Below are 144,179 nucleotides of genomic sequence, written 5' to 3' on the forward strand. Positions count from 1 at the left end.
AGTCGAAGCATAGCCTAGAGTAAATCCCCAAACTATCTCTTGAGGCCCATACATTCCCAATAAAGTTCATTCCTCCCTTGAGGGTGCACTTTTGCAGAGAACCGTGATATACGGCATTGTACATTCCAATGTAGTCCCTTGGGCATATTATTTTGCTGCCATGCATTTAAGTCTCCCATTGTGAATTGGCTATATGACCCACGATGTGAGAAAAGTAGCCCATACAATTAGGGGAGATGGTCAAATCAGTCACACCACCAAAGGCATTGCAGCTTAGCTAATATCACATCACCAGAATGATCTGAATATTTAGTGATGAAGCGAATGGCTTCTGTGGTATGTGTAAACTTTACTGTTGTAGGCACTTTGTATTTACAATACATTGCCTAAACATTTGGTAGTTTAGGATCTTAATTTGATCACGCTTTTGTTGTTGAGAATTTTCCTGCACTGCAGCAAATGCAGATTATTTATATAAATTAACTGAAAACCCACACTAACACACAGTTATATTAACAACATTGCACTTTTCATGTAGCCTACTTTTGTCCAGCTAATAGCCAAACCACCGATCAAGTAACATTATGGACTAAACGTTCAAGTCCTGTTGCTGCAGGATTCTTTTGCTGTGACAGTATACAGGTAACTAACTAAATAAAGTAACCACCAACATAAGTCCCCTGTAGATCAGTTGGTAGAGCATTGCACTTGCAACGCCAAGGTTGTGGGTTCGTTTCCCACGGGGGGCCAGTATGAAAATGTATGCACTCACTAAGTGTAAGTCGCTCTGGATAAGAGCGTCTGCTAAATGACTAAAATGTAAATGTGAATAAAGTGTCTTAATAAGGCGTTGGGCCACCACAAGCCAGAACAGCTTCAATGCATCTTTGCATCAATTTTTACAAATGTCTGGAACTCTACTGGAGGGATGTGACACCATTCTTCCACGAGAAATTCCATCATTTGGTGTCTCCCATGGGCGTTCAATTGGGTTGAGATCTGGTGACAGAAACAGCCATAGCATATGGTTTACATCATATTCATGCTCATCAAACCATTCAGTGACCACTGTGTCCTGTGGATGGGGGCATTGTCATTGTATGTGGGCATAGCCATGGTAGCCAAAATAATGACCTGCCCAGCATGTCTGGACCTATTTATCAGCATGTTGGTGAAACCTTGATTTTACCTGTGATAATGTGAATACCCTCACCTAATTGTACTGGTAGAAAGGTCCTGGACATCAACTCTCCACTCTACAATTTTTTTCGGCTAATGTGTTGTTCACTGTCTGACCTATGACCAAGACCTGACTAATTAATTTTTACAGACCCTCTCCCTTCCTTCCCCATTGACAGTGATAAACACTTTGGTCTGGTTCACTGGACCCTTATTCATTATTGGACTAAAAAGCACCTCCAATAGAGCATCTCTGTTGAGTCTGCTTCTTTGTCAAGGAATAGGCTTAATCTGGGTCCAGTGAACTGAAAACATGGTGACTCGGTCTTCAAAATCAAATCAACGTTTATTGGTTGCGTACACAGATTTGCGGATGTTAACGCAGGTGCAGCAAAATGCTTATGTTTCTAGCTCCAACAGTGCAGTAATATCTAGCAAATATATTGGGTTTTCACACTCTGGGTTGTTTTCAACCACCCAATAGGTCTGGCAGCCAACAACCTGCAGGATGGTTTCTCTGTTCCTGCTCATGTGTAAGTCACACTCACCTTCCTTTGGCACTATTTGAATTGATGACAGGCAAATCACATGTAGCAGAAAAAGGAAAAACACAGATCTTCACAGCTATTTGTTTCAACAGGGGCAGGATTAAATTGTCTTGTTTTTGGCAGGAAGAATCTCTTTGACATTATAGTCCATGGAATCCTCTCTCCACAGGCGATGTGATCACTTGCTGCACACTGATGGAGAATATTTCCACTTGTTGGCACTTGCTTTCTCTAGCGGAATACATTTTTATTTGCATATTTTCCCTAATATTCATAATGGTAGATATCATTTTAGTCATGTATGGACAACTTTACTATTGTTAAGTAGAAGTTTTGAGTGTTATAAAAAGTGACTTTGGTCATCTTAGAAATTGTAGTATTTTTGGTTTTATTTGTTTTTATTTCTGTTTAATAAAATACTTATTTTCGTAAAGGCCCCATCAAAGATGACATGTCTTTAAAACAATTTGTAATTTACTTAAAATGTTTACTTAGAAAGGGAAAAGAAGCACAACATCTGGCTTGTTGATGATTACAGTGTCTGGATATAATCAAAAGCACCAAAGTGTTTAATAATGACCTATAATCTTTACATAATGACAGCTTACACATACTGTAAGTATAGTCAATGCATGTATCCTTTTTTCACTATACTGTTTGTGAGCATAGGGTTTAAATCCTTCCAAAACAAATAGTACTGAAGCACAATACTCATAATATTATCTTCCATGATCTAGCTATTATAGTGCAGCCTTGACATCATACTTTTTCATTCTAAATCCTGTATTACATTTTAGTGTTAATCTATAATCTATAAACAAACACTAAACAGGTTAAAGCAAAAGAAAAGGATAAGAAAATGTTTTCTTTCTTGACCCCTCTGACTGTTCAGTTTCTCTGTTCCAGTGCTGGTGCCTGGGGCCCTTCTCCAGGAAGACTGTGATGTGAACTCTTGCCACCCCCAGCTGGGGGACCTGATGGTAGGCCGCGCTGCCCAGCTCTCAGCCTCCTCCACCTGTGGACGGAACAGGCCCCAGAACTACTGCATCCTCGGATACCTGGAGGTCAGGACTTAAATCTTGATAGGGGGGCTCTGTGGTGCACTGTTCCTAAATACAAACTAGAGATGTGGTGTTGAAGGCAGTGTTGTCTGCATATGTTCATCTGTCTCTGTACACAGTACTAATGTCAAAACAGATATGTTCCACAAGCACAGACAGACAGTGTCAGGGCGACGTGTATGCTGTGAGCAAAGTCAAGCGCAGGACACCGAGCTACTGGCAGACAAACTTTACTTGCACAGTAAATCAAATACAAACAAGACCAAGATCGTCGTGTTCCCCTGGGAGGGGGGAAGGTCCGTGACAAAATCCACCGATAGGTGAGACCACGGCCGTTGTGGAACGGGTAGGGGTTGTAACTTCCCCCTGGGCAGGTGTCTAGGCGCCTTACACTGGGCGCACACCGAGCAGGAGGAAACATAAACCCTCACGTCCTTAGCTAAAGTGGGCCACCAGTACTTCCCACTAAGGCAGTGCACTGTCCGACCAATACGAGGATGACCAGAGGAGGGTGACATGTGAGCCCAATATATCAATCGATCGCGAACCTCGAGCGGCACGTACTTCCGACCCTCTGTACACTGTGGGGGGAGTAGGATCGGTGCGTGAACGCCCGCTCGATGTCCGCATCAACCTCCCACACCACCGGTGCCACCAGACAAGACTCCGGGAGTATGGGAGTGGGCTCAATGGACCTCTCCTCTGTGTCATATAGTCGGGACAGGGCGTCTGCCTTAGCGTTCTGTGACCCTGGTCTATAGGTGAGCTTAAATACAAATCGGGAGAAAAACATAGCCCACCTTGCCTGGCGAGGGTTCAGCCTCCTCGCTGCCCGGATGTACTCCAGGTTACGATGGTCAGTCAGAATGAGAAAAGGGTGTTTAGCCCCCTCAAGCCAATGCCTCCACACCTTCAGGGCTTGAACCACAGCTAACAGCTCCCTGTCCCCCACGTCATAATTGCGCTCTGCCGGACTGAGCTTCTTAGAATAGAAAGCACAGGGGCAGAGTTTTGGTGGCGTACCCGAGCGCTGAGACAGCACAGCGGCGATCCCAGCCTCGGACGCATCCACCTCAACTTGGAACGCCAAAGTGGGATCCGGATGTGCCAGCACCGGAGCCGAGGTAAACAGGTCCTTCAGATGTCTAAACGCCCTGTCCGCCTCAGCCGACCACTGCAGATGCACCGGACCCCCCTTTAGCAGGGAGGTAATGGGAGCTGCTACCTGTCCAAAGCCCCCGGATAAACCTCTGGTAGTAATTGGCAAAACCCAAGAACCGCTGCACTTCCTTCACCGTGGTGGGAGTCTGTCAATTACGCACGGCAGAAACGCGGTCAATCTCCATCTCCACCCCTGACGCAGACAACCAATGTCCCAGGAAGGAGATGGACTCCTGGAAGAAAATACATTTCTCCGCCTTCGCATACAGGTCATGCTCTAACAGTCTACCAAGCACTTCGGCGCACCAGGGACACATGCTCGGCTCGTGTAGCGGAGTATATTAGAATGTCATCAATATGCACCACTACACCCTGTCCATGCAAGTCCCGAAAATCTAGCCACAAATGATTGGAAGACTGAAGGAGCATTCATTAAACCGTATGGCATGACGAGGTACTCATAGTGACCCGAGGTGGTACTGAATGCTGTCTTCCACTCATCTCCCTCCCTAATGCGCACCAGGTTGTACGCGCTCCTGAGATCCAATTTTGTGAAGAATCGTGCCCGTGTAATGACTCCGTCATACTAGCAATCAGAGGGCGTAAACCCCCATCCTTCTTCTTCACAAAAAGAAACTCGAGGACGCAGGGAAGTGGACGGCCGTATGTATCCCTGTCTCAGAGATTCTGTGATGTATGTCTCCATAGCCGCTGTCTCCTCCTGAGACAGAGGATACACATGACTACGCGTGTCACGGTTTTCGCCGAGGCGGCTCCTCCTCCTTGTTCGGGCGGGTTTCGCCGGTCGTCGTCTCTGGAGTACTAGCTGCCACCGCTCTATGTTTCTTGTTTGATTGGTTTTGTCTGTTAGTCACACCTGTTTTGTGTTATGTCTCATTTAGCACCCTATTTAGTTTCCTTGTTGTTAGTTTAGTGTTGTGTGTAATTGTTCGTGTCGTGTTGTTGCGCTACCCGTGTCGGTACGCTATTTTCATAGCTTCCTCCTTGTGTTTAGGAGAGTATTTTCGCACCTGTGTGTGCGCTCGCTTATTTACGCCTGTGTGCGTCCTTTTTGCCTCCGGGCTGTTTGGATTATTTTGTGTGCTGTAGTAAAGTCTTGTTGGACGTATCCTCTGCTTCCTGCGCCTGATTCTACACCACACCAATCCACAGCAACGTGACAACGCGGAAGAGCAGCGCCTACTTGGAGGTCTATCGCACAATCCCCCTGTCGATGAGGTCTTTTTACAGAAGGCGAGTGCCAAATCGCCATACTCAGGTGGAATGTGCATGGTGGGAACTTGGTTTGGGCTTTCCACCGTCGTTGCCCCCTACGGAAACACCTACACACCGCCCAAAACACTGATCAGACCATCCCCTTGAGAGCCCTCTGTTGCCATGAAATGTTGGGGTCATGAGATGTTAACCAGGGAAGCCCCCAACACCACGGGAAACGCAGGAGAATCAATCAAATACAAACGTAGTTCCTCCTCATGGCCCTCCTGCTTTTCATCCTGAGAGGCGCTGTGACTTCCCCCTAATCAATCCTGGACCCCAAAGAGCGGCTATCTAGGGCATGGATGGGGAAGGGCACATCAACAGGTACAATAGCTTAACAATAACTTATAGGTGAATTGGCGATCGATAAAATTCCCAGCTGCGCCTGAATCTACTAGCGCCTTATGCTGGGAGTGAGGAGAAACCTCCGGAATCACAACTTTAATACATACAGTGGGGAGAACAAGTATTTGATACACTGCCGATTTTGCAGGTTTTTCTACTTACAAAGCATGTAGAGGTCTGTAATTTTTATCATAGGTACACTTCAACTGTGAGAGATGGAATCTAAAACAAAAAATCAGAAAATCACATTGTATGATTTTTTAAGTAATTAATTTGCATTTTATTGCATGACATAAGTATTTGATCACCTACCAACCAGTAAGAATTCCGACTCTCACAGACCTGTTAGTTTTTCTTTAAGAAGCCCTCCTGTTCTCCACTCATTACCTGTATTAACTGCACCTGTTTGAACTCGTTACCTGTATAAAAGACACCTGTCCACACACTCAAGCAAACAGACTCCAACCTCTCCACAATGACCAAGACCAGAGAGCTGTGTAAGGACATCATGGATAAAATTGTAGACCTGCACAAGGCTGGGATGGGCTACAGGACAATAGGCAAGCAGCTTGGTGAGAAGGCAACAACTGTTGGCGCAATTATTAGAAAATGGAAGAAGTTCAAGATGACGGTCAATCACCCCTCGGTCTGGGGCTCCATGCAAGATCTCACCTCGTGGGGCATCAATGATCATGAGGAAGGTGAGGGATCAGCCCAGAACTACACGGCAGGACCTGGTCAATGACCTGAAAAAGAGCTGGGACCACCGTCTCAAAGAAAACCATTAGTAACACACTACGCTGTCATGGATTAAAATCCTGCAGCGCACGCAAAAGTCCCCCTGCTCAAGCCAGCGCATGTCCAGGCCCATCTGAAGTTTGCCAATGACCATCTGGATGATCCAGAGGAGGAATGGGAGAAGGTCATGTGGTCTGATGAGACAAAAATAGAGTGTTTTGGTCTAAACTCCACTCGCCGTGTTTGGAGGAAGAAGAAGGATGAGTACAACCCCAAGAACACCATCCCAACCATGAAGCATGGAGGTGGAAACATCATTCTTTGGGGATGCATTTCTGCAAAGGGGACAGGACGACTGCACCGTATTGAGGGGAGGATGGATGGGGCCATGTATCGCGAGATCTTGGCCAACAACCTCCTTCCCTCAGTAAGAGCATTGAAGATGGGGGTCGTGGCTGGGTCTTCCTGCATGACAACGACCGAAACACACAGCCAGGGCAACTAAGGGAGTGGCTCCGTAGAAGCATCTCAAGGTCCTGGAGTGGCCTAGCCAGTCTCCAGACCTGAACCCAATAGGAAAATCTTTGGAGGGAGCTGAAAGTCCGTATTGCCCAGCGACAGCCCCGAAACCTGAAGGATCTGGAGAAGGTCTGTATGGAGGTGGGCCAAAAAACCCTGCTGCAGTGTGTGCAAACCTGGTCAAGACCTACAGGAAACGTATGATCTCAAACAAAGGTTTCTGTACCAAATATTAAGTTCTGCTTTTCTGATGTATCAAATACTTATGTCATGCAATAAAATGCAAATGAATTACTTAAAAAATCATACAATGTGATTTTCTGGATTTGTGTTTTAGATTCCGTCTCTCACAGTTGAAGTGTACCTATGATAAAAATTACAGACCTCTACATGCTTTGTAAGTAGGAAAACCTGCATAATCGGCAGTGTATCAAATACTTGTTCTCCCCCACTGTAGCTAAAGTAACGTCCCTAGCCAACATAATGATAGCTAATACAACTAATATGTTAGTAAACCCGCTACAATCATGCAGTAACGTTACAGTGTATAGTCAGTAAGCAGTTACACTGGCGGGCCATTGCAATAAATTAATAAAATCAAAAGCTTACCTTGACTTGGAAGAGTTCCAGTGTTGTGTTGGATAGTCATAGCCAGCTAGTTAACATAGCATCCCTATTTGAGCCAGGTGTTTGAGTAACTAAACTAGCCAGCTGCATTTGCTAGCTAAGTAAGTGAAACTGAAAGTGAAATAAAGGACAATCTCTCTCTCTCTTGTTTCTCCTTCATTTTTGAAGAAATTAATTTGTTGAAAACTGTTTAACCATTGTCTTTCTCTCTCTTTGAGTCAACTACTCACCACATTTTATGCATTGCAGTGCTAGCTAGTTGTAGCTTATGCTTTCAGTACTAGATTCATTCTCGGATCCCTTGATTGGGTGGACAACATGTCAGTTCATGCTGCAAGAGCTCTGATAGGTTGGAGGACATCCTCCGGAAGTTGTCATAATTACTGTGTAAGTCTATGGAAGGGGGTGAGAACCAAGAGCCTCCCTAGGTTTTGTACTGAAGTCAATGTACCAAGAGGAGGACAGAAGGTAGCTGTCCTTCTGCTACACCATGGTGCTACCCTACAGAGTGCTGTTGAGGCTACAGTAGACCTTCATTGCAAAACATTTGTATTTTAATCAATTATTTGGTGACATGTGAATATATTTATCTAAAAAGGTTAACTTTTTTAATGTTTTACAATTTTTGTTTTTATGAAATTCACTGAGGAGGATGGTCCTCCCCTTCCTCCACTGAGGAGCCTCCACTGGGTGGCAGCATCATGCTGTGGGGATGTTTTTCAGCGGCAGGGACTGGGAGACTAGTCAGGATCGAGGGAAAGATGAACGGAGCAAAGTACTGTCACAAGCCGGGCTAGAACTCCGGTCTCAAATGTGTAGAGCTGGGGGTACTACCCCTTAGCCACAGAGGAGATGTTGTAGGACCCAAATGAAACACCCCAGGCAATACTCCAGGTAAGTAGATTTAATGTTCCAAAACAGGAGGCAAAACAAAACAACTCCCCGGGGGAGAAAAACAAACTAAAGATAACTTAGAATAACTTACTAGGACTGATACGGTGGGACAAAGCAGGAGACACATAGACAGGACGCAATAACCAAGTGAGAAACAAGGGGAAAACACACAGCTAAAATACTCAAGGGGAAACAAGGCACAGGTGACATAGATAAGCTAATTAGGACACATGAGGAAAAACTAAGGCAAAGGGGGAACACAGCTGACCTCTAGAGGCCAGGGAGACAAACAGGGGAAGCAGGAAGCTGACAGGACCCCCTCCTCTAGGAACGACTCCTGACGTTCCTTCCAGGAACACCCTGGCCCCAGGGTGCGAAAATCTCGGATCAACCCTGGGTCCAGGATGTCCCTGGCCGGAACCCAGGGAGCGCTCCTCTGGCCCGTAGCCCTCCCAGTCCACCAGATACTGCAGAGAGTTCTGGACCCTCCGGGGAGTCCAGTATCCGGCGGACTGTGTAGGCTGGCTGGCCGTCTATGATCCTGGGAGGTGGCGGGGGGTCTGTGTGGGGGCAAAAGGAGAAGACAAGACAGGTTTAAGGAGTGAAACATGGAAAGTGGGGTTAACTCTAAGGGAGCGAGGCAGAACTAAACGATACGACACAGGGGTTAACCTTTCTAGAAATGCGGAAAGGGCCGATGTATCTCTGGGAAAGCTTCTTGGATTCGACCCGGGAGGGGCAAGTTCTTAGTGGCCAACCAAACTCTCTGACCAGCTCGGAAACTAGGGGCCGTCCGGCGGTGGCGATTGAGCCTGACTTTGGTATCTCTGGGAGGTCCGAAGGAGGGTACACCTGGCCTTCTTCCAGGTCCGCCTACAGCGTTGGACAAAGCGCTGGGCCGAGGGAACACCAACTTGCGCCTCTTCCTCTGGAAACAAAGGAGGGTTGTAACCGAACTGGCATTCGAAGGGGGACAATCCGGTGGCTGAGGACTGAGGGTGTTGTGGGCATATTCAGCCCAAATAATATAGGTGGCCCAAGACGTGGGATTACTGGCCGCCATACACCGCAGGGTGGTCTCCAGATCCTGATTAATCCGTTCCGTTTGGCCATTAGACTCTGGATGGAATCCTGACGATAGGCTGGCTGTGGCCCCAATAAGCCTGCAGAAGGCCCCCAAAACCGGGACGAGAATTGGGGACCTCGGTCAGAGACCACGTCCAGGGGAATGCCAAATATCCGGAAGACATGGTTCATGAGGAGCTCCGCAGTCTCCTTAGCCGAGGGCAGCTTGGGCAGGGGAATAAACCGGGCAGCCTTTAGAGAAACGGTCTACCACCACCAGGATGACGGTGTTGCCCTGGGATAGAGGAAGTCCCGTAACAAAGTCCAGAGAAAGGTGTGACCATGGCCTTCGAGGAACAGGTAATGGGATGGAGCAGTCCCTGGGGTCGCTGGCGTGTCGACTTTTCCCTGGTTGCACACAGGGCAGGCCTCAACAAAGACCTGCACGTCCTTCTTGATGGACGGCCACCAAAACCGCCGTCGGAGGAACTCCAGTGTGCGAGCACTGCCAGGATGGCATGTCAAGGGCGACTCATGACCCCACTGCAAGACGCGGGCCCGAACCGAGAGAGGAACGAACAGGCGACCGGCAGGACCACCGCCTGGATCGGGCTCATGGGCAAGAGCTTCTCGTACCCTCTTTCTAGTTCCCACTGAAGAGGTGCGACGATCCTAGACCTCGGAATAATCGATGCCAAGGGCTTCTCTTGTACCTCGGGAGAATAGACTCGAGACAGAGCATCCGGCTTGACGTTCTTGGTGCCAGGTCGGTAAGTCAGGATGAACTGGAATCGATTAAAGAAAAGGGACCATCGTGCTTGCCGAGGGTTCATCCGCTTAGCCTGTTGGAGATATTCCAGGTTCTTGTGGTCTGTGAGAACCTGGAAAGGGTGCTGAGCCCCTCAAGCCAATGGCGCCACTCTTCCAAGGCCAGTTTAACCGTAAGCAACTCTAGATCCCCCCACGTGGTAGTTGCGCTCGGCCTCAGACAGGCGGCGAGACATGAAGGCACAAGGGTGTAATCTCCCCATCCGCACCCCTCTGTGACAGGACGGCTCCCACCCCCCACCTCTGAGGCGTCCACCTCCACCACGAAAGGTCTCTCTGGGTCAGGGGTCACCAGAATCGGAGCAGAAGTGAAGCGGCGCTTGAGATCCTCGAAGGCCCTGCTGCTTCCGGGACCCCAGTGAATCTTGGTCCCTCCTCCCTTGGTAAGCGTCGTCAAGGGGGCTACCACCGAGCTGAAATTCTTGATGAACTTCCGATAGAAGTTAGAAAAGCCAATGAACCGTTGAACCTCCTTGACCGTGGCAGGTGTGGGCCAATCGTGGACCGCCTTGACCTTCTTGGGATCCATCTCTAGGTGCCCGGGAGTGACAATAAACCCGAGAAACTGAGTCTGAGAAACATGAAATTCACACTTCTCAGGCTTAACGTAGAGGGTGATTGTCAAGGAGCCTCTGGAGAACCCGGCTAACATGCCCTCATGCTCCTTCAGTGACCTCGAGAAGATGAGGATATCGTCCAGGTACACGAAGACGAACAGATTAAGCATATCCCGGAGAACATCATTAATCAGGGCTTGGAATACTGCGGGGGCATTGGTGAGCCCGAACGGCATCACCCGATATTCATAGTGTCCCGTGGGCGTGTTGAACGCCGTCTTCCATTCGTCTCCTGGCCGGATCCGCACGAGATGGTAAGCATTGCGGAGATCCAGCTTAGTAAAAATGGAAGCCCCCTTGAAGCAGCTCAAAAGCAGTGGCCATGAGAGGAAGAGGGTATCGATTCGAACCGTGATCTTGTTGAGTCCCCGGTAATCAATACAAGGCCTCAGACCCCCGTCTTTCTTTTCAACAAAAAAGCCCGCCCCAGCCGGGGAAGTAGAGGCATAGATGAGGCCGGCTGCCAAGGACTCCTTAATGTAGGTGTCCATAGCTGCGTGCTCGGGGAGGACAAGGAAAAGATCCGACCTCTAGGGAGGGCAGCACCCAGGGGAGTAGGTCAATGGCACAGTCATAAGTGCGATGAGGCGGTAAGGCAGTAGCCCGGGCCTTGCTGAACACTGCTTTGAACCGATGGTAAACACTGGGGACTCGGGAGACGTCAACAGACTCTTGAAACTGGGTACTAGGGGCTGAGGAACTCTGAAGCATGCAGGTGAGTTGGCAAGTGGGACCCCAGCTAAGAATGGTGCCAGTAGGCCAGTCGATCTGGGGATTATGTCTGCATAGCCAAGGGTGACCCAGGATAATAGGATACTCGGGAGAGTCAATGAGATAGAAGGTCTCCTCCTGCTGGTGTTGAGAGATGGTAAGTCGCAGGGGACTGAGTCGCCTCAGTAACTTTTCCTGGTTCCAGAGGTCTGCCATCTAAGGCTGTAACTGCCTGGGGTTGAGGAAGTAGTTGGGTAGGGATCTTAAGTTCCTTAGCCAAGGTTACATCCATAAAATCACCTGCGGCACCGGAATCGATCATAGCCTGGACCCGATGCTGGTGGCCCTCCCAGGACAGAGTGGCTGGAATAGCTAGGACCGCGTTAGTAGGAGGAGCTCTAATTTTCCCCATCACAACCCTCCTGTAGCTGGGCGGGGACAGGCGTTTCCCGAAAGCTCGGGGCAAGTGGAGCGGAAGTGGCCGGCAACCCCGCAGTAGAGGCACCGACGCTCCTCATGCGACGTTCCTCGTTGGAAGAAAGCCTGGAACGGCCTAACTGCATGCTCTCCCGGGGAATCCTGGGGCAGTTCAGGAGCCGGGGCAGCTCTGAATGACGGAGTCCAAACAGGAGAAACAGAGCTGCTCAGAGGAACTTGGGACTGAGACACCTGACGGCGAGCCGTTCTCCGCTCTCTTAGACGATTGTCCAGGCGGATGGCCAAGGCTATGAGGGACTCGAGATCTTCAGCTGGTTCACGGGTGGCTAACTCATCTTGAAGGGGCTCAGATAACCCTCCCTGAAAGCAGACCCTCAGCGCTTCATCATTCCATCCGCTCCTTGCTGCTATGGTTCGAACTCAATGGCAAAATCTGCCGTGCTTCGGGGGCCCTGACGGAGAGACAGTAGGCGCTTGGAAGCCTCCCGCCCACTGACAGGATGATCGAACACCCGCTTGAACTCTTCTACAAATGCAGCGTGGAGTCACAACAGGCCTCCTGGGACTGCCACACCGCAGAGGCCCAGGCGAGCGCCTTGTCTGAAGAGAGGGTAATGAGGTAGGCAATCTTGGAACGGTCTGTGGGAAAACTTGAGGGTTGGAGCTCGAAGGTGAGGGGAGCATTGGGTGAGGAAACCCTGACAAGAGCTTGGATCCCCAGAAAAGGGCTTGGGAGGTGGTAGTCGGGGCTCCGCCAACCGAGAAGGCCTGTCGTCACTGGGAGGTGACCGGGGGAAGGGGGAGAACCAAGGAGGCGTTCAAAGAGCTGGTGAAGGGAACTCATCATTTCGGCCAGGAGTTGAGAATGTCTAGCCATCAGCTCCTCTTGTCGGCTGAGAACGGCTTCATGGCGCTGGAAAGAAGCCTCATGTCGAATGATCACCGCCAACAGGTCCTGGGGACTGAGTGTTTCTGGGTCCATGATTGACTTGGTTATTCTGTCACAAGCCGGGCTAGAACTCCGGTCTCAAATGTGTAGAGCTGGGGGTACTACCCCTTAGCCACAGAGGAGATGTTGTAGGACCCAAATGAAACACCCCAGGCAATACTCCAGGTAAGTAGATTTAATGTTCCAAAACAGGAGGCAAAACAAAACAACTCCCGAGGGGAGAAAAACAAACTAAAGATAACTTAGAATAACTTACTAGGACTGATACGGTGGGACAAAGCAGGAGACACATAGACAGGACGCCAATAACCAAGTGAGAAACAAGGGGAAAACACACAGCTAAAATACTCAAGGGGAAACAAGGCACAGGTGACATAGATAAGCTAATTAGGACACATGAGGAAAAACTAAGGCAAAGGGGAACACAGCTGACCTCTAGAGGCCAGGAGACAAACAGGGGAAGCAGGAAGCTGACAGTACAGAGAGATCCTTGATGAAAACCTGCTCCAGAGCGCTCAGGACCTCAGACTGGGGCAAAGGTTCACCTTCCAACAGAACAACGACCCTAAGCACACATCCAAGACAAGGCAGGAGTGGCTTCGGCACAAGTCTCTGAATGTCCTTGAGTGGCCCAGCCAGAGCCCGATTTTGAACCCCATCTAACATTCCTGGAGAGACTTGAAAATAGCTGTGCAGCGATGCTCCCCATCCAACCTGACAGAGCTTGAGAGGATCTGCAGAGAAGAATGGGAGAAACTCCCCAAATACAGGTGTGCCAAGCTTGTAGCGTCATACCCAAGAAGACTCAAGGCTGTAATCGCTGTCAAAGATGCTTCAACAAAGTACTGAGTAAAGGGTCTGAATACTTATGTAAATGTGATATTTTTTAAATTTGTAATACATTTGCAAAAATGTCTAAAAACCTGTTTTTGCTTTGTCTTTATGGGGTATTGTGTGTAGATTGATGAGGGCAACATTTTTTTTGAATCCGTTTTAGAATAAGGCTGTAATGTAACAAAATGTGGAAAAAGTCAAGGGGTCTGAATACTTTCCGAATGCACTGTATATAGTTATTTCCCTATTTCTGACATGGAAAATCAGTCTGATAAAGTTGAGCTACCCTGCTGTGTGTTGTAAATACTCACGTATTTCAAGAAAATGTGTATCTCCTTGTTCTTTTGTGGATTGACTGTGGCCTCGAACAGTGGGAGGAAAATATTCTCCAACAGTTTGGCGAAGTTCTGTATTATCTTCTTCGACTTGAAAATGTCACTGCAAGACAAAATGTTACATTTCTGAAACATATCTTTAGATAGACAGATGTAATTTGCTTGATCATTGTAAGACTAATGATGGATTAAATTAAATTATTTGTTGATCAATAATAATGCTGACAACTGCCTTTCTTTTTTCAAGTTGCAGCACCATTCCTACTATCTTTTGTGTGACTAAAACACTCTTAGAAAAAATTGTTCCAAAATGGTTCTTCGGCTGTCCCCATAGGAGCACCCTTTTTGGTTCCAGGTAGAACCCTTTTTTTCTAAGAGTGTCGGCCCACCATTGGTATTTGCAAACAAGAGCTTGGAATCAATTGGTTCCAAGTTAAATAACAACCAGTAAAGGGACCATCACCTTGGTTTACAATGTAAGATGTCCTATTTTACACATCTCCATTGCCACTTACAACTAGTGAAGTCTTACAAAGACCATTATGGTTGAAGAATTATAGTACCACCACCCTAGAGATCAGCATTGAGAGCAGCATTCCCTTATCTTCCCTTCTCCCTGTGGCACTTACTAGATCCTGGGCACCTGGATGATCCATCGCATGTTGGGGGAGTGAACCTTGTGCTGGACGAACCATGAGGCCAGGCTCTCCCACTCATCAGGGGAGCGGCCGTAGATGGACATACGGGGCTCTGCGTGCTGGTACTTACTCTCCTCCAGCTCATGAGCCACTTCCTGTTATAGAGGAAGAGGAAAATAATTACAGTACGTTAGAGATGCCCATGATAGTGGAGTTGATATTGAGCATAAGTTGATCCTATACCTTGATGATGCGTGCAAAGTATTCCCCTTTGATGTAGTTGTCTGTTTTCAGGTAAATCTCTCTGAGTTCGCTTGCTCCCACAGGGTTGTACTTGGAGTTGAACTTATCAAAGCGGTGGAATGTTTGCCTTCCCTAATAGAGTAAACATTTATAATTTATTACATGCTTTTGTCAACAATGGCAGTTTAGCACCACTATCATTGTGATCCTCAAACACAAGTTACATGGAACCTACTGCCAAACTGCAATTGTTTAAAGACATACTTCTGAATATTCATATATGCATTATAAATGTGTTATGAACTGCTTATGAACAGTTTAATCGGTATGCCAAATAGGTTATTAAATGTGTTAAAAAACGTGATATTATTTCAAGCATTGGAGCACGTGTTTCTGGAACATTCTTACAGCGTGTACGTCCAGGGAGTCCACAGTGAGGTCATAGGGGTCCATGGCCAGGGTGTCAAACACCTGTTTCAAGGTGATCATCTGGCCCCCCTTCTCCAGCACCACGCGGTCTGCCTCGGTCTTGTAGGTGGTCTGTAGGTGGTCTGAACTTCAGCAGGTGCTTCTGGTTCATGCAAGCAGCTGCGTGGATGTGAGTGTCTACCTGTATTTATGAGGAGGCATAAGACAGACATATTTTGTCAGCTTGTTCTAAAGCACAGCTTGAGTCAGTGAGATGTAATGTATGACCATCTAATCATGGGAGTTTCAACCCTTTTATTTGCATTACATCTTATACTCTATACACTACCGTTCAAAAGTTTGGTGTCACTTAGAAATGTCCTTGTTTTACATGAAAACATACATGAAATTAGTTTGAATAGGAAATATAGCAAAATGAATAGGAAATGTATTAATTGACAAGATTAGAAATAATGATTTTCTCAATTTGCCACAATTACATCCTTGCAGACCTTTGGCATTCTAGTTGTCAATTTGTTGAGGTAATATGAAGAGATTTCACCCCATGCTTCCTGAAGCACCTCCCACAAGTTGGATTGCCTTGATTGGCACTTCTTACGTACGATACGGTCAAGCTGCTCCCACAACAGCTCAATAAGGCTGAGATCCGGTGACTGTGCTGGCCACTCCATTATAGACAGAATACCAGCTGACTGCTTCTTCCCTAAATAGTTATTGCATAGTTTGGAGCTGTGCTTTGGGTCATTGTCCTGTTGTAGGAGGAAATTGGTTCCAATCAAGCGCCGTCCACAGGGTATGGCATGGCGTTGCAAACAAAATGGAGTGATAGCCTTCCTTCAAGATCCCTTTTACCCTGTACCAATATCCCACTTTACCACCACCAAAGCACCCCCAGACCATCACATTGCCTCCACCATGCTTGACAGATGGCATCAAGCATTCCTCCAACATCTTTTCATTTGGTCTGCGTCTCACAAATGTTATTCTTTGTGATCCGAACACCTCAAACTTCAATTCGTCTGTCCATAACACTTTTTTCCAGTGTCTGTGTTCTTTGACCATCTTAATCTTTTCTTTTTATTGGCCAGTCTGAGATATGGCTTTTTCTTTGCAACTCTGCCTAGAAGGTCAGCATCCCGGAGTCGCCTCGTCACTGTTGACGTTGAAACTGGTGTTTTGCCGGTACTATTTAATGAAGCTGCCAGTTGAGGACCTGTGAGGCGTCTGTTTCTCAAACTAGACACTAATGTATTTGTCCTCTTGCTTAGTTGTGCACCGGGGCCTCCCACTCCTCTTTCTATTCTTGTTAGAGCTAGTTTGCGCTGTTCTGTGAAGGGAGTAGTACACAGCATTGTACGAGATCTTCAGTTTCTTGGCAATTTCTTGCATGGAATAGCCTTAATTCCTCAGAACAAAAATAGACTGACGAGTTACAGAAGAAGGTTCTTTGTTTCTGGCTATTTTGATTCTGTAATCAAACCCACAATTGTTGATGCTCCAGATACTCAACTAGTCTCAGGAAGGCCAGTTCTATTGCTTCTTTAATCAGCACAACAGTTTTCAGCTGTGCTAGCATAATTGCAAAAGGGTTTTCTAATGATCAATTAGCTTTTTAAAATGATAAACTTGGATTAGTAAACACAACGTGCCATTGGAACACAGGACTGATGGTTGCTGATAATGGGCCTCCGTACGCCTATGTAGATATTCCATAAAAAATCAGCCATTTCCAGCTACAATAGCCATTTACAACATTAACAATGTCTACACTGTTTTTCTGATCAATTTTATATTTTAATTGACAAGGAAATGTATAAGTGACCCCAAGCTTTTGAATGGTAGTGTACATCACCAACCTTCCTGACGTTATAGAAGTCTCTGTGAGGTACACCTTTCAGCTCCTTCAACTCAGCCATCTCATTCAACATCTCATGCAGATAAAACTTGGAGGCCACAAAGTTCAGTCGTCTGTGGCAGTAGGTTTTCCTGGAAGAAGAATGAGATGACATTAGAAACACTGTAATAGAGGGGTCATTGGGAATAGGGCAACAGTGGGAGGTGGTGATATTGGTGGTGGGGTGCTCACGTGGGCCCGTCTGCGATCATGGCGAGGACATGGCTGAGGTCTATCGCGAAGGTCTCCAAGTCGGGGTAGGGCAGGCTGTGGGGCTGCTGCTGCTTCAGGGCCTCTGCATCGTCGTACACGTACACGATGCCGTCCTTCATCTGCAGCAGGTAGTTCAGGTCGTCAGGTATGCCCTCCGTAGTGTACGGGTCCTCCCCCTCTCGAGGGCAGGGGCACATGTCTGCAGAGGACAGGATTAAATAAGTGGACAGAGGGAAGAGTGGAGAGAGTGAGAGGAAACGACAGAAGAAGAGGATGAGTGTCTCGAATTGGAGTTACTTTTCCTATGAGTCCTTTTCAGAAATAATCAAGGCAAAGCTGTTTCTAGGGCTCTTTGCCCCAAAGTCTTATACTGTATCTATCACATTGATGAGCAGGTAGCTGGTATGTGGTTGATGCTGGATGTGTACAATGTGATTCTCTACCTGGCAAGATCTCGTCCTCCACGTTCCACTTCTGGTTCTCAGCGCTGCGGAGAAACTGGGCGGTGGTCCTGTGGAAGCGGTGGTAGGCCAGCCTGGAGTACTTCTCTCTGATGAACAGGGCCTTCATCAGGGTCTTGGCTGCCTGCTCATAGTCCTCCACTGTGATCTGGGAATGAAGTGTGTTGACAGGCCATTATAGGCAATACACTGTCATTAGAAATGGCAACTCCTAGAAGTATTGTTTCCAAGCTAGCTCTTGCCTTGGTATAATTGTTTGGGGGATCATTGCATGAAGTATATGACATGATTTGTGATGTGATTAAATTAGATTATACAAGTATCATATTATTGTATGATGTCGCTTACCCCTGCACAATAATCTCCGCTGATGGTGACCCTCTGGAACTCTGGGGAGTTCTCTGGGATACTAGGGCAGACAGGGGCGCCAGGGGAAAGCAGAGGGGTGACTACAGACATAGCCCACTCTGGATTGATGTTGAAGGAACTGGGGACCTGCTGAGATACCGACTGGTAACGCTTAACCTTAAAACTCTTCTTCCTGGAGAGACCAACATCATACAAGTGGATAAGTGGACATTCCGGACCCTAGTCTCCTTTTTAACTCAATGTCATTCAAGTCACTTGGGGAAAATAATCCTCACTGAAAATGTCTACATTTGAAGATCAGTTCATTTCAGTGACTTGACATGAACTGAAATACTTTGAAATTGACTCCCAGTGTCCCTGACCTATTAGACCCATTAGTTTATCTGTGCCCTCTGACCTCTTGACGCTTTCCTCAGAGTACTGCTCGGCGATCTCCTTGAGCATCTCCATCTCCCGGTCCTGGTGCAGGCCGATGGGGCAGTCCTCAGGCACAGTGTACATGGACAGGGCATCCTTGGTGTCCTCCTCCTTCAATGCCGAGGCGTACACCTTCTCTGCCAGAAGACGCACCGACTCATCCACCTCGCTCAGCGAGATCTTAGGGAACTGACGCGGCATCTCTACTGAAACAAAGGAACACACACGTACTCTGACTATCACATATATGCTTTTACTATGCAGGATTGAAGTATACTATATTCGTGAAATATACTGGTATTTTTTTAGGTTTCAAACACACAGTTGTGACATTGTCCTTTAGAATTGAGTTATAAAGTGACTTATAAATGACTTATAAATGAAGGCTGTTGGTATGATTATTATATTATCTATGATGAAGTACTACTGCTGTTACGGAAAATAAAACATTATCTTAGCAGAGGCAGTAAATAACTACAGGGTAAGCAGGAGACTCACACACAACAGGCTGAATCTGAGAGCATGGTGTAATGGGGACACGTGTGTTTCGTAACACCTCAGCTTAAATCACTGCAGTTAACATGTCCTTGAGTGTCCTTGTCTCCTGTTTCTATGTGCCTTCATTTGCTGCGTCATAATCATGTTACAGTAAACAAAACTATTCACCAAAAAGGTCATGTTACAGAGACAGAGTCACCTTTGACCTTCTGGATCAGAGGTCAGTCATTGAGCATGAAAAGGAAAATCGTTCACCCACCCAGCCTCTCTGTCTCCAATTATCTGTCTCAGTAACTCTATACATTTTGTTTCTAAAGCATTTTTTGACTGTGATACAGACAAAATGGCCTTGATAATGTGTTGAGTATGCATAAAAGCGTGTGAAAAGAAGTGTGTGATACATACTGTAGTAGGATATGTCACAGTTCATGGGATAGCATGAGCTCATGGCTGATTATGACCATATTAGGTGGACCATATTAGGTGACTGCCTCCCCCCTCCTCACAAAAAAGGTTTAGAAATGATTCCTTTCTTGTTCTACAGAATTGCCCATAGGCTTGTTTCAGGGTAGATCTGGTAACTGTGATATTTGTTTCTGCCTGGCAGTTTCACAAAACCACTGTTGTCACGACTTCCGCCAAAGCTGCCCCCTTCCTAGTTCGAGCAGGCTTCGGCGTTCGTCGTCACCGGAGTACTTGCTACTGCCGATACCATTCTCATCACTCCACTTGTCATGTCTTGTCAATCACACATACCTGGTGCTCATTCCCCTAATTAGTATGTGTATAAGTGTTCCCTCTGTTCCCCTTGTCTTTGTGAGTGATTGTTTTGTTGTGAGAGCGTGTAGCTCGGTTGAGCTACATTTCACTGTGTTATTGCCAAGGTGGATGTTTTCCCTTGTACAGTTTCGTTTGACGCTTGGGGCGTTTGATTTATGCAAACAGATTAAACTCTGGACTTCGGTATTTTACCTCCTGCGCCTGACTCCTTCTTTCACACCTCGTCACAGAATCACTCACCTGATCTGATATGGAGTCAGCACGAGAAGACCGCATGCCTGGAGTTGTGGCAAGGGTCCAGGAGCATTCCTCGATGTTGGCCAGCTTGGGGGAAGCGATGGATCGGGTTCTTCAGGTGGTAGAACGCCTGGAGAGGAGAGGATCCGATCTATCGAGACCAGCTGGTCAACCGGATCCAGCCGCCTACACCCCAGCCCCTGGAAGGATCCAGATATCCCGGCCACCGGCGTTTGACGGGACTGCAGCGCGCTGTAAGGGATTCCTACTCCAACTGGAGTTGTATTTCTCCAGCATCAGACCGGAGCCCTGGGAGCAGGAGAAGGTGTCCGTCCTCGTTTCCTGCCTTTGTGGGAGAGCCCTGGAGTGGGCCAACGTGGTATGGAATGAGGGAGGTACCACGCTGAAGAACAACGGGGAGTTCACTCGCCTCTTTAGTGCCGTTTTTGATCACCCGCCTGAGGGTCGAGAGGCGGGCGAACGACTGGTTCATCTAAGGCAGGGGACGAGGACCGCTCAGGACAACGCGCTGGAGTTCCGGACGCTGGCAGCGGGGTCCGGGTGGAACGAGCGGGTCCTGACAGACCATTTCCAGTGCCACCTAAGGGAGGACGTCCGACGGGAGCTAGCCTGCAGGGATGCCATGCTATCGTTCTCCCAACTGGTGGACATGGCCATCCGGCTGGACAATCTGCTAGCAGCCAGAGGACATCCTGGTAGGGGTCTGCCCGTTTCCACTCCGGACGACACTGACCCCGAGCAGATGGAGCTGGGGGGAGCCGCCGGTCGAGAGAGCACAGGAGGACAGCGACAGTGCCACTCTGGTGGCACGAAGGGACAATCCACCTCATGTCGCAGTCAACGTTCTTTTGGGGCTGGAGGCGGTAGGCAGGGTACTCACGCATCACCCCAGGTAACGAACACCCAAACGTGTTCAGAGCCTTTTGCGGCGCACTGTACTTTATCTATCTCCTTTCCAGATCACTTGGTCGGTTCCCAGTGTAAGGCGCTAGTCGATTCAGGCGCAGCTGGGAATTTTATGGACAGGGCATTTGCACACCGTCAAGGCATTTAATTGGTTCCCCTAACCATTCCACTCCCCATCAGAGCACTAGGTAGTCGACCATTAAGGGTCCGGGTTGGTTAAGGAAGTTACTGTACCAGTCACCATGATTACGCAGGAGACACATGTTGAGCAGATCACCTTTATGATCATTGAGTCTCCTGCTTACCCTGTAGTCTTGGGTATCCCGTGGTTAGCCCTTCACAACCCCAATTTCTCATGGCCGCAGAGGGTTCTTACAGGGTGGTCGCGTGAGTGTCCAGGTAGGTGTCTAGGTGTTTCCGTTGGTGCAACCACGGTGGTGCGCATTCCCCCGAATACCATGATCTGGCTCTCGCGGTTTTCCAAGACGCAAGCGACTAAATTACCACCTCATCGGGAGGGGGATTGCGCGATAAACCTTCGGGTAGACGCTGTACCTCCCAGGAGTCATGTGTATCCCCTGTCGCAGGCTGAAACGGAGGCTATGGAAATATATGTTACAGAGTCCCTGCGCCAGGGGTATATACATCCCTCCACTTCACCTGCCTCCTCGAGTTTCTTCTTTGTGAAGAAGAAAGATGGCGGTTTAAGCCCATGCATTGATTATCGACCACTGAATAATGTGACGGGACGATTTAGTTATCCTCTTCCCCTCATTCCTTCAGTGATTGAGTCAATGCATGGGGCCCGTTTTTTCACCAAATTAGAACTCAGGAGTGCCTACAACCTGGTGCATATTCGGAAAGGGGATGAGTGGAAAACAGCATTCAGCACAACCTCGGGTCATTATGAATACCTGGTGATGCCCTACGGTTTGATGAATGCTCCATGGGTTTTCCAGTCCTTTGTGAACGAGGTGTTTCGGAACATGCTTAGTCGCGGTGTGGTGGTCTACATCGATGACATCCTGGTGTATTCCGCTACGCGCGCTGAGCATGTGTCCCTGGTTCGCAAAGTACTGGTCCGACTGCTGGAAAATTATCTTTATGCCAAGGCAGAGAAGTGTGAGTTTTTCCAGCAGTCAATCTCCTTCCTCGGATATCGCATTACCACCACAGGTGTGGAGATGGAGGGAGACCGCATTGCAGCCGTGCGTAATTGGAAGACTCCAACCACGGTAAAGGAGGTGCAGCGCTTCCTTGGCTTTGACAACTACTATCGAAGGTTTATTCAGGGTTTGGCAAGGTCGCAGCTCCCATTACCTCCTTGTTGAAGGGTGTGCCATCCCGGCTCCGCTGGTCTGCTGAGGCTGATTTGGCATTCAGTAGATTGCGGGGTCTGTTCACCTCAGCCCCGGTGCTGGCCCACCCCGATCCATCACTACCGTTCGTAGTGGAGGTGGATGCGTCCGAGGTAGGGATAGGAACTGTCTTATCCCAACGCTCGGGTACGCCACCCAAGCTCCGCCCCTGTGCCTTCTTTTCTAAGAAGCTCAGCTTGGCGGAGCAGAACTACGGCGTTGGTGATCGGGAGCTGCTGGCTGTTGTCCGAGCTTTGACGGTGTGGAGACATTGGCTCGAAGGGGTGAAACACCCTTTCCTCGTCTGGACAGACCACCATAACCTGGAATACATTCGGGCAGCGAGGAGGCTGAATCCTTGCCAGGCCAGGTGGGCCCTCTTCTTCACCCGGTTTGATTTCACACTCTCATACATTCCGGGTACGAAGAACGTGAAGGCAGACGCACTGTCTCGGCTGTATGACACAGAGGAGAGGCCCAGAGACAACACCCGCATACTCCCGGCCTCATGCATGGTGGCGCCGGTAGTATGGGCGATGGATGTAGATATAGCGCAGGCATTACGCACAGATCCATCTCCACCGCAGTGTCCAGCTGGGCTGCAGTACGTGCCTGCGCTTATCCGTGATCGTCTGATCTACTGGGCACACACGTCACCCTCCTCTGGTCACCCAGGTATCGATCGTACAATGCGCTGCCTGACCGAGAAGTACTGGTGGCCTACCTTGGCTAAGGATGTGAGGATGTTTCCTCATGCTCAGTGTGTGCCCAGAGTAAGGTAAGCTAAAACCTTTACCAGTTCCACAACGACCATGGTCTCACCTGAATATTGACTTTCTCCCTGATCTTCCCCTCTCCCAAGGTAACACCACTATCCTGGTCGTTGTGGACCGCTTTTCAAAGTCCCGCCGCCTCCTTCCTCTGCCCGGTCTCCCCATGGCCCTACAAACTGCAGAGGCTCTGTTTACTCACTTCTTCCGGCACTACGGGGTACCAGAGGATATAGTGTCCAACCAAGGTCCCCAGTTCACATCTAGAGTCTGGAAGAAGTTCATGGAACGTCTGGGGGTCTCGGTCAGCCTGACCTCTGGTTTTCACCCCGAGAGCAATGGGCAGGTGGAAAGGGTGAATCAAGATGTGGGTAGGTTCCTGCGGACCTACTGACAGGAACGGCCGGGGGAGTGGTCAGTGTTCCTGCCATGGGCAGAATATGCTCAGAACTCTCTCCGCCACTCCTCCACTAACCTAACACCCTTCCAATGTGTTTTGGGTTACCAACCGGTCCTGGCACTGTGGCACCAGAACCAGACCGAGGATCCCGCAGTGGATGACTGGTTTCGGCGCGCGGAGGAGACTTGCGACGCTGCCCACGTTCGCCTCCAGTGCGCCGTACGTCGTCAGAAGGCCAACGCTGACCGCCACCGCAGGGAGGCCCCGGTGTTCGTACCGGGGGATCAGGTCTGGCTCTCGACCCGGAATCTGCCCCTCCGCCTGCCCTGCCGGAAGCTGAGCCCGCTGTTTGTGGGGCCGTTTAAAGTCCTGAGGAGAATAAACGAGGTGACATACAGGTTGTTACTCCCCCCTGATTACCGTATTAACCCCTCGTTTCATGTGTCTCTCCTCAGGCCGGTGGTAGCTGGTCCGCTCCAGGAGTCTGAGGTACGGGAGGTTCCTCCACCTCCTCTGGACATTGAGGGGGCCCCGCCGTACTCGGTCCGTTCCATCCAAGGTGGATGTTTTCCCTTGTACAGTTTCATTTTATGCTTGTGGCGTTTGATTTATGCAAACGGATTAAACTCTGGACGGATTAAACTCCGGCCACAATGCATGAGGCCGGGAGTATGCGGGTGTTGTCTCTGGGCCTCTCCTCTGTGTCTGGATGGTATTTTACCTCCTGCGCCTGACTCCTTCTTTCACACCTTGTCATAGTTGTGCAACAAACATGGTTTCGTTCACGTCTTTCAGTTCTGTGGTCTGTTTCTGTGTTGTAGCACAAAAACAACTCCATTCACATTAAATGACACAGAATATTCCCAGTCAGACCAAGCGGACAGAGAAAATGAGGGGTTAACAATCTTGAGGTCCATTTCTACTGTAAAAGGCAAAGACAACCTACAGTGTTTGTTGTTTTAGTATGCAGTTATTTGCAGACTATTTTATTCTTGGTTCCCAGGACCTTGTATATTTTAAATGTTTATTTGTGTAGCCCTCAAGCCTTACATTATCGTGTTTCCATTTGCAACCAACTGATTCTGCTGATTCACTTAGCTTAGCCATTTTGGAGTGACACAACTTTGGTTGCTATCCAACTCCCAGTCTACAATGCTTGCTGTGTTCTTATTTTACTGACCATGTCTCCACATGTGACTATAAATACTAGTGCCACTGTTAGGGTAGCATCTGTGACTGAGTGGGTCAGTTGGCCAGTTCCCCAGTCAGACGTCACGGATACTGTGTAGAACGACAAGCAGGGAAAAGGAACATTAAGCACCACCCTATCAAATGAGTGCTTCGATGTTGACTCACTTTCACTAAATGTTGACATGGAAATCAAGCCAACTAAGATCATTCAACAACCCCAGTGCCTTAAAATAGGCCTACAATGCTTTGGAACATGTTCCTCGGCCAGCGCCTCTAGGAAGGCCGCATTTCCGACGAGTCGTCCCAACAAATCAAATGTTATTTATCACATGCGCTGAATACAACTGGTGTAGACTTTACAGTGAAATACTTGTTTACGAACCTTTCCCAACGATGCAGAGTACAAGTACCAGATCAATGTGCAGAGGTACGAGGTACTTGAGGTATATACAGTGCATTCGGAAAGTATTCAGACCCCTTGACTTATTCCACATTTTGTTACGTTACAGCCTTATTCTAAATTGGATTAAATTGTTTTTTTTCCTTATCAATCTACACACAATACACCATAATGACAAAGCAAAAAAAAGGTTTGTAGACGTTTTTGCACATTTATTACAAATAAAAAACGGAAATATCACATTTACATAACTATTCACACACTTTACTCAGTACTTTGTTGACGCACCTTTGGCAGCGATTACAGCCTTGAGTCTTCTTGGGTATGACGCTACAAGCTTGGCACACCTGTATTTGGGGAATTTCTCCCATTCTTCTCTCCAGATCCTCTCAAGCTCTGTCAGGTTGGATGGGGAGCGTCGCTGCACAGCTATTTTCAGGTCTCTCCAGTTCGATCGGGTTCTAGTCCGGGCTCTGGCTGGGCCACTCAAAGACATTCAGAGACTTGTCCCAAGTCACTCATGCGTTGTCTTGGCTGTGTGCTTAGGGTCGTTGTCCTGTTGGAAGGTGAACCTTCACCCCAGTCTGATATCCTGAGCGCTCTGGAACAGGTTTTCGTCAAGGATCTCTGTACTTTGCTCCGTTCATCTTTCCCTCGTTCCTGACAAAATTTTTACATTTACATTTTAGTCATTTAGCAGACGCTCTTATCCAGAGCGACTTACAGTTAGTGAGTGCATACATTTTTCATACTGGCCCCCCGTGGGAAATGAACCCACAACCCTGGCGTTGCAAGCGCCATGCTCTACCAACTGAGCTAGTCTCCCAGTCCCTGCCGCTGAAAAACATCCCCACAGCATGATGCTGCCACCACCATGCTTCACAGTAGGGATGGTGCCAGGTTTCCTCAAGATGTGACACTTGGAATTCAGGCCAAAGAGATAATCTTGTTTCTCATGGTCTGAGAGTCCTTTAGGTGCCTTTTGGCAAACTCCAAGCGGGCCGTCATGTGCCTTTTACTGAGGAGTGGCTTCTGTCTGGCCACTCTACCATAAAGGCCTGATTGGTGGAGTGCTGCAGAGATGGTTGTCCTTCTGGAAGGTTATCCCATCTCCACAGAGGAACTCTTGAGCTCTGTCAGAGTGACCATTGGGTTCTTGGTCACCTCCCTGACCAAGGCCCTTCTTCCCCGATTGCTCAGTTTGGCCAGGCGGCCAGCTCTAGGAAGAGTCTTGGTGGTACCAAACTTCTTCCATTGAAGAATGATGGAGGCCACTGTGTTCTTGGAGACCTTCAATGCTGCAGACAATATTTTGGTACCCTTCCCCAGATCTGTGCCTCGACACAATCCTGTCTCGGAGCTCTACGGACAATTCCTTAGACCTCATGGCTTGGTTTTTGCTCAGACATGCACTGTCAACTGTGGGACCAAATATAAACAGGTGTGTCTCTTTCCAAATCATGTCCAATCAATTGAATTTACCACAGGTTGACTCCAATGAAGTTGTAGAAACAGCTCAAGGATGATCAATGGAAACAGCTCAATTTCGAGTCTCATAGCAAAGGGTCTGAATACTGTAGATTGATGAGGGAAAATTGTTATTTAATCCATTTCAGAGTAAGGCTCTAACTTAACAAAATGTGGAAAAAGTCAAGGGGTCTGAATACTTTCCGAATGCACTGTATGTACATAAAGGCAGGGTAAATTGACTAGGCATCCGGATATATAATAATAAGAGTAAAATAGAGTATCATCAGCAAATGATCAGCGTAAAAGTGTGTGTGTGTGTGTGTGTGTGTGCGTGCGTGCGTGCATGCGTGCGTATGTAGTGTTTGAATGTGTGAGGGATTTGTGTAGGAGTGACAGTGTAGTGTGTGTATATGGTGTGTATATAAAGTCTAGTGAGTGTGCATAGGATCAGTGCAAGATGGAGTCAGTGCAGATAATTGACTATTTAGCAGTCTGGCTGTTTAGCATCATTATGGCTTGGAGGTAGAAGCTGTCTCTGAGCCTGTTGGTCCGAGAGCCGATGCTCTGGTACCATTTGCCCGACGGTAGCAGAGTGAACAGTCTATGACTTGGTTGGCTGGAGTCTTTGGCCATTTCTTACACCTCCTGATATGGATGGCAGGGAGCTCGGCCCCAGTGATGTACTGGGCTGTCTGCATCACCCTTTGTACCGCTTTGCGGTCAAGGGAGGTGCAACTGCCATACCAAGCGGTGATGCAGCCGGTCAAGATGCTCTCGATGGTGCAGCTGTAGAACCTTTTGAGGATCTGAGAGCCCATGCCAAATATTTTCTTCCTCCTGAGGGGGAACAGACGCTGCCGTGCCCTCTTCACGACTGTGCGGGTGTGTGTGGACCATGTTAAGTCCTTAGTGATGTAGACGCCAAGGAACTTAAAGCTCTCGACCCGCTCCACAACAGCCCCGTAGATGTGGATGGGGGAGTGCTCTTCCCTCTTTATCCTATAGTCGACGATGAGCTCCTTGGTCTCCTTGACATTGAGGGAGAATTTGTTGTCCCGGCACCACACTGCTAAGTCTCTGACCTCCTTCCTGTAGGCTGACTCATCGCAACAACAACAGTGTAAATGGGGACAATAAACTGAGTCATTTACTGAGTGATTTAGTTGTTGTCATGATTTAGTTGTTGACTTTGTGTCCATGAGGAAGGTCATTGCCTCTATACGCCATCACACACAATCCAAACACATGACATCATCAAACTGGCGACTCATCCTGACTTATTGTCATTTCCTCTGAAAATGCCCCTTTTTCAGCATTTGGCTATTGTCAACTAGCTGTGCTTCATCACAGTATTTTCTTACACACAGGAAGTGCTCAATCCAGTAGATCCTGACCCTCAGAGTGCCCCAAGCCATAGACATTCAATGACCCCTGCTATTCACACAACGCCCATTGTCATCATCACAACACAACAGGATGGTCAGTAGGTAGCTTTATCTCTCACTCTTACCTTCTGCAGTGATCCGGGCCATGCCTGGCTCTCTGGCTCTGAGTGGTGAGTCTCTATCACCCAGTGGTGACTCTCTGTCTCTCTTGTGAATCTCTTTGTATGACTGTTGATCACTACTGTGGTGCAGGAGAGGCTCCCTGTTATGACTCTCTTCGTCTCTGTTTTGACAGCCTCTTCGGTGTGATACAGTTGCTTTATCTCTTTCTGTGTGTCTTTCTCAGGATTCGCTCAGTTGTTTATCAACCCTGGTCTCTGTATGAGGCAGCAGCTGGTTATTTCTGTGTCTTGAGTATTCCTATTTTAGGAGGCTGGGAGCGTCATGGAGACCAAACCCGCTAATCCAAGTTGTGTATGTCACAACTGGCTCTTAGCGAGGCAGTGACTCAGCACTCATTGAGAGATGAGAGATGGGGTGATGGGGGGTGAACCTAATGTCCTTCTGATCCCCCTCCTCCCACCATACACTGTAACAGTTGTAAGGAGAACAGGAGAGCAGAGGACTTAATGCTTGCTTGAATAGATCATTAATGGCAGGAGGCAACCTCTTTGCCTTTGATCTTCTGGTCATGTCTTTGAGGGAGGCAAGCAAGACGCTCTGCTAAACAGGAAAGGTAAAACATATGCTTGTCTGCACCAGCTGGCTCTACTAAAAGCCAGGCCTGGAACTGGGCCATGCCAGCCTGCCAGGAGCATAGCAACCATGCCCTGCACTGTGTTGGACAGACAACTGAGCTTTACCAGGATTCCATAGTCCATAACAGGACCGAGAACACAAGTACCTGATAGAATAGAATGTGCTGTGCACATTAGAGCTAATGACAATTTATGGAACACTCTGTCCCTGAAACATTGTGCTACACTGAATGAAACACACAGAAGGTTACAATGTTATAGTCAAATGGACACATTCCCAAACCCATGCTTTGATAGACCTTGACGTAGGATACCAGGCATAGAGTACTGAATCCTATTTGCTGTGAGTGGCCTCCTTTACCCTTACTATACGCTGGGTGTCAACAGTCACATGTGCCCCTAAGCCATTACAGAAACAACAAACATCATGTAATTCAATAGTAGTATGCTGACACACCAGGGTGAGAAATGCCGGATCTATTTGTGCACTGGTCCAGTGGCAGGAAATGGAAAGTGTCAGGAACAACTCAGATTATAAACACAGTTAGAGGGCAGTCAAAAATACGTAATTAGTCTCCAGTGAAAACATGCAAAACCCCCGAAGAATGTAGAGACACAGGCCTACTACTTACCCCAAGGTGTAACAAAGCGGAGAAGTTGGTAGGTATGTTGTTTATTTGTTCAGTGTTGTGTGCTGATGCTACAGAATCAGACGAGGGGAGTGAGTGTGTGGTGCTCTCAGCCTATTTATTTATCTTTTTAATGGCTGAGCTGCGTCTCACGGCCTCTCCTCTATTTGCAGGGAAACAATTGGGGGAAACCTGACTCCGCCTCGGAAAGCGTTACTGTTGTACGTGCACATCCCACAGAGACTTGTGTGTGTGCCAGTCCTATCCTGTCCTGCCTTTCCCAGTCCCAAAACCCCCACTTCCCCATCTCTCACTCCCACTCAGAGCCACACACAACCACAACCGCTCTCCAGATTATTGCTTGAGTAATTTTGGCATTGGTATTGTATTATGTAACATCTCTTATGAAGGACTGTGACATCTGCGTCATATTCAGTACTCTGGTAATATGATACTCCACCTCTTTACTCTCATGAGAAGAAATCACAATTTTTGACAGTGAGGCATAGGAACACACATAGAAACATGGATTAGCATAGATTTATTTAGGCTTAGCGTAGGAGTGGGCTCTGTAGTCTTGAGCTCACTTGACAAATCAGTTCCATCGTGCCAGCATTGTGCCAACGAGGCCTCTACATTTAGGAAGGAATAAAAGATAACCAACCAGCTCCCTTATCACTCACAGCAATTCAGCGTTAGAGAAGTGTTCTCTACACTCTCATGCTCTTTAACATGTAGTAATATCATTGAATTAGATTAAATAAGACGCTCATGCTTACATTGCTGCACACAACTAGTGTATGAACTCTGTCAGCGTAAATGAGTGTTTTTTGTTATTGCGCTGACCCTGCTGTATGGCCAGTGCACATGCTCATACCTTGAACAGTACTTAGCTCTTAAATGCTGGTAGAGAACAATGGAATGCCCCAGGCTGCATTCTCACCTCAGCATTCAGACATTGTTGTTTTTCTTTCATACTGTATGTGTCTGCAAGTGCATCTGGATATCATTAGCATATAGTATGTGCATGTGCACAGTGTGTGTATGTGCGTCTTTGTGTGTGTGTGTGTGTGTGTGTGTGTGGTTAGGTTTGAAGCTGCTCTAACCTGCTCTGTGTTGTTTGCCACTGGAAACACCTCTGATTGTCAGCGCTCTCTGTGACCGCTGAAGATTTTTTGTTGTTGCTTACGATAACAATCTCCATTTGAAGCTCTAAAGAAAAGGGGAATTCTTCTCAAAATCAAGAACACCATTCTCCCTCCTGCCCCACCTATTGTCCATGTATGAATATTAGTTGGCATCTAACTGAAGAAGCTAACTGCATCGCAGTGCTAGCAGTGCATCGCAGTGCTAGCTGTGCCACTAGAGATCCTGGTTCGTGTCCAGGCTCTGTGGCAGCCAGCCACGACCGGGAGACCCATGGGCGGCGCACAATTGGTCCAGCGTCGTCCAAGGTAGGGGAGGGTTTGGCCGGCAGGGATGTGGGTTAGTTTCCCACGGGGGGCCAGTATGAAAAAAACAACAAAAAACAAAACAAACAAAACAAACAAAAAAACATGTATGCATTCACTAACTGTAAGTCTCTCTGGATAAGAGTGTCTGCTAAATGACTAAAATGTCAATAGAAGATTAGCCTTAGTGCAGCAGCTGTGGCAGACAGATTCTGCTAGTGAGCTAAACTGAGTGCACACAGCTGATTTACCCCTTCACTGCCGGCCTGGAAATTGAAATGAATGCAACTTTTTACCAGTTTATGCAAATAATTGCACCATGAAGTGAAACCATGAAAGAAAGAAGGCTATGTTTCAGTTATGGGGATGCACGACCACATGTAGCCTAACTAATCTAACTTTACTGAGAGTATGATGGAAAGTGTTCAGATGTAACCCAACATCCTTATATGCTTTGTCCTCTCTCTATCTCTCTCTTTTCTTTCTTGAACCAGTTCTGGAACAATTTATACACACATTTATACACTCATGCATGTTTTTAGAGATAAACTGGGTACGATGCATGGCTGATCTTACAGTGCAATGGTAATGTTGTGAGTCTTTGCACTGGCCCCCATATAAATCTCTACAGAAATTCTTAAACTTGAGTGATGTCTTTGGTGGAGAGAATGTGTTTTATAATGAACCTTAGACAATAATACATAAGTTGCCAAAAAGTGTTTATTATGATGGACTGTGAAAACCCAAGGGATCATCATCTATTAATTTACTGTGTCAGAGCAGATATTATATTTTCTTCCATTGAAATATTTGAGGCTGTGAGTAAGTTCAGTTGGTGTTCAAGGTACAAAGTGTTCAGATAGAATGTGTGCTGCAGTCTTCTCCTCCCTGCTTTCCAACCTCCTTTAATTACAGACCTTTAGTGCCCTCTGTGGGATATCATGTGTTGTTACATGGGGATCAACATTTATTTTTGAGGGTTGCAAAGAAAAACATGAATAATGTTATAATAAAATCATGCTGAGGAATTTTCTTCAAAAGACAGAGGATGAGACATGATGTGTCATACAGTGTCATGCTTCAGAACAAAATAAAAACTATACAGTCACTGCCTTGCAGTCTAACCAACGGTACTTTAAACGAAGCACAGTTTGAAGGCTAAACAAATGTAATTCACGTTTCACAAATGTAAGGCAGCACTACATCTATTCCAGATAAAGGGGTACTAATTATTTGTATAAAATAATTTATATAAGTACTGTGTTATGTGGCACTATCCAGGTCTTTCTTGCAAAAGTGGGTTATTTTGGCAAGAGAGACCTGGTTACCACATAACCCTGCTTCTTATACATTATGTGCAAGTTGAGACATGGCCTCTTGACTCAAGCGAAGAAAACTTTGGCCAAATATTACAACAAACAAGCCTACAGGCCAGAAAATGTTGTTCAGCGTTCTCGCATTTCATAAACACTGTGTTTGGATAGATCCTGACGGAACTCATTTCCAATACTGTAGTACAAATAGTTCCACCTGAGAATTTGTCAATGTTGCTATACTTTGAAAATGTGAAGAATTATGGAACTAAGGTGTGAGTCAGATGTGCCTCCTTCGGATTAATACAAATTTGAATTAGTCCGGTCAGCACTTACTTCTTCTCCTTGGTCAACAAATCTACAAATCCAATGAAGAAATGAACATTCTATTAAATCTATCATAGCTCACATGAAACCAACTCCACACACCACAGATGATTTTCAACTGCAATAAAACTTTATAGAAACAGAATTCGTTGGCACATGCTGAGGATAAGTTAACATTGGCCTAACTAGAATATCAAGTGGATTAATATTCATCGCTAGTAGATCCTGAAGGGCATATTCTGTCATCATTAGACCTCTGGGGAGGATTGGCCTGGATCCTGACCTCAGACTGGCTGCATGGAGAACCAGATAAAGGAGCTACTGCCTTGGCTGCAGTGGAGCATACCTTGGGCCTCCTAGGGATGCCTCCTGGTGTCTGTGGTCTGCTGGGTTTAACCTCTGGCAACTGCTTGTGGCTGGAGGTAAATGTGCTCCCACTGGTTTTGGTTTTGACTGGACCCAGACGCATGCTACACATTTGTCCCTCCAGCTGCAGATGAGGCGTGCGAGGCACCTTAGAGGTGTTTTTTCTCCTTTGGACAGTGAGAGAGGTCACAGTGAGCAGTGGGAGCATGATGGGTGGAGTGGCCATTGGAGGCCTTCCCATGTCAGCCCTCTCTTCAGTCACATCCATGTTGTGGAAGTGGGATCGGCTATTCCTTCTCCCTGGTGGCATTGGCTGTAGGACAATATTACTGGCACGCCGGACACTGAGGATGTCTGTCAGGCTGTTCTCAGAACTGTTCTGACTGGTCTCTGGTGTCCTAGCCAATGGAGAGCTGGACTTCCATCTGTCTTTCATGGCTGTGAGAGTCACAGTGGAGGAGCAAACAACAACAAAAAGCATGTTTGAGAATAAGAATATAGAATAGATTGCAGATATTTCAATAGAATTTGATCAAAGTTGTTATTATAAACTAGTGTTTTTCCACTTTCAAAGGACATTCCAATTCCTCCCAAAATGTTCATAAATTCATAAAAATGACAGATTCACAAACTAAGGCCTACCTTCAATTTGGACATCCAGATAATTTGCACACGTAGGATTTGACTATACAGTCTCAACAATATATTCTTGAAAACAGAAAGACAAGATCTGTTTTATTTTTCCTTGTTTTGTACATATTTTTTTGTCACAAAATCACAAAACATAATAGAGAAGTTTTTCTTACAATTATTGATAAAATAAAGTTCTCATAACATAAAAGTAATGTATATGAGATTATTTCGTTAATTATATGGCCTACCTCAGTTCAGGAAGAGTGTAATGACTTGTCTATAGAACGTCTTATTTTAACAAAAGAATGCATCATTATGACATTATGTACATTATGACATAGCAGCCATCCACCTCATCAAAGTTAGTCAAAACCACTTGAATAGGCCTAATGTAAAATTAAATACAATAGGCCTAATTCAATAATTGAATACAAATAATAGTTTGACAATAATTATTCCGTTTATTGGCTTTTATTTTCATTACAGTAGTAGTTTAGAATTTATTAAAATGTGATTAGGCCTAGTGACCTTAGCTCATTGAACATCTGTGTGGAACGTTCGCAGCTGACGCCACAAAGACGCCCTTGAAAAAAAATCACGATTTCATATTCAACGTATTGGCATATATGCACGGAAAATAAATTCCCAGTACTCAAATAAATGTGAACATTTTATTATGTATTTATTATAGCATCCTCTTAGAACGAGAACCACCGTGGTGTCACTGTTTTAGAAAATAAAAAGGCACTAAATTAAACAGATTCATGACTTCTGCACGTCCCTCCTGCACAGTAGATGGCGCCAAAGTGCTCTCTGTTTCTTCTTCGTTAGAAGAAGGAAGCAGACTTCTAAAGCATGCTGTGTGCTTTGCGCCGTTATTTTTGATGATGTCCAAGTGCGAACATAGCTACAGGTATTTTGACTTCTATACTAAATTATAATAGCAGTAGTTGTGTGTTTTCTTGTTGTGCATTCGACCCACAATATTTTGGTCCCATTCGGTATTAGCATTGTGATAATGCCTAATGCCCAGATTGATGATGTCGACCAAACACAATTCAATATCACTTTTGAAATACAATAAATAGCCTATTAATTTGTTGACAAAACAAGTTAACAAATTATATGTTGGCTTCACGTCTCCAACTCAACTCAAATAAAATGTATGAAAAATGTATGCACTCACTAAAACTGTAAGTCGCTCTAGATAAGAGCGTCTGCTAAATGACTAAAATGTAAATGTAAATAAAAATTAAAGAATGGGATTAAGCCAGTATCTTAGATTGAACTATTTAAGCAGTAAATATATCCTTTAAATGTTGATCTTTGATTGTGTTGTCAACTAAACACAATTTAATATTACTTTTCTAATACAGTACAGTAAATAGTCTAAAGTTAAGACTATCTTACAAACGAATGTAACATTCAACCTTAAAATGAGTAACATGGCCACATTTTGAGGTTACTGAAACTATACATTTATTCTTATGTAACGTTAATCCAAAATTGCTGTAGTGTGTGTAGAATCTCGAACGGCATTGATCACTTGCACCATGTACTTTTAATGTAATCTCAACCTCAATCCAGCTAATTTGAATATGCTATTAGATGAAGCACAGTGTTGCTTAGTCGCCAGGGATGTGGGTTCGATTCCCACGGGTGGCCAGTACCAAAATGTATGCACTCACTACTGTAAATCGCTCTGAATAGGAGTGTATGCTTAATGACTAAAATGTAAATAACACATTAACGGTTATGTGTGTGTATATACAGTACCAGTCAAAAGTTTGGACACTCCTACTCATTCAAGGGTTTTTCTTTATTTTCACTATTTTCTTCATTGTAGAATAAAACAATGAAATAACACATTTGGAATCATGTAGTAACCATGTAAATCATGTAGTAACCTATATTCACCCACTCAAAAAGTAAAATGTATTTTTGAGTGGGTGAATATAGGTTGTAATCTCATTGATCAACGTATCAGCCACATATTACCAAATGATCCACGTTGAAATGACACGGTGTGCCCAGTGGGTAGCTTGTTTGCATTAGCCATGCCTTATTCTATTCTCTTCTATTCACAAATTGTTTTGTCTTTTTTCAGCAAACAGAAAATTAGACTTCACCTCTCCCTCCGTCTATCAAGATGGAGAACTTGATGAAAGAACACCACAGCCGCAATGATCCAGAGAACAGGGCAAATGACATTGATTCAGCTGAAATAAAGATTCAAATAGATGAGATACGCATTGAGTACACTGAACAGATGAACACACTGGAAGAAGATAATCTAAGTGACCAGCCAGCAAACCAAGCAGACAGTTCGGATTCGCCACAAGAGGATTCTAAGTCTGATTCAGTCTTTCTTTTGTACACAGTGTGAGAAGAGCTTTCCTTACTGCATCACGCTTAAAGCAGCACCTAACAATTCATGATGCTGACAGAACATACTGTTGCACAAAATGCGACAAGCACCTCCGATATGCATAGTGCCTAAGGAAGCACCTGACGATGGACAGTGAGAAAAATCTGTGAGGAAATTCTGTTCTGTTGCAAGAGCTTCAGTCAAACCATACTGGTATCAAACCCCATTCTTGTGAAGAGTGTGGGAAGAGCTTTGGTCTTCTGCAGGGTCTTCAGAGGCACCAATACACACACAGGCCCAAACCAGAAAAGTCCTGCCTCTTTGAGGATTGTGGAAAAAGCTTTCTTAACCTCACTCAGCTGGCCAGTTATAAACATGTTCACTCCAATGTTAAGTCACACACTTGTGAGGAGTGTGGTAAAAAATTCAAACAGTTTGGAGGTTTGACTGTACACTGCCGCACTCACACAGGGGAGACACCGTTCTCTTGCAAAGAGTGCGGGAGAACATTTACGCAGTCTGGCTCCTAAGGTTCATATGTTAAAACACACAGGAGAGAGGTCATTCTCTTGTAAGGAGTGTGGTAAAACGTTAAACATCGCAAAGATGTTACGGCTTCACATGCTCGTTCACACAGGAGAAAAACTACATAAATGCCCTGAATGTGGGAAGGGAAACCAAATACAGTGATATACTGTATTTCACCACAAACTGAACTTTCCATAGAATGTTATTGTTGTCACGACTTCCTCCGGAGCTGCCTCCTCTTCTTGTTCGGGCAGGCTTCGCCGTTCGTCGTTACCGGCCTTCTAGCCACTGCCACTCCTCATTTCATCATTCCATTTGTTTTGTCTTGTTTATTACACACACCTGGTTCATATCCCCTCATCAGTACCTGTATTAGTGTTCCCTCTGCCCCCTTGTCTTTGTGTGTGATTGTTTATTGTGGAGGTTACTATAGCTCGGTGGAGCTATATTGTATTTTGTATCGCCGGGATATTCACCCGTGTGCCTTGTTTTCTCCAGTGCGCCGTATTACCGCACTGGAGTGTGTTACGCATTGCTGCGTACAGCTGTATTGCCGAATAAACCATTTATTCTGTGATTTACCCTCCTGCGCCAGACTCTTGTCACAATCACCCGCTACAATTGTGGGTCGCCTTTTTTGTAATATAATGCCTATGATACATTGTGTCAAACTAGTCTAATGATGCATAAGATAAAAGTGGTAATTTAATTTATAAAACTTTTTTTTAGCGCTTTTCATTATATAAAGAATCTGAGCGCTTTAAAGGAGTAAAGAAATACGTGCAATGGTGACTTATTTCTCATTGAACTTGCATTGCAATTGCTGTACTGCATTACCGTTGTTGTCCATTTGAAACCCTTATGTTGTTGTTGTGGCAACAAAGTACAGTGGGGAAAAAAAGTATTTAGTCAGCCACCAATTGTGTAAAAAGATGAGAGAGGCCTGTAATTTTCATCATAGGTACACGTCAACTATGACAGACAAAATGAGATTTTTTTTCTCCAGAAAATCACATTGTAGGATTTTTAATGAATTTATTTGCAAATTATGGTGGAAAATAAGTATTTGGTCAATAACAAAAGTTTCTCAATACTTTGTTATATACCCTTTGTTGGCAATGACACAGGTCAAACGTTTTCTGTAAGTCTTCACAAGGTTTTCACACAATGTTGCTGGTATTTTGGCCCATTTCTCCATGCAGATCTCCTCTAGAGCAGTGATGTTTTGGGGCTGTCGCTGGGGAACACGGACTTTCAACTCCCTCCAAAGATTTTCTATGGGGTTGAGATCTGGAGACTGGCTAGGCCACTCCAGGACCTTGAAATGCTTCTTACGAAGCCACTCCTTCGTTGCCCGGGCGGTGTGTTTGGGATCATTGTCATGCTGAAAGACCCAGCCACGTTTCATCTTCAATGCCCTTGCTGATGGAAGGAGGTTTTCACTCAAAATCTCACGATACATGGCCCCATTCATTCTTTCCTTTACACGGATCAGTCGTCCTGGTTCCTTTGCAGAAAAACAGCCCCAAAGCATGATGTTTCCACCCCCATGCTTCACAGTAGGTATGGTGTTCTTTGGATGCAACTCAGCATTCTTTGTCCTCCAAACACGACGAGTTGAGTTTTTACCAAAAAGTTCTATTTTGGTTTCATCTGACCATATGACATTCTCCCAATCCTCTTCTGGATCATCCAAATACACTCTAGCAAACTTCAGACGGGCCTGGACATGTACTGGCTTAAGCAGGATTTGAGTCCCTGGCGGCATAGTGTGTTACTGATGGTAGGCTTTGTTACTTTGGTCCCAGCTCTCTGCAGGTCATTCACTAGGTCCCCCCGTGTGGTTCTGGGATTTTTGCTACAAAATCCTACAATGTGATTTTCTGGATTTTGTTTTCTCAATTTGTCTGTCATAGTTGACGTGTACCTATGATGAAAATTACAGGCCTCTCTCATCTTTTTAAGTGGGAGAACTTGCACAATTGGTGGCTGACTAAATACTTTTTTCCCCCACTGTAGATGACCTGATCTATGTACTTTGGCAGGGCCATACTTGTTAATGGGGATACCTGTAGTACTGTACTGTATGTCAACCTTTCAGTGAATAATGACTGAGTGATTTGAAATGTAAAAGTGTTGTGCACAGAATTAACACTAACCTCCACCTTTATTCAATGCCTTGATTGAAGAAAACTATACAGGCACATATTGCACTCAAAATATATGCTTTACTGCAGTGGTTTCCAACCTGTGGTCTGCGGACCACTGGTGGTCCACTGGGGTACTGTAGGTGGTCCGTACATTTTATTGATTCCCAAAATAATAACAGTTGGGAGTATTTATGGTATAATAAGCAATTTTACATTACTTTTCACAATACAAATTGTTTATAATAATAGGCATTTAATCTGTTACATTCACAGATAAAATTGACTCAAAATTTGACAGCCAAGATATTTTATGTAAAAAAAATTCTGAGACTCTGTGAATGGTGGTCCTCAAGAGCTGTTGACAGTGATTTGGTGGTCCTCGGAATGGAAGAGGCTGTGAACCGCTGCTATACTGAACATATTGCGTTGTAAAATAAATAAATAATCCTGACATTGCCTTGTATAATCTCACACATCCCTCTCTAGCATGGCTTAAACTAGCCTTTTTCTCACTTCATTTTTCACAGTTTGAATACATCTATAAAAAAAAAAGGAAATACAATTACAATTTTATTAAAACCAGCAAGAAGGATCTAAATCGATATACCAAATGCACTTCTGGAGGTGCTATCTGGAAATTCATCTGTTTCTGAATTAATACCCACCTAGGTTTTATCTACTTCATTATCTGTGATTGACAACGATGTGTGTTCTATTTCTTTGATACAACTGTATCAGTATTTGGTTTAAATGCACTAGTAGAGACTATTTTATGTTGGTTGAATCCCCCTTCCTCATACTGTATGGTATCCAGGCAAGGTGTGCACTCAGACACTATTCTATGTGTTCTAATTCATTGCTTTATGAATTGGATCCACTCCACTACACAGGATATGGTGAATATAAAGAAGAGACCGTTGGTGTATTCTATGTTTTTGTTAGGGTAAACCGCTGTCTCGTACTATACTACATCCAGGGAAGGTGAGCATACCTCAGTAACTCTGTGTGTACTCTGTGTTTGTGTCTTTGTCCAAGTAAATCCCTCCCTCTTGCTGTACTCTACCTCAGGTATAAGTCAGAGAGGGAGAGAGAGGGATGTGTCAGCTTTGAATGAAACCTAATCCTCCTTCTCCTTCACTTGCACCCCGGGGGCTTCGTTTGGCCTGCTCTCTCTCTGTATGGCGCTCAGGTGTGCTCTTACATGCTGAGACTCCATGTCATTACCGCTGTGATCACAGTCAGGGTCTGGAGCAGGTAAGCGCTGATTCTGGAAGCATACAGGGAAGACTGCTCATATTGTAAGTACTACTACTGTCTGCGTTATGATATGAGAAAGCTAGCTAGTGTATTGTTGCACCGATCTTATGATATGGTCTGTAATAAGCTTTGAATGGAACATACGTTTTGTTCTTGCATCATCACTTTTTTATCAGATACTCTATTGGGAAGTTGACTTGAGGCAAATCTGGTGCAGTAGATCACTTATCAAATAAAGGTCTCACATAGGTCTCGTACTTTTTCCCCCTGAGTAGTTGGCAGTTATTTGGTTTGAAGTAATTTTAGTGTGATATGTTTGAGATGACATCTTGTTTCACTGCCTCTTTGATGACTTTTGTGGGATATTCATTTGATTCTGCAGCACATTGTTGGAAGACGTCCCAACAATAAGGAGAAGATCATTGCTTTTTCATGCAATTAGTGATAACACGATGCCAAGAAAAGATGGTGTACATACTTTGTTCTCTTCTCTCTTTTTCAGTAAGGTCTACAGTATACTGTCCATTAAAACCTACATTATTGCCAACTGTCTTTTATATATGATGTTTGATATGCATTCAGGCAATGTCAGCTACAGCATGTTGGATTGCTTGCTGTACATTCAATTCTAGCGACTGTTTTTCACCTGAGATTTGAGTTACTGTATGGAATGGTTTCATGATTCAAGTCGAAGCATAGCCTAGAGTAAATCCCCAAACTATCTCTTGAGGCCCATACATTCCCAATAAAGTTCATTCCTCCCTTGAGGGTGCACTTTTGCAGAGAACCGTGATATATGGCATTGTACATTCCAATGTAGTCCCTTGGGCATATTATTTTGCTGCCTTGCATTTCAGTCTCCCATTGTGAATTGGCTATATGACCCACGATGTGAGAAAAGTAGCCCATACAATTAGGGAGATGGTCAAATCAGTCACACCACCAAAGGCATTGCAGCTTAGCTAATATCACATCACCAGAATGATCTGAATATTTACTGATGAAGCGAATGGCTTCTGTGGTATGTGTAAACTTTACTGTTGTAGGCACTTTGTATTTACAATACATTGCCTAAACATGTGGTAGTTTAGGATCTTAATTTGATCACGCTTTTGTTGTTGAGAATTTTCCTGCACTGCAGCAAATGCAGATTATTTATATAAATTAACTGAAAACCCACACTAACACACAGTTATATTAACAGCATTGCACTTTTCATGTAGCCTACTTTTGTCCAGCTAATAGCCAAACCACCGATCAAGTAACATTATGGACTAAACGTTCAAGTCCTGTTGCTGCAGGATTCTTTTGCTGTGACAGTATACAGGTAACTAACTAAATAAAGTAACCACCAACATAAGTCCCCTGTAGATCAGTTGGTAGAGCATGGCGCTTGCAACGCCAAGGTTGTGGGTTCGTTTCCCACGGGGGGCCAGTATGAAAATGTATGCACTCACTAACTGTAAGTCGCTCTGGATAAGAGCGTCTGCTAAATGACTAAAATGTAAATGTGAATAAAGTGTCTTAATAGGGCGTTGGGCCACCACAAGCCAGAACAGCTTCAATGCATCTTTGCATCAATTTTTACAAATGTCTGGAACTCTACTGGAGGGATGTGACACCATTCTTCCACGAGAAATTCCATCATTTGGTGTCTCCCATGGGTGTTCAATTGGGTTGAGATCTGGTGACAGAAACAGCCATAGCATATGGTTTACATCATTTTCATGCTCATCAAACCATTCAGTGACCACTCGTGTCCTGTGGATGGGGGCATTGTCATTGTATGTGGGCATAGCCATGGTAGCCAAAATAATGACCTGCCCAGCATGTCTGGACCTATTTATCAGCATGTTGGTGAAACCTTGATTTTACCTGTGATAATGTGAATACCCTCACCTAATTGTACTGGTAGAAAGGTCCTGGACATCAACTCTCCACTCTACACTCTGTTTGTTTGAACTCTGTTCAATGCAGCAATTTTTTTCGGCTAATGTGTTGTTCACTGTCTGACCTATGACCAAGACCTGACTAATTAATTTTTACAGACCCTCTCCCTCCCTTCCCCATTGACAGTGATAAACACTTTGGTCTGGTTCACTGGACCCTTATTCATTCTTGGACTAAAAAGCACCTCCAATAGAGCATCTCTGTTGAGTCTGCTTCTTTGTCAAGGAATAGGCTTAATCTGGGTCCAGTGAACTGAAAACATGGTGACTCGGTCTTCAAAATCAAATCAACGTTTATTGGTTGTGTACACAGATTTGCGGATGTTGTCGCAGGTGCAGCAAAATGCTTATGTTTCTAGCTCCAACAGTGCAGTAATATCTAGCAAATATATTGTGTTTTCACACTCTGGGTTGTTTTCTACCACCCAATAGGTCTGGCAGCCAACAACCTGCAGGATGGTTTCTCTGTTCCTGCTCATGTGTAAGTCACACTCACCTTCCTTTGGCACTATTTGAATTGATGACAGGCAAATCACATGTAGCAGAAAAAGGAAAAACACAGATCTTCACAGCTATTTGTTTCAACGGGGGCAGGATTCAATTGTCTTGTTTTTGGCAGGAAGAATCTCTTTGACATTATAGTCCATGAATCCTCTCTCCACAGGCGTGTGATCACTTGCTGCACACTGATGGAGAATATTTCCACTTGTTGGCACTTGCTTTCTCTAGCGGAATACATTTTTATTTGCATATTTTCCCTAATATTCATAATGGTAGATATCATTTTAGTCATGTATGGACAACTTTACTATTGTTAAGTAGAAGTTTTGAGTGTTATAAAAAGTGACTTTGGTCATCTTAGAAATTGTATTACTTTTGGTTTTATTCGTTTTTATTTCTGTTTAATAAAATACTTGTTTTCGTAAAGGCCCCATCAAAGATGACATGTCTTTAAAACAATTTGTAATTTACTTAAAATGTTTACTTAGAAAGGGAAAAGAAGCACAACATCTGGCTTGTTGATGATTACAGTGTCTGGATATAATCAAAAGCACCAAAGTGTTTAATAATGACCTATAATCTTTACATAATGACAGCTTACACATACTGTAAGTATAGTCAATGCATGTATCCTTTTTTCACTATACTGTTTGTGAGCATAGGGTTTAAATCCTTCCAAAACAAATAGTACTGAAGCACAATACTCATAATATTATCTTCCATGATCTAGCTATTATAGTGCAGCCTTGACATCATACTTTTTCATTCTAAATCCTGTATTACATTTAGTGTTAATCTATAATATATAAACAAACACTAAACAGGTTAAAGCAAAAGAAAAGGATAAGAATATGTTTTCTTTCTTGACCCCTCTGACTGTTCAGTTTCTCTGTTCCAGTGCTGGTGCCTGGGGCCCTCCTCCAGGAAGACTGTGATGTGAACTCTTGCCACCCCCAGCTGGGGGACCTGATGGTAGGCCGCGCTGCCCAGCTCTCAGCCTCCTCCACCTGTGGACGGAACAGGCCCCAGAACTACTGCATTCTCGGATACCTGGAGGTCAGGACTTAAATCTTGATAGGGGGGCTCTGTGGTGCACTGATCCTATATACAAACTAGAGATGTGGTGTTGAAGGCAGTGTTGTCTGCATATGTTCATCTGTCTCTGTACACAGTACTAATGTCAAAACAGATATGTTCCACAAGCACAGACAGACAGTGTCAGGGCGACGTGTATGCTGTGAGCAAAGTCAAGCGCAGGACACCGAGCTACTGGCAGACAAACTTTACTTGCACAGTAAATCAAATACAAACAAGACCAAGATCGTCGTGTTCCCCTGGGAGGGGGGAAGGTCCGTGACAAAATCCACCGATAGGTGAGACCACGGCCGTTGTGGAACGGGTAGGGGTTGTAACTTCCCTCTGGGCAGGTGTCTAGGCGCCTTACACTGGGCGCACACCGAGCAGGAGGAAACATAAACCCTCACGTCCTTAGCTAAAGTGGGCCACCAGTACTTCCCACTAAGGCAGTGCACTGTCCGACCAATACGAGGATGACCAGAGGAGGGTGACATGTGAGCCCAATATATCAATCGATCGCGAATCTCGAGCGGCACGTACTTCCGACCCTCTGGACACTGTGGGGGAGTAGGATCGGTACGTAACGCCCGCTCGATGTCCGCATCAACCTCCCACACCACTGGTGCCACCAGACAAGACTCCGGGAGTATGGGAGTGGGCTCAATGGACCTCTCCTCTGTGTCATATAGTCGGGACAGGGCGTCTGCCTTAGCGTTCTGTGACCCTGGTCTATAGGTGAGCTTAAATACAAATCGGGAGAAAAACATAGCCCACCTTGCCTGGCGAGGGTTCAGCCTCCTCGCTGCCCGGATGTACTCCAGTTTACGATGGTAAGTCAGAATGAGAAAAGGGTGTTTAGCCCCCTCAAGCCAATGCCTCCACACCTTCAGGGCTTGAACCACAGCTAACAGCTCCCTGTCCCCCACGTCATAATTGCGCTCCGCCGGACTGAGCTTCTTAGAATAGAAAGCACAGGGGCGGAGTGATGGTGGCGTACCCGAGCGCTGAGACAGCACAGCGCCGATCCCAGCCTCGGACGCATCTACCTCAACTTGGAATGCCAAAGAGGGATCCGGATGTGCCAGCACCGGAGCCGAGGTAAACAGGTCCTTCAGATGTCTAAACGCCCTGTCCGCCTCAGCCGACCACTGCAGACGCACCGGACCCCCCTTTAGCAGGGAGGTAATGGGAGCTGCTACCTGTCCAAAGCCCCGGATAAACCTCCGGTAGTAATTGGCAAAACCCAAGAACCGCTGCACTTCCTTCACCGTGGTGGGAGTCTGTCAATTACGCATGGCAGAAACGCGGTCAATCTCCATCTCCACCCCTGACGCGGACAACCGATGTCCCAGGAAGGAGATGGACTCCTGGAAGAAAATACATTTCTCCGCCTTCGCATACAGGTCATGCTCTAACAGTCTACCAAGCACTCGACGCACCAGGGACACATGCTCAGCTCGTGTAGCGAAGTATATTAGAATGTCATCAATATACACCACTACACCCTGTCCATGCAAGTCCCGGAAAATCTCGTCCACAAATGATTGGAAGACTGAAGGAGCATTCATTAAACCGTATGGCATGACGAGGTACTCATAGTGACCCGAGGTGGTACTGAATGCTGTCTTCCACTCATCTCCCTCCCTAATGCGCACCAGGTTGTAATGCGCACCTGAGATCCAATTTTGTGAAGAATCGCGCCCCGTGTAATGACTCCGTCATACTAGCAATCAGAGGGAGAGGATAGCTGTATTTGATTGTGATCTGATTGAGACCACGGTAATCAATACATGGGCGTAAACCCCCATCCTTCTTCTTCACAAAAAAGAAACTTGAGGACGCAGGGGAAGTGGACGGCCGTATGTATCCCTGTCTCAGAGATTCTGTGACGTATGTCTCCATAGCCGACGTCTCCTCCTGAGACAGAGGATACACATGACTACGCGGAAGCGCAGCACCTATTTGGAGGTCTATCGCACAATCCCCCTGTCGATGAGGTATTTTTAAAGAAGGCGAGTGCCAAATCGCCATACTCAGGTGGAATGTGCATGGTGGGAACTTGGTTTGCGCTTTCCACCGTCGTTGCCCCTACGGAAACACCTACACACCGCCCAAAACACTGATCAGACCATCCCTTGAGAGCCCTCTGTTGCCATGAAATGTTGGGGTCATGAGATGTTAACCAGGGAAGCCCCAACACCACGGGAAACGCAGGAGAATCAATCAAATACAAACGTAGTATCTCCTCATGGCCCTCCTGCGTCTTCATCCTGAGAGGCGCTGTGACTTCCCTAATCAATCCTGACCCCAAAGAGCGGCTATCTAGGGCATGGATGGGGAAGGGCACATCAACAGGTACAATAGGAATCCCTAACTTATAGGTGAATTGGCGATTGATAAAATTCCCAGCTGCTCCTGAATCTACTAGCGCCTTATGCTGGGAGTGAGGAGAAACCTCGGGAAACACAACTTTAATACACATACTGTATGCGCAACAGAGAGCTCTGGGTGAGTTGGGTGCCTACTCACCTGGAATGACTCATCAGTGCGCTGCCTACTGCCTCGATTCCTAGGAGACCATCCCCAGCACCGACCAGCAGTGTGTCCTCTGCGGCCACAGTTGGTGCAGGGGACGGCCTCCCTCCTGGTCTCCCTAGCACCAGTACCTCCGAGCTCCATAGGGGTCGGTTGGAAGTGCTGGGGGATGGAATGGACGGCCCTGAATCCGGACGTCCGCGGGTAGCCAACATGTCCACCAGTTGGTCGAAGCTGAGGTTGGTGTCCCTGCAGGCCAATTCCCGACGCACGTCCTCCCTCAGGCTACATCTGTAGTGGTTGATGAGGGCCCTCTCATTCCATCCCGCGTTGGCAGCCAGCGTCCGGAAGTCCAGCGCGAACTCCTGTGCTCTCCTCCTCCCCTGTCCAAGGTGGAATAGACGCTCACCCGCCGCTTTACCCTCGGGTGGATGATCGAATACTGCCCTGAAGCGGCGGGTGAACTCCGCATAGTTGACAGTAGCGGCGTCTATTCCCGCCCACTCGGCGTTGGCCCACTCCAGTGCCTTGCCGGACAGACAGGAGATGAGGGCGGACACGCTCTCGTATCCCGAGGGCACCGGGTGGATGGTTGCTAGGTAGAGTTCAACCTGGAGCAGGAAACCCTGACACCCAGCCGTTGTGCCATCATAAGCCCTCGGGAGCGAGAGCCGAATCCCACTGGACCCCGGAGGTGAAACGATGGGCATCGCCGATGGTGGTGGTATCATTGGAGGAGGCGTAGGCAGACCCCCTCTTTCCCATCGCTCAATAGTGCTCACCACCCGTTCCATGGCGGTGCCGAGAGCCTGGATCATGGCCGCTTGGTGTTCGACGCGTTCCTCCATTGATCCAGCTGGCACCGCCGCTCCTGCTGACTCCATGAGTGGTGTGTGATTCTGTCAGGGCGACGTGTATGCTGTGAGCGAAGTCAAGCGCAGGACACCGAGCTACTGGCAGACGAACTTTACTTGCACAGTAAATCAAATACAAACAAAACCTCCAAACAGAGAGGAACAGCATACACCCGAACACTGCCGACCTCACGGAAAACAATCACACACAATAACTATTGAGAGACAGGGGGTTATAAAGGGAATACAATGTAACATAATGGGAAACAGGTGAAAACAATCAGGACAAACTAGACAAACACCGAAACATAGATCGGTGGCAGCTAGTACTCCAGGGACGACGAACGACGAAGCCTGCCCGAGCCAGGAGGAGGGGCAGCCTCGGCTGATTCCGTGACAGACAGATTGACACATGCATGCATGTACTTTAGCTGTGATCCCACGCAAAAAGACATCAGGCTTGCCAGTACCAGGGTTGAGGAGTAATTGATTACATGTAATCTGATTATAAAGAACTAACTTTCATCAGTTACTTTACCAGCAAACATATTGCAATCAGATTACAGATACTTTAGAAAACTAGATTACTTATTTCATTACTTTTAAATTCTAAAAGGATGTTTGCGATAAAAAATAAATACATTATGACACCTTTGTTTTCTCAATGACATTTAGTTCAGCATTGAAAAAGTTTGCAAGTTTACGTTTATTTCACCTGAGCGAGTTTGACCACAAGTCAGCGACCACTATGATGACACACCAAATGCGTTTGATGTATCCTTTTTGTCTTCTAATGCCTCTTAAGGGCAAAGTAATCCAAAAGTAACTACGATTTTTTAAAATCGGAAATGTAAACGTAACTGATTACATTTAGAAACCTGGTCAGTATTATCTACAGAATTTCAACAGGTTTTAAGCCAGATGTTGAAGGTTGGAATAGGATATAAAGCGTTGTTTTAGAACAACTCTCTCCATTTGATTGACAGCTCTGTGGCTCGCCCTTAAGATGCTTCATACTGCAGACGTGTCTTGATCTGCCACATTTATAGGCCATTACCTGTCTTTTCACTGAACACGCTCTGGGACTAATTTTTGTGCTCTCGCTATGATGATTGCTTGCATAGTGCTCTTGCTTCCCCTTCATTCCCCTTCACTTTTCTATCTAACACACCTTATTTCTATATTTTTCACTCTCTGCCTTTCTCCCTCTCACAGCTCTTCCCCCTGTTCTCCCCTGACAGGTGATAGGTATGTGGGGTGTGTGCCACTTTTGCATTTCTTTTTCTAGTTCATTTTGGTTCTTTATTTTATTCAATTTCTTATTTGTTAGTCAGAACAGATGCATGGCAAATGTTGTTCTCTAACCACCGATTGACAGTTGTAAATAGCAGTAAAGTGTTAAGATGCCCTCTGGTTCATACCTTGTCTGACTGAGTTGATTTAATGGGATTATTCCAGTGTTGGTGAATGCATGTCCTCACACGCCTACCATCGCATGAAAGTTCCATACACTTTTGTATGATTTATGGCCTTATGACTTTATAAGTTACGTTTTGTTCGTAAAATACTGCCTCATTGTTTTGGGGCAGTTGAGAACTAATTGTAGGACAAAAAGTGTAACTTAATCGCTCACTCAGTTATTAGAGTTGTTGCCATGGCAAACCAATGAGTTGTGTAAAACCACTGTTTCATTTCTAGCAACAAAATGGAAAATGTCCCTTTTTGTCTCTCTCAGGATGAGCAGAAGTGTTTCAGCTGTGATTCCAGGCAGCCCTACAACCTCTACAACAACCAAGACAGCCACCAGATTGAGAACGTCATCACCAACTTTGGCCCTGAGCGCAAAATGAAGTGGTGGCAGTCTGAGAACGGTGGGTCTCATTCCAGATGTTGTCTGTATGATAGCCAGGCCTAGGTCAAAAACATAATGTTACTTACGTGAAAGTATTTGAGATTAGCTTTAGCTTGAGTACCGACAGGGCTAACTAAATCACTTGAAAGTATTTGACGCATGTATTTGAACTCAGTCTGATCATATCAAGAGGTGAGCAAGAATGTTCCAACACCTTTTGAATGGCTAGGCTAGAGCCTACTGTACAATGACAGCTCATGGAAAATCCCTTTTAGGGACTTTTGGACTCCATCTGATACAAAAGACCTTGGCCTTGGCACCAGTAAATCTTTTCTCACAACATTCACTGATACCACTATACATCCATAAATGTAGGGGTTCATCAAGTCAGTATCCGGCTGGATCTGGAGACTCTTTTCCAGTTCAGCCATCTGGTCCTCACTTTCAAGGTATCTAACACCCCTTGTCTAAGACCTCTGACAGCCAAACCATAACACAGTGTTCTTAACAATTTTCGCTCTGTCTGCACTGAGACTTCCTGTGGAGTGATAATATTTCCTTTTCTTGGCCTTGAAGAGTTTCCGTCCTGCCGCCATGTTGGTGGAGAGGTCCAAAGACTACGGGCACAGTTGGAAGGTGTTCCGCTACTTTTCAGAGGACTGTGCCTCCCACTTCCCTTGGGTCTCGCAAGGGCCGGCTGACAGCATCGATGATGTCATCTGTGACAGCAGATACTCAGCCTCAGAGCCATCTACTGACGGAGAGGTGAAATACACATACATACACACACGTTTACATTTTGGTAATTTAGCAGACACTTATCTAGAGTGACTTACACACCGATGTAACACGCAATAACCAAACATATGGCACGTATCTATGATTACATTACAGGTGGTGTTGAAGGCTCTAGATCCAAGTTTTGACATAGAGAACCCATATGCTCCCCATATTCAAGGTTAGACACAGCTCCTATACTTTTCATTGCATTATTACCATTGGTGGAACAATGTAGAATTATATGTATATAAAAAAAACACTTTCACCCATTTGATATGTTCTCCCCTTCAGAGCAGATCACCTTGACCAACCTGCGGGTCAACTTCACCCATTTGTTCACCCTGGGTGACACCCTACTGGCGCGGAAGAAGAGGAACCCTCAGGAGAAGTACTACTATGCCCTGTACGAAATGGTGGTGCGCGGCAGCTGCTTCTGCAATGGCCATGCCAGCATGTGTATGCCCGTGGATGGCACCCGAGGAGATGTCTTAAATGAGCGTGGCATGGTGAGGATGGTGAAGAAGGGACTATAGCAGTTGTACTGTATCCATAATGGCCACATTGAATCCTGAACGGTTTTCTTTTGGGTTCTTCAAGTATTGTTTACCTCCGTATATCTTTGTGTATCTCTGATCTTGTTCTCTTAGATTCACGGGCGCTGTGTATGCCAACACAACACTGTGGGCACAAACTGTGAGAGATGCCAGGACTTTTACAATGATGTCCCCTGGAGGCCGGCCGGCCAAACTGACCCACATGTCTGCAGAAGTAATGCACTTTAATGGGCTATTTACTATTTGACTGGTGTTTATGCATGAACTGGGATTCAAACCTGAAATGCCTAACATGCTATGAGCTAAAGCCTCGAACACCCCTCCAAGCCATCATTGATGGAATCATACTTATGTGGAAAATGGGATAATTCAGAGTGTATTACATTGTATAAGTATTATGATGGTGTTTGTTTCTTCACTTAGGGTGTAACTGTCACGGTCATTCGGAGACGTGTCACTTCGACATAGACCAGTACCAGGCCAGTGGGGGGGTCAGCGGGGGTGTGTGTGACAACTGCCGACACGACCGCATGGGTCCCCAGTGTGAACGCTGCCGACCCTATCTCTACCAGGACCCCCAGCTCTCCATGGAAGACCCTCGGGGATGTATCCGTAAGTCAGCTTCTAGCAGGTTTATATCTAGATTGGGCTTTTGGTCCAGGCAAATAATCTGGCAATGATTTATATGAAGTTGTCCCTGTAGGTCTTGTACTACTCCCATGAAGTGAAGTCAATAGACGCTTTGCATTGATGTCACGGTATATGAAGCTGTGCATCGATGTCATTCAATCTCTTTCCATCCTGTTCTAACGGTGGATCTCATTGGCTCCCTCTGCTCCAGCGTGTGACTGTGATCCGACGGGGTCCCTGGATAACGGCCTGTGTGACCCCGTGTCGGGCCGCTGCGTGTGTAAAGAGAACGTGGCAGGGGACAGGTGTGATCGCTGTAAATTTGGCTTCTACGGGTTCAGCCAGGCGGACCCCACTGGCTGCCAGAGTAAGAATCTTTACCAAGAGCCAGATCTGCTTGACTCATTCTATATCTATGGTGGCCTCCCTGTGGTTCATCCCTCTCTCTGATTGGTCCTCTGTGTTTAGGGTGCAGGTGTAACTTCCTGGGTAGTGTCCTGACCCCCTACCCATGTGACCAGTTGACAGGCCAGTGTGTATGTCAGCGCCTCGCCACGGGACCCCTGTGTGACCAATGTCTGGTAGGACCATGTGTCCATGACAACCAGTGTTGTAGTGATGGAGTTGATTCTTTCTGTCACATTTATTGTGATTTAGCTCTTACCATAAACTTAATGCCACCAACGTCCTGATTGATCTCTCTCCCTCTCTCTCTCTCTCTCTCTTTCTCTTTCTCTCCATCTCACTCTTGCTGTCTCGCTCTCTAGCCAGGTTACTGGGGTCTGGGGAACACTGTACACACCTGCTCACCTTGTGACTGTGACCATGGAGGAGCCTACAGCAGCACGTGTGTAAAACAGCATTGTACAGTACATAATGACTTCTTAAAGTAACTGTCCAGTGAAAATCTCACTATTTCACTCATATTTTAATTAATTATAAGTCATATTTCATAGAAATCTGGACAGTTACTTCATTTTTTTATATTTTTAAGTCTTTGTATATTGGATAGAGGTGAAAGATGGAGAAGAGTGTGCTGAAATAGCAGTGGGCCAGATTCAAACCCATGCTGCAGTGGTACATGTGCACTGGAGGCAGCTGCCTAGACTGCTAGACCACCCTAGGCCACACTAGACCTTTACTTCACGTAACTGACGTAACACCTGGGGTTTATTCAGTGAGGTGAAACGCTCATCATCAATCACATCTGTTCTACTCAATACATTTCTATGTAAACATTCTGAACGTTTCACCTCTGAAACAGAATACACCCCGGGCTAAGCGTGTTCTGACTTGCCCACTTGTCCAACCTGATTGGCTGTATCTCCCTGTCTGTCATGTCCACAGGTGCTCCTCAGTGGACGGCCAGTGTCAGTGCCTGCCCAACATGGTGGGCCGGAGCTGTGGTGATCCTGCTCCTGGACATTTCCTTGCTGCTCTGGACTACTACCTGTACGAGGCAGAGAACGCTGCCCCACTGGAGGGAAAAAACTCCTCCTCTCTGGTGAGGCCTGAGTATGACCTTTGACCTCCAGCATTGTGGCAAATGGCTGTGGATGGAAAGCTTCAGTGTCAAACTTTTGATCATGGATTTTGTCAGCAATTCAAAAACCCTAAGTTGGTGTCTGTGTGTGTTCCTCTCCCAGTTTAAACCCACAGACATGCCTGTGTGTGAGGAATACTACAGACAGCAGGGCTATGACCTCAAATATCAAAATGGCCGCTTGGTCCTGACCAGGAGAAGCAAGAGACGAGCCAGGAGGAGAAGACAGGGACAGGTACTAGCAATGGCTCAATACCTTACTTACACAGTACTAGTGTAGTACTAATTAGCAACTCACACTGGGTTTCTTTCCATCAGAGGTCCATTCGCCTGGACCCAGGCTCAGCGCTCCAGATTGTGCCCCGGGAGAGGACCCCAGATGTACCAATCACTTGGACCGGCCCAGGATTCGTGCGGGTCCTGGATGGTGCGGGGCTTAGGTTCACTGTGGACAACCTCCCAGCAACCCTTGACTACCATCTAGTCATCCGCTATGAACCAGAGGTGAGGGCAACCATAGCAACTAAAAACATGTGAAACCATGGAAACACGCTGTAAGTGTTGATGTGTGTGCATGTGAAATAGTTTCTGTGTGAATTTGAGCTTATATTTATTGTGCCCTCAAAGTTGGACACTGTGCTTACTTTGGTCTCTGAAGTCGCCAGATGACTGGATGGCCTCTGTGAGCATTGTTCCATTATTGGCTGGTGATGGAGGATGTCCCACTAACCCGACAGGGGAGAAAACACTCACCATACCTGGGGCTGCCAGGTAAAAGGCAACTGCACTCATTATCATAATATATCATCAATATCAACCTAAGGTCACACCCGAGGTGAATTGTACAGTATTTACCTGCATACTCCTAAGTCTGATAACATTATGATCGTGTGTTTGTCCCCAGGGTTGCCATTTTGGATACGCCTGTGTGTCTGAACGCAGGAGGAAGATATTATGTGGACATCACTTTTAGGAAGCAGCCCAACTCTAACCCTCAGTCCAGCTCACATACCCTCATCGACTCAGTGGGAATACCATCACATTATCATTTGTATCATAATATTGTCTGTCATGGGAGATGTAGTCTTCTGAGGTACCCTGTTAAACCCATGCACTTCCTGTTTCTAGATGGGTCTGATCCCTAAGATGGAGTCTGTGCAGGACTTCTGTTCGCAGAGTGAGCTGGACTCGTTCAGAAGATTCCGCTGTGTTGAGTTGGCTGCTGAGCAGGAGATCCTGCCTGATGTGTGTAAGGGCCTCATCGGAAGCCTGTCGGCCCGCATACACAACGGAGCCATGCGTGAGTAAACCATGGCCTAGCCTAAACAATATCTCAACGTTATCACAGTGTACACTGTAGGTATATACTCATTCTGGCAACCGTTCAGAAATCGGAACTTATTTTCAGCTAGCTCTGAGCCCTGAGCGAAGGTATGAGACTTCGAAAAAAGCCAAAGTGGGTGTGTAATGCCATTACCGGTGTCTCCAGTTTGCAGGTGTAACATCCAGGGTTCTCATGGCCCCTCCTGCAGTAAATTCGGAGGGCTCTGTGAGTGCAAGGCCAATGTGGTTGGCCGCTGCTGTGACTCCTGCGCCCCCATGAACTTCGGCTTCGGACCCAACGGCTGTGCACGTATGTCACCATGACAACAGCTTTCTATGGTTACATTCTATGGTTACATACCATAATATATATACACTACTGGTCAAAAGTTTTAGAACACCTACTCATTCAAGGGTTTTTCTTGATTTTTTACTATTTTCTACATTGTAGAATAATAGTGAAGACATCAACACTATGAAATAACACATATGGAATCATGTAGTAACCAAAAAAGTTAAAACTTTGAAAGTTTTTTCAAGTGCAGTCGCAAAAACCATCAAGCGCTATGATGAAACTGGCTCTCATGAGGACCGCCACAGGAATGGAAGACCCAGAGTTACCTCTGCTGCAGAGGATAAGTTCATTAGAGTTACCAGCCTCAGAAAATGCAGCCCAAATAAATGCTTCACAGAGTTCAAGTAACAGACACATCTCAACATCAACTGTTCAGAAGAGACTGTGTGAATCAGGCCTTCATGGTCAAATTGCTGCAAAGAAACCACTACTAAAGGACACCAATAAAAGGAAGAGACTTGCTTGGGCCAAGAAACACGAGCAATGGACATTAGAGTCTGTGTCTTTGTGAGACGCAGTGTGGGTGAACGGATGATCTCTGCATGTGTGGTTCCCACCGTGAAGCATGGAGGAGGAGGTGTGATGGTGTGGGGGTGCTTTGCTGGTGACACTGTCAGTGATTTATTTAGAATTCAAGGCACACTTAACCAGCATGGCTACCACAGCATTCTGCAGCGATACGCCATCCCATCTGGTTTGGGCTTAGTGGGACTATCATTTGTATTTCAGCAGGACAATGACCCAACACACCTCCAGGCTGTGTAAGGGCTATTTTACCAAGAAGGAGAGTGATGGAGTGCTGCATCAGATGACCTCCACAATCCCCCGACCTCAACTAAATTGAGATGGTTTGGGATTAGACGGACGGCAGAGTGAAGGAAAAGCAGCCAACAAGTGCTCAGCATATGTGGGAACTCCTTCAAGACTGTTGGAAAAGCATTCCAGGTGAAGCTGGTTGAGAAAATGCCAAGAGTGTGCAAAGCTGTCATCAAGGCAAGGGGTGGCTATTTGAAGAATCTCAAATCTCATATATATTTTGGTTATTACATGATTCCATACAGTGAGGGAAAAAAAGTATTTGATCCCCTGCTGATTTTGTACGTTTGCCCACTGACAAAGACATGATCAGTCTATAATTTTAATGCTAGGTTTATTTGAACAGTGAGAGACAGAATAACAACAAAAAAATCCAGAAAAATGCATGTCAAAAATGTTATAAATTGATTTGCATTTTAATGAGGGAATTAAGTATTTGACCCCTCTGCAAAACATGACTTAGTACTTGGTGGCAAAACCCTTGTTGGCAATCACAGAGGTCAGACTTTTCTTGTAGTTGGCCACCAGGTTTGCACACATCTCAGGAGGGATTTTGTCCCACTCCTCTTTGCAGATCTTCTCCAAGTCATTAAGGTTTTGAGGCTGACGTTTGGCAACTCAAACCTTCTGCTCCCTCCACAGATTTTCTATGGGATTAAGGTCTGGAGACTGGCTAGACCACTCCAGGACCTTAATGTGCTTCTTCTTGAGCCACTCCTTTGTTGCCTTGGCCGTGTGATTTGGGTCATTGTCATGCTGGAATACCCATCCACGACCCATTTTCAATGCCCTGGCTGAGGGAAGGAGGTTCTCACCCAAGATTTGACGGTACATGGCCCCGTCCATCGTCCCTTTGATGCGGTGAAGTTGTCCTGTCCCCTTAGCAGAAAAACACCCCCAAAGCATAATGTTTCCACCTCCATGTTTGACGGTGGGGATGGTGTTCTTGGGGTCATAGGCAGCATTCCTCCTCCTCCAAACACGGCGAGTTGAGTTGATGCCAAAGAGCTCGATTTTGGTCTCATCTGACCACAACACTTTCACCCAGTTCTCCTCTGAATCATTCAGATGTTCACTGGCAAACTTAAGACGGCCCTGTATATGTGCTTTCTTGAGCAGGGGGATCTTGCGGGCGCTGCAGGATTTCAGTCCTTCACGGCGTAGTGTGTTACCAATTGTTTTCTTGGTGACTATGGTCCCAGCTGCCTTGAGATCATTGACAAGATCCTTCCGTGTAGTTCTGGGCTGATTCCTCACCGTTCTCATGATCATTGCAACTCCACGAGGTGAGATCTTGCATGGAGCCCCAGGCCGAGGGAGACTGACAGTTCTTTTGTGTTTCTTCCATTTGCGAATAATCGCACCAACTGTTGTCACCTTCTCACCAAGCTGCTTGGCGATGGTCTTGTAGCCCATTCCAGCCTTGTGTAGGTCTACAATCTTGTCCCTGACATCCTTGGAGAGCTCTTTGGTCTTGGCCATGGTGGAGAGTTTGGAATCTGACTGATTGATTGCTTCTGTGGACAGGTGTCTTTTATACAGGTAACAAGCTGAGATTAGGAGCACTCCCTTTAAGAGTGTGCTCCTAATCTCAGCTAGTTACCTGTATAAAAGACACCTGGGAGCCAGAAATCTTTTTGATTGAGAGGGGGTCAAATACTTACTTCCCTCATTAAAATGCAAATCAATTTATAAAAAATTTTACATGCGTTTTTCTGGATTTCTTTGTTGTTATTCTGTCTCTCACTGTTCAAATAAACCTACCATTAAAATGATAGACCGATCATTTCTTTGTCAGTGGGCAAACGTACAAAATCAGCAGGGGATCAAATACTTTTTTCCCTCACTGTATGTTATATTTTATAGTTTTGATGTCTTCACTATTATTCTACAATGTAGAAAATAGTAAAAATAAAGAAAAACCCTTGAATGAGGAGGTGTTCTAAAACTTTTGACCCATAGTGTATGTGTTTGAAAAGATGCTGTGAGGTCTTTGTTGTGTTCTAATTGTGACTAAACCTTTTCCTGAATAAGAGAAGATATTCTCTCTTTCTCGTTCTCTTGTCTCTCGCGATCGCTCTCTCTCCCTCCCCCTCCAACCTCCCCTCCTCCAGCGTGTGAGTGTGACCCTCGCGGTGCGGTGGCGGAGCTGTGTGACCAGGTCAGAGGTCAGTGTCCGTGTCGTATGGAGGTGGGTGGGCGACGCTGTGACCGTTGCCTGCCGGGGTACTACAGCTTCCCCCTGTGTCGGCCCTGTGACTGCAACGGCCTGGCTGAACTGTGTGACCAGGACACTGGAGCCTGCCTGGACTGCAGGGAGCACTCCACCGGATACAAATGTGAGAGGTGAAGGTTCTTTCATTCATTTATTTATTCATTCATTCATTTAAACGTTTTTATTCACATTTCCATATTATAATCAACCCATATCTATAGCCTGGTTCCATATCTGTGTGTGCCAACTCCTCTGACTATCATTCTTTCTACAGTCACAGATCTGCCAGTGTACAGTACACACAGTGTCAGTCAGACTGAACAATGAATGTTGTGTGTTTGGTTGCTCCAGGTGTGTGGAGGGTTACTTTGGTGACCCAGTCTCCAGGGAGCCCTGTGAGCCTTGTCTGTGTCCTGACACTCAGTCCAGTGGACGGTTCTTCGCCAGCACCTGCAACAAGGACCCAGAGTCTGGTAGCCTGACCTGTGACTGCCTGACTGGACACACAGGTGTGTTTGTGTGTTTATGTAGGTGCATGTGCACTCTTTTCAACATTTGATGAAGCTACTGGCTAGTTTGACTGCTCAATACTGACCTTTGAACCACGTTTCTCTCCCCGCCCATATTCCATTCAGGTCTCTTCTGTGATGCCTGCTCTGCTGGTTTCTACAGTGGCCTGACCAAGCCGGGTGGCGGCTGCGTGGAGTGTCTCTGTAACAACAACATCGACCCTGCTGACAGTGACGCGTGTGACAGTGTGACGGGCGAGTGTTTGCGTTGCCTCCACAACACCCAGGGACCCAACTGTCAGAGCTGTAGGCCTGGCTACTATGGAGACGCACTGGCCCAGGACTGCAAAGGTATAGCAGGGACACACAGTATCAAAATTGTCATCAAATCCCATGACTGTTTGGATATGATATGTGGCTATTTATGTGTGTTTTACTGTCTTTATTTTTGTTTGTGTGTTCCCCAGAGTGCTCCTGTGACCGGCAGGGGACGGATGTGACCCAGTGCCCTCTGGGCAGCCCGTGTTTCTGTGACCCGCTGACAGGTCAGTGCCCGTGTCGGGCAGGCGCGGTGGGAACGCTGTGTGACGAGTGTGCCAACGGCTTCTGGAACATTCAGGGAGAGTCCGGGTGCCAACCATGCAAATGTGATCCTGCTAACTCCTTCAATAACCACTGTGACAAGGCAAGGCCTCAATACTCCCTAGCACTTCATTTTACATACTTGGATAATGGATAAATTAAGATATATAGTCAGGTCCAAAATTATTGGAACCCTTGATAACGATGAGCAAAAACGACTGTATAAAATTATATATTTTATAGTATACTATTATAATTGCTCAAAGAAACATTTTGTTTAAAGGGGCAGTCAAAAATGGGATTTTCCTGTGTTTTATATACACTGAGTGTACAAGACATTAGGAACTCCTTCCTAATATCAAGTTGCACCCCCTTTTGCCCTCAAAACAGCCTCAATTCATCGGGGCATGGACTCTACAAGGTGTCGAAAGCGTTCCACAGGGATTCTGGCACATGTTGACTCCAATGCTTCGCACAGTTATGTCAAGTTGGCTGGATGTCCTTTGGGTGGTGGACCATTCTTGATACACATTGGAAACTGTTCAGCGAGAAAAAGGCACTTCAATCTTTTGTCTTGCCTATTCACATTCTGAATGGCACACATACATAATCAATTTCTCAATTGTCTCAAGGCTTAAAGTCTCCTCCCTTTCATCTACACTGATTTGAAGTGGATTTAACTGGTGACATCAATAAGGGATCATAGCTTTCACCTGGATTCAACTGGTCAGTTATTATGGACAAAACTGAGCAAGATTATCTTTGTTTTTCAAACGGCAGCCAAGCATCGATCATCAAGTCACCAGGATATTTATTGGAAAAGAGCATCAAGCTAATCACTGAGCACTTTATTTACATTTACGTCATTTAGCAGACGCTCTTATCCAGAGCTTTATGATGGTTATTATATCAATATTTGCGCATTAAAGGTGTATCCACCGCCATTTTTCTTTTACACCTTGATCACACCTTTGCCTAGCGTATTCTGTTTTGTCGACATTTGGAAATGTACCGCCAGATTTGCTGTTTCCATCAGGCCTGTCGTGCCATTTTTATTATCCCACATAAAAAGGGTTGGAAACCTGGTTTCTGTGATTGTTTTCATTTAAAATTGTCAAAAAGTAACAGCTTCTTAGCAAAAAGCAATTTCTCAAGCAAGAATTTAGCTAAAACTTTATTGGAGTGATCTGAGTGAGGGACCTAATTGGAGGAGCCTAATGGGAGGGATATGTAACCTGAAAACTAGCTGTTATTGGCAAATCTACACTGAGTGTACAAAACATTAAGGACACCATGACCTAGACTGACCAGGTGAATCCAGGTGAAAGCTATGATCCCTTATTGATGTCCCAAATTGATGTTAAATCCACTTCAATCAGTGTAGATGAAGGGGAGGATACCAGTTTAAGATGGATTTTTAAGCCTTGAGACATGGATAATTTATGTGTGCCATTCAGAGGGTGACTGGGCAAGACAAAATATTTAAGTGCCTTTGAACGGGGTATGGTAGTAGGTGCCAGCTGCACCGGTTTGTGCCAAGACCTGCAACGCTACTGGGTTTTTCATGCTCAACAGTTTCCCATATGTATCAAGAATGGTCCACCACCCAAAGGACATCCAGCCAACTTGACACAACTGTGGGAAGCATTGGAGTCAACATGAGCCAGCATCCCTGTGGAATGCTTTCAACACCTTGCAGAGTCCATACCCCAATGAATTGAGGCTGTTCTGAGGGCAAAAGGCAGGGGGTGCAACTCTCGATATTAGGAAGGAGTTCCTAATGTTTTGTATACTCAGTGGAAATCACGTTTTTGACTGCACTGCCCCTTTAAACTAAATCACATTCTCTGAGCAATTGTATTAGTGTACTATAAAATAATTGTACAAAAAAAATGTTGCATACAATATAGCTCAGTATTTGTATCATTTATTTTATACAGTCTTCTTTGCTCATCTTTATCAAGGGTGCCAATAATTATGGACCTGACTGTATTCTATAGTAGCCCATACTATATTGGTAAGTCTTCATATTTGACTCTATAGGTGACTGGTCAGTGCCAGTGTCATACTGAGTTTGGAGGCAGACAGTGTGATGAGTGTGGGGAGAATCACTTTGGGAACCCTGACCTGCAGTGTGTCTGTAAGTTGTGGCCGAAAGTGATTATTGATGATGGCTAAGTATTGGGTATTTTAGTTTCTAGCACCACAAAGAGAGACAATGGTGTTTCACCGTAAAAGAAGAATGATTGACACTTGTCCCTTCCCTTCTTATCCTGTCTCCATAGCCTGTGATTGTAACATGGAGGGTACCGACCGCCCCGCCTGTGACCCATTGACTGGTGAGTGTCTGTGCCGCATTGGTGTGATGGGCATCTTCTGTGACGAGTGTGCCCCTGGGTATGACCAAGTCTTCCCCGCCTGCACCCCGTGCCACCCCTGTGCCGTCCTGTGGGCGGACAACGTCACCGATGTCCACCGTGCCGCCCAGAGGATGCGCACCTTCATCCCTCACCACAGCGAGCAGCTAGAATCTGGACACAGTCGTCAGTGGCAACGAATGCTGGAGATGCACTCCAAGCTGGACTATTTGGTGAACCTGACAGAGAGCTCTTTACCTCGGGTGAAAGACGTGGAGAAGCTGTCTGTCAGAATCTCGTATGTAAACAACAATCTCTCACTTTTTTCCTTTCTGAATATTATTGTTCAACAGTTTGTATTTGTACTTATTAGGGATCCCCAGCTACTATTCCTGGGGTCCACACATATTAAAGCACTTACATTACATATAAAACAAAAGATAAAACAGTACATCATATAAAATTATTACACCACTACATATCCACAATACAAAATGTATAATACCATCATACAACAATATCACAATGTATGCGTGTTTCTGTACCTTCACAGTCCCCGCTGTTCCATAAGGTGTATTTTTACCTGTTTTTAAAAATCTGATTCTACTGCTTGCATCAGTTACCTGATGTGGAATAGAGTTCCATGTATTCATGGCTCTATGTAGTACTGTGCGCCTCCCATAGTCTGTTCTGGACTTGTGAAGAGACCTCTGGTGGCATGTCTTGTGGGGTATGCATGGGTGTCCGAGCTGTGTGCTAGTATTTTAAACAGACAGCTCAGTACATTCAGCTTGTCAACACCTCTTAAAAAAACAAGTAGTGATGAAGTCAATCTCTCTTCCACTTTGAGCCATGAGAGACTGACATGCATGTCATTAATGTTAGCTCTCTGTGTACTTTTAAGGGGCAGCCCTGCAGCCCTGTTCTGAGCCAACTGCAATTTCCCTAAGTCCCTCTTTGTGGCACCTGACCACACTACTAAACAGTAGTCTAGGTGTGACAAAACTAGGGCCTGTAGGACCTGCCTTGTTGATATTGTTGTTAAGAAGGCAGAGCAGCGCTTTATTATGGACAGACTTCTCCCCATCTTAGCTACTGTTGTATCAATATGTTTTGACCATGACAGTTTACAATCCAGGGCTACTCCAAGCAGTTTAGTCACCTCAACATGCTCAATTATATATTACATTATTCATTATGAGATGTAGTTGAGGTTTAGGATTTAGTGAATGATTTGTCCCAAATACAATGCTTTTAGTTTTAGAAATATTTAGGACTAACTTATTCCTTGCCACCCATTCTGAAACTAACTGCAGCTCTTTGTTAACTATTGCAGTAATTTTAGTTGCTGTAGTAGCTGACGTGTATAGTGTTGAGTCATCTGCATACATAGACACACTGGCTTTACTCAAAGCCAGTGGCATGTCACTAGTAAAGATTGAAAAAAGTAAGGGGCATAGACAGCTGCCCTGGGGAATTCCTGATTCTACCTGGATTATGTTGGAGAGGCTTCCATTAAAGAACACCCTCTGTGTTCTGTTAAAGTAACTCTTTATCCACATTATAGCAGGGAGTGTAAAGCCATAACACATACGTTTTTCCAGCAGCAGACTATGATTGATAATGTCAAAAGCCGCACTGAAGTCTAACAAAACAGCCCCCACAAACATTTTATCATCACTTTCTCTCAGCCAATCATCAGTCATTTGTGTAAGTTGAACCATGAGGTGAAGTGATTTACACTATATGTTGGCAGTAACCTTGGAGCTGTACACATTTTCCTTCCTCACAGGAAGCTCAAAGACACAATAGACCCCAACGCCATCATCATGGACTCATCATCTCTTCTGAACACTGAGATCGACAACATCCACCATGAGTTCAAGATGCTGTTGGATAACTTAAGGAACAAAATCAGCGAGGTGCCAACACTAGATCCAAAGGAAATGCAGGGTACATATGGCCATATTGTTCTTTTAAAAAATTGAATTCACTGTAACTTCACTGTGTGTAGAGAGCAACTCTATATAATGTAATTGATCAAATGTAAAGTGTGTTTCTGACTTGTGTGGACTTTTATTTTGATGCTGATCCAGAGGCCCTGGAGAAGATCCGGAAGCTGCATGCAGACTTCATGGCTGAAGAGAAGAAGGTGAAGGATGCCGAGAGGGCCCTGGAGAACTCCATGGACACACGGCAGGAGGTCAAAGACCATCTGTCCAGCTGCATCATCTTGGGAGACATGGAGGTGCTGGAGAAGAATGTCAAGGCTCTGAGTGTGGCCAAACTCAACAAAAACGTGAGTGTCCCTTATAGTAGTGCTTGCACTGCATGCATCAAAAGAGTGATGTGTTAGCGTGAATGGCAGTCTGTTTCAATTGTCGCCAGCACCATGTTGGTAGTCAGCCATGGAAATATTCGGATATAAACCATGTTACACTCTTTGGCTCCTCCTAGATCTGTGGAGCGCCAGGCGATGAGGAATGCTCTAAATCAGAGTGTGGGGGTGCGCTGTGTCGAGACTTCCTGGGACAGAGAGAATGTGGGGGTCCTACATGCAAGGGCAGCGTCCCTGTGAGCCACAACGCCACAGAAACAGCTGAGCAAGTAGAGAATGACCTTATCGACCTGCTCCAAAAACTAGGGGACTCCAAGATCAAGGCATGTTCCCAAGGAAAACTCTACAGATGTATTACTTTATTTTTGCTTTCAAATGAAAGAGTGTATGACACAAGTCTCAATTTATCCTGTTCAGATCAATGAGGCCAAACAGATGACCCAAGGCACCCATGAGCAGGCAGAGAAGCTACAGAAGAAGATCACTGACAGCAAGAAGAAGTTTAACAGGGAGAAGAACGACACCAAGGACCTCATCAATAGGGTCAAAGACTACCTCACAGGTCGGCTGGACATAAGCTTGAAATGTCCATGTAAAGATCCCTTAAAAACGTGATTTGTTGACTTGACTTGTGTGGCTGACTTCTCTGCTAACAGATGATATGGTGGCACCAGAGGACATAGAGAATTTGGTCAATGCTGTTCTGGCCTTCCAGCTGCCGGGCTCTCCGGACGACATCCGCTCCATGATCCAGAACATCCGGGGCGTGCTGACCAACTTCACTGAGTTCAAGGAGGATCTGAAAAAACTGAAGGACCAAGCCAAGACAGCCCAGGACCTGCTGGAGAAAGCTCAAGATATCAGGTTAGCCAGTACCATATGTTTTATATGCGTAGCTGTCACTTTGTATAAACCAGCATGCTAAATGACCATATTTGTACCATGGTTGTCAATGTGTTAGGGACAGAACCAAGGGTATTGATGTTACGGATATCAAGAAAACCATGGCGGACACTGAGAATACACAGGACAAGGTTGAGCAAGACCTGGAGAAGGCTAAGGAAAGCAATGGCATGGCGGACCAGATGATTAAAGAGGTAATTCTCTCTTAACACCTTCAAACTCTCTCTCGCTCTCTCTCTGTGTCTCTGTCCCTCTACCCATTCCTGCTTGTGCGTATTTGTATTAGTCTAAACATCCATCAGACTCTCCACCTCTTCATCTCGCAGAAGAAAGAATGTTCTTTCTCATAACTTGATGTATTTGTCATGGCCCTCAGATTGAGAAGAAACTGAACAACATAGAGACTAACTTGAACTCTACTAGAACTCCAGAGATGCTGGAGGAGATTGAGGCTCTGAAGAACAAGACAGAGATGAACAGAGAGCAGGCGGAACAGGCCAAAGCTGATGCAGATGCAGCCCTAGGTACCGCTACTGACGCAGAGAAGGTACGTTGTGTCCACTTAATTACCACTACTCACATACCACTTTGGTACTATGTCATGATACTGTGAGTATAATCCTAAATAGGTATGGGGTTTTGTTTTTCTATGACTTATTTGCCAGGGGCTTGACAAGGTGAATGTGCTGTTTGATAAGCTAAAGAATGGAAACATAAACCAGGGCAATAATGAAGTGGCCAACGAACGCCTGAAGAACATTACTATGGAGGCAGAGAAAATCGCAAAATACGTTCAAGATCAAATTCAACAAATTGACGGTAAGTCTCAGGACTTTAAAACAGAGCTATCCAACTCATATCCTGGAGAGCCACTAGGTGTGCAGGCTTTTGTTCCACATCAGCAGGAACACACCCATTTCAAAGAATCCACTAATCATGGTCTTCATTTTCTCTTTGTTGCTTCAGACTTGGAGAAAAAGATCCAAGACTTAATCAGAAACAAAGAGGACAAGGCCAAGGAGGTTGCCATGTTGCTGGAGACGGTAGAAGCCCTCCAAAAGGAGATTGCTGCACGTGTGGATGGGTACATTAACTGTACCTCCTAAGACCCCAGGTGGATCAAGAGATGATTCAGGGTTCTATCTTCAAGGGGATATACAGGGTCACAGACTTCGAGCAATTATTATAATGCCGACTTTATAAGCATGTCATTACAGGTGACATAGGCAGCACTGAAAACTTTCTATAATACCTGTGTAATGATTTTGCTGTCAACTCTGTCATTTCAAGAGATTGAAATTATATTCATGCATACTGAAATTTCTCAATGAAAGATATGGGTAATGGAATTGACCCCAAACCATGACCAGGAGTAGTCCAATAAGCGAATTGCTATAATAATGATCTTATCTTGAGTGTGCGGAATGGCATTGATATGTATTATTTTACATATTTAACTTTTATTTAGCTTCTTCTCTTTATTTGACTTCACTTATTGAAGACATGCTCAAAAGGGTCTGATTCTGGAACCTGGTCCTATTCTGATGCAATATCAAATATGGGTTCTCTCAGGTTGGAGGATGTATTGTGTCAAATGAATGTCCTTACATACTGTTTATTGCAGCTAGACAGGGAACTTCCCTTCCCTTTCTGCTTTAGCTCGAGTTTTGCGACTGAATTTGAGTGTAGTTCTCCTAAACCGCCACATGGAGGCGTTTGGTGATCATAAAACTGAGTTGAGAAAGAAGCCTCTTGTATGCGCATTCTTTACTGTCTTGTGATATGTATTATTATGTTTCAACCTGACCTACTGCTTAAATGGTCTAATGTGAAAAAAAGGGGGAAAGCTTTCTTGCTGACCTTTTTCAGGTTTTTATGCTATTCTACCTCTAAATTTTCCCCAATTATTTTCCAGTTTGTACCCTGGTCTTTGGTGGAAGTAGATCTCTTTGTAAGATTTGACTGGTATTTCGTGAGCTTGTTATTTTTCTGAAACGATGGTGCCCCCAGCCTAGCTGGAGGTGATGAGATTCAACACACTATTAGGTTTGGAATGGGTCCCAGCTGGGTTTGGAATGCATCCATTTGTCATTACTATGGCCCCGGAATGTTCACTCTCTCTTGCCTTTTGTACAGGTCGGCATTAAATGTACATTGTCCATTTTGTAATTGACGTGTAAAATCCTAGATGTCAGTTGCATTTTATTTTTATTTAACCTTTATTTAACCAGGTAAGCCAGTTGAGAACAAGTTCTCATTTACAACTGCGACCTGGCCAAGATAAAGCAAAGCAGTGCGATAAAAACAACAACACAGAGTTACATATGGGGTAAAACAAAACATAAAATCAAAAAATACAACAGAAAATATATATACAGTGTGTGCAAATGTAGCAAGTTATGGAGGTAAGGCAATAAATAGGCCATAGTGCAAAATAATTACAATTTAGTATTAACACTGGAATGATAGAGGTGCAAGAGATGATGTGCAAATAGAGATATTTGCTAATGAGCAAAATAAATAACAATATGGGGATGAGGTAGTTGGGTGGGCTAAATTCTGATGGGCCGTGTACAGGTGCAGTGATCGGTAAAGTGCTCTGACAACTGATGCTTAAAGTTAGTGAGGGAGATAAGAGTCTCCAGCTTCAGAGATTTTTGCAGTTCGTTCCAGTCATTGGCAGCAAAGAACTGGAAGGAATGGCGGCCAAAGGAGGTGTTGGCTTTGGGGATGACCAGTGAGATATACCTGCTGGAGCGAATACTACGTGTGGGGGTTGCTATGGTGACCAATGAGCTAAAATAAGACAGGGATTTGCCTAGCAGTGATTTATAGATGACCTGGAGCCAGTGGGTTTGGCGACAAATATGTAGTGAGGACCAGCCAACAAGAGCATACAGGTCACAGTGGTGGGTAGTATATGGGGCTTTGGAGACAAAACGGATGGCACTGTGATAGACTACATCCAATTTGCTGAGTAGAGTGTTGGAGGCTATTTTGTAAATGACATCGCCGAAGTCAAGGATCGCTAGGATAGTCAGTTTTACGAGGGCATGTTTGGCAGCATGAGTGAAGGAGGCTTTGTTGCGAAATAGGAAGCCGATTCTAGATTTAACTTTGGATTGGAGATTCTTAATGTGAGTCTGGAAGGAGAGTTTACAGTCTAACCAGACACCTAGATATTTGTAGTTGTCCACATACTCTAGGTCAGACCCGTCGAGAGTAGTGATTCTAGTCGGGTGCGCGGGTGCAAGCAGCGTTCGGTTGAAGAGCATGCATTTAGTTTTACTAGTGTTTAAGAGCAGTTGGAGGCTACTGAAGGAGTGTTGTATGGAATTGAAGCTCGTTTGGAGGTTTGTTAACACAGTGTCCAATGAAGGGCCAGATGTAGACAGATCTAGAACCTGGCAACAAAGGCTGCTAACTCAGTTCAATTGTATACAGCACAATGTCTTACTGAAGCAAAACAAACATGGCACTTAACCATTAACAGCTGGATGGAAATTACATTAGTAGTAAGTGGTGTGTTCTCCTCACCACAAAACATGGTCAATGAGATGGAAAAAGGTAGAGAGAGATAAATAAGATAAAGAGAGGTAGAGAAAGTAAAAGCAAGGGGGGGGGTCTGAAAGTGTGTGCGGTACGAGATGGATTCTAATACCTCAGAGTTCGCGGCTGCTGAGAAAGTCGCCAAGTACACCCCGATTGCTCGATACATTATGGTTGCCCTGAAAGTGAGGAAGGTAAAAGTGTTTGGCTTTCCACTGGGAGCCCGAGGGAAGTGGCCAATCAGAAATGAGAGGTTGCTAATGAACTTGGGGGTGAATTGTTCACGGAGGAAACAATTGGCCAAGCTATTCAGCAGGAGGGCTCTCCTGTACTCCCTGGATGTCCTTAGGGACTTCTATAGAACTGATGGGAAGATGGTGAGCTCGGATGAGGAGAGCGATGATGATCAACCTTAGGCTCAGTAGGCGACTATTGAGGAGTGCCTGCTGGTATAGAGGTACTTTCACCATTCTTCCCTAACGCTGCCCTGACCTTGGTTAGGAGAATTCCCAGAACCCCCACAGTTGAACGAAACCCCTGGCTTCGGCGAGGAGATCCAATTAGACCTATGGTCTAATGGGGCAGTATGATGGTAGAAGCGCCTCTAAGTTAATCTTGGAGGTAGCGCCATTGGTGAGCCATACTGCTTTGAACGAAACCCTGACTTTGGTTAGGAGAAAAGGACCATGGTTAACTGTAAATAGTTAAAGAAGGTTCGGTTTGGGTTCCATGAAGGTTCGGTTTGGGTTCCATGAAGGTTCGGGTTGGTTTACATGAAGGTTCGGTTTACATGAAGGTTCGGTTTGGTTGAAAAAAAAAAAACGAGTGGAGGACAGAGGAGCCTCTTAAAGAAGAAGTTACAGGTCTGTGAGAGCCAGAAATCTTGCTTGTTTGTAGGTGACCAAATACTTATTTTCCACCATAATTTGCAAATAAATTCATTAAAAATCCTACAATGTGATTTTCTGGATTTTTTTTCTCTCATTTTGTCTGTCATAGTTGACGTGTACCTATGATGAAAATTACAGGCCTCTCTCATCTTTTTAAGTGGGAGAACTTGCACAATTGCTGGCTGACTAAATACTTTTTTCCCCCACTGTATGCTTTAGCCACTCTTCTGACTGGCAGACTAATAACACGACAGAGAGGTGTTGGCTAATAAAGCATAAACAGATCTAGAGCCAGCCTACAGTATTTACATAGTAGCATTGAATTATACTTTTCTCCCAAAAGTCAATGAAGTTTTAGAATGTGGGTATGAAATAAAACCGGGTACCTCACAGGTAGAAAATAGATGGCTTTTCATCAAAGTAAATGTGTGGACATGGACAGAAGGCGTGTGAACAATTGCTAGGGCTATTGTTTGCTCAAATCCTAGTGACTGGTGAGTTCCATCCCATTCCCCCCAGGGCACAGTTAGTCCACTCACCCCCAAGAATGTGTCACAGACTGGGGTCTGAATCCCCTCGCTGCCCCATGGTTGTGTTTTTAGACGGGAGGAATTCACAGACCACTGATTGCTCTGCCTAATTAAAGGTTGCCACTGGTTTGTGTGATGCAGCTAATTACAGAAGAGGGAGATAGTTATTTGAGAACCTTTTAAACCTTTGAGGTTTTTGGTTGCGTTTGTCTGTTCTTGAATGGACAGATTGTGGTATGTTTAACCTGTCAGTGGTATTTCTTACCATGGATTATTAGGAATTCGTTCAGAATGAGAGATTGAGATCACTATATTAGCCTAATTTAACGAAGGCCTACATTTATTTTTGCAACTGAGGCCCCTTTTCAAGACTAGTCGCTTGTCCCTTGAGGTAGCATACACCTTTGTTATTTTCAGCAGTAAAACAAGGAATGGTTCAACAATACTACAAGTATGTCTTCAAAGGCATGTGATGGGGTCAATCAGTTCTTTCTTTCTTTCTTTCTTTAATATGCTCAGTGGATGTGAACATGGTCTAGTTTCTCTGACTCAAAAATCTTATTGAATCTGTTCCCACAGTCCCCCTCTGTCTTCTCACAGATAATTGAATTAGGACATCCGGCCTGTTTCTTCCCCAGCTATCTGAGCTTGTGCTGCCACACACTGTGTCATATAATTACGGTGGTAGGTTATTCACTGTAGGTGATAGTTCAGTCTTTGGTGCTAATCTGTCATTACCAACAACTGTACAGGAAAGTTGCAAGGAAAAACGCTACAATTTGAAATTCAATGGATAGCTCCAATAACAGGGTAATAAGTGGTGGTACATGCTTTTGATTTCCGCTTGGTGGAGGGAAACTCACTGTTCAAGGCTCTCTTTACCTAATTTCCCTTTAGTACAATAAATTAGTAGCATGGCTTCAGTACCTAGATGTACCCCTGGTTTACCTGTGCCTAGGGACATTGGGTAGCTTCCTGCCTTGGTGGAGGAATGTCCTTTGTTCTAGATGAGTAGGTAGGTATAAGTGGGTGGGGGTGGTATCTGAGAGAGGACCATTTTACAATCACATAAGATGTGTGTGTGTGTTTTGAAAGTTCTCTCAATGTGTGCAGAGTGAGATGCTGTCAACATGATCCTTCTGCTCCAAATAATCTGTCACATTTGAGATAAGCCCACAGGTAGGCCTAATGATTTAACTCTTATGGAATTGGTAGTTAAACATATATTACAAGTTGATGAGCACTTGGACCTTGGTGGTTTTTACTTTATTGACTTAAATTGAATTATCGAATAGGGGGAGGTCTAGTTACACCCTGTGCGCATGCTTGAGGAGTTAGCTCAGTCTTGTGGCAAGTTGAGTAGAGCAGTGCGGTAGCGCGACAAGAAAAAGGGTGGGGCGCAAACCACTACTATAAGGAACCACACACAGTCCCACTGAGAGTACTCGCAACAGAAGAGAAGAGGTGGAAATACCAACACAAATGTTGATATTTCAAATTGCGACCATGCTATGTAAGTTTTTTATTTACATTTTTTACATATATATATATTTTTAAATTCTGTAGAACGCATGGCCAACATTGAGTCAACTGAAAGAACATAACCTTGCAAGTAATTAATAAAATACTGTATATTCCCATAGGGACATTAGTTCTTATAAGGTTTGAATAGTAAACGTTTCATAATTTGATTCATGTTACTTTGAAGTAGTTTGGCTTTTTGTTTTACTGTGAACCATCTTGTTCTTGTTATAAACTCAGCACGAGTCAATTAAAGAACTTAGGCATGCGACATTAATATAGCCTAAATCAAAGGCTCATAGGCTTGTGTTTAAAAAAACAACCTGCCCTGAATAAATTCCGTTCTTTAAATCTGCATCCTCTTTGCCTAGCCGCAGGGGCGTGCGTCCTTGCCCAGGTAGGCATACCCGAGTTCAGCGATGTATGCACTGAGGGGAGCTGCTACCCGGCTACGGGAGACCTTCTCATTGGCAGAGCCCACCAACTCTCCACCAACTCCACATGCGGCCTTCACCGGCCCGAACAGTTCTGTATCGTCAGTCATTTACAGGTAAATGCGCCTGGCACAATAAATACCGCATTTGAACTAGGCCCAATATGTTATTATAGGCCTATAGTCTTCATTAACTCTAGGCTTTTAATCATACTAATATTGTTATGACAAGTTGGCCACTGTAAAAACCTAATACAATAAGACTCACGGTGGTGCTGTTATCAAAAGGCTCCGTTATTGTTACAGTGGCACCAGTGCGTTAAAGTTAGCCTGGCTAGTAGCTACCGATATTCGTCATAAGCAAGCTCTCTGATTTGTGGTGTCTCCCATTCATGCCTGTAGTAGCGAGGGAGAAAGTGCCTGGAGAAGTGGGTATAGTCTAACTTCCGAGAAGGCCCTGTGAAAAATTAGATGAGAAACAGTGGCCTACTATTTAAAATAACAAATTATTCTGTCAACTGAGTCAAATTCACAGGTTTCAGATGCATTGTATTAGGTTATCGCTCTCAGTCTCACTTTTGAATAGAAAAACAACAACATTGGATGTTCTAAGTCCACTGCAATGCTTAAACCACATCAGGGGACCACTTTTGAGATCTGAGAAAAATCAAATAATAAAAAAAAATGGTTTAGTTAACCTTTAATTCAAGTGTGCAGGCACCTAGCACTGTTGTTTGGTTTGCTTGTTTCTGTAGTGCAAGAGATGGAGTTTGCTAAACAAATGGCCACTGGATTGATGCAAATAATCATGATATCATTCTGCCAGGTAGTCATAGGCTACTTTGTAGCTAGTTAACATTTAATTGAGAAGATTTTTGACAAAGCCTTTCCATCTACCAGAAGATGGTTAGGTCTATCATTATCATCGCTATATTTTTCCTGTTCGTTGATTGTTTGAAACATGGACATTTTAGTTCATATTATGAGGCATTTCTTACCTTGCTTCAAAGTAGCGTAGCCAAGATCCCACCATAGAAACATCATATGCACTCTCCTATTCTATTGGTTTTCAAATCAACTTTCTTTCATTGTCTAGCAGCTAAAGGCATTATCCTAGTCATATTAGCAACCCATTATAGTTGTTGTATCTTTAGATCTCTCCTCTTCCTAAATTTCTAACGGATATTTCCATCTCTGTCCATGGAACCGCTCGCATGTGCAGTATGCATTTTAGAACAATGTTTTCCCACAAATTGCATTTTGGAACATTCACATGTAGGCCTACCGCCGTGTGCACTTTACTGAAAACATAATAGTTTATCACCATGTTAAGCTAAACATTCTGATCTGTTCCATCAGCCTATCAATTAATATGGCATATACCTCCACTACACTACTTTGATATGCATCGTGGGGATTAAGAAGTGAGTATACTCAATGCCAACTGCGTATACCATACACTACACCACTGGAGATAAGCAATACATAGATAGGATACATATTAAGCGTTCTTGGAATTGCTAATCCGGGGGAGTTTACTCTTGTGAATGGGAAAGATAGTTTTGACAGCCTACCTTTTGAAAATTAGTGATGAGAGTAAAATAGTGCTACATTAATTGTCTTGCCTGCCTGGAGGGGGAATTAGTCTGGGCTACCAATTAAAAAAGAAACAAAGTGCAAAAAGGCACAAAATAGGCTTGTGGTTAACTCATAATTAAACATTACCCACTGGGCACACCACGTCATTTCAGTGTGGACATTTGGGTAATATTTGTTTTAGACGTTGATCAATGAGATTTCAACCTTTGTTCACCCACTCAAAAAGACAGCCAAAAGTTTGTTGAATTCCCAAAGTGTTATCACTATGCTTTCAACAATCTAAAAGCACAACCAAATTCCAATGGAAAAACAATGTCTGATCTTTGGTTTAGTTGTCATCTAAATGTGTTCTCACTGCGATTTCAAACTTTTAAAAGCACAACAAAGTTCAAATGGGAATGCAATGTCAGATATTTGGTATTTACAGTCCATTCGGAAAGTATTCAGACCCCTTCACTTTTTCCACATTTAGTTACGTTACGGCCTTATTCTAAAATTGATTAAATTGTTTTTTTCCTCATCAATCTACACACAATACCCCATAATGCCTCGAGTCTTCTTGGGTATGACGCTCCAGAGATGTTCGATCGGGTTCAAGTCCGGGCTCTGGCTGGACACTCAAGGACATTCGGAGACTTGTTCCGAAGCCACTCCTGCGTTGTCTTGGCTGTGTGCTTAGGGTCGTTGTCCTGTTGGAAGGTGAACTAACGCCCCAGTCTGAGGTCCCGAGCGCTCTGGAGCAGGTTTACATTGAGGATCTCTCTGTACTTTTCTCCGTTCATCTTTCCCTCAATCCTGACTAGTCTCCCAGTCCCTGCCGCTGAAAAACATCCCCACAGCATGTTACTGCCACCACCATGCTTCACTGGCACCACTGTAGGGATGGTGCCAGGTTTCTTCCAGACGTGACGCTTGGAATTCAGGCCAAAGTGTTCAATCTTGGTTTCATCAGACCAGAGAATCTTGTTTCTCATGGTCTGAGAGTCCTTTAGGTGCCTTTTGGCAAACTTCAAGCGTGCTGTCATGTGGTTTTTCATGAGGAGTGGCTTCCGTCTGGCCATTCTACCATAAAGGCCGGATTGGTGGAGTGCTGCAGAGATGGTTGTCCTTCTGGAAGATTTGCCCATCTCCACAGAAGAACCATCAGGTTCTTGGTCACCGCCCTGACCAAGGCCTCTCTCCCCTGATTGCTCAGTTTTGCCGGGCGGCCAGCTCTAGGAAGAGTCTTGGTGGTTCCAAACTTCTTCCATTTAAGAATGATGGAGGCCACTGTGTTCTTGGGGACCTTCAATGCTGCAGATATTTTTTGGTAGAGCTCCGACACAATCCTGTCTCGGAGCTCTACGGACAATTCCTTCGACCTCATGGCTTGGTTTTTACTCTGACATGCACTGTAAACTGTGGGACCTTATATAGAGAGGTGTGTGCCTTTCCGAATCATGTCCAATCAATTGAATTTACCACAGGTGGACTCCAATCGAGTTGTAGAAACATCTCAAGGATGATCAATGGAAACAGGATGCACCTGAGTTCAATTTCGAGTCTCATAGCAAAGGGTCTGAATACTTATGTTTTTATTTTTAATACATTTGCATACATTTCTAAAAACCTGTTTTCACTTTGTCATTATGGGGTATTGGGTGTAGATTGATGAGGACATTTAGAATAAGGCTGTAACGTAACAAAATGTAGAAAAAGTGAAGGGGTCTGAATACTTTCCGAATGGACTGTGTGCAACAACTTAATGTGTTATCACTGTGCTTTATCCAATAGCACAACCAAATGACCTGGATTGCAGTTGAGATTACATTAAAAGTACATAGTGCAAGTTATCAGGGCTGTTCGAGATTCTGCGCATACTAATATAGCAATTGTGAAGATCTCAACAGACCTGCGACCTTTGCATGCTATCTTGAACATGCACACTTTATATGATTACATAAGACATTTACAGTAACCTCAAAATGTGGCCATGGATGTGTTACTTATTTTAAGGTTGAATAAATACTGTTATATTAGTTTGTAAGATAGCCTTAACATTAGGCTATTTACTGTATTACAAAAGTAATATTGAATTGTGTTTGGTTGAAAACGCAACCAAATATCAACATTTAAAGGAGAGGAATCCAATGCTTGAATAGTTTCATCTGAGCCACTGGCTTATATTCATTAACTTAGATCTTTGGTTGAGATGAAGACATGAATCCAACATATCAATTATTAATTTGTAGACAAACTGGAATTAAAGCCAAACTGGAATTAAAGTCAGTGGCACCGATAGAGCTGCCCAAGCAAAAGATAGCCTACATGTCCTTCAAATGTTGATATTTGGTTGCGCTGACAACCAAACACAATTCAATATCCAGTTTGTCTACAAATGTATAATTGATATGTTGAATGAATAGGACCAAATCAAACCTTAAATGCACTTTTAAATAAAGTTTGATTTGATTTAGTCCTATTCTTTAACTTAGATTTTTGGTTGCGATGGAAACATGAATCCAACATATTAATTATTAACTTGAAGATTACATTTTAAATCAATCAAAGCTTGAAACCCGAGGCCTATATGTATTGTCAATTTTTATTTGAACTCCTGGGTTTAATTGAAACAATAGCTGTTGATGACATTGCAAATCCCTTGTCTGTTGGGGGTGGAATATATCAATTGTATATATTCCAAATATCCCTTTTGCTTTTATTTTCAATACTTCCTTTCAGATATGTTTTTTTTTAAAACTCCTGCTTTCTCAATGTGAGCGTAGGAGTGGGAGAGATGTTTGGGATTCGGGAAGGATTGGTTTGGGAGGCTTAAATAATATCATTGATGATATACTGTATGACATATAAAGTTTGGTTACATTTCATTTGCTCTGTTAAACCTACCCTTTGGAATGACTTTGATAGCAACAGTGAATCTATTTAGTATTAAGAGATCTTTCAAAAATCATTCTCACGCTATCACGTTGGTTGTAGTCAGTGACAAATCCCAAAGCTAAGCAGGGCTGGGCTTGGTTAAAACCCTGGATGGGAGACCAAATGGATAGCTGTAGATAGATCAACTCTCCAGTAGGAGGTGCTGTACAGCCTATAGTATTTTTTTTCTGATAGTGGATATAGCATTGAAGATCTGAAATTGTTTTAAAGGTACAGATTCCACATATTTTATACAAGTATTGTCTATGTTGAAAATTGGTTACCATGATGGCATAATCCTGTGGTTGAAATTTCACCTTCAATGTATTTTCCACGTAGATTCCATGTCACAATACAAATTACATTGAAACAATGTTGATTCAACTAGTTTGTGCCCAGTGGGTAATTACAGCATCACACATTAAATTATAACATTGTTTCATTTTCTCAGTAAGAAAAGCTCCCCTATTTATTTAATGGAGAATTAAAATGCTCTTGCCGTGGTCAATTTGGCATTCAGATTTTATAATAATCACTGTAAGGTTTACAGTCAATCCCTTGTCTGTTGGGGGTGGAATATATAAATTGTATATATTCCAAATATCCCTTTTGCTTTTATTTTCAATACTTCCTTTCAGATATGTTTTTTTTAAACTCCTGCTTTCTCAATGTGAGCGTAGGAGTGGGAGAGATGTTTGGGATTTGGGAAGGATTGGTTTGGGAGTCACACAACCCTCTGAGTTGTCTAGACCACTTCCTGGCTCAGTCACACAACCACACTAGAAGCATTATTGAGGTTCCGACCAACAAAATAGTTTTGAAAGTGGCTGTGCCAGCAGCTTGGACGCATGGGGGCTCATTGTAGCTTACTGACACAGACATTCCACGGCTAGAGATATCTAAACTCTCAAACACCCGTCTTTGTAGTCAAAGCTCTTGGACACTTGAGAAGCCACCATCAAAGACTTTTGTTCTCCCTTACATAAAAAGACAGACCATACCTTGTTTGAGAAATCATCCTATTTTATCAGCTTTGTAGATTAAACCCGCATCGGTCTGTATTGTATCCTCCTATATCCAATGTACTACTTGTGAATACTTTCATAATGTGTTGAGCATCTATTTAAAGTATGGTATGTCCTGAGCATGCAAAAGTTTTAAGATTGAAATCTAATGTAATAAAATGTATTTAATTTATGTCACCAATAAAGCAGAGAGACCAGATTGTGATCCAACTGGGTCCTAGAGAGGGTGGTGGTTACATTTCTTATCTATATGTACTGTAATTTTAAATTCTAGTGTGTGGCTGTGGGCACACTGTTTCATGGTCTGGATGTATAGAAGGTTTAGAATATTGTAAAGTTGTTTATTTTGAAGGGAAGTGGTGAAAAGACGCTGGAAAGAAATTCAGATGGTGCTGAATTTGAACCCTTAAGCATGTGTACACATTCACAAGCACACACACACACACAACCACCACACAATGTGTGTCTTCTGAACATCTGGTGGCCAAATGAAGCCTACACTGTCAGCAGCCTCAGATAAGCATTCGCTGATGAGACCAGGGCAAGATAGGCTACTAATTTTAAAGTAGTTAAGGGCCTATTTGGCGCAATCACTAATTTCAGCATCTATATCTACTCTTGATAAAATAACCCATTTTCATTCACTTCTGTATGAATGGGCTTTTCAAAGATGTTCCTTATCTGTCCCCCTGATTGGGAGAAATCTGCTTGGTATCCCAAGAATCACACTGACATTTTCATCTTTCTCTCTTTCTCCCAATCCCCACGGTCTCTTCAGGATGAGAAGAAATGCTTTTTGTGTGACTCCACCGACGTCTACGTCAAAAGCATGGTGGACACCACCACCGGCCACCGGGTGGAGAACGTCGTGACCACATTCGCCCCCAACCGCTTGAAAACCTGGTGGCAGTCAGAGAATGGTGAGTTCTCGTGGGGAAAAAAGGTGGAGGGCTAGTAAGCAGGGGAGTTCAATTAAAGGTGACTCTCTCCCACTCCCGCATCTTGGCATATTTTCACCCTCCAATCCCTTAGCTAACCCCTTTAATCAATGTGAGGGAAGACTTCAAAGAGAAAGCAGTAATGGCTGACTTAGATTATGACTTTGTAATAACAGGATGAACCCATTGGGAATGATTACCTAGGTGGCCGTTGGATGACACCCCGTGTACACCATGTAATGGATGTTAATAAGGCAGTTCTCACTTCTTACTAGGCTTGGGCGGTATACCGTATATATACATTACAGTTGAAACTATATTAGTTTTTCAACACATTTCAATATTTGTAGCTACCTTTGAAGTAAATACCTGCAGTCAACTTGTGCAATACATTAGGAGATAAAGCAGATCGCGTTGATCATTTCATTATGAAGCTTACCGTAGTTCCCCAGAACAGTTGAGCCAGTCACGTGTTTGTTTGTGAATAGCACAACGGGTGAGTCCAGCGGACGGGTTGTGATTTATATTGAAAGTCAACAGTGTTTAATCAGGGGCATGCAAGAATAGTTTTCCTTCACAGACAATACACTAGTGCAACACATTAGGCAGAAAATATCATAATTATCATCATATGACTTGCTAGTTATCTAAGTTAGTGGCTGAATTAATAAGGTGACGGGGCATCATATAGTTTGAGCTTTCTGCCGTGTTTGAGAAGTCAAAGCCCTTTGGATGAGTTATCTGTACAGCTGGCACTGCTGTCTTGATTCCCTTGTGTTATTTCTCCTCTCCGTTCTCGGCTCGTCTGCCTGAGCAGAGCAGGCAGGCCCTTTGCCCTAGTGACTCCAGACATAGTTGTCACACTCTGGCTCTGGGGACTTTATATGTTGAGTCAGGGTGTGTAGATTCCGTGTGTTTATGTGCTGTGTTTTGAGTGTCTAGTTGTTCTATGTCTAGGTTGGCCTGAGTGACTCCCAATCAGAGGCAACGAATGTCAGCTGTTTGCTGGTTGTCTCTGATTGGGAGCCATATTTAAACTGTCGGTTTTCCTTTGTGTTTTGTGGGTTCTTGTTTCAAGTTGGTTGTGTTATACCGTGTACTGTCACGTTTCCGTCTTTTGTTGTTTTGTTCGCGTTTCGCTCAATAAATGAGTATGTTTGCCTGCAACGCTGCGCCTTGGTCCTCATCTTTGGTAGACGACCGTGACAGAAGAACCCACCAAAACTGGACCAAGCAGCGAGTCGAGGAGCCATCGCCAGGGAGATCCCTAGCAGATCTCCGTGGCAGCCTCGACTGGGTCAAGCCGAGGGAGGAGCAGAGAGAGTGGACGTGGGAACAATGGAGGAAGAGCCTCGACTGGGTCAAGCCCATTGAGGAGCTGAATAGCGGGAGTTGGAAGCAGAGGAGTGAGAGTTGGGCGAGAAATATAGAGGCCTGGCCCACGGGGAGGAGAGAACCCCAGAAAATTTTTAGGGGGGGGCTCACGACGTGGACGACGGGGCAGCAAGAGGCCGCAATGGAGGCGGTCCAGCGGGTGTACAGAGGAGGCCGCCAGGTTAAGGGGGCCACTGGTCACAGAGGAGAGGGAAAATGTGGAGGCACGGCGAGAGGTACTGGGGTGTGTTACCAGTCCGGTCCGGCCCGTTCCTGATCCCTGCGTAGAGCCAGTGGTGTGTGTCCCCAGTACGGTCCGGCCTGTTCCTGTTCCTCGCATCGAGCCTGTGGTGCGTGTCGTCAGCCCGGCCCGGCCTGTTCCTGCTCCCCGCACCGAGCCTATGGTGCGCTTCGTCAGCCCTGTCCGGCCTGTTCCTGCTCCCCGCACAAAGTCTGTGGTGCGTTTCGCCAGCCCAGTCCGGCCCATTCCTGCTCCCCGCACCAAGTCTGTGGTGCGTTTCGTCAGCCCTGTCCGGCCCGCTCCTGCGCTCCACACCAGGCCAGTGGTGTGCGTCGTCAGTCCGGTGAGGCCCGTTCCGGCTCCACGCATCAAGCCTGGGGTGCGCATCGCCAGCCAGGTCCGGTCCGTTCCTGCCTCACGCGCCAAGCCAGGGGTGCGCGTCGTCAGTCCGGTGCCTGATCAGGTACTGGTCAGCTGCTCCACAACGGAGCTTAAGCAATCCGCTCCGTCGATGTCCAGTCCTGATCCAGTCAGCGGGTCAGACCGGACCAGGGGCGCTACGGGAGGATTATGGAGGGGTGGTGGTCAAGCCCGAGCCGGAGCCGCCTCCGAGGAGGAATGCCCACCCAGCCCTCCCCTGTTTGGGGTTTTGTTGAGGCGCGGTCGCAGTCCGCGCCTTTGGGGGGTACTGTCACACTCTGGCTCTGGGGACTTTATATGTTGAGTCAGGGTGTGTAGATTCCGTGTGTTTATGTGCTGTGTTTTGAGTGTCTAGTTGTTCTATGTCTAGGTTGGCCTGAGTGACTCCCAATCAGAGGCAACGAGTGTCAGCTGTTTGCTGGTTGTCTCTGATTGGGAGCCATATTTAAACTGTCGGTTTTCCTTTGTGTTTTGTGGGTTCTTGTTTCAAGTTGGTTGTGTTATACCGTGTACTGTCACGTTTCCGTCTTTTGTTGTTTTGTTCGCGTTTCGCTCAATAAATGAGTATGTTTGCCTGCAACGCTGCGCCTTGGTCCTCATCTTTGGTAGACGACCGTGACAATAGTGTTTTCACATGCTGCTCCAGAGCCAGTACTGTTCTTCCTTCAGACAAGAATGCATCAAAACTTTGTTCATTTGCACAATGTCTCTCGTTCACATTCGCTTGTAAAGGTCCAAACTCACCAACAATTACATTTGGTAGCTCTTACCTATATATGTGTAACTTTATGAGCTGGATTGCCTGTCCTTGCAGTTTGTTTATTTTCGTTTGCGCTCGTTAGCATATTTAGCTAGCAGCCTCCATGGAAATGTGCTATTACTTGAGGCTAATTTTGTTAGCATTCTGGTAATAGACGATCAATGGGCTTTTTTACGTTTTTTGGCTCCGCCTTGTGTACTAAACTGGTAATATCATAAATCCCGGGATGTGAGAAGGACAGTATGACGAAATGAAAATCTGGATACCCTACTTCTTACCATGTCATATGTGAGCATAATTACTTTTCAGTTTTGAAGCATTGTTAAAGTTCCAATGCAGAAGTTTTTATCAAAATATCAAATCATTTCTGGGTAACAATTAAGTATCTTACTGTGATTGTTTTCAAATAAAATAGTCAAAAAGTAACAAAAATAGCTTCTTATCAAAGCTCAAATTTTCCTCATTGGAAAGCATTGAAGAGAATTTGAATTTGAATTTTTGTGTACTTCCTGAATTGACTGGAATTGAAATTAAATTGACCCCAACCTTGGTCACCAGGCAGGCCAAAACTCCATCCCACCAAAACAGGCTGAAATTACAGGCAGTCTTTTCAAACAGCTCTTACATTAAAAGGACATTAACATCATTTAACAATTTCACAGTATTATTCCAACCTCATAGTATGGAAATATATATAAAACACAGGAAAAACATGTTTTTGCCTGCACTTGGCTTTTAATGATTACTCAGAGGCCATGAGCATTGAAATCATCCACACCTTAAAGGGGCTTTGCATTCAAAAACGTGATTTCCCTATATTTGATATATATTTCCACACTATAAGGTTGTAATAATAGAGTGAAAATTCTGATAATACCAGGCGGTATAAGTTAATAGACCAATAACAAAGAGAGTTTCAAACCTCTCTGAAAATAACAGCTAGTTTTCAGGTTACATATCCCTCCCATTAGGCTCCTCCAATTAGGTCCCTCACTCAGATCACTGCAATACAGTTCTAGCAAAATTCTTGCTTGAGAAATTGCTTTTTGCTAAGAAGCATTTTTTAAAAACTTTTTGACCATTTTAATTGAAAACAATCACAGTAAGGTAATTGCTACCCAGAAATGATTTGATAGTGAAATAAAAACGGCTGCATTGGACCTTTTTAAATAAGAATGTTGCTATCCCAAATACATCTTGCCTTGAAAGAGTTAACTCCCAAAAAGTGCTGCAAGAATGTTGGATCCAGAAAGTCTTCTGATAGGAGTTTGGGAATGTTTGGCTGAGGAAAAGCGGTGGGAATATTTATCCGGAAGAGCAGGAAAGAGGTTTATACTCACCAGTGGAGCGGCCAACTCCACCGATGGGCCTTGGTAAAGAGGCAGGGAATTTTCATTCATAATCCAGACATTACCGTACTAGATCCACTCCAACACTGGCCATATAGGCCCCAGACCAAAGCACAACCCTCTTACGTACATAAGCACAGATGAGGTTTTCCCTAAATTCTACAATATAAGATGGTGCAATATAAGATGGTACAAAAACGTAGTTAGAAAATGCATTATTAGTTCTTAGTTTCCCAATGTTGTTGTACTGCATACATTACTTATAGTCTGTTGATAAGTTTGAACATTGTTCGAACAAGTGGGGGCTTGTTCTTGCTCTTATCAATCTTTTTGTTAAACAATAAACAAAGCCACTTAACATTAGTGTTACCAAAGAAATAGGGACATTTGAAACAGTGAAGTTGTTATTTGCTGCTCAACTGCCTAGCGGTTATGCGTAAAACCCACAGTGTCATTTTGTGGCAAAGAAGATGGATGTCAGGAATCAGAAGGGCAGCCAAGAGATTTATATCATAGAATGGAACCAACCATGATTAGACTACGGAGGGAGAGGTGAAGAGTTAATGCAAGTGTTCTGGTCTAGAGGAAGCACTGGGAAGAGTGGATAAGTGTTGTGTAGTGTTAACCATTCCAGATTTGGATATGCTTGGCTCAAGTGGAACCCTGTAAACTCATTTTTTTGTTTCTCTCTCTCCTTCCTCTCTCTATCCATTTCACCCTCTCTGACTTCATCACTTTGTGCAATTCTATCCTTCACTTGCCTTTTGACCCATTCTCTTCCCTGGCCCCTCTATCTCTCCCTCCCTCCTCTATCTCTCCCTCCTCTATCTCTCCCTCCCTCCCCTTTTCCATTTTTGGCCACCTCTTTTTTTTATTTTCCTCTCGGTCTCCTTTTCCTCCTTCTCTCCCCAGGTCTTGAGAAAGTGACCATCCAGCTGAACTTGGAGGCGGAGTTTCATTTCACCCACCTCATCATGACCTTCAAGGTAACCAATGGAGATGCCGGGTCAGAGGGCTCGCTGTGGGGGAGCGTGGGTAGTGTGTAAGGGGATGCTGGCTGGCCTGTCTACTCTGCAGATTAGCACAAGGCTTGGCCTGGGAGGTCTCCCACACACATATATCCCCCAGCTGTGTGTGAGCCTGAGGAATGTGGAACAGACCGCCCACCCGTCTGGGGTTGTTCGTTCCACACAGATCTAGCCTGTATCACTTTACTCACAATTGCAGCTCATTTAGGCTGTGTAACAGCACTTTTGTAAGAGCGCCAATATTGAACTCAACTGTGTCATCAATCCTGTGTGACAAATACAGCTGAAATACAAATGTGAGATCAAGTTCCAGTTATGAATAAATGTATTGTAACAGACATTCCCAATGGGTAGCAGCTTAGGAAGGATGTAAAGGAACATGCCAGAATCTGCCGCTGTTATCCATAGATCTTTCAACATAAACATGTTCACATAGTATGACTCAACTTTCATTGTAGTTATGGTATAATAGTATCTCATTTTATTAGATAAGTTCACACCTGTATATCTCGCCTGGCACTCACGTCATCTTTGATTACAGCGGATGATGTTAGTTTAGAAAAAGTTGGTAATTTTCCAGATGTACTCCTGTTCAAATTGCTGGTAGTAACCTCAGTGTGAAGGTATATCATCAAGGTGCATAAGTATGGTTTCTTCTCCACGACAGACCTTCCGGCCTGCTGCAATGGTGATCGAGCGCTCGGCTGACTTTGGGAAGAACTGGCAGGTGTACCGCTACTTTGCATACGACTGTGAGGCGGCATTCCCTGCGATATCCCCAGGGCCCATGCAGAAAGTGGATGACATCATCTGCGATTCACATTACTCCGACATCGAACCATCGACAGAGGGAGAGGTGTGTGTTCTGAATTACTGGGTTTTGAGAGAGTCTAAATTCTTTCAATGTTAGGTTTATACACTAAGTTTACAAAACATTAAGAACACCTGCTCTTTCCATGACATAGACTGACCAGGTGAATCCAGGTGAAAGCGGCAGGTTGCCTAGCGGTTAAGAGCGTTGGGCCAGTAACTGAAACGTCTCTGGTTTGAGTCCCTGAGCCGACTAGGTTAAAACTCTGGCTGTGCCCTTGAGCAAGGCACTTAGCCCTAATTGCTTCTGTAAATCGCTCTGGATAGGAGCGTCTGCTAAATGACTAAAATGTAAATGTTATTCATGTCACTTATTAGATCCACTTCAATCAGTGTAGATGAAGGGGAGGAGACAGGTTAAAGAATGATTTTTAAGTGGCTTTGAACGGGCTATGGTCGTAGGTGCCAGGCGCACCGGTTTATGTCAAGAACTGCAACGCTTCTGGATTTTTCCCGTGTGTATCACGAATGGTCCACCACCCAAAGGACATCCAACCAACTTGACACAACTGTGGGAAGCATCGGAGTCAACATGGGCCAGCATCCCTGTGAAATGCTTTCGACACCTTGTAGAGTCCATGCCCTGACGAATTGAGGCTGTTCTGAGGGGGTTGGGGTGCAACTCAATAATAGGAAGCTGTTCTTAATGTTTTGTACACTCAGTGTATGTTAAGTAATTAATTGTAGCTAAGTAATAACTAATCACATACAGTGCCTTCGAAAAGTATTCAGAACCCTTGACTTTTTCCACATTTTGTTACATTACAGCCTTATTCTAAAATTGATTAAATAAATAACAATCCTCAGCAATCTACACACAATACCCAATAATGACAAAGCAAAAACAGGTTTTTGAAATGTTTGCACATTTATTAAAAATAAAAAACAGAAATACCTTATTTACATAAGTATTCAGACCCTTTGCTATGAGACTCGAAATTGAGCTCAGGTGGATCCTGTTTGATCATCCTTGAGATGTTTCTACAACTTGATTGGAGTCCACCTTTGGTAAATTCAATTGATTGGACATTATTTGGAAAGGCACACACCTCTCTATATAAGGTCCCACAGTTGACAGTGCATGTCAGACCAAAAACCAAGCCAAAAGGTCGAAGGAATTGTCTGTGGGGCTCCGAGACAGAATCTGGGGAAGGGTACCAAAACAATTCTGCAGCATTGAAGGTCCCCAAGAACACAGTGGCCTCCATCATTCTTAAATGGAAGAAGTTTAGAACCACCAAGATTCCTAGAACTGGCCGCCCGGCCAAACTGAGCAATCGGGGGAGAAGGGCCTTGGTCAGGGAGGTGACCAAGAACCCAATGGTCACGCTGACAGAGCTCCAGAGTTCCTCTGTGGAGATGGGAGAACCTTCCAGAAGGACAACCATCTCTGCAGCGCTCCACCAATCAGGCCTTTATGGTAGAGTGGCCAGACGTAAGCCACTCCTCAGTAAAAGGCACATGACAGCCCGCTTGGTGTTTGCCAAAAGGCACTGTGATGTCACGAGAGGCTGTGTCCTGGAGGGACGTTACATCCCCCTGAGGTGGCTGCAAACCCAGACAGCTATGGCTCCATCTGCTGGTATGGTCGGGAACTCCACCCCTCCATGGCCAATCTTCCCACGCAGCTGAAACAAATGAGGAGCTGATGAGCTGAAGGTTTGGGAAGGGAAGAGACACAGTCTCCAAGCTGGGCTCTCTGGAGGACAAGAGTGCTGCACGTCCACTTCCATGAGGAATATAAGGATTTGGAGATACTTACCTTTGGGAAATACTCACCTTTGGATATATGCACCTGTGGGAAATACGTGAGAGACATTTGGAAGGACTTTTTGCTGGGTTGGCCACTAGCTGCAACGTGGACTACAGTAAGGCTGGGGAAAAGTTATCTGAGCGAGTGAGAATTATGATTTTGGATGTGGAAGAGACATCCCTGAACTGTTAACCCTTAAAGAGCCACAAGAGAACAGAATTTTGTTATATTTTCGTTAATTTCCCAAGACCTATAATAAAATCCGTGTTTTGTTTGAACCTTGTCTCCTTGCACTACTTGAGCAATCCCGCTGAAAGCTGTGTAGCCTCTCGTGACGTCACAGATGGTGGAGAATACGGGCACGCTCAAGCGTTAATAGTGCATGTCAGAGGAGGATACCGAAGGTTTGATCACCCAGTTTTCCAAGTTGGCCGTAGGCTCCCCCGCCCGACTGAAATGGAGGACATATTGAAAGCCCTTGTTGCTGGCCAGCAAGCCCAGATGCAAGCAAACGTGGCTCTCTTGGAGGAGCAAAAGAAAGCCAACCTTCTGAAGGCAGAGGAATTGCAGTTGCAGAGACAGAGGGTGGTCCAAAATACCCGCCCAATAAAGGCAAGTGACTTTATATCTACGATGGGAGCTACCGATGACATTGAGGCATACCTGCATGCATTTGAGGCCACGGCCACTAGGGAAGCCTGGCCCAAGCAACAGTGGGTTGGTCTGTTAGCCCCCTTCCTAACCGGGAATCGCTGAATGCTGTCCGGGACCTGGGCCCTGACCAGGTTACTGACTATGATGCCCTGAAGTCTGAGATCCTCAGCAGATATGGACTCACAAAGTTTGGTATGGCCCAGCGCTTTCACAGTTGGACCTTCCAACCAGACCAACCTCCTCGGGCGCAGATGCATGAACTTGTCCGAATCGCAAGGAAATGGCTGGATCCGCAGAGGAATACAGCAGCGGCGGTGGTGGAGGCCGTTGTGGTGGATCGTTACCTTACGCGCCCTGCCTTATGAGGCAAAACGGTTCATCAGTCAACAGGCCTTGACCACGGCTGATCTGACCGTGGAAGCTGTGGAAAAGTACCAGGCCACAGCGGAGATGCTGAATGCTTCCCGAAAAGACCCCAGGAGGGCGGCCCCACCACAAATGGGAAGAACCCGTCCAAAGGACTCCCAAGGTCTCGAACCCAGCCACGTCAGGACTTATCCCGGCTCCAGGGGGAGCCAGAAACCAGGCGGGTCCAAGAAGAGTACACCAGGAGGGGGGAAACTCGACAGTGTTACCGGTGTGGGGAGATGGGACATATCTCCTGGCAGTGTGGGAAACCAGCCGATGAACCTATGCCCACTGCGGAGTCCTCCAGCTCAGCACCCACACACCGTTTTGCCTCGCTCTTGGGAGTCGTAGATGGCGGCCCAGATCGACCCCCCACCTGCCCGGTAACTGTGAATCACCATGATGTGGAGGCCTTACTGGATTCTGGTAGCCGGGCCACCCTGGTGCGTAAGGATTTGGTGGGCCCAACGTGTCTGACCCCCGGGGAAAGTCCTCCCAGTTTCCTGTGTCCATGGGGACACCAGAGAATACCCCATTACTGAACTTACAATGACCAGCACACGGGGAACCATACACACGACGGCGGGGGGTGGTTGATTCCCTCCCCGTCCCTGTCCTAATTGGACGAGACTGCCCAGCCTTTTACCCACTCTGGAGAGAGTCTCAGGAGAGGATAACCCGAGTACCTCGGAAACGGAGAGGCAAGACTCATCCTGGGAAGGCTCCGTGCAATCCTCCGAGTTACTCACTCCCGCCCCGGGCTCTGATAGGGATGGCAGGTGGCCAGACCGACACAGAGACGGAGCTACAGAATCTGGACAAAGAACTGTCTGGTCTGAAGGGGACCGCTGAGAGGGTATCGTTTGTTAAAGCAACAGTTAGACATGAAGACAGAAGAGTTAGATATCCTCCAGGCTAAACTCCAACAGAGCTCCTTCCCTAAGCAACAGGAGGAGCTGGGCGAGGCTGCGCAGGACCATCGAGGAGTGTGAGGAGACCCTGCGCAGTAGTAAGGAGGTACAGAAGAAGGCAGAGGAGAAGTACAAGGTGTTGGAGAACAAGATGAAGAATGCGGAGGCAGAGAGAGAGAAGGAACTGAAAGCTGCTCAACAGAAGCTAAACTCTGCTAAAACCAAGGCTGATGCGTTCAGTAAGAAACTCAAGGAGAGACAACAGGAGGCTGAGTCCCTGGTCCTAGAGGTGGAGGAGTTGAAGAGAGAGCAGGCTGGCAAGCACCACGGCAATGCGGACGCCCTCTCCCGGCGTGATGCCTTCTTCGCTGCCTTTACCCCGACGAGGACGTCGGTCCCGAGGAGGGGGGATGTGTGATGTCACGAGAGGCTGTGTCCTGAGGGACGTTACATCCCCCTGAGGTGGCTGCAAACCCAGACAGCTATGGCTCCATCTGCTGGTATGGTCGGGAACTCCACCCCTCTATGGCCAATCTTCCCACGCAGCTGAAACAAATGAGGAGCTGATGAGCTGAAGGTTTGGGAAGGGAAGAGACACAGTCTCCAAGCTGGGCTCTCTGGAGGACAAGAGTGCTGCACGTCCACTTCCATGAGGAATATAAGGATTTGGAGATACTTACCTTTGGGAAATACTCACCTTTGGATATATGCACCTGTGGAAATACGTGAGAGACATTTGGAAGGACTTTTTGCTGGGTTGGCCACTAGCTGCAACGTGGACTACAGTAAGGCTGGGGAAAAGTTATCTGAGCGAGTGAGAATTATGATTTTGGATGTGGAAGAGACATCCCTGAACTGTTAACCCTTAAAGAGCCACAAGAGAACAAGAATTTTGTTATATTTTCGTTAATTTCCCAAGACCTATAATAAAATCCGTGTTTTGTTTGAACCTTGTCTCCTTGCACTACTTGAGCAATCCCGCTGAAAGCTGTGTAGCCTCTCGTGACGTCACAGCACCTAAAGGACTCTCAGACCATGAGAAAGAAGATTCTCTGGTCTGATGAAACCAAGATTGAACTCTTTGGCCTGAATGCCAAGCGTCACGTCTGAAGGAAACCTGGCACCATCCCTACAGTGCAGCATGGTGGTGGCAGAATTTTTCAGACTGGGTGAAGGTTCACCTTCCAACAGGACAACGACCCTAAGCACACAGCCAAGACAACGCAGGAGTGGCTTCGGGACAAGTCTCTGAATGTCCTTGAGTGGCCCAGCCAGAGGCCGTCCTTAAACCTGATCGAACATCTCTGGAGAGACCTGAAAATAGCTGTGCAGCAACGCTCCCCATCCAACCTGGCAGAGCTTGAGAGGATTTGCAGAGAAGAATGGGAGAAACTCCCCAAATACAGGTGTGCCAAGCTTGTAGTGTCATACCCAAGAAGACTCAAGGCTGTAATCGCTGCCAAAGGTGCTACAACAAAGTACTGAGAAAAGTGTCTGAATATTTGTAGTATTTGTAATGTAATATTTCAGTTTTTATTTATTTATTAATTAGCAAAAATGTATAAAAACCTGTTTTTGCTTTGTCATTATGGGGTATTGTGTGTAGACTGATGAGGGAAAAAAACAATTGAATCAATTTTAGAATAAGGCTGTAACCTAACTAAATGTGGAAAAAGTCAAGGGGTCTGAATACTTTCCGAAGGCACTGTATATGACACAATATGCTGGATGTCTTGAGAGAAAAGAAGCCATTGAAAGTAGAGTGTAATCCCACTGACTGTAAACCCATCTGTCTCTGTAGGTCATCTTCCGAGTTTTGGATCCAGCTTTCCGTATTGAAGATCCCTACAGCCCCAGAATCCAAAGTAAGTTCCAGTGATGATATGTGTACTTAATGGTTTATATCTGCTAGTAAGGTGTTCTTTTTATCCTTCCCATGTTTTGGAAAATACCAGCTATGTGTTGCCTATTAGCCAACTAAACTGCAAAACACTATTATACGCATAATGACCTCAAGGCTAATAATCTACAAGCTAACGGCTAACACATGTTTCTGAATGATTCAGACATGTTGAAGATCACCAACCTGAGGGTGAAGTTCACCAAGCTGCACACCCTGGGAGACAACCTGCTGGACTCCCGCATGGAGATCAAGGAGAAGTACTACTACGCTGTCTACGACATGGTGGTCCGGGGTAACTGCTTCTGCTACGGACACGCCTCCGAGTGCGCCCCCGTCGACGGGGCTGGGGATGGAGTGGAGGGCATGGTGAGTTCTCCTTGATAAGATTGTCGTAGTTTTCATCAGGTCTCCTTATTTGTGGAAGTTTGTGCACTTTGTGTTTGTGTGTGTGTGTGTGTTTGTTGCTGTTTAAGAACAACTCTGTTTGTGTTGGTGAAAGTGTGTGGGTCTACATCTGTGTGTGCTTGGGCGACTTTGTTTGTGTATTTGCGGACAACGTGTCAATGTGTGTGTATGCCAGGGAGAGAAAAAGGCAAACAATGCAGTTCCTGTTTAGTCTCTGCTACAGCCTGTCTGCCTGTCTGTCTGTCTGTCTGTCTGCCTGTCTGCGGAAAGGCTACTCTGTCTTTTGTTCACTTTTATTATACAGGCTATTCACCAGGAAAGAGGAAAGTAACCCTATTTAGATGAGTCAAACTCTCCTCTTCCTCTGTCAGTGTTTTTCAAATTGATTCCCTCACATTACAACGTCTTAAAGACTTAACAAGATACAGTAACACCTTGCCTGAGGAGGCCTAACATAAAAGCTACATAACCCTGTCATAAGAGTGGCATCGTGCCTTTTATAACGACACCAAACTTGGCACGTATCTGTTATTTTGTTGAAGGTTTTATTATTGAATTGTTAGTTTGATCATTTTAACCGGATCCAAGTGTGTCTGTCTGTCAGCGTATTGGCATTTGTCCCCTCAGTTTAATGCAGACCAGATGAGAGCTAGCCGACACTGTTAACATGTCCTGCTGCCATCTGGAATGGGAATACACGGATAGAGCTGTAGGAAAAAAACGATATCTTGCGCAACTGCTCCTTTTGTCTCTAGTTTCCCCTTGCTTTTGCACTGATATCTCAGCTGTAATTGACCATGATGGCCAAAGGAAGTTGACTCAAATACCACTGTTCCACCAGAGGCCTGGGTCTCTGTACAGTAGTTGATAAGGCCCTGAACTATACTATTAAACCCTGAATATGGCCTGTGAAATCATTTTAAGGTGGATATCCATAGATCATTTGTGTTCGTAGTTTATGCACATGAATAAGAGATGAAGTAATAGCTTATTCACTGCTTATAAGTGCGTACTAAATGTTTAATTCAGTTGCTTGCCTCCATTTCTGTATGATTTTCTCAAGGTCCATGGCCACTGTATGTGCAACCACAACACCATGGGGCTAAACTGTGAGAAGTGTCAGGACTTCTACCACGACCTGCCCTGGAGACCAGCCAAGGGACGCAACACCAATGCCTGTAAAAGTATGCCTTTTTACCCTAACATATTTTTTTACTAAAGGGGAATATTATAGCTTGTGGTCACCTTACAATAGATCGCTTGTGATGACTGCAGTGTCTGCTCAGTCAGTTTACAACCATCCAACTGCCTTTTTATAAACACTGTGAATCAACGTTGTCTGTTTTCCCCCTCTCTCTCTCTCGCTCTCTCTCTGCAGAGTGTAACTGTAACCAGCACTCAGGCTTGTGTCACTTCGACATGGCAGTGTATGTATCTACGGGTAACGTGAGCGGCGGTGTGTGTGACGAGTGCCAGCACAACACCATGGGTTACAACTGTGAACAGTGCAAGCCTTTCTACTACCAACACCCAGAGAGGGACATCCGTGACCCTAGCATCTGTGAACGTAAGTCGAACCCTGAACCTTAAACCTCCAATTCCAACCCCCTCTACGGCTCCCCTCCCCTCCACACCCCACCATCCAAACCCAGCCTTCACCTCTCTACCTCCATCCATCCTGTTATATTCTCCCCCATTACTCCTCCACCTCTTGAACCTCTGTTTCTTCAACTCTACCTCCATCCTTGTATGTTTCTCCACCACTTTACTCCATCCCCCACTCCTCCTCATCTCGTCCGTGACTCTGTCTGTCTCTCTTTAGAATTATATATTTTCATATTTTCCCTTCCTCCCATCTGGCTCTTTGATCCTGCCTCTGTGATCTGGATGTGAGAGAGAACACCTGGGCTTTGAGGCTGTATCAGCCAAAGCAGTGCGGTCTTCCTTTAACCCCAAACCCCTATATGGTGTAGAAGAGACCCTTCTCATATGCCACCTCCCCCCTTTCATGGCTCTCTGGGTAGAAATTGACATCAGGCTGCAGGAGATGCATACCTGATTTCAGATTAGCATCTAGGGAGAACTTCATCTCAGTCTGCGTTGATGTGTGAATAATGGGCTTGTTAGAGTTTTCATTTGTCTCCAGTGTTTTGAGTCCTTGTGTGTGTGTGGTGTGTGAGAGAACTTCCATTATTACTTTGTAAGCCTTTTTTCTACCATTTTGTTTTAAGTTTGGTCATTTTGTTAGCCTGCAGATAGCTACAGTTAAGCACACAAATTATTGAAGCAGATGTAGGAACATTTTTGAAGGGATTTTCAAATAACCTTCAGAAGTTACAGTATGTTCCCTTCTTCAAGAGGAACATATCAAATACTTCACATTGATATTGACTTTGACCATTTCCTTTTACTTGTTCATTTTGACTTACTTTCCATTCCATGAATGTGGACTTGACCATTTATTTCTTCGTCCTGTTAGCTAGTCACCATTGTAGCTTTTCTACTCCACTAGTTCCATGCACAATATCCCATTTTACATCAGAATTCCTAACTCAATGTTCCTGATGATTCCCATCTCTTCGTAGCATGTAATTGTGATCCGGTGGGCTCTCTGAACGGCGGGATCTGTGACAGGATGACTGATGTGTCGTCTGGACTGATTGCTGGCCAGTGTCGCTGCAAGCCCAATGTGGAGGGAGAGTACTGTGACCAGTGCAAACAGGCCCACTATGGCCTGGGTGACCACCCTCTGGGCTGCCTGGGTAAGTACACACACACACATTCACACACACATTCACACACACGTCTTGGGTTTTTCAAGTCCTTGCATAGGCTTTTTCAAGCTGTGTATTTCTGCATTTTATTTGAATAACTAAACTTTGTTGTTTTTCCCAGCCTGCACCTGTAATGCCCTGGGGACAGTTCCTGGAGGGAGTCCGTGTGATACAGACTCAGGGGACTGTTTCTGCAAACGCCTGGTCACAGGGAGAAACTGTGACCAGTGTATGGTAAGGAATCCTGTTCTGATGATTTAGTTACTTTGTACACAACACTCAAGCTCAACTGTGCTAACTGATAGACCAAAAGGTTAGCCCTGTCACTCTGTGAGAGTCAGTTGACTTATCATCACCAATGGCCACTAGCGCTTCACTAGCCAGCTAGTTACACATCTGCTACATACGTTCTGTAAGTGTTTTGATCGTTTGGTTTGGTCGTTACCAAGGCTGTAAATCTTTGGGACATTAAACACCCTCTGGGTTGTAACGAGACTGGTACATCCGTCCACAGCTTGGAAACAGCTTTTGCAGTGAAACATAGGGGGGAGGTCATTAACAACGTGTCATTAAAGGAGTGTTTTTGACAATGTGTGTGTGTCCTACAGCCTCAGCACTGGGGGCTCAGCAATGACATGGATGGCTGCAGACCATGTGATTGTGACCTGGGTGGAGCCCTCAATAACGAGTGAGTTCAAAGTTCACCTCTCTAATTCACTTATCTAAATGCCTGTCTGTTACCCAATTTACTTAAACAATTCTTCATACTTAAACAATTCTTCATACTTTCTTCTTTTGATACAACCACAGAAGTCTTCAAACTGAGTGTTACCTTAATGTTGAATCTTTTAAACTGTAATTGAACTCGGTCTGTAACATTCCCTCCTTGTCCTCTCTCTCTGACTCCAGCTGTTCTCAGGAGACTGGCCAGTGTGTGTGTAGAGAACACATGTTTGGCCGGCGCTGTGACCAGGTGGAGTCAGGCTTCTACTTCATCGCCCTGGACCACTACACCTACGAGGCCGAGGACGCCAAGTTTGGACCTGTGAGTTACCTTTGAACTTTTGTTATTGACTTTCTTCTAAGGCCTATGGGGTCGGTGGTGATTCCTATGTAACACACGGGATATGAACCTGGATCTCTCACGGGAGCAACCAACATCTTAGACCAAGAGGGAATTCCCTCTAGGGACACTGGTTTTTAAGTTGGCATTCAGGCTACCTCATCACGTGACCATGAGAGACCACCCCACGTTGGGCGCCAATGCAACACGTGGGATATGAACCCAGGTCCCCCACGGGAGCAACCAACTCTTAGACCAATAGGAAATTCCCTCTTGGGCTGAGGGCAGACACCGGGGCTACCTTATCACGTGACCATGGCCGATTTATGTCCGCTACACCTACTCACCTTTTGTCTTTCTCACTATTTTTCTCTCCCTCTCTTCTTCCTCCAGGGTGTGACAGTAGTGCAGAGACCTCACCCTCAGGACCGTAGCCCCACCTGGACAGGGATAGGTTTTGTCAACGTTCCCGAGGGGGCCTACATGGAGTTCTCCATTGACAACATCCCCCACTCCATGGAGTACGACATCCTCATCCGTTACGAGCCTCAGGTCAGCTTCGGCACATATCACATATCCACCTACATGGGGTCATTTCCCTACCCTTGTTTACCTGTTTACCAATGTCTATGTACCTGTTGTGTTGGCGTAGTTACCAGACCAGTGGGAGGAGGTGTTGATGACGGTGATGCGGCCCAGTTTGATTTCAGCAGACAGTCGCTGTGCCAACACCATGCCTGACGACGACAACCAGATGATATCCCTCCACCCCGGATCACGGTAAACACACACCGCCTCCTCTGTCTGAGTGTATGTGTTGGTGGGAGGGGGACTGTTGGGTAACTGGTGGGTGCATGTGAGAGTGAGTGATGGACTCTGTCTGTATATTAGGTATATTCTGAGTCTGTGTATGCACACTGGAGGTTCCCCTGTAGCACATTGGGGACACTGATTTAGTGTGTGTGTGTGTCATAGGAGTATTTGAAAGTGTGTGTTCTTTTCTGAAATCCATCTTTGTCTTGTCTCCTCAGATATGTGGTGCTCCCCAGACCAGTGTGTTTCGAGGCAGGGATGAACTACACTGTTCGTCTGAGCCTGCCCCTCTACTCTGCACTCAGCGACGTCCAGTCCCCATATACACTCATCGACTCGGTTAGTTCCCACACACACACACTGTCAAACACATAGTCACAACTCTGACTTTTGCTTAAAATATCCATCAATGTCAATTGTAGACTTAGGCAGAAATTTCAGCTACTAGGATTTCATATTAGGATTGGGCCCTTACTGACTCCATACTAAATCTCATTCCATCTTCTGTATCTCTCTTCCCGGTCTGTAGATTGTGCTGATGCCCCACTGTAAGAACCTGGAGATCTTCACTGGTTCTGAGGGAGGTGACGTGGCCACCAACAGTGCCTGGGACACCTTCCAGCGCTACCGCTGTCTGGAGAACAGCCAGAGCGTAGTGAAGACCCCCTCCACAGACATCTGTCATAACTTCATCTTCAGCGTATCTGCTCTGCTGCACCAGGGAGCTAAAGGTATGGGACCGCACTACAGTTATATATTCTTCAACATACTTGTATGCTCATGTATGTGAGCATAGACTAAAGGTCAAAATGGGGGGGGTTTAACTAAAGGTCTTTGTTAGGGTTGAATGGCGGGAACCCGGTTACCGAGATTTACCGCCCAAAACCACTCCCTTTTCCCGGGATAATTAACTGCGAGAAACTGGTAAATTATAAAAAGGGTCTACGGCCCTCTCTCCGCATCTCTGCATGATCAATCATCAACACTCAGGGTAGGATAATACAGCCCATCTCAGTATGGAGCGCAGTTCACTATGCTTGCAGACCTATCATCTCATCATGGTAACTTTGTTGTTGTGACAAGTAGACCTACATTTGCTGCAGCATAGCCTATGCTACAGTAATATAAAGACCGAATGCGCTTCTAATTTACCCATCTCCATCTGGCTTTCGGGGGTCACCTTATTTTTGAATTGTAATTTAATTGTAATTTGAATTGTAAAGATTGTTTTTAATTGCAGCTGCGGAGTTTTAAAACAGTGTATCACTCGAATAATGTTGCTTTAAATCAGTGCACGCACAAGCACTCTCTCGCAGTCTTTCTCAATTCCATTCAAATTGCCTCCAAAATAGATAATCCTGTTCAAGATTGATATAGGCATATACAGTGCATTCAGAAAGTATTCAGACCCCTTCACTTTTTTTACATTTGTTTTCGTTACAGCCTTATTCTAAAATGGATTAAATAAAAATACATCCTCATCTATCTACACACAATACCCAATAATGACAAAGCAAAAACAGGTTTTTAGAAATGTTTGCAAATGTATAAAAAAAAAAATAACTTGATTGGAGGCCACCTCATTGGACATGATTTGGAAAGGCACACACCTGTCTATGTAAGGTCCCACAGTTCACAGTGCATGTCAGAGCAAAAACCAAGCCATGAGGTTGAAGGAATTGTCCATAGAGCTCCGAGACAGGATTGTTGAGGCACAGATCTGGGGAAGGGTACCAAAACAATTCTGCACCATTGAAGTTCCCCAAGAACACAGTGGCCTCCATCATTCTTAAATGGAAGAAGTTTGGAACCACCAAGACTCTTCCTAGAGCTGGCCGCCCGGCCAAACTGAGCAATCGGGGGAGAGGGGCCTTGGTCAGGGAGGTGACCAAGAACCTGATGGTCACTCTGACAGAGCTCCGGAGTTCCTCTGTTGAGATGGGAGAACCTTCCAGAAGGACAACCATCTCTGCAGCACTCTACCAATCAGGCCTTTATGGTAGAGTGGCCAGACGGAAGCCACTCCTCAGTAAAAGGCACATGACAGCCTGCTTGGAGTTTGCCAAAAGGCACCTAAAGGACTCTCAGACCATGATAAACAAGATTCTCTGGTCTGATGAAACCAAGATTGAACTCTTTGGCCTGAATGCCAAGCTTCACATCTGGAGGAAACCAGGCACCGCTCATCACCTGGCCAATACCATGTCTACGGTGAAGCATGGTGGTGGCAGCATCATGCTGTGGGGATGTTTTTCAGCGGCAGGGACTGGGAGACCAGTCAGGATCGAGGGAAAGATGAACGGAGCAAAGTACAGAGAGATCCTTGATGAAAACCTGCTTCAGAACGCTCAGGACCTCAGACCGGGGCGAAGGTTCACCTTCCAACAGGACAACGACCCTAAGCACACAGCCAAGACAATGCAGGAGTGGCTTCGGGACAAGTCTCTGAATGTCCTTGAGTGGCCCAGCCAGAGCCCGGACTTGAACCCGATCGAACATCTCTGGAGAGACCTGAAAATAGCTGTGCAGTGACGCTCCCCATCCAACCTGACAGAGCTTGAGAGGATCTGCAGAGAAGAATGGGAGAAACTCCCCAAATACAGGTGTGCCAAGCTTGTAGCGTCATACCCAAGAAGACTCGAGGCTGTAATCGCTGCCAAAGGTGCTTCAACAAAGTACTGAGTAAAGGGTCTGAATACTTATGTAAATGTGATATTTGCAAAAATTTCTAAAAACCTGTATTTGCTTTGTCATCATGGGGTATTGTGTGTACATTGATGAGGGAAAAAAACAATTTAATCCATTTTAGAATAAGGCTGTAACATAACAAAATATGGAAAAAGTGAAGGGATCTGAATACTTTCCGAATGCACTGTATTTAGATGTCCTAGCCTACCTCTTTCAGATAATAAATTAAATGCAGTATTAGCCATATATTTAGCTAATGAATTATATGTTATGCATAATAAGCTTCTAACTTATAGCCTCTGTCTCTTGCGCAATACGCACGCACCTGTTTTCTGCTGGCCTCCTTAAAAAAACGCTCCTTAGACCCATGTAAGAAAAGCTACACTAGAATAGCTTGCTGGACATTTTTTGTTTTGCATTTCTTATACCAATAGATTATTCGAAGAGGGATGCAAGATCTTGTTTGCTGAATGTTAAATAACGCAGCCAATAGAACTCGTGGGTAGTTTGAAAGAAGAGCGAATGCACGATGGCGGTAGGCTATAGCAGTTATTTATTCAGACCCATAACCATTAAATCTTCGTGAAGAGAAGTGAAAGCCATCTGCATTTAATTCTAGTCCTATATTATGCAAGCATGTCATTAGAATGATGAAGATAAGGACAACAAAACGTATTTAATTTAACTGTTGAATGCTAGGAAGGAAGCAACACTAAAGTGAGAAGAGGAGGTAGGCTATAACATTAGGGGAAATATTATGAAAGGTACTACATTTACATTACATTTTAGTCATTTAGTAGACGCTCTTATCCAGAGCGACTTACAGTTAGTGAGTGCATACATTTTTCATACTGGTCCCCCGTGGGAAACGAACCCACAACCCTGGCGTTGCCAGCGCCATGCTCTACCAACTGAGCTACAGGGTACTAGCTACATCTATGGACTTTTATGTTTTTATGTTGTGTGTAATGTGCAGTAGCCTATACTGTATATCATATATGTATTGGATAACGGCATAACGGCTTTTTTGGGCTTGGGTTCATCAAATGTATTTAAAATAGGGCTCATCAAATGTATTTAATGTATGGCTCATCAGGCTCAGGTAGCATCAGGCTTGAATTTTTTATCAAAGCGCTAATCAAATCCAGACATAGGCCTATTTATATTCTTTATATGCTTTTGAATTACACTTCCGGTTTAGGCGGGAAATAGCGAGTGGAACATTTGCAAAATACCTGGAAAATATTCAACCCTAGTCGTTGTCCCAAAGTCTGCATGTGGTGCACATTGTTTTGGAAAGACTGAATTTCATTCCAACGTTGACCTGCCACCTCTGTCTTGCAATCATCCCCAGTCAATCTCCACATAGACTCCCTAAACTAAAAGCCTCTGTCTTTCCTCTAACACATCAGCAGTTTCCATTCCTTTCTTTTCCTTGGGAACATTCCTTTCCTGTCATTCCTCTGTCATTCTGTACCATATCCCCTCTTGTGTCTCTGGCACATGGCAGTCATCTCCGGTTTCCGACCCATGCCACTCATCAACAGTTACGCTATGTCTCTATCTCTCTATAATCTCCTCATGTATGGACCTGTAGCTTGATTATAGGCTCTCTCGGATCCTGAAATGCCCGTAGAGGAACTTTCTCAGCCCACATCAGCAGTAAATCTCCTACCCTGTCAGACGGAGTGAGAACTTGTCTGTACTGACAGGCTATAGCATATACAGGGTTCATGCTATCATATGGAAGTTTTCACATAGGTGGTCTGATTTAGAATAGAAGAGTATAACATAATGTAAAATATATAATAGAACCAAATACTCTATCTTCTTTGAGGGGAACTTTTCTCACTCATGGTCGGCGAAAACTAATGAAATGTATAACAAAGCCATACTGTATATGACGGTACCTACTTTGCAACATAATACTGTAGTTAGATGTCTAGGTGAAGAGAAGTAATTGTTAGGATCGAAATATGATGTAAGTGTGATATGCTTTGATTGGCTTTGTATTCATTGTCTCTAGGAATGCTGTCAGTATTAGTTCAAATCCTCCCAGCTGTGGAAGTCACATTATCTTGTCTCAATTACCATGTGGAGGTTGTTTGAGGTCTCCTGGACAGATGTAGTTTCTGCACATTGCTGCAGGTCTTCACAAAGCCAATGTGGTTTCGTAGGTCCCTTTTAAGTCTTACCCCAGCCTTAGCAGATGATAAAGATCAGAGTGTCTAAACCACAGTCTTCAAGATCTGCGTGCAATAATCTAGCCCATAGATCAGTTCACCTCCCTTAGATCTGAAGGTCCTCACATTGCTGTGGTGTCCCCTTATTAAAGCTGGAATCCTTAGTTGCTACATCCATTATTGGACATAAATTAATGATATATACCCATTGATTCTTGAAGGATAGAACTTATAAATGCCTCATGAGCTTAGTTCAACTGTCGTACCCCATCAGAACCCAAAATAGAAGCTTGTTTTACTCCAATGATTGTAAACAATGTAAATGGAAAGGAACACTGTCCCACTGGGCAAAAACTGGTTGAATCAACGTTGTTTCCACGTCATTTCAACCAAAAAATCCAATGTGATGATGTTGAAACAACAAAATGTAAGGGAATTTTGTCTTTTTGTCAACTTTTAACCTTAATCCAATGACAGGGTGACATTTGTTGTTGATTTCATGCTGAATTCACACTAGTTGACAACTCAACCAAATGTAAATCAAAGCTAGACATTGAACTGATGTCTGTGCCCACATGGTTACAACTATAATTTTTATATCATGGATGGTCAGTCCTTGCATCCATAACACTGTTAATATATATTTTTTTTGAGTTGTTACATTTCACCAGGCCCATCCCTCTGCTTTTTACCAAACACAGACAGGGTGACCACTTTGTTATTGTTTCAATTCTAGCTTTAAGCCACAGTGGTTTAGAGGTGCTTCAGAAGTCCCAGGCGAGTTTTGATTTATGAGGACAGCAGAGACTTCAGAGGATAATGTTGAAGGAGTCCAGGCTTGGGCAGAGTCTGGCTCAGAGCATATCATTACCCGCTATCCAGGAAGAACTTTGGGGGATGTTTAGTTCATATAGGGGCACAAAACTCACACTCTAAGGTTGCATGTACTTAAGGTTGCGCGCGCACACACACCACACACACACATTCCCATGCTTGCCTAAAATCCCCCTCCCCTGACGTGACCTAGTGAATACCAGTTCACTCGTCTCTCTCCTCCACTCATGGACTCACTGTCCTCTATGGAATGTCTGGTACCCCTCTCTCTCTTTCCACTCGTCTGTTGAGAAGGATACGGTGCCTTTGTCAGCCCGTCAGTGTGATAGATTATAGAAGGTGTTGTTGATTAAATACCTCAGTCGCCCTTAATGAAACAAATCTTTGTCAGCATGTCAAAGGCAAGATATATTGAGGTAAAATATATTGCGACAAAGGGTTAACCAGGGTTTTATGTAGAGTCAGTACTTATACCATATTCAAAACTGTTTGAGTGAAATACCTTACTCATGTATCCAGCAGCAACTATTGCCCCCATTTGAACAGATCATTCCAGATTGTGTGTTTAACTAACTTTTAAGCCCATTCCCCCACTCTCTCTTTAACATTTCCTCCTGTCTCCATTTTTCCAGCATGCCAGTGTGACCCGCAGGGCGCCCTCAGCACGGTGTGTGACGCCAGTGGCGGGCAGTGCCAGTGTCGCCCCAACGTGGTGGGCAGGAACTGTGACAAGTGTGCCCCTGCCACGTACCTGTTTGGACCCAGCGGCTGCAGACGTAAATTTGACTAAATGAAAAGGCTGCCATTTAGTATTGCACAATTACAGGCACTGAATCTGGTACTTATCACTCTCTTTGCTCTCCCCCTCTCTCCCCGCAGCCTGTGATTGCAGTCCCCAGGGATCGGAGGATGCGTTCTGCCACGAGGCCACAGGCCAGTGTGTGTGTATCCCCGGGGCGTACAGCCGTCAGTGTGACCGCTGTCTGCCGGGTCACTGGGGCTTCCCCAACTGTCGCCTCTGCACCTGCAACGGCCACACAGAGCAGTGCGACCCCTACTCCGGAAAGTGCCTGGGTTGCCGAGAACAGACCACCGGACACAACTGCGAGAGGTCAGCCAGGGTTCAATGTGGGTTGAGGAGTCAGGCGTCAAGGGTTAAGGAGGCTCATTGGTGTATGTGCTGGATGGGTGGGCATACAATGGGTCCTTGGGAGTCAGTCGGTCGTCTAAATCTCCCTGTAGCATAAAGCCACTTAACTTTGATTTGTTTTGTTAGTGTCTATAATAAAGACATGTATGTGAATGATAGAGTGATAGATACCACCTTTTGCCTTTTTCCCTACAGGTGTCTGGATGGTTACTACGGCGACCCCATCCTGGGTTCAGGCGACCATTGTCGGCCCTGTATGTGTCCGGATGGGCCCGGCAGCGGGCGACAGTTTGCCGGCGGATGTTACCGCGGTCTGGACTCCCACTACCAGGTGTTCTGTATCTGCAGCCCCGGGTACAGAGGTAGGCAGCCAATAACAACCACCTGCCAAGATGTATAGAGCACCTAGTAAACTAGTGGAGCATGGCAGGATTACTTATTAGACTTGTTCCATGCTTCCTATGGAACAAGTCTGAACAGAATCATTCAGACTTGTTCCCTAGGAAGCAGAAGATTTGTATTGCATTCATGTTGAAGCTTGAGGTGACTTTCCATGATGTATAGCTGCCTGCAATGTACAGTCACAGTTTGATATATAGATTGATTTGACAGGAGGGAATACAGCAGGGTTGTGCTCAATTCAGAATTGAATTAGAATTGAGGTAGTAAACAGGATACAGAATTGCAATTCAAATTTGAATTAAAGGAAATAGAATAAAATTCAATTCAACTTCTATTATATACAGTGGGGAAAAAAGTATTTAGTCAGCCACCAATTGTGCAAATTCTCCCACTTAAAAAGATGAGAGAGGCCTGTAATTTTCATCATAGGTACACGTCAACTATGACAGACAAAATGAGAAAACAAAATCCAGATAATCACATTGTAGGATTTTTAATGAATTTATTTGCAAATTATGGTGGAAAATAAGTATTTGGTCAATAACAAAAGTTTCTCAATACTTTGTTATATACCCTTTGTTGGCAATGACACAGGTCAAACGTTTTCTGTAAGTCTTCACAAGGTTTTCACACACTGTTACTGGTATTTTGGCCCATTCCTCCATGCAGATCTCCTCTAGAGCAGTGATGTTTTGGGGCTGTCGCTGGGCAACACGGACTTTCAACTCCCTCCAAAGATTTTCTATGGGGTCGAGATCTGGAGACTGGCTAGGCCACTCCAGGACCTTGAAATGCTTCTTACGAAGCCACTCCTTCGTTGCCCGGGCGGTGTGTTTGGGATCATTGTCATGCTGAAAGACCCAGCCACATTTCATCTTCAATGCCCTTGCTGATGGAAGGAGGTTTTCACTCAAAATCTCACGATACATGGCCCCATTCATTCTTTCCTTTACACGGATCAGTCGTCCTGGTCCCTTTGCAGAAAAACAGCCCCAAAGCATGATGTTTCCACCCCCATGCTTCACAGTAGGTATGGTGTTCTTTGGATGCAACTCAGCATTCTTTGTCCTCCAAACACGACGAGTTGAGTTTTTACCAAAAAGTTCTATTTTGGTTTCATCTGACCATATGACATTCTCCCAATCCACTTCTGGATCATCCAAATGCACTCTAGCAAACTTCAGACGGGCCTGGACATGTACTGGCTTAAGCAGGGGGACACATCTGGCACTGCAGGATTTGAGTCCCTGGCGGCGTAGTGTGTTACTGATGGTAGGCTTTGTTACTTTGGTCCCAGCTCTCTGCAGGTCATTCACTAGGTCCCCCCCGTGTGGTTCTGGGATTTTTGCTCACCGTTCTTGTGATCATTTTGACCCCACGGGGTGAGATCTTGCGTGGAGCCCCAGATCGAGGGAGATTATCAGTGGTCTTGTATGTCTTCCATTTCCTAATAATTGCTCCCACAGTTGATTTCTTCAAACCAAGCTGCTTACCTATTGCAGATTCAGTCTTCCCAGCCTGGTGCAGGTCTACAATTTTGTTTCTGGTGTCCTTTGACAGCCCTTTGTCTTGGCCATAGTGGAGTTTGGAGTGTGACTGTTTGAGGTTGTGGACAGGTGTCTTTTATACTGATAACAAGTTCAAACAGGTGCCATTAATATAGGTAAAGAGTGGAGGACAGAGGAGCATCTTAAAGAAGAAGTTACAGGTCTGTGAGAGCCAGAAATCTTGCTTGTTTCTAGGTGACCAAATACTTATTTTCCACCATAATTTGCAAATAAATTCATTAAAAATCCTACAATGTGATTTTCTGGAGAAAAAAAATCTCAATTTGTCTGTCATAGTTGACATGTACCTATGATGAAAATTACAGGCCTCTCTCATCTTTTTAAGTGGGAGAACTTACACAATTGGTGGCTCACTAAAAACTTTTTTCCCCCACTGTATTAGGTGTAGTCTACAGTATATAAATATAGATTTTGTACATAAAACATCAAAAATGTCATTATATACATGCATATAAAATATTGATGAATATCAAGGAAAACAAAACCTGTATATGAACCTGTATATGAATATAAGTTATTATATTTCATTAATCACTTAAATTTGCTTCAATATGGGGAAAATACTACATTTACAAGAATGCATTAGTTTAACCCTCAAGTTGATCCTAAAGCCTTCAAAAAGAAGCAAAACAAATTAAATGGTTGATGGAAATATAATTGGCTATTTTAAGCACTAAGGTTAAAAGAGTATATGAACATTGTTTCCAGAGAAAAGTGATATATTCCTTGGTATCTGGAAGTGTGACCTGTCTGTTAAACACGTTCTATGACTGACTGGAATTTATTTGAATTGCACTGAATTCATTTTACATCCTGTGGGGTGTGGCCAATTCAATTCGAATTTCAGCTCATGAGTGTAATGGGAGTCAATTCCAAAATTCTGAATTGAGCACAACCCTGGCATACAGTATGTTATTGTGGCAGTAAATATATAGGCAGTCATTATTTCTGATAGTGTGGCTAGGTGAATAGATTGTTGTTGTAGAGGTGAGTGATGACACACTTATTCTGGTGAAGGGGTTATTAAGCATTTTTTCCCCCCTTCACCCTTCACCCTTTACCTCTTGTTCCTTCTCTCTTCCTTTGTCTTTCCCTCTCCCCTACAGGTGCCAGATGTGAGGAGTGTGCTCCAGGTTACTATGGAAACCCCCATGAGAACAGCGGGCAGTGCCAACCCTGCCAGTGCAACAACAACATTGACATGCTGGATCAGGAGTCCTGTGATGCCAGAACGGGTGAATGTCTCAAATGTCTCTATCACACTGAGGGTCAAGGCTGCCACAGCTGCAAGCTGGGTTACTATGGAGATGCCCTCACACAAAACTGCAGAAGTGAGTAAAAATGTTTTACTTGCATTTCTTTGTTATGTGTTTGTCGTATCAATGTGAGGTCAAGTAGTTGTCATTGTCCAATTGCCAACCTGCTAGCAACATAACTTCTCTCCCTCAGAGTGTATGTGTAACCACCTGGGCACCAACCCAGCCACGTGCCCGTCAGTGGGTGACTGCCACTGTGATCTCGGCAGCGGTCAGTGCCAGTGTCTACCGAATGTGGTGGGTCAGCACTGTGACCAGTGTGCCCCTGAAACCTGGAACATGGCCAGCGAGACGGGCTGCGACGTCTGCGACTGTGACCCCAACCACTCATTTGGGACGTCCTGCAATGAGGTGGGTTCTCACACGACCACACCCTTCTTCTGTTGGGTCCTAAGGTCACATTTCTAATATTTATGCATGTGTTTTGTCAACAGCTGAGTGGCCAGTGCTCCTGTAAGCCTGGCTTTGGTGGTAAAACGTGTCGGGAGTGCAGAGAGCTGTTCTGGGGAGACCCTGAAGTCAAATGCAACGGTAAGTTGGCACATCTCAACAGTGGTGTAAAGTACTTAAGTAAAAATACTTTAAAATACTACTTAAGTAGTTTTTTGGGGTATCTGTACTTTACTATATATATTTTTGACAACTTTTACTTTTACTTCACTACATTCCTAAATAAAATTATGTACTTTTTACTCCGTACATATTTCCTGACACCCAAAAGTTCTCGTTACATTTTGAATGCTTAGCAGGACAGAAATGGTCCAATTCACACACTTATTAAGAGAACATCCCTGGTCATCTCTACTACCTCTGATTTGGCAGACTCACTAAACACAAATGCTTTGTTTCTGAATGATGTCTGAGGGTTGGAGTGTGCCACTGGCTATCCGCAAATTTAAAAAACACGAACATTTGTGCCAACTGGTTTGCTTAATATAAGGAATTTGAAATGATTTATACTTTTACTTTTACTTGATACTAAAATTATACTAAAGTACATTTTTGCAATGACATTTACTTTTGATACTTAAGTATATTGAAAACCAAATACTTTTAGACTTTTACTCAAGTAGTATTTTACTGGGTGACTTTCACTTTTACTTGAGTCACTTTTACTCAAGTATGACAATTGGGTACTTTTTCCACCACTGCATCTCAATCAGCAGAATTGCAGTTATTCGTGCTGGCACTAGACTGACTAAATCTACATCTTGACACACACTGAGGTGTGTGTGTGTGTGCGCGTGTGCATGTCTCTACGTGCGTTTGTGTGTGAGAAAGCTCCAACCCGACAATTTTAAATTGCAACACACGCAAAGGAGGCCTTTAGTGTTAATCACTAGGGTATCACAAGCAGCCACATTCCCCTAGGCTCATATCATGGGAATGTGTAGGAGTTTCAGCTGTGGTGGAGAAACTCACAGCATCCTCTCCTTACTGTGGGAGCCAACATTAAGGCCAGATGTGCTCTCTCACCCGACGGCTTTGTTTCTATGACAAACAGACAGGGATCTGTCCGAGCCTCCCAATATCCCGCCGGTGCCCCACAATGCACCTTTGTTCTGATGGGGTGTCCTGTTGGAGGGACGGCTGTCCAACACAGTGACTGCTGCTGACACAAAGGACTCATTGTCCCAGAGTAGCATCACTGGAGAAGAGCAGCCTGCTGAATTATCTACTGAAGGACACATGAATTGGCTTCTGATGTAGGCTAGTCTCTTGAGTATAAATGTTCAGTCACTATATGAAGGGTCCACTGTGGTAGTTGAATCTACTTCAAACTTCTGTATACATTGTTGACAATGAAATTAGAAAGTGATCAAACCAAAGGTGCAGAGATGACTTTGACGGCTTTAACATAGGAATTAAACATTGAAATCCTTCTCGGCAGGCTGTGCAACAGTGTTGGTTCCGTTCCTCTCCTTTCCCCAACCTGGGCTAGAACAGGGACCCTATTAACACATCAACAACTGCCTCCCACAAAGCATTGTTACCTATCGCTCCACAAAAGCTGCGGCCCTTACAGAGCAAGGGAAACAAATACTTCAAGGTCTCAGAGCGTGTGACGTCACCGATTGAAACGCTACTAGCGAGCACCGCTAACTAGCTAGCCATTTCACACCGGTTACACTCACCTCCTCCTTCTACGCAGCAACCCCAGCAGCTTGGCAGAGCACAACTAAGTGATCCGGGTAAACAACATCAATGTAACAGTGTTGCTTCTGTCCCTCTCCTTGCCCCAACCTGGGCTCGAACCATGGACCCCCTGAACACATCAACAACTGCCTCCCACAAAGCATCATTACCTATCGCTACACAGAAGCCGCGGTCCTTGCAGAGCAAGGGAAACAAAAACTTCAAGGTCTCAAAGCTAGTGATGTCACCGATTGAAGCTACTAGTGCGCACCGCTATCTAGCTAGCAATTTCACACTGGTCACAGCTGCACCATGTGAAACGCTTCATAGAAGACCTTGCTATCTCGTTTAAATTCCACAGTGCAGTTTTCTCAGGCTTGTGGTTTGCTGCTCCTTGCAAGGAGTGTAGTTCCAGAAAGGTTTGTGTTTTTCTCTCGGCGTAGAAGGGTCTGTGTTGACAGTCCTGGCTGTTTGTTTGGAGAAGGAAGTCCGCTCCGGTTCCCCGATATCAGATTACCTCGTTTACCCCACCTCATGTTGATTTATCCCCAATCTGGAGCAGCCCAACAGCCAAACATTACACTAAAACGAGCTTCAAATGCTGCAGTTTGTTAGTGTGTTATAAATATGGAGTCTAACATTGTACAGTTGTACATCCCGCCATTTGTGTGGCTTTTGCAGTGATTTGAAGGCAGTTTGCTTTCAGCAAAACCTACATACACTTCCGTAGGAGCCATGTCCACTGCTTCTTGTACATCAAAGCCTTGTCACAAACGGTGTGTGTGTGTGTGTGTGTGATGGCCCATGATGAAAGACTGCTCCAGCTGTAGACCATTGAAGATGTAGTTTACAACCATCTCTGCCCCCCTCCACCCCCTAGGCAGAGGAATAGAAGCCGTAAGGGGATCCATGTCACAAAAAACGCTGGAATTTCCCTCCCTTGCCTGCACACAATCATCTTATCTGTGCTGTAACATACAACATACTGTGTAGAAAGGAAAGAATATAGGTAAGTTATGGTATTTCAACTTTAGATACAGCTATATTCTGGAAAGTCTACTGAAAAGTGAGGTGAAGGATTTTCTCAGAAAACTAGGGTTGGGAATTGCCAGGGACCTCACGATATTTATATAATCACGATATTTAGGTGTCGATACGATATACAGTACCAGTCAAAAGTTTGGACACACCAACTCATTCAAGGGTTTTTCTTTATTTTTACTATTTTCTAAATTATAGAATAATAGTGAAGACATCAAAACTATGAAATAACACATATGGAATCATGTAGCAAGCAAAAAAGTGTTAAATATATTTAATATTTGAGATTCTTCAAATAGCCACCCTTTGCCTTGATGACAGCTTTGCACACTCTTGGCATTCTCTCAACCAGCTTCACCTGGAATGCTGTTCCAACAGTCTTGAAGGAGTTCCCACATATGCTGAGCACTTGTTGGCTGCTTTTCCTTCACTCTGCCGTCCGACTCATCCCAAACCATCTCAATTGGGTTGAGGTCGGGGGATTGTGGAGGCCAGGCCATCCATCACTCTCCTTCTTGGTAAAATAGCCCTTACACAGCCTGGAGGTGTGTTGGGTCATTGTCCTGTTGAAAAACAAATGATAGTCCCACTAAGCCCAAACCAGATGGGATGGCGTATCACTGCAGAATGCTGTGGTAGCCATGCTGATTAAGTGTGCCTTGAATTCTAAATAAATCACAGATAGTGTCACCAGCAAAGCACCCCCACACCATAACACCTCCTCCTCCATGCTTTACAGTGGGAACTACACATGCAGAGATCATCCGTTCACCCACACCGCGTCTCACAATGACACGGCGGTTGGTACCAAAAATCTCAAATTTGGACTCCAGACCAAAGGACACATTTCCACCGGTCTAATGTCCATTGCTCATGTTTCTTGGCCCAAGCAGGTCTCTTCTTATTATTGGTGTCCTTTAGTAGTGGTTTCTTTGCAGCAATTTAACTACGAAGGCCTGTTTCACACAGGCCCTCTGAACAGTTGATGTTGAGATGTGTCTGTGACTTGAACTCTGTGAAGCATTTATTTGGGCTGCAATTTCTGAGGCTGGTAACTCTGAACTTATCCTCTGCAGCAGAGGTAACTCTGTGTCTTCCATTCCTGTGGCGGTCCTCATGAGAGCCAGTTTCATCATTGCGCTTGAAGGTTTTTGCGACTGCACTTGAAGAAACTTTCAAAGTTCTTGAAATGTTCATTATTGACTGACCTTCATATCTTAAAGTAATGATGGACTGTCGTTTTTCTTTTCTTATTTGAGCTGTTCTTGCCATAATATGGACTGGTCTATTACCAGATAGGGATATCTTCTGTATACCCCCCCTACCTTGTAACAACACAACTGATTGGCTCGAACGCATTAAGAAGGAAAGAAATTCCACAAATTAACTTTTAACAAGGCACACCTGTTAATTGAAATGCATTCCAGGTGATTAACTCATGAAGCTGGTTGAGAGAATGACAAGTGTGTGCAAAGCTGTCATCAAGGCAAAGGGTGGCTATTTGAAGAATCTCAAATGTAAAATATATTTTGATTTGTTTAACACTTTTTTGGTTGTGTTATTTCATAGTTTTGATGTCTTCACTATTATTCTACAATGTAAAACATTTAAAAAATAAAGAACAACCCTTGAATGAGTAGGTGTGTCTAAACTTTTGACTGGTAGTGTATTGCGATTCTCACGATTCTACAGTGAGGGTAAAAAGTATTTGATCCCCTGCTGATTTTGTACGTTTGCCCACTGACAAAGAAATGATCAGTCTATTATTTTAATGGTAGGTTTATTTGAACAGTGAGAGACAGAATAACAACAAACAAATCGAGAAAAACGCATGTCAAAAATGTTATAAATTGATTTGCATTTTAATGAGGGAAATAAGTATTTGACCCCCTCTCAATCAGAAAGATGTCTGGCTCCCAGATGTCTTTTATACAGGTAACGAGCTGAGATTAGGAGCACACTCTTAAAGGGAGTGCTCCTAATCTCAGTTTGTTACCTGTATAAAAGACACCTGTCCACAGAAGCAATCAATCAATCAGATTCCAAACTCTCCACCATGGCCAAGACCAAAGAGCTCTCCAAGGATGTCAGGGACAAGATTGAAGAATCTCAAATGTAAAAATGATTGTAGACCTACACAAGGCTGGAATGGGATACAAGACCATCGCCAAGCAGCTTGGTGAGAAGGTGACAACAGTTGGTGCGATTATTCGCTAATGGAAGAAACACAAAAGAACTGTCAATCTCCCTCGGCCTGGGGCTCCATGCAAGATCTCACCTCGTGGAGTTGCAATGATCATGAGAACGGTGAGGAATCAGCCCAGAACTACACGGGAGGATCTTGTCAATGATCTCAAGGCAGCTGGGACCATAGTCACCAAGAAAACAATTGGTAACACACTACGTCGTGAAGGACTGAAATCCTGCAGCGCCCGCAAGGTCCCCCCTGCTCAAGAAAGCACATATACAGGGCCGTCTGAAGTTTGCCAATGAACATCTGAATGATTCAGAGGAGAACTGGGTGAAAGTGTTGTGGTCAGATGAGACCAAAATCGAGCTCTTTGGCATCAACTCAACTCGCTGTGTTTGGAGGAGGAGGAATGCTGCCTATGACCCCAAGAACACCATCCCCACCGTCAAACATGGAGGTGGAAACATTATGCTTTGGGGGTGTTTTTCTGCTAAGGGGACAGGACAACTTCACCGCATCAAAGGGACGATGGACGGGGTCATGTACCATCAAATCTTGGGTGAGAACCTCCTTCCCTCAGCCAGGGCATTGAAAATGGGTCGTGGATGGGTATTCCAGCATGACAATGACCCAAAACACACGGCCAAGGCAACAAAGGAGTGGCTCAAGAAGAAGCACATTAAGGTATGGAGTGGCCTAGCCAGTCTCCAGACCTTAATCCCATAGAAAATCTGTGGAGGGAGCTGAAGGTTCGAGTTGCCAAACGTCAGCCTCGAAACCTTAATGACTTGGAGAAGATCTGCAAAGAGGAGTGGAACAAAATCCCTCCTGAGATGTGTGCAAACCTGGTGGCCAACTACAAGAAACATCTGACCTCTGTGATTGCCAACAAGGGTTTTGCCACTAAGTACTAAGTCACGTTTTGCAGAGGGGTCAAATACTTATTTCCCTCATTAAAATGCAAATCAATTTATAACATTTTTGACATGCGTTTTTCTGGATTTTTTTGTTGTTATTCTGTCTCTCACTGTTCAAATAAACCTACCATTAAAATTATAGACTGATCATGTCTTTTGTCAGTGGGCAAACGTACAAAATCAGCAGGGGATCAAATACTTTTTTCCCTCACTGTATGTATTGCGATTCGATACTGCGATTTTATTGTGATTTGATATTCCAAACATATTGCTCACTATATGTCTGCTGCAGAGAGAGAGAGCATGAGAAAATGAGTTTTGATCAGTCATGGAAATAAAAGTGCTGAAAACATGTTGGCTCACTATTTAAAAAGAAGATGTAGAACAAGCTATAGGATGAAGAATACCGGAGTTTTGGAGCTGGTACAGCCGATTAGCGCTAGCTAATGCTACTTGGCATAAAAAGTTGGACTCAAAGTATCTATATAATATCTTCCCAAATAATATTGTGATATGTTACTGTCTTGATCCCCCCCCCCATCACTACAGAAAACTGCAGCAAATCAACGATAATCAGCCATGTCTTATTGCGCCATGGATTCCAGTTCCCTCTACAGATTGCTTAATTTGATATGTTTGTCCTGTAGTGTGTTTAGTCTGCTCTGGGGGCAATGCTGACGGGTAGGAGGAGGGTAAATATTTACCGCAGGTTCCAAGAGGTCACATTCACTACATATTTCCACTGAGCCCAGGCCCCTCGACCTCCTGCCTTAGAAAACTAACTCAGCTCCCCTGAATGAGACGTTAGTTCCCCTAAATGCAACAAAAGTCAAACTTTGCGGTGAGGGTCTCTAAATAATGCTAATTTAACCATACTTCTATTTGTTTAAAATGCAGTGGTAAATATGTTTTACAGTGGTAAATATGAAAATAAAACCTTCCAAATTAAACAAACATCACCATCTCTCTCTCATGGTTTAAACCATTTATTTCTATGTGGCTGCACAGACCGTATCCCTGTTCATGTTGCTGTCCACTCAGTAGTGCTACATTTCAGCCACAGCTGAGCTCCTTTAAACGCATAGATTGTAATTTGTACTTGCTCATTTTCGTTATTTGTTTGCCACGCGTCCTTGATAAAAATAGCCAATGCCTTTATTCCAATGCATTCTATTTATCCGTTGATTTACCATTGTTTGCTTTTGTCAGTCAGCTGTTTACAGCGCTCATTGCTTTGTTTTTCAGGTGCGCTAGGGTATTGGTGTTCTCTGTGCCCTATATGGCCAGAAGAAGTAGACCATTTATTTAGCTTTATTATTTTCTATCAATATTTGTTTTATTTCCTGGATCAACTGATGATGGTTGCCAATATCACTAGACAACTAGCCTACAGCTAGACACCAATGCGCATCTAATCCATCCAACATTAATGACAGTAGGCCTATAGTTGACTCTTTCAGTTAGAAGCATTCGATTTTGCAATGGCATAGGCCTACATTATTTTGGATTTATGTACCCATGAGAACTGTTTTCACTGCAAAACTTAATGAAATGTTAGGTAGGCATAGTTACACTTACAGTGCATTTTCAGAAATTGCGAAGATTCAGGAATCGAACAAGGGTTTAAGTTCAATGTTCTAATTCAATTGTTGAATGTGTAATAATTACAAATAACACTGTCATAAATGTAATTAATATAAGGAAAGAAACGTAGTGTTTTACGTCACACGATCTGTGAAGACTCCAAGCATTCAACGAACAGCAATCAGAGTTTACCCAGCTACAGTGGGGAAAAAAAGTATTTAGTCTGCCACCAATTGTGCAAGTTCTCCCACTTAAAAAGATGAGAGAGGTTTTTTCTCCAGAAAATCACATTGTATGATTTTTAATGAAATTATTTGCAAATTATGGTGGAAAATAAGTATTTGGTCACCTACAAACAAGCAAGATTTCTGGCTCTCACAGACCTGTAACAACTTCTTTAAGAGGCTCCTCTGTCCTCCACTCGTTACCTGTATTAATGGCACCTGTTTGAACTTGTTATCAGTATAAAAGACACCTGTCCACAACCTCAAACAGTCACACTTCAAACTCCACTATGGCCAAGACCAAAGAGCTGTCAAAGGACACCAGAAACAAAATTGTAGACCTGCACCAGGCTGGGAAGACTGAATCTGCAATAGGTAAGCAGCTGGGTTTGAAGAAATCAACTGTGGGAGCAATTATTAGGAAATGGAAGACACTGATAATCTCCCTCGATCTGGGGCTCCACGCAAGATCTCACCCTGTGGGGTCAAAATGATCACAAGAACAGTGAGCAAAATCCCAGAACCACATGGGGGGACCTAGTGAATGACCTGCAGAGAGCTGGGACCAAAGTAACAAAGCCTACCATCAGTAACACACTATGCCGCCAGGGACTCAAATCCTGCAGTGCCAGACGTGTCCCCCTGCTTAAACCAGTACATGTCCAGGCCCGTCTGAAGTTTGCTAGAATGCATTTGGATGATCCAGAAGAGGATTGGGAGAATGTCATATGGTCAGATGAAAGCAAAATATAACTTTTTGGTAAAAACTCAACTCGTCGTGTTTGGAGGACAAAGAATGCTGAGTTGCATCCAAAGAACACCATACCTACTGTGAAGCATGGGGGTGGAAACATCATGCTTTGGGGCTGTTTTTCTGCAAAGGGACCAGGACGACTGATCCGTGTAAAGGAAAGAATGAATGGGGCCATGTATCGTGAGATTTTGAGTGAAAACCTCCTTCCATCAGAAAGGGCATTGAAGATGAAACGTGGCTGGGTCTTTCAGCATGACAATGATCCCAAACACACCGCCCGGGCAACGAAGGAGTGGCTTCGTAAGAAGCATTTCAAGGTCCTGGAGTGGCCTAGCCAGTCTCCAGATCTCAACCCCATAGAAAATCTTTGGAGGGAGTTGAAAGTCCGTGTTGCCCAGCGACAGCCCCAAAACATCACTGCTCTAGAGGAGATCTGCATGGAGGAATGGGCCAAAATACCAGCAACAGTGTGTGAAAACCTTTGAAATGAAAATGTTTGACCTGTGTCATTGCCAACAAAGGGTATATAACAAAGTATTGAGAAACTTTTGTTATTGACCAAATACTTATTTTCCACCATAATTTGCAAATAAATTCATTAAAAATCCTACAATGTGATTTTCTGGATTTATTTTCTCATGTTGTCTGTCATAGTTGACGTGTACCTATGATGAAAATTACAGGCCTCTCTCATCTTTTTAAGTGGGAGAACTTGCACAATTGGTGGCTGACTAAATACTTTTTTTCCCCACTGTATTTCTTTTACCACCATCACTGGCTACTGGTAGGCCTATTTGAAGTTCATGCTAATCGGCCTACACATTGTAGCCTAGTCTAGTATATTGACCCTGTGTTAGGGTGACAATCCCGTTTTTCTCAGGACAGTTTCAGCCCCATTTCACATGTCCCGACTTTTCAGGCTACAAAAAAGGTCAATTAGTCAGCAAGACGTATCAATTAATGTAGGCCTAATCAATGGCAATCGCCGAATGTCATTAGGCACTTTTTTTAGTGTTTTGTCTATTTCCATTCATCAAATTGCACGAGTGTTCACGCATTGCACTGTTTGGATTATTTTGGAGTGGACGAACATGCACAGGTAGCCTACTTTTTAAAGTGATTTGTTTGAGAATCAGGTGAAAGCATCAGGACTGGTTGTGTTCATGCCACATTTAAAGGTAATTCATTTTAAACGTTAAATTACATCTTTATTATTAGGGTCATGAAAAATGTAAATAGAGACCCCCGAATGTCACGTGGATCTGGGGGATTGTTTGCAGAGTCTGTAGGGTGGCCCATCGTGACCCTTTTGTACTCCACACACTTCCCTCACTGAGGCTTTGAAATGGGCAAACATCTTCCTCTTTCTCCATTCCTCCTCCTCCACTCCTCCTCCCGTTCTCCATACCACCCTATTCACTCAACCAGCCCCCCTAAAGGTTACTACAAGCTTCACTCTGTTGATCTACGTGCGTCCACATGGGTAGAATGGGATTTCTGGAGTAGCGAACACCTTTTGGTAACATGATCCCATTCACAAGAGGGTGATGGGAACGTTTTTTATTTTTGTGTTTTCATTTTGTGAAAATAAGGAAGAGTCGCCTTCCCTTGCTAGTAGTAGCTAGCTGGCAGCTGGCTTTAGCCTGGCTTAATACATACACTACATGACCAAAAGTATGTAGACGCCTGCTCGTCGAACATCTCATTCCAAAATCATGGGCATTAATATGGAGTTGGTCCTCCTTTTGCTGCTTTAACAGCCTCCACTCTTCTGGGAAGGCTTTTCACTCGATTTTGGAACATTGCTGTGGGGACTTGCTTCCATTCAGCCACAAGAGCATTAGTGAGGTCACACACTGATGTTGGGCGATTAGGCCTGGCTCCCAGTCGGTGTTCTAATTCATCCCAAAGGTGTTCGATGGGGTTGAGGTCAGGGCTCTGTGAAGGCCAGTCAAGTTCTTCCAAACCGATCTTGACAAACCATTTCTGAATGGACCTCGCTTTGTGCACGGGGGCATTGTCATGCTGAAACAGGGAAGGGCCTTGCCCAAACTGTTGCCACAAAGTTGTAAGCACAGAATCGTCTAGAATGTCATTGTATGCTGTAGCGTTAAGATTTCCCTTCACTGGAACTAAGGGGCCTAGCCTGAACCATGAAAAACAGCCCCAGACCATTATTCCTCCTCCCTTTACAGTTGGCAATATGCATTGGGGCAGGTAGCGTTCTCCTGGCATCCGCCAAACCCAGATTCGTCAGTTGGACTGCCAGATGGTGAAGCGTGATTTATCACTCCAGAGAACACGTTTCCACTGCTCCAGAGTCCAATGGCGGCGAGCTTTACACCACTCCAGCCGACGGTTGGCATTGCGCATGGTGATCTTAGGCTTGTGTGCGGCTGCTCGGCCATGGAAACCCATTTCATGAAGCTCCTGACGAACAGTTCTTGTGCTGATGTTGCTTCCAGAGGCAGTTTTGAACTCAATAGTGACTGTTGCAACCAAGGACAGACGATTTTTACGCGCTACACGCTTCAGCACTCGGCGGTCCCGTTCTGTGAGCTTGTGTGGCCTAGACGTTGTTGCTTCTAGAAGTTTCCACTTCACAATAACAAAACTTACAGTTGACCGGGGCAGCTTTAGCAGGGCAGAAGTTTGACGAACTGACTTCTTGGAAAGGTGGCATCCTCGAGGAGGAAATTATTGTCCAAAAACTAGCAAAAGTGGCACTGACCCAATGACAAAGACAGTGAATATACATACTTACCGGGGGTATGGCTGATGTTCTCCGCTAGTGCCAATATGAAAGGCTTCTGTTCGCTAAAATGTGAGTATTTTCATTGACATCTCTTTACATCAATAGCCATTTGCTTTCCAAACAGTTTTTACGCGATTTGTATTTTTAAATATTGCGATATGCCTGGCTGGGTCTCTCTACTTTTCACTGACAGTCGCAACTCAACAATCCTCTATTTGGTATTTGCAGCATGTGCTGCCCAAATTGCGGGCCCTTCCGACTGTAGGCTATGTGATTTAAAACAATCCACAGTAAAAAAAAAAAAAGAAGCTAATGATCCTCTGTGGCCAAATCATGCTTTCTGGTGTAGTAGCCTATTTTGAATGATTGTATTTACTTCTGTATAGACAGGAGTAAGCTAATTAGGCTATATCATTTTGGCAATTTAATTCAATTTACTTTAAAGAAAGCTTCCCCTAGCCTTATTGACAAGCCACCTTTGCCTTTTAATGTGGCATAAACACAACCAGTCATGATGTTTTCATCTGATTGTCAAACAGTCACTTAACAAAGGTGCTCCTGTAGGCTACCCGCGCACATTAGTCCACTCACAAAATAATTTCAGCATCCAAACCCTAACAGTGACCTGTGTACCCACAAGTTTTTCGGGCATGTTGTATTAATTGTGATAGGCTCACATTCCGCCTTACTTTCAACCCTGATAATATCTCTCTAGAAGCTGATCCGTCAACAGTATTGTGGAATAATTTCTAATGTTACGGTAAGATTGGAAAGGAGAACACTGATCCAAGAACAGTGCTTCCTTTCTTTTGATCCTATCAGTATCGACACATGCCTCAACGACGCATTTAGCGAACGTTCTCTCTGCGTGGTGTTTTGGGAAACTAATGTTAAATCTTCGGCAGTTGTAGGAAAGATGCATCGTTAAAACACTTGTAAGCCTAAATTCCATCGCTATCGAGAAACTGGGCCCAGATCAAGGAACCAAGATACAACACTGCCCCTACGGCTGCGGAAGGAATGATACGGCATGTCTACATTTTCAGGTAGTAATAAACCACGTCGAATGCTGGAGCGTATTACAAGGAGCCGCCCCTTTTTGTGACGAAAAACAACATTGCAACACTCCAAATCTTGCATCTGCGTAGAGCTTGTTGTAAGCTTAAAGTCACCAGGGTAATGTGGGTGGCTGTGGTTCATTGGTCTTTGGCTCCCCAGAACTTCAGTAGACTTCATCTTAACGAGGTGAAATTCCATCAAAAACGTTTTACCCACAAGTCAAAACATCACCTGGCCACTCTTAACTCACCCAGAAAGACATAGGCTTACCAGTAGATTTAAAAATGGATGATATGGCAAGGCATATTAGTTGCTAGCATTAAATAACTGGGATATTACCATTTGAATTCTAATGGAAAAAGTCTCAAATAGAAGAGTTAGGATAGCCAGTCCACATTTCAGAGGTGCTTACAACAGGGTGCTAACCGTGCTTAACACCACCAAACATAGCAGTAACATGTGATTATAAACCTATAAAGGTTCCACCCCATAAAGTGACAGGAGCTCCCTTCCTTTCCCTTGTCGCCAGTGGCGCACTTTGAAATTAGATTAGGTGGATCCCAATAGACTAAATGAGTTTATGAGTTGACCTGACGAGGCAGATGCGTCCTTTGAAGAGGTAGCGAGAGAGAGGGGGGCTACTGAGAAGCACTTCCCTGGCTTTGTAAGGCTGCTGTGTAGGCTGTTGTCCCCTTGTTATGGGACGTCACCAAGCTGTTTGAAATGTCTCCCTCCCATTCAGGACCTTTGGAGGGTGACTGACTGGTCAGGATCAGGATGGAACAAAATGCTAATGACTTATGGAAAAAATTGTGTTTTGTGAGTTCAGTCATGCATTAAGAGTTTTAGAGTTGACTGAAAATTGTAGTAAAACTGGTTTCCTGTTGCCTTGCAGCATGTGACTGTGACCCACGAGGCATCGCTGAGCAACAGTGCAACAAGGCCAACGGTCACTGCGTGTGCGTGGAGGGCGTGTCTGGTCCCCGCTGTGACGTCTGCACCCGCGGCTACTCTGGCACCTTCCCCTACTGCGAACGCTGCCACCAGTGCTTCGCCGACTGGGACGTGGTCGTGGGTCAGCTGACCAACCAGACCCACAGGCTGGTCAACAAGGTGAACACCATCAAGGCCAGCGGCATCACCGGACCCTACAAACACACCATAGATAACATGGAGCAGAGCGCCGGGGCCATAAGAACTATCCTGGCCCAGAACCCGGCTACAGAGCCACTGTCAGAAATACAGCAGCTACTGGAGCAGGCCACGTAAGTGGGGAAAAGGGTGGGGTCAAAATGGGTCAATGACAATATTAATTAATGGCAAACCAATTTATATACTGTATTCTTTCTTTATGATATATTTATGTTCTTAAGAGATCTAATGGAAGAGATGAGCAACAAGCTGAACCTCACTGAGGAGGCGCTGGCCCAGGTATCATCTGATGACAACAGCACCAACACCAAACTGGACTCTCTCAAAGAGGACGCCCAGAAGCTAGATCGCACCGTCAAGGAGCTGCTGGACCAAGTGGAGTTCATCAAGAACACTGACGTTCGGGGTTAGGGACTGATATACATGTTGAGGATTGTGATATAGAAGAGATATACAATGTCAATCTCCATTATACTTCCATTAGTCAACTCTGTGACATTAAACATTGTTTTTATAATGACAGGAGCGACAGACAGTGTCACCAAGTACTACCAGCAGTCTCTGGCTGCAGATGCTCGCGCCAACGCCTCCACCAGTGGCCCAGGCAACCCTGTGGAGAGCTCCGCCATTTTACGGCAAGCCACAGAGGACAAGATGAACGACACCAGGGAGGAGTTCCACAGGAGGCAGGGAAAACACGCCAAGAGACTGGATGACCTGGCAGGGCAGCTGGAGACACTGGACCTATCAGAACTCAGCGAGAAGGTAAGGCCAAGAAAGGCCATATCTGAGGCCTGACACTGGCTTGCTGATGTTGACATTGCAGAGGTGTGTGGATCTGAGTTTGACACAGATGGGACTCAATCTAATCCCAGTTTGTGAGATAAAACCATCGAAAAGAATACATTTTCTTGTGCTGTTAAATCAAAGTTTTTTTATGTGGGTCAGGAAGGATGTTAGGTTTGATTAAAAGAGAACCACGGTCTTGCATCCAAGTTGAACTCTACTCACTCTACTGGTCCTCTCTATGCAGACGTGTGGTAGCCCAGCTGATGAGGCATGTGTGGACTCTCCGTGCGGGGGGCTGAGCTGTGTGGATTCCGAGGGGAACAGGAGGTGCGGTGGCGAGGGGTGCGATGGTCTGGTCACCCTGGCCAACAACGCCTGGCAGAAGGCCAAGGACTTTGACCAAGAGATCCTCACGGCCATGGAGGAAGTGGACAAGCTCGCCAAGATGGTGAGACCCTGTCTTTAAATTAAAATGAACCAACTCTCTTTAGACTAGAAATTCCCCCCACTACCTCTCCTCTGGTTCCTAACCTGTCTGTGTGTGATGAGGTGCCCAGGTGTCGGAAGCCAAGGTGAAGGCGGATGAGGCTAAGCTGAGTGCCCAGAACGTGCTGCTGAAGACCAATGGTACCAAGCAGCGTGTGGACCAGAGCAACGAGGAGCTGCGCAGCCTCATCCGACAGATCAGAGACTTCCTCACACGTATGTGTACTCCTCCAATCAACTCCCACGTAGCACTCATACTTTAACTCCTACATATGTTTACTACCCCGTTATTTAAAGGTACAATCTGCAGTATGTGCAGCTGTTCAATGGCCATTTCAATTAATTTCACCCATTGATTCTAAAAGAATGTAACTTATAAATGCCTCATGAGCTTAGTACAACTGTCCCCCCATCGTAACCCTTGTCTCTCCTATGGCGCCCCCAAGAGGATGCAGCGGACCTGGCGAGCATTGAGGCAGTGGCCAACGAGGTGCTGGCCATGCAGATGCCCACCACGCCAGCCCAGCTCCAAAACCTGACAGACGAGATCAGGGAGAGAGTGGAAGACCTGTCCCACGTGGAGACCATCCTTAACCAGAGCTCCGACGACATCCAGAGAGCCGATAGCCTACTGGAGCAGGCACGCAGAGCCAGGTAACACACATAAACACACACACACCTCAAGATCATCCTTGAACAGAGTGCAGAAGATGCGGCAAGTGTGCAAAGCCAGGTACTCCATACATACAACACTGTTGTGCTTGGTGTGCTTATTATTTACCCCCTCTGTGTGTGTCCCACAGTAAAGAGGCGACCGATGTGAGGGACACAGCAGAGATGGTGAAGCAGGTTCTGGAGGAGGCTGAGCGTGCCCAGAGCGCAGCGGTCAAGGCCATCAAACAGGCCACCACCGACATCAAAGGCACCAATGACCTCCTGACCTCAGTGAGTCAACATCCTCACACAGCGAGTTTGAACTTTTGGGACTAATCCATTGGTTCCATTCTACTGGGAAAACTAAATAAAGCAACTCAAATATTTGAAAGTATTTTGCTTGACAGCTAATACCGTAAAGACGCAGAAATTAACCCTGTTCCCGTCTTTACATCTTGAACAGGTGGAGTCGGAGACAGCGGACTCAGAGTACAAGCTGAACAACGCCACCCAGAGGCTGCTGTGGTTAGAGCGAGACGTCATGCTGCTCAGAGAGAAGGCACTGAACACCTCACTCAGCTCTGAACAAACTGAGAAAGACGCAGAGAGAATCAACAAAGTGGCTGAGCAGGTCAAAAAGGTGTGTGATCCACTCTGTGTTATATTGGGATAAGTGTGAGAGTTTGTGGTTCATTTTCAAGCCTTGTCCGTCTTACAATAAATTGCGGACCTTGTATATGACGGGTGTGTGTGTGTGTGTGTGTGTGTGTGTGTGTGTACAGGACCTAGACTCGGAGCTGAAGGATAAGTATAGCACCGTGGAAGACCTGATCACGCAGAAGGCCGGGGGCGTGGCCAACGCCAAGAAGAGGGCGGAGCTTCTACAGCAGGAAGCCAAAGACCTGCTGCTACAGGCCAGCGACAAGCTGCAGCTACTGAAAGGTACATCTACACACACACATCAAGAACAGCTTGGAGAGTGCCTTGCATGTATATACAATCACAACTCACTACCTAAAACACACACCCTTGGGGTCCAATCATGACATGTCCTTACAACGCATTGAGGCATTATCACAAACAATACACAGACCCTACTGTGTAATGGTGTCTGCTTAGTGGATATACAGTATAAACATGATCAGTTTATAATACCTATGAGCTCTCCATGTCCATGTTAACTCACTTTTTCCAATACAGAGTTGAACATAAAATGACGCAGTCCCTCTAACATTCTCTTCTCAAGTGTGCCTATTCACTGTGTGAAATTTTCACATGTTCTGATTATAAAACCGGTGTGTGGAGGGATACTACACATCTTGTTACTTTAAGCAAGTAGATTGACGGTAGCATGACTCTCCTTTTTGGTTCCCATCCAGATTTAGAAAAGTCATATGATGACAACCAGAAGACTCTGGAAGACAAGGCCAACCAGTTGGTGGATCTGGAGAAGTCAATCAAAGAGCTGCTGCAGGAGATCAGTCACAAAGTCACTGTCTACAGCACCTGTCTGTTTTAAACACAACCCCCAGTCCGGGGTTTTGAAGGAAACTGGTCCCCAAGGCAAAATGAATGCCAATCAAGGATATGGGCATTTGAAACCAGAAGCCGTTTAAAGACATGCTCCGGAACTTTAGCGACCACTAAGTATTTTTCAAACCTCCCGCTTTGGGCTGGATGTGTCAATGTGTAGTTCATACGTGCATAATCTATGTGCAGAATTACTGTCTTACCTCAATTAGCCACAAAATCCCTAATTTGAAAGCTGTGCTGCACCATTTTCCAAAAATGTTCCCCCACTTGGGCCAGCCCCTTAGTAATTTGAGTTCAACCAATGAGCTTCAGCCCCTCACCATATGATTGACAGCTTTTTTTTACATTTTGTTTTTTATTTTAGGGGGTATGATTGACAGCTAGCAAGATGCACATGTTGCACCCACAGCAGAGCAGAGAGCAAGCAATGACGTGGTGCACATATCTGCACATATGTGACGTAGTACACAATCTTCAGGGACCACTTTTGGCTCGGGGCGCTACTTTCAGAACTACTGGCTAAATTATACAAAAGTACTGTTGCAGAATCTATTTAATATTACTGACACTTGCCCCTTTAGACTGGACTCTCAGTCACACTCCCTGGTTTCATCATTTAAAATTGAATATTTCGGTTTACTTTTGTACTGTCTGTAAGTAAAACAACTGGGATTTGTTTGGAAAAAGCAGGGGATGAAAAAGTAGAAATCTGTTTCTATTTGTAGGAAACGAGGAGAAAGGATAAGTGAAAATCAGAATCCTGCCAACGAGTTTGCCAGCCAAGTTACAGCCAACATTTAAGATACACAGTACCAGCCAGCCATCATTGCCTATACAAAGTGACATGAACCAGCCACAGATGTTACAACTGCCTTGTGTGGTAGTACTACTAGCATATGTGAGAATGTTATGGTTTGAATCTTTTTGAATGACAGCTTTTAGGCGAATTTCTCAGTGCTTACTGATATTTGGAATATGAAAAACACCATCCTCCTAACAATTGAAAATAAAAAGGAAAATGTGCATTGTTCTGAAATGTTTCCAAAGAAATGCCCCTCCAGTTAAACCAGAATGTAATTTCATAATTTTTCTTAAGCATGTAAACCAAAGTTTAGAGGGCTGAAAGCGTGAATGTAAAGGTTTGACCTACATTTTTACCATGAGACTGCAATGATTTTATTCCTCCAAACTTTTGTATTGGATTATTTCGTACATTTGAATGCAACATTGTATGAGCCAACTGTTTACTTTCAAAGTTTTACCTAGACCAAAACTTGACAACTAAATACATTTGTAATAAAAAAACGACCCATTGAAATCCCATCAAATATGTGTTATATCCAGTGGCGGCTCCTGAAAAAATTCTCAGGAGGGGCAATTTTTCTGATGATTTAGGTGACCTACACACATTTTAAAAAAGATATGTCCAGCAACAACATGAAGACAGGGGCAGCATATAAGTCAATACCAGAAGCATTTATTGACTGATCTGGGGAGATGGATTCCAGTTTCTGTGACAGATTATAAATAATCTCTGATGCCTTTGTTATATTAGCTTTTGGTTGAATGTACTGTCGTAGTAAATATATAATGTTATAGCTTGGTCTGACTAAAATCTTGTGCATGACCCATTTTGTGTTGGGCGTTTGTTTTCAATCAATGCTGTTCCTATCCTATAACAATGGACAAAAGAGTCCTATCTTGTCAGCCTTGTCAGCAGGTGGCCAAGGACAACACCCACGCCATAGGTCTCTCAGTTCTTCCAACTCACGAGTTCTTGCTCTGAGGACACACACACACACACACACACACACACACACACACACACACACACATCATCACTGATAACACACACACACACACACATCATCACTGTTAAACACACACACACACACACACACACAAAAATCCCCTCTCTTTAGGCTGAACATTTGAAGACAGAGAACCCGACTCAGAGCCAATGCAACAGTGGAGGGGACCTCGCCCAACTCATCAGGACCAATCAGAAGATCAGAACTACTAGATTCAACCTACATCATTTATTGTATAAAATGTCTGCACACAATGTTTTCGGGGCTCTCTTCAGATAGCTCCCTAAGAGTTTGACGAACGAGTCCGTGCACGCGATTCCAGATATCTTTACCTCTGAATAAACTGCCTTTATTATACCATATCCACCCTGTCCAAAGTCTCTACTTGGTCTCAGTTCTCCAGTAAACTTGTGATTATCAACAGTACACAACGGTAACAAACAATTGGGGGAACTCACGGGGCAGATAGTAAGGTCGCAGTGACACAGAAAGCAGTTCAATGTCGGGGGTACAGAGTCGCTCTCTTACCAGGATCGATTTTCCCTGTGACTGTGTCAGATCGCGGTCCGCTCTGACCAGGGTGAAGCCGGCCGGCTCCACTTCTCTGTCCGGGACTCTGTCATCCAGCCAAGTCTCCCAGCTGTATTGGATTCCGCTGCCAGCAGCGTTTTCATTATTTAGTCCGTTCGTAGCGGGTATGTACACGATCAACAAGATCAGTCCAAAACCCACCACTGGAAATCCATGGTTGGCAGAATGTTTGTAAACTAAGTGTACAAATTAAAAACATAAAATAACGCCACTAAGTGTACAAATTAAAAACATAAGATAACGCCACACTGCACGTCGCAACAGAGACGCTGCTAGCCGCTATTTTCTTAGTTACGTTCATGGTTACGTCACGTATGACGAAAGCGCGTAAGTGCAAGCCCACAGACACCCATAGAGATTGTATTGAAAGCTTTGAAATTTGAAAAAAATAGATTTTACATGGGAGTCTATGACAGACTTCTGGGCGATTTTCAACATGACTGAAATCGCCCCAAAAACGGGCGGGGCCATTTGAAGCACGACTTTAGCCTGATTTGACATTTAGTGGCAGTCAGATCAGATTAGAACACTGATAACTACTGTTGCCGTGATATAATTGATTAGAAAAAAAATCCCTTCCTTTTCCCGTTTGGCAGTGCGTCGCCCATATCGCCCTATTGAACACACCGCCCCTGGTTATATCTCTTCAATCTACCGAAAAGCGATATCGTTTTGGGTGTCTCGACAAGTACTGAGAGTTCTTTTTGATATACAGTTGAAGTCGGAAGTTTACATGCACTTAGGTTGGAGTCATTCAAACTTGTTTTTCAACCACTCCACACATTTCTTTTTAACAAACTATAGTTTTGGCAAGTCGGTTAGGACATCTACTTTGTGCATGACACAAGTAATTTTTTTCCAACAATTGTTTACAGACAGATGATTTCACTGTATCACAACTCCAGTGGGTCAGAAGTTTACATCCACTAAGTTGACAGTGCCTTTAAACAGCTAGGCAAATTCCAGAAAATGATGTCATACTTTAGAAGCTTCTGATAGGCTAATTGACATCATTTGAGTCAATTGGAGGTGCACCTGTCGATGTATTTCAAGGCCTACCTTCAAACTCAGTGCCTCTGCTTGACATCATGGGAAAATCAAAAAAATCAGCCAAGACCTCAGAAAAGAAATTGTAGACCTCCACAAGTCTGGTTCATCCTTGGGAGCAGTTTCCAAATGCCTGAAGGTACCACGTTCATCTGTACAAACAATAGTACGCAAGTATAAACACCATGGGAACACGCAGCCGTCATACCGCTCAGGAAGGAGACGCGTTCTGTCTCCTAGAGATGAACGTACTTTGGTGCGAAAAGTGCAAATCAATCACAGAACAACAGCAAAGGACCATGTGAAGATGCTGGAGGAAACCAGTACAAAAGTATTTATATCCACGGTAAAACAAGTCCTATATCGACATAACCTGAAAGTCCGCTCAGCAAGGAAGAAGCCACTGCTCCAAAACCGACATAAAAAAGCCAGACTACGATTTGCAACTGCACATGGGGACAAAGATCGTACTTTTTGGAGAAATGTCCTCTGGTCTGATGAAACAAAAATAGAACTGTTTGGCCATAATGACCATCGTTATGTTTGGAGGAAAAGGGGGCATGCTTGCAAGCCGAAGAACACCATCCCAACCGTGAAGCACGGGAGTGGCAGCATTATGCTGTGGGGGTGCTTTGCTGCAGGAGGGACTGGTGTACTTCACAAAATAGATGGCATCATGAGGAAGGAAAATGATGTGGATATATTGAAGCAACATCTCAAGACATCAGTCAGGAAGTTAAAGCTTGGTCGCAAATGGGTCTTCCAAATGGACAATGACCCCAAGCATACTTCCAAAGTTGTGGCAAAATGGCTTAAGGACAACAAAGTCAAGGTATTGGAGTGGCCATCACAAAGCCCTGACCTCAATCATTTTAGTCATTTAGCAGACGCTCTTATCCAGAGCGACTTACAGGAGCAATTAGGGTTAAGTGCCTTGTTCAAGGGCACAGACAGATTTTTCACCTAGTCAGCTCGGGGATTAGAACCAGCGACCTTTCGGTTACTAGCATAACGCTCTTAACCACTAAGTTACCTGCCGTCCTATAGAACATTTGTGGGCAGAACTGAAAAAGCGTGTGCAAGCAAGGAGGCCTACAAACCTGACTCAGTTACACCAGCTCTGTCAGGAGGAATGGGCCAAAATTCACCCAACTTAATGTGGGAGGCTTGTGGAAGGCTACCCGAAACGTTTGACCCAAGTTAAACAATTTAAAGGCAATGCTACCAAATACCAATTGAGTGTATGTAAACTTCTGACCCACTGGGAATGTGATGGAAGAAATAAAAGCTTAAATAAATCATACTATTATTCTGACATTTCACATTCTTAAAATAAAGTGGTGATCCTAACTGACCTAAGACAGGGAATTTTTACTAGGATTAAATGTCAGAAATTGTGGAAAAACTGAGTTTAAATGTATTTGGCTAAGGTGTATGTAAACTTCCGACTTCAACAGTATGTGCTATTTATGTGCCTCTCTCCTTAACTGTAGAGTACCTGTTAGGGTAAGACGGAGCTGTGTGTGTGAGGGAGCAGCTGGCGCCTGTGTTCTCCACCAGAAATCTGAGGCCCTCAGAGTGACCCTGGGAGGCAGCCACATGCAGAGTGGATCTCCTGTGTACACTAAGCATTAGATCCAATGCCTAGATCTGAAACACAAGAGACATTTAGCTTTCACAGTACTCACAGTTTTGTTTTTATCCTTGCTTTTTTTATATTTTCTTTTGTTGTATAGTGTCCTTGGTTCTTTTTGAAAGGCACTTTAAATACAATGTATTATTATTATTATTAAACTGCCCCAAATCTATGGAAGGCCTATATTTTCAATGAAATGCATCCATCCCTTCATTCCTGGGAGAAATCAGCCCTGAGAGGTTTGAATTGGTGATAACATGAATTGGTGATAGCATTTTACTTAAATCATAAATGGATTATTTAATCACACATAGGGGAGAGTGGGGTAAGTTGAGCCAAAGGGGTAAGTTGAGCGCCACTCTTGTTTCTATGAAACCATACACAAAATGTATAATTTGACCAATTATTTAGAAAGAGGTCATCATTTCATGGAGTGTGTGAAGGAAGAAGCCACATGGAAAAAGTAGTAAACAAGTTAGGTCAGAAAAACAGATTTTCACCAAGTCAAATTAATTAAGTGTTTAAAAAAGGACAACGTGTTTTTTAGGTGTTAAGCCTGAGTTCAAATATGCTTAAAATTATTAAAAGACAAAAAAGCAATTATGATTGTGTTAAAATGTGTTTGGGAAATAAAGATATACATGGTTTTAAAAAGGTACCCACTGGGCAAAAACTGGTTGAATCAATGTTGTTTCCATATCATTTCAACCTGTTTTTTTTTTCACCCAACTTTTAACCTAAATCCAATGACATGGTGACATCTTTTGTTGATTTCACATTGAATTCACATTAGACAACTCAACGAAATGTAAATCAAAACTGTGCCCAGTGGTAATATTTCATTCAGTACAGAATTTTGTAGGCAGCTTCACCTTACCCTGTCCCGCAGCTCAATTTACCTCATACCCAGGGTAAATTGTACAAGAGAACAGTTTTTTAGGACAAGCTAGGTTTTCAAAACTGTAATGTTCACATTAATTCTGATTATTTCCAGGGATACAAACATCCTAAAATATACAGTATGTAGATATATTTGTTAGAAAGAATACTATATTTCCCTTGACGGAGTGATGCTGAATGTAAGAAATTTCTCAATTTACCCCACTTTCCCCCTAAGCCTATATTATGGGCACTGGCAGACAGGTGAGCCTGGGTTGTATGCTTTTTGTGTGAGGTCATTACTATCTGTTCTGAAACTGACTAGAGCAAGATCTTATAAGTCGAATGTCAAGTTCACGCTCATCAATAATGGAATCTTATGAGCCACAGGCCTATGCCAATACTATGAGCACATGGTTCATCCAGAGTTGCTGAATTGAGATCCCTGTTTGAACAAACATTCGTTTTTTAAAGATTTTGTAATTATTTTTCAAACAAACGTTTTCTAACATGTCCTCCTCCAAAGTAGACTCTGAAAGGTCTGAGGAATCTGTCTCAATATTACCTACCATAAGGTGGCAGTATGTAGCTACAAACCTTGTGTGTTACAAGGCCTGTAAGGCAAGGCCTCTACAAGGGCTGCTAGAGAGGCTCCAAGGGACTTCATTTAGGAACCTCAAACCAAACACAGAAAGGATGGAATCTAATTGCCTAATTCTTGTCCCAGGAATATCATACATATAGCTGTGGAAAAAATTAAGAGTCCACTGCACATTTTTCTTAAATCAGCATCTCTACATGTATGACAGCCATTCCATTCCAGTGTCTGTTGAATTCCAACACAGGCACACCTCATTCTACTGAGTTAGGTACTGATTAGGTGATCACATGAACCAAATCTTATTTAACGAGGAAAAGTATTAAAAAAACACTGCTATAGTCATCACTATCCTCTTGCAATAGGACCAGCTGGATGGCAAAAACAATGCTAATAGTACCTCAAAATTAATATTAATCAAAAAATAACTATGGACCATGCCAAAAGAGTTGAAAGGAACGTTTTGAGTGAGGAAAATAAGGGTTCAATTCTGGCTTTACTGGCAGAGGGATACAGTGAGCGTCAGGTTGCTCCGTCCTTAAAATTTCAAAGACGGCAGTTCATAAGAACAAGGTCAAGCAGCAGACATCGGGGACAACAAAGCTACAGACCGGCAGAGGGCGAAAACGACTCTCTACTGACCGGGATGACCGCCAACTCATTTGAATGTTACTCAACAACCGTAGGATGACATCAAGTGACCTACAAAAAGAATGGCAAACGGCAGCTGGGGTGAAGTGCACGACGACGACGGTTCGAAACAGGCTCCTAGGTGCAGGGCTGAAGTCGTGCAAAGCTAGAAAAAAGCCCTTCATCAATGAGAAGCAAAGAAGAGCCAGGCTGAGGTTTGCAAAAGACCATAAGGATTGGACCGTAGATGACTGGAGTAAGGTCATTTTCTCTGATGAGTCCAATTTTCAGCTTTGCCCAACACCTGGTCGTCTAATGATTAGACGGAGACCTGGAGAGGCCTACAAGCCACAGTGTCTCGCACCCACTGTGAAATTTGGTGGAGGATCGGTGATGATCTGGGGGTGCTTCAGCAAGGCTGGAATCGGGTATGTACAAGGTTGTCCTGGAAGAAGACTTGCTTCCTTTTGCTCTGACATTGTTCCCCCCACTCTGAGGATTGGTTGTTCCAGCAGGACAATGTGCCATGCCACACAGCCAGGTCAATCAAGGTGTGGATGGAGGACCACCAGATTAAGCCCCTTTCATGGCCAGCCCAATCTCCAGACCTGAACCCCATTGAAAACTTCTAGAATGTGATCAAGAGGAAGATGGATGGTCACAAGCCATCAAACAAAGCCGAGCTGCTTGAATTTTTGCGCCAGGAGTGGCATAAAGTCACCCAACATCAATGTGAAAGACTGGTGGAGAGCATGCCAAGACGCATGAAAGCTGTGATTGAAAATCAGGGTTATTCCACCAAATATTGATTTCTGAACCCTTCCTAAGTTAAAACATTACTATTGTGTTGTTTAAAAATGAACATGAACTTATTTTCTTTGCATTATTCGAGGTCTGACAACACTGCATCTTTTTTGTTCTTTTGCCCAGTTGTCATTTTCTGCAAATAAATGCTCTAAATGACAATATTGTTATTTGGAATTTGGGAGAAGTGTTGTCAGTAGTTTATAGAATAAAACAAAAATGTTATTTTTACCCAAACACATACCTATAAGTAGTAAAAACAGAGAAACTGATAATTTTGCAGTGGTCTCTTAATTTTTTCCGCATCTGTATGTTGTTCCAGGGACATCATACCCTGCGACCTCATTCCTGTGTTGTCCCTGGAACATCATACAGGAGAAAGGCCTCCATACAGTAGCTAATGTGACCAGACTTTAAAACCAGACCAACCTGTACTCTTACATCCACATTTGCACACACATTTTAGATAGCAATAGTTACATTATAAAGCTGGCACCGCTAAATGGAGCTATTATTTCGATTTAAACAGCAAATTGCCGATGCAACTGTATGCTGAAGGTGTTTCTGTTTTCAGCTCTGTGATTGGTCATACAGCTGTCAGTGCCGCAGCATGTGTTTCCAGGGGAACCAATCAGCGCGCGCGTTGTTCGCTTGTGGACCTGGTGTGCAGGCTGACACCGGTCGTTAACGTAGTTAGATGTGAAGAACTGTAGCTGGTCTGTAAAAATAAAAGCCTTCCCCTGGTGAGGAAGGAGAAGCGGCGCAGGACTATGGACCCGGTGAACAATGCTGAAACAGGAGATACAGAAACCGAATTGGAGCCGGTCTACGTTCTCATTCCGAAAGAAACGCGGTGCAAGAAGAAGGAGCAGGAAAAACTGTCCGGAGTCGTCAAGAATGTCCATAGAAAACTGCGAAGAAAATACCGAGAAGGTAGTTACGCGTCGTTAACTTTAGCTAACTAACATTAGTTAGTTTAACCTGCTAGCAAAATTCAGGGGTCCGGCGTCTGTCTCAGCAAACGGTCCATTTAAACTGGGCGAAAATAAGGCCCCAAGTATAACTCTAACGTAGCTAGCTTGCTAACATGATTTCTTATTTTGGGGGCCTTGCACATACTGCAAGTGGCGGGCAACATGTCAGGCTCCGTCTGCTCGACTATTATCTAAAAAACATTGTCATACAATAGTAGCTAGGTGGCTAGCTTGTGTTGCTACATTTCACTTATTTATGATCAAACCAGACTAACGTAACGCTAGATCAGGGCCGCCTGGGAATATTTCAAGCTGCGGTGTGCACTTACTAACTAGGCTATGGTTGTTTGGACCTTATTGTATGATTTGGCATTCATAACAAAATTCATAATCGCCTCTTACATTACCTACAGCCATAGTCATTTGGGAAGGTTGTTCAATCGTAACATACTGGATCATGGGCACTGTCAGACAGGTGAGCCTGGGTTGTATGGCTTTTGTGTCACCTGTTCAGAAACTGAAAATCACGACAAAAATAAGATAAAATGTTTTATTGTCACATACACCGGATACAGTGCCTTCAGAAAGTATTCATACCCCTTGACTTATTCCACATTTTGTGTTACAGCCTGAATTAAACATGTATTACATATATTTTGTTCTCATCCAGCTACACACAATACCCCATAATGAAAAAGTGAAAACATGTTTTTAGAAATGTTAACACATTTATTGAAAATGAAATACAGAAATATCTCATTTACATAAGTATTCACACCCCTGGGTCAATACTTTGAAGAAGCACCTTTGGCAGCGATTACGGCTGTGAGTCTCTCTGGGTAAGTCTCTAAGAGCTTTCCACACCTGGATTGTGCAATGTTTTCCCATTATTATTTTCAAAATTCTTCTAGCTCTGTCAAATTGGTTGTTGATCATTGCTAGACAACCATTTTCAGGACTTACCATAGATTTTCAGGTAGATTTACCAATCCAATTACTGTCTTCTTGGTAAGCAACTGCAGTGTAGATTTGGCCTTGTGTTTTAGGTTATTGTCCTGCTGAAAGGTGAATTCATCTCCAAGTGTCTGGTGGAAAGCAGATTGAAACAGGTTTTCCTCAAGGATTTTGCCTGTGCTTAGCTCCATTCTGTTTTATCCTGAAAAACTCCCCAGTCTTTAACAATTACAAGCATACCCATAACATGATGCAGCTACCACTATGCTTGAAAATATGGAGAGTGGTAATGTGTTAGATTTGCACCAAACATAATACTTTGTATTCAGGACAAAAAGTGAATTGTTTTGCCACATTTGTTCAGTATTAGTTTAGTGCCTTGTTGCAAGCAGGATGCATGTTTTGTAATATTTGTTATTCTGTACAAGCTTCCTTCTTTTCACTCTGTCAATTTGGTTAGTATTGTGGAGTAATGACAATGTTGTTGATCCATCCTCAGTTTTCTCCTATCACAGCCATTAAACTCTGTAACTGTTTTAATGTCACCATTGGCCTCATGGTATGATTACCTCATCTCTGTACCCAACACATACAGATAATTGTAAGGTCCCTCAGTCGAGCAATGAGTTCCAAACAGATTCAACCACAAAGACCTGGGAGGATTTCCAATGCCTCGCAAAGAAGGTCACCTATTGGTAGATGGGTAAAAAAATAAAAATACATAGAAAATCGTGGAGCATGGTGAAGTTATTAATTGCACGTTGGAAGGTGTCAATACACCCAGTCACTACAAGGATACAGGCATCCTTCCTAACTCAGATGCAGGAGATGTCTTCCCCCATTCAATGTCTATCTTTATTTATTTTTAACCCATCTACCAGTAGGTGACCTTCTTTGCGAGTGTTTTTTCCCCTCATAAATAACAACTGGTGTGCTGTTTCAAGTGTGAAGGAAATCTAAAGCTTTTTGCTCACCTGATATAGAATACCTCATGGTAAGCTGCAGACCCTTTAATCTACCAAGAGTTCTCATCCATAATTGTCACAGCTGTCTACATCCCTCCACAAGCCAACACCACTCTGGCACTCAACCTATATGGGCCATAAACAAACAAACTAACAACCCAAAGGCAGCGTTTATGGTGGGCAGAGACTTTAACGCTGGGAGACTTAAAACCGTCCTACCTCACTTCTACCAACACGTCTCCTGCGCCACTAGGAGCGCTAGGAGCGCTTTATTCTACCCACAGAAACTAATTCAAGGCCCTCCCTTGTCCTCCCTTTGGACCTCAGACGAGACATCAAACATGCAAAAGGACAATATCGAAGGAAGGTGGAATCCTATTACACCGGCTCCCAACAGTCGTCGAATGTGGCAGGGCTTACAGAAGATAACGGATTACAAAGGGTAAACCCAGCCATGAGTGCCCAGCGATGCATAACTTCAAAATGAGTTAAATGCCTTTTATGCTTGCTTTGAAGAATATAACGCTGTGCCTTGCGTGAAAGCCCCTGTTTTTCCGGATGACTGTGTGATCTCGCTCTCCGTGTCCTATGTAAGCAACATTTTTAAACAGGTTAACAAACACAAGGCTGCCGGGCCAGCCGGAAAACCAAGGCGCACGTGTTCTCAAAGCATGCGAAGACCAGCTGGCAAGTATCTTCAGACATTTTCAATCTCCCCTTGTCCCAGTCTGTAATCCCAACATGTTTCAAACTGTCCACCATTGGCCCTGTTCCAAAGAGCTCTAAGATAACCTGCCTAAATGACTATCACCCTGTAGCACTCACATCTGTAATTATGAAGTGCTTTGAAAGGCTCGTCATGACACACATCAACATCATCATCCCAGACACCCTGGACCCACTCCATTTCGCATACCGTCCCAACAGATCCACAGATGACCTAATCTCAATTGCACTTCACAATACACTCTACCACCTGGACTAGAGGGGAAATGAATATAAACGCAACAATTTCAAAGATTTTACTGAATGAGTTCATATAAATTCATTAGGCCCTCATCTATGGATTTCACATGACTGGGAATACAGATATGCATCTGTTGGTCACAGATACCATTTAAAAAAAAGTAGGGGCGTGGAGCAGAAAACCAGTCCGTATCTGGTGTGACCACCATTTGCCTCATGCAGCGCGACACATCTCCTTAGCATAGAGTTGATCAGGCCGTTGATTGTGGCCTGTGGAATGTTGTCCCGCTCCTCTTCAATGGCTGTGCGAAGTTGCTGGATATTGGCGGAAACTGGAACACGCTGTCGTACATGTCAATCCAGAGCATACCAAACATGCTCAATGGGTGGCATGTCTGGAGTGAATGCAGGCCATGGAAGAACTGGGATATTTTCAGCTTCCAGGAATTGTGTACATATCCTTGCGACATGGGGCTGTGCATTATAATGCTGAAACATGAGGTGATGGTGGCGGATTAATGGCACGACAATGGGCCTCAGAATCTGGTCATGGTATCTCTGTGCACTCAAATTGCCATCGATAAAATGCAATTGTGTTCGTTGTCTGTAGCATATGCCTGCCCATACCATAACCCCACCTCTGTTCACAACGTTGTCATCAGCAAACCGCTCACCCACACAACACGGGGTCTGCGGTTGTGAGGCCGGTTGGATGTACTGCCAAATTCTCTAAAACGACGTTGGAGGCAGCTAATGGTAGAGAAATTAACATTAAATTCTCTGGAACAGCTCTGGTGGACATTCCTGCAGTCAGCATGCCAATTGTACGCTCCCTCAACATGGCATTGTGTTGTGACTACTGCACATTTTAGAGTGGCCTTTTATTGTTCCCAGCACAAGGTGCACCTGTGTAATGATCATGCTGTTTAATCAACTTCTTGATATGCCACACCTGTCATGTGGATGGATTATCTTGTGCACAAAATTTGAGAGAAATAAGCTTTTTGTGCATATGGAACATTTCTGGGATCTTTTATTTCAGCTAATGATACATGGGACCAACACTTTACATGTTGCATTTATGATTGTTCAGTGTATGTGAGAATGCTGTTCATAGACTACAGCTCAGCGTTCAACACAATAGTCCCCTCTAAGCTAAGGACCCTGAGACTGAACTCCTTCCTCTGCAACTGGATCCTGGACCTTCTGATGGGCCAGCCCCAGGTGGTGAGGGTAGGCAGCAACACCTCCGCCACGCTGACCCTCAACACGGGGGCCCCTAAGGAGTGTGTTCTTAGTCCCCTCCTGTACTCCCTGTTGACCCACGACTGCGTGGCTACGCACAACTCCAACACCATTAAGTTTGCTGACGACATGACGGTGGTAGGCCTGATCACCGACGGCGATGAGTCAGCCTACAGGGAGGAGGTCAGAGACTTGGCAGTGTGGTGCCAGCACAACAACCTCTCCTTCAACGTCAGTAAGACCAAGGAGCTGGTTGTGGACTATAGGGAGAAAGAGGGGAGTGCACACCCCCATCCACATCAACGGGGCTATTGGGGAGCTTCAAGTTCCTTGGCATCCACATCACTAAGGACTTAGCATGGTCCACACACACCCGCACAGTCGTGAAGAGGGCACGGCAGAACCTCTTCCCCCTCAGGAGGCTGAAAAGATTTGGCATGGGCTCTCGGATCCTCAAAGTTCTACAGCTACACCATCGAGAGCATCTTGACCGGCTGCATCACCGCTTGGTATGGCAGTTGCACCGCCCTTGACCACAAAGCACTACAGAGGGTGGTGCAGACAGCCCAGTACATCACTGGGGCCGAGCTCACTGCCATCCAGGACCTCTTATATCAGGCGGTGTCCAAGGAAGGGCCAAAAAATTGCCGAAGACTCCAGCCACCCGAAGTCATAGACTGTTCACTCTGCTATCGTCCGGCAAACGGTACCGGAGACAGCTTCTACCCCCAAGCCATAAGACTGCTAAATAGTTCGGGTACCATTTAATTGACTATCTTGCACTGACCTTATGCACACTCACTAGACTATATAAACAACATTAAGGACACCTGCTCTTTCCATGACCAGGGTGGGAGATTACCTTTTTGGTCCACCAGCCACTGTGGGAGGTAGATTAAAAAATCTACCCGCCACTTAGATTTTTTTACCTGCTAAAATATGTTTTATAATTATAATTGACCATGACACAGCCAGGGCAAGACTGCAATAAAGCACATGCAGTTCTGACAATTTTCAGCCAGTAAACATGTGCACCTGCTTTCTCTCCGCACACACACATATTTATAGGCTATATATATATACAGTACCAGTCAAAAGTTTGGGCACACCTACTCATTTAGATTTTAGATTCTTCAAAGTAGCCACCCTTTGCCGTGATGACAGCTTTGCACACTCTTGGCATTCTCTCAACCAGCTTCATGAGGTAGTCACCTGGAATGCATTTAAATTAACACGTGAGCCTTGTTAAAAGTTAAATTGTGGAATTTCTTTCCTTAATGCGTTTGAGCCAATCAGTAATGTTGTGACAAGGTAGGGGTGGTATACAGAAGATAGCCCTATATATAATGGCAAGAACAGCTCAAATAAGCAAAGAGAAATGACAATCCATCAGTACTGTAAGACATGAAGGTCAGTCAATACGGAACATTTCAAGAACTTTGAAAGTTTCTTCAAGTGCAGTCGCAAAAACCATCAAGCGCTAAGATCAAACTGGCTCTCATGAGGATCGCCACAGGAAAGGAAGACCCAGAGTTACCTCTGCAGCAGAGAATTAGTTCATTAGAGTTAACTGCACCTCAGATTGCAGCCCAAATAAATGCTTCACAGAGTTCAAGTAACAGACACATCTCAACATCAACTGTTCAGAGGAAACTGCGTGAATCAGGCCTTCATGGTCGAATTGCTGCAAAGAAACCACTACCAAAGGACACCAATAAGAAGAAGATACTTGCTTGGGCCAAGAAACATGAGCAATTGACATTAGACCGGTGGAAATCTGTCCTTTGGTCTGATGACTCCAAATTTGCGATTTTTGGTTCCAACCGCTGTGTCTTTGTGAGACGCAGAGTAGATGAACGGATGATCTCCGCATGTGTGGTTCCCACCGTAAAGCATAGAGGAGGTGGTGTGGGGGTGCTTTGCTGGTGACACTGTCAGTGATTTATTTAGAATTCAAGGGACACTTAACCAGCATGGCTACCACAGCATTTTGCAGCAATACTATTTGACCATGGAGAGTGATGGAGTGCTACATCAGATGACCTGACCTCCACCCAATTGAGATGGTTTGGGATGAGTTGGACCACGGAGTGAAGGAAAAGTAGCCAACAAGTGCTCAGCATATGTGGGAACTCCTTCAAGACTGTTGGAAAAGCATTCCTCATGGAGCTGGTTGAGAGAATGCCAAGAGTGTGCAAAGCTATCAAGGCAAAGTGTGGCTACTTTGAAGAATCTCAAATTATAAAATATATGTTGATTTGTTTAACACTTTTTTGGTTACTACATGATTCCATGTGTTATTTCATAGTTTTGATGTCTTCACTATTATTTTACAATGTAGAAAATAGTAAAAATAAAGAAAAACCCTTGAATGAGTAGGTGTGTCCAAACTTTTGACTGGGACTGTACATACATGCATACCTCTTCCATTTCATCCCGACAGCAGATCTTTCACTTCGGCTGTTTTACACATAGGCCTATAGAATTGGGGAGGAAAGATAAGGGTAGCGTATAGGCCTAAAGATCGTGTAAAAATATGATATGCATTTCTGGTTCAGTTCAGTTTATTGGCCTTTGCAGGAATTAGTCTTGCATTCAGATGTAGGCTGTTCCGGCGTAACCAATGGAGGAATCTGCCAGTAAACCTATTCATAACAGATTGTTTATCACGAGGCAAGTCTCTCGTGTCAACTGCAGCTATTTTGAACCCTAAATTGGCTAATCTTACTGGAAGAATGTCCAGTGCCACACTTTCAGTTTTAGTCAAACCGTAATGGAGCTCTGCATTCTGTGTGTAGCTAGGCTGCAAATAGTGTAATGTAATGTGCTCTTGTGGTGGTCAACCTGGACAGAATATAGGTCTGTTAGCCACTCATTTTACTTTGCAGCCAATGTTTTCATTTAGTTTATTTAGCATCGGTTTGAATAGATACCAGCCTGCTTAAAAATAGTACCGTGTATGAATAGCCTAGGTCTATTTCCCACTGTGGTGCAGTCATCACACTAAATAAAGTAAAAACCGCATACAACAGGTATTTTCCACTCTACCAGTAGAAGGACTGACTGGCCTAGCAACTGCTCTTGAAAGACAAGACACTGGGCAGTTGTCCTGTCAGCTGACACCATGATTGGTTAATAAGTAGCTGACACCATGATTGGTTAATAAGTAAAGCATGATCTGTTCTGCTTGGCATTGGTACCACAGTAGTCATGCTTTGTACTAGGGCACTGCTGTTTATTCCAACCTGTCTTGTTGTCGTTTCATTTCTGCCAATCTGATATTGTTTTTTTCCTCTTGTAGTCATGGGATTTCTTCCTTATCAGCGTGTTTGCTCACACAAGCTAAACGCATTCTGCTGTACGCCTGTGAAGACCTGGTGAAGGGAATTTGTGAATATATATATATATAGGAACAGATGTGAAGACGTCTATTGAAAGTCTGGTTTTCAAATATGCCTCTAATGCCGGAAGGATGACACGAGTAACTGTTTTTAGAAAATGTTGAGGCAATGTTGTTTTAGCCTGTGTGGGGCTGAATGATAGTGATTCCTCTATTGAATGAATGTACACACTTTACAAGTAGGTACATTTAATGTTGGCTTATTGTGTACACTACGTATGTACTATGCTTGCGTGCCATTTTTAGAAACAAAACTGACACGACTTTCAATTTCAATTCCTACCATTTGTAATGATGAATTTGAATGTGATGAAATGGGAAACAAAAATCTCTGCCTGGCCCCCTTTCATTTGTGCTTGTTTGTTTTGCTATGTCATACTGTATAGTGTGAGGTAGGCTTGTTGTGTTCTGTTGGGTTTCTTTTCTCTGTTTCAACCTTCTGCCTGCCTTTTTTTTTCTTGTTCTTTCCACAGTGGGTGATTTTGAGAAGATCTGGCGAGAGCACTGTGAGGATGAACAGACTCTGAGTGAATACGCCCTGGCCATGAAGAACCTGGCCGACAACCACTGGGCCAAGACCTGCGAGGGAGAGGGTCGCATCGAGTGGTGTCGCAGGTAAAACGGTCCCCCCACAAATAACCCTCTGGCTACACTGTACTAGCTCAGAATGTTAATTGCGATGACTCTGCTTGTTGAATTGTCACTTAGTCCTGCATTGATGGCAATGCGATGGATTTGCCCCTATATTTCATTGCTCATCAGTATCGTTTTAACGGTGAGGCATCAATACCATGATGTGTGATGTTTTGGGACTATTTTTCCAGTGTTTGTCAGGAGTATTTCTTGGATGGCGGGATGCAAAGAATGTTGGAGAAGGATGAGAAGAGTGCCAGGCTTGCCATGGCCATGTCACCTGTAGCTCTGAGTGCCCAGCCGTATAGCTCCTCCATCCCCAGGTACTGTACTGTTGCAATGTTAAATCAAACCCTGATGATTTTTAACGGACTATTTTGCCCTGCTTCAGCATGCTCTATTGTGCGTTCATATTGACATTCAATATTCATATTTAATTATATTAGCTACTGCACTCATAAAGCACACTCACTGTATGTCAGACTTAACCCTAACTCTTAATGACTCTGATTTCTCTGCTTGCAGGTCCATCCCCCAGCTTGGTAAAATGCGGCTGCTGGACGTTGGCAGCTGTTTTAACCCCTTCCTGAAGTTTGACGAGTTCCTCACTGTCGGTATTGACATAGTGCCTGCGGTCGAGGTATGTATGATTTAATATCAGTGGTCACTCCTTCGGTCCCTGCTACAAAATCCTGACTCTTACTGTCTTACTCACTCATCTACGGCCGTGACAAAATGTCAGGGGTTTTCCAGACGGGTAGCTAGTTTATTGTGTGAATATCAGACCACGAAACAATGCTGTCCCTTGACAGTGAGTGTCAACACTTGACTGCAATGAAACCTGACCTGCTTTGAAGGAACTGGCAGAATATTAGCCTAGAGTGATTTGGGTAACCAAATGGTATAAGAACAGTGGGTTTTAGATGTAGGTCTAAAATACTGCAACATGGTAGACCTTTGGAAGCTACTCTAAAGTATCTGTTTCTGCTCTCTCCCCCCCCAGAGTGTATACAAGTGTGACTTCCTTAACCTCCAGCTCCAGCAGCCCCTGCAGCTGGCTGGCGACGCGGTGGAAGCCTTCCTGAGACAGCTGTGTAGCCCCATCGACGCACTGCCCGCCCAGCTCTTCAACGTGGTGGTCTTCTCACTGCTCCTTTCCTACTTCCCCTCACCTTACCAGCGCTGGATCTGCTGCAAAAAGGCCCACGAGCTGCTGGAACTGCATGGCCTGCTGCTTATCATCACCCCCGACTCCTCCCACCAGAACCGCCACGCACTCATGATGCGCAGCTGGCGTGTGGCAGTGGAGTCACTGGGCTTCAGGCGCTGCAAGTACATCAAGTTCTCTCACATGCACCTCATAGCCTTCCGCAAGGTGTCCCTGACCACCACTAGCGACCTGGTCAGCCGTAACTACCCCGAGATGCTCTACATCCCTCAGGACTTCCAATCCCCCGAGGAGGAGGACTACACAGACGTGCTGGTTCAGGCACACTCCGTCTTCGAGGACGACCAGCTGGCGTGGGGCTTCACAGAGCTGCCAGACACGCCCTACGACTCGGATTCAGGAGAGAGTCAGAGCAGTTCGGTGCCCTTCCTACACGAGCTGGAGGACCCCATACTGCTGCAGAGCTGAGCTAGACCAGCTAAAACCCTACTAGCTACTCTCTTCTCTCTCTCAGAAGTCCTTATTCAATCCCTAACGCTCCCCTTGGCCCTAACCTTTCAATGTTTGCAGATCTGTAAGGAGGAAGCAATATGGTTGTAGCTTTGCCACTGCACTGCTTATACCAAACCAGAGCCTTCAGACATGCAACATGGAGGGGATGGGGAGCAATCTGAGACTGGCTGTCTCTGTCCCCAACTGCTGCGCTGCCAAATTAACATGCTGCATTCTTCTCACACTCCTTCTCTTTTCCCTTAACTAAGCAATGCAGTTTGCACAGAGTGAAAGAAAAAGACGTTTACAGAAGTCAGTCGTTTATTATTCAATATCTTACATGGTTAGTCTCTCAACACAACTACACATACACACGCACACACACTTCAATAAATGAAAGGTTTTAAAAAATAAAAACATGGTAGCTGAATGCCCTCAGGATAGACGCAGAGGTAGCCTGCCCCTTGCGTTTCATCCCATCTTTGTGATCTGTCACGCTCTACTAACAGAAGACAACCAATCTTTACTATTTCAAAGGCTTTTTGTTGTTGTAGTTAAACAGTTAATGTGCTTCAGTGCCAGCAAACAGCTGACTTTAAATCCCTCTTAAAGAGACTGATACCACAGAGGTTTGTCAGGTTTGGTTAGAGTGAAAAGATTCAGATGGAAAGATATGCTTGCTTCTGTAAATCAGGCGAGGCTAGACTTCCTCTAATTCTTGGTGTGCATTTAGTTTTCCAAAAAAGAAAGAAAAAAACATTGTTGGACTCTCAGCAAACTATGTGATTTTGTTCTTATGAACACACTGGTTTTGTCCAACACGATGTGTGGCAATGCCATTTTTATTTCAGCATCTTTTCGGCTGATTCATAACAATTAAAGTGATATTTGTAGCATTTTCAGAACCTTAAGGTAGGCGTATGTAGTTACTTTTACTGATGTGAAACTGTTAACCGTGTTTTTTTCATAGTGTACTATGGTACGAGTGTTGCAAAATAGTCCTTGCTCTTTTTTCTCTGCTGGTGTGAAGAAACTGCTGTGTAAATCTGCACAGATGTGAGTTTACCTTCAATGTTGTAACCCAGAAGATTTAGCATTTTTTCAATTCAACCTTATTTGTAAAAAAAAAAAAAAAGATCTGATCAATAATAGGTCTGTAGTGATGTCTTGCCTTCTTTATAGGTAACTGTTGGCTTCTCTATAGGTACTGGTAACTATAGAAATTATACCGACCACACTATGTCCACTGAAGTGAAACATATATCGACCTAAGAGACACCAGCTCAAGCTGTAAGTCACACAGTTACTGTTTATTTTTATATATTGGCTTTTTCATTCATAGGTTCATAGTATCAACAAATACTGAGTCATTCATTGCATCAGTAAGTTAATTTGACTATCCCTTGTGTGCTCTGCTTAAAAAAAACTATTAACTCCAAACAATTGTCAAAATGATCTTATGAACTCTAATACAATTCCAAAAGATTCGCCTCAATGAGGTTTTGCACTAATACCATGCTGTCTCATTAGTCATGCAATCTTTGATCTCATCAAAGTGCATTTTAGCAATAGCCAGGTGTATCCTATACTGTATCCTTATGGGGAAGGTTTCTGTGTTGTTCTCAATGACTCTAGCGCCCAAATACTCATTTGTTACATATTTGTAATGATATTTCCTTTTGTGTGTGTGTGGAGATATGTAGGTTGAGTGTGCATGAGTGTTTGTTGTAATGTACTTGTGTGTGGCACTTCATAAATAGTAGACTAATATCTCAGCTGCCATGAGTCATGTGATTCCTGTCATGGGGGGGTATAGGGTGCGTCCCAAAATGGCACCCTATTCCCTATGGACCCTGGTCAAAACAAGTGCACTATGTAGGGAATAGGGTGCCATTTGGGATGGACACTTATTAATATAACCAGTATGATGTACCTGTACCCTTAATGTTCTCACATCAGTTTACCTGGAATCCTAAAGGTGCCTTCTTACTTATCCCCGGTGATGTTTTTGCAGTCCGCATACAATGGGCTTTCTTTGCCAAATGATTGTGTTATGTGCAACTGTCCAAATGAGCTACCAGCTACCACTTAAAAGTATAATTGGCTCAATGTTTTACTCTTAAGAACAATGTGTTTTGTTTAAATGATGTCATTTGTCATTTATAATAATTACATATTGCTATACATCCGTTGTAACTAGATAACTTTCTGGTCAGTTCATGTTTGATGTACTTTAAACTATTTATCTTTAGTAACAGAAAATATACTTTTGTCATTACAAATCATTTTCTTGAAGGTTGTGAATTGTACCAGTAAGCAATTAGTGATACACTCATCTTTGTATCTGTCTTCCAAGAGTTTGAGTCCATTACTTTCATAAATAGCTTCATTTTCAGTATTAAGGATTTCGACAATTGCAGGACAATGTGTGCATGGTTGTTTTTCTCTTTTATAAATGAATGTAAATGCAGCTTTCATGTCTGATTATTGAGTCCTCCATTCAGTTTTTTTCTACATGACTGAGGTAAACTTGTCATTTTATTGAGCATATTTATTAGAGCATAAATATAGCAAGGTGTAGTAGGTTTGACTTCTATTGCAAGATCATTGTAATTTGAATATATAACCCCCCCCATATTTCTCAATGTCAAACCAGAGTTTTGGGTTTAAACAAACATCTTCTCTTTTCAGAAAGAGAGAAACTCAATTAATAGGGATAGAATAGCAAAGTCCTTAAAAAAAAATCTCCCTGAATATTATAGGCTGCAGCTCAGCTTCAGAATGTCATAGAGAGGAATCAATATATCCCCACATGCATCGGAGTCACGTCTTTCGCGGGCATTTTAGAGCTTGTTTCTACCATGAGGCATCGCGGAGTTAAGCATAGTTATAGAACGCTTGATATAATTTGGATACGTTTTATGCATTTATTTCAAAATATAAAGCAAACAATAGATATCCTTTTTGCCCTTTTCTTTAACGAAGGGTATGTTATACCCTCATTCAATTCGAGCCCTGGTTTTAACCAAACACACCAAGCCCTTCCCAGGCATGGAGGTATTTAATCAGTGCATGCGACAGTATTGGAGTATTTGGCTATACCGACATCTATGGATAGCATAGTCAAACAGGTAGGCTTACCACTTATTTTTGGGAATAGGAAGAAATAGGCTCCAATTATATACACTACCGTTCAAAAGTTTGGGGTCACTTAGACATTTCCTTGTTTTCGAAAGAAAATCATTTATTTTGTCCATTAAAATAACATCAAATTGATCAGAAATACAGTGTAGACGTTGTTAATGTTGTAAATGGCTATTGTAGCTGGAAACTGCAGATTTTTTATGGAATATCTACATAGGCGTACAGAGGCCCATTATCAGCAACCATCAGTCCTGTTTTCCAATGGCACGTTGTGTTTGCTAATACACGTTTATCATTTTAAAAGGCTAATTGATCATTAGAAAACCCTTTTGCAATTATATTAGCACAGCTGAAAACTGTTGTGCTGATTAAAGAAGCAAAATAACAGGCGTTCTTGAGACTAGTTGAGTATCTGGAGCATCAGCAATTGTGGGTTCGATTACAGGATCAAAATGGCCAGAAACAAATAACTTTTTTCTAAAACTCGTCAGTCTATTCTGAGAAATGAAGGCGAGAAATTGCAGAGAAACTGAAGATGTCGTACAACGCTGTATACTACTCCCTTCACAGAACAGTGCAAACTGGCTCTAACCAGAATAGAAAGAGGAGTGGGAGGCCCCGGTGCACATCTTAGCAAGAGGACAAATACATTAGTGTTTAGTTTGAGAAACAGACGCCTCACAGGTCCTCAACTGGCAGCTTCATTAAATAATACCTGCAAAACACCAGTCTCAACCGTGAAGAGGCGACTCTGGGATGCTGACCTTCTAGGCAGAGTTGCAAAGAAAAAGCCATATCTCAGACTGGCCAATAATAAAAAGAAAAGATTAAGATGGGCAAAGAACACAGACACTGGACAGAGGAAGATTGGAAAAAAGTGTTATGGACAGACAAATCGAAGTTTGAGGTGTTCGGATCACAAAGAAGAACATTTGTGAAACGCAGACCAAATTAAAAGATGCTGGAGGAGTGATTGAATCAAAAAAATAAATAATTTTTTGGTGTCATTTAGCAGACACTCTCATCCAGAGCGACTTAC

At 44.5% G+C, this 144,179-nt stretch overlaps 3 protein-coding genes, 1 non-coding gene and 1 pseudogene across 7 annotated transcripts; 3 read left to right on the forward strand and 2 right to left on the reverse strand.

Annotated features, from left to right (window-relative positions):
- Positions 1 to 1,551: 1,551 nt before the first annotated feature.
- LOC121576901 (laminin subunit beta-4) lies at positions 1,552 to 65,407 on the forward strand. 2 transcript variants are annotated; one of them, XM_041890458.2, is made up of 35 exons: positions 39,870 to 40,028; positions 42,369 to 42,417; positions 43,336 to 43,493; positions 48,639 to 48,774; positions 49,131 to 49,204; positions 49,332 to 49,520; positions 49,650 to 49,713; positions 49,827 to 50,041; positions 50,183 to 50,303; positions 50,513 to 50,701; positions 50,931 to 51,086; positions 51,188 to 51,300; positions 51,487 to 51,566; positions 52,067 to 52,223; positions 52,366 to 52,497; positions 52,581 to 52,766; positions 52,921 to 53,033; positions 53,167 to 53,287; positions 53,391 to 53,562; positions 53,752 to 53,895; positions 56,871 to 57,102; positions 57,323 to 57,480; positions 57,607 to 57,831; positions 57,948 to 58,165; positions 60,106 to 60,202; positions 60,348 to 60,717; positions 62,212 to 62,372; positions 62,516 to 62,718; positions 62,877 to 63,080; positions 63,175 to 63,319; positions 63,414 to 63,621; positions 63,719 to 63,854; positions 64,037 to 64,207; positions 64,326 to 64,479; positions 64,627 to 65,407. In XM_041890458.2, the coding sequence occupies exons 2-35, from the start codon at positions 42,393 to 42,395 to the stop codon at positions 64,764 to 64,766; spliced, it is 5,367 nt and encodes a 1,788-aa protein (XP_041746392.2). In that variant the 5' UTR covers positions 39,870 to 40,028; positions 42,369 to 42,392; the 3' UTR covers positions 64,767 to 65,407. The 2 variants fall into 2 exon arrangements, with proteins under 2 accessions (XP_045079504.1, XP_041746392.2); XM_045223569.1 differs by lacking the exons at positions 39,870 to 40,028; positions 42,369 to 42,417; positions 43,336 to 43,493 and adding exons at positions 1,552 to 1,712; positions 2,634 to 2,791.
- Positions 13,967 to 28,549, reverse strand: LOC123491980 (annotated as a pseudogene).
- A 4,608-nt stretch (positions 65,408 to 70,015) lies between the features above and the next one.
- On the forward strand, positions 70,016 to 121,190 carry LOC121576900 (laminin subunit beta-1-like). Of its 2 annotated transcripts, none has more exons than XM_041890456.2 (33): positions 70,016 to 70,142; positions 70,522 to 70,700; positions 76,902 to 77,043; positions 82,118 to 82,191; positions 82,901 to 83,089; positions 88,631 to 88,694; positions 88,896 to 89,098; positions 90,201 to 90,321; positions 90,516 to 90,704; positions 91,723 to 91,899; positions 92,033 to 92,145; positions 92,520 to 92,599; positions 92,821 to 92,956; positions 93,368 to 93,526; positions 93,627 to 93,754; positions 94,006 to 94,126; positions 94,317 to 94,518; positions 100,125 to 100,268; positions 100,372 to 100,603; positions 100,838 to 101,004; positions 103,719 to 103,943; positions 104,062 to 104,279; positions 104,363 to 104,459; positions 117,485 to 117,854; positions 117,963 to 118,147; positions 118,265 to 118,506; positions 118,775 to 118,978; positions 119,088 to 119,232; positions 119,463 to 119,670; positions 119,820 to 119,961; positions 120,134 to 120,310; positions 120,453 to 120,612; positions 121,050 to 121,190. In XM_041890456.2, exons 1-33 carry the CDS (start codon positions 70,112 to 70,114, stop codon positions 121,187 to 121,189), a joined length of 5,364 nt encoding a protein of 1,787 aa, XP_041746390.2. In that variant the 5' UTR covers positions 70,016 to 70,111; the 3' UTR covers position 121,190. The 2 variants fall into 2 exon arrangements, with proteins under 2 accessions (XP_041746390.2, XP_045079505.1); XM_045223570.1 differs by having other exon boundaries at positions 70,528 to 70,700.
- On the reverse strand, positions 97,329 to 97,402 carry trnaa-ggc. The gene has a single exon. It is a non-coding gene; the product is annotated as a tRNA-Ala (tRNA).
- An 8,249-nt stretch (positions 121,191 to 129,439) lies between the features above and the next one.
- On the forward strand, positions 129,440 to 142,466 carry LOC121576899 (S-adenosylmethionine sensor upstream of mTORC1). Of its 2 annotated transcripts, none has more exons than XM_041890454.2 (5): positions 129,440 to 130,132; positions 138,177 to 138,318; positions 138,528 to 138,659; positions 138,862 to 138,976; positions 139,340 to 142,466. In XM_041890454.2, exons 1-5 carry the CDS (start codon positions 129,970 to 129,972, stop codon positions 139,970 to 139,972), a joined length of 1,185 nt encoding a protein of 394 aa, XP_041746388.1. In that variant the 5' UTR covers positions 129,440 to 129,969; the 3' UTR covers positions 139,973 to 142,466. The 2 variants fall into 2 exon arrangements, with proteins under 2 accessions (XP_041746388.1, XP_041746389.1); XM_041890455.2 differs by lacking the exon at positions 129,440 to 130,132 and adding an exon at positions 137,483 to 137,882.
- The last annotated feature ends 1,713 nt before the right edge of the window (positions 142,467 to 144,179 follow it).

Source organism: Coregonus clupeaformis, chromosome 11 (genome assembly GCF_020615455.1).
Source record: "Coregonus clupeaformis isolate EN_2021a chromosome 11, ASM2061545v1, whole genome shotgun sequence".
Taxonomy (NCBI): domain Eukaryota; kingdom Metazoa; phylum Chordata; class Actinopteri; order Salmoniformes; family Salmonidae; genus Coregonus; species Coregonus clupeaformis.

Bases quoted from the DNA above. Each gene is read 5' to 3' on its own strand.
- LOC121576900 (XM_041890456.2), top strand. From the start codon at position 70,112: ATGTTGATATTTCAAATTGCGACCATGCTAT. The intron at 88,695-88,895 runs GTAAGTTCCAGT...TGAATGATTCAG, and splicing joins CTACAGCCCCAGAATCCAAA to ACATGTTGAAGATCACCAAC. The intron at 118,507-118,774 runs GTAAGGCCAAGA...CTCTCTATGCAG, and splicing joins TATCAGAACTCAGCGAGAAG to ACGTGTGGTAGCCCAGCTGA.
- LOC121576901 (XM_045223569.1), top strand. From the start codon at position 1,688: ATGGTTTCTCTGTTCCTGCTCATGT. The intron at 63,622-63,718 runs GTTAGCCAGTAC...TCAATGTGTTAG, and splicing joins GAGAAAGCTCAAGATATCAG to GGACAGAACCAAGGGTATTG. The intron at 63,855-64,036 runs GTAATTCTCTCT...CATGGCCCTCAG, and splicing joins CGGACCAGATGATTAAAGAG to ATTGAGAAGAAACTGAACAA.
- LOC121576899 (XM_041890454.2), top strand. From the start codon at position 129,970: ATGGACCCGGTGAACAATGCTGAAACAGGAGATACAGAAACCGAATTG. The intron at 130,133-138,176 runs GTAGTTACGCGT...TTCTTTCCACAG, and splicing joins GCGAAGAAAATACCGAGAAG to TGGGTGATTTTGAGAAGATC. The intron at 138,977-139,339 runs GTATGTATGATT...CTCCCCCCCCAG, and splicing joins ACATAGTGCCTGCGGTCGAG to AGTGTATACAAGTGTGACTT.